The 138,637-nt window shown below is 38.0% G+C and overlaps 6 protein-coding genes across 10 annotated transcripts; 2 read left to right on the plus strand and 4 right to left on the minus strand.

Moving 5' to 3' along the window:
• Nucleotides 1-16,830: 16,830 nt before the first annotated feature.
• Nucleotides 16,831-31,314, minus strand: pcgf5b (polycomb group ring finger 5b). Of its 2 annotated transcripts, none has more exons than XM_073866786.1 (9): nt 31,130-31,314; nt 29,520-29,761; nt 28,055-28,151; nt 27,475-27,530; nt 27,323-27,382; nt 24,017-24,159; nt 22,190-22,291; nt 21,564-21,650; nt 16,831-18,445 (listed from the first exon to the last, which is right to left on the minus strand). In XM_073866786.1, the coding sequence occupies exons 2-9, from the start codon at nt 29,629-29,631 to the stop codon at nt 18,398-18,400; spliced, it is 705 nt and encodes a 234-aa protein (XP_073722887.1). In that variant the 5' UTR covers nt 29,632-29,761; nt 31,130-31,314; the 3' UTR covers nt 16,831-18,397. The 2 variants fall into 2 exon arrangements, with proteins under 2 accessions (XP_073722887.1, XP_073722886.1); XM_073866785.1 differs by having other exon boundaries at nt 24,017-24,162; nt 31,130-31,310.
• Nucleotides 31,315-32,318: 1,004 nt separating this feature from the next.
• On the plus strand, nt 32,319-44,051 carry ankrd1b (ankyrin repeat domain 1b (cardiac muscle)). The gene is made up of 10 exons (XM_073866489.1): nt 32,319-32,698; nt 33,340-33,421; nt 39,635-39,769; nt 39,868-39,939; nt 40,039-40,146; nt 40,246-40,344; nt 42,217-42,315; nt 43,200-43,298; nt 43,386-43,484; nt 43,739-44,051. Exons 1-10 carry the CDS (start codon nt 32,685-32,687, stop codon nt 43,823-43,825), a joined length of 894 nt encoding a protein of 297 aa, XP_073722590.1. The 5' UTR covers nt 32,319-32,684; the 3' UTR covers nt 43,826-44,051.
• Nucleotides 44,052-44,961: 910 nt separating this feature from the next.
• On the minus strand, nt 44,962-53,041 carry rpp30 (ribonuclease P/MRP 30 subunit). 2 transcript variants are annotated; one of them, XM_055176265.2, is made up of 13 exons: nt 52,972-53,041; nt 52,774-52,854; nt 51,860-51,962; nt 51,670-51,725; nt 51,515-51,571; nt 51,365-51,430; nt 51,218-51,286; nt 51,042-51,131; nt 50,725-50,841; nt 50,602-50,631; nt 45,685-45,722; nt 45,513-45,592; nt 44,962-45,276 (listed from the first exon to the last, which is right to left on the minus strand). In XM_055176265.2, exons 3-13 carry the CDS (start codon nt 51,939-51,941, stop codon nt 45,164-45,166), a joined length of 798 nt encoding a protein of 265 aa, XP_055032240.1. In that variant the 5' UTR covers nt 51,942-51,962; nt 52,774-52,854; nt 52,972-53,041; the 3' UTR covers nt 44,962-45,163. The 2 variants fall into 2 exon arrangements, with proteins under 2 accessions (XP_055032240.1, XP_073722891.1); XM_073866790.1 differs by lacking the exon at nt 52,972-53,041 and having other exon boundaries at nt 52,774-52,888.
• Nucleotides 52,328-71,749, plus strand: kif20bb (kinesin family member 20Bb). 3 transcript variants are annotated; one of them, XM_073866787.1, is made up of 31 exons: nt 52,328-52,484; nt 52,608-52,709; nt 52,794-52,883; nt 53,020-53,139; nt 53,221-53,359; nt 53,674-53,858; nt 53,936-53,987; nt 54,071-54,268; nt 55,940-56,051; nt 56,345-56,416; nt 57,320-57,469; nt 57,559-57,721; nt 58,166-58,441; nt 59,269-59,405; nt 59,500-59,629; nt 60,595-60,799; nt 60,874-60,935; nt 61,024-61,143; nt 61,609-62,684; nt 65,196-65,334; nt 65,421-65,543; nt 65,637-65,691; nt 65,781-65,903; nt 66,727-66,794; nt 66,876-66,950; nt 67,909-68,082; nt 68,186-68,377; nt 70,544-70,615; nt 70,726-70,852; nt 70,967-71,097; nt 71,551-71,749. In XM_073866787.1, exons 2-31 carry the CDS (start codon nt 52,611-52,613, stop codon nt 71,629-71,631), a joined length of 4,746 nt encoding a protein of 1,581 aa, XP_073722888.1. In that variant the 5' UTR covers nt 52,328-52,484; nt 52,608-52,610; the 3' UTR covers nt 71,632-71,749. The 3 variants fall into 3 exon arrangements, with proteins under 3 accessions (XP_073722888.1, XP_073722890.1, XP_073722889.1); XM_073866789.1 differs by having other exon boundaries at nt 70,547-70,615; XM_073866788.1 differs by having other exon boundaries at nt 66,879-66,950.
• A 14,916-nt stretch (nt 71,750-86,665) lies between these two features.
• Nucleotides 86,666-90,881, minus strand: LOC129421547 (5-hydroxytryptamine receptor 7). Its single transcript, XM_055177178.2, has 2 exons — nt 90,238-90,881; nt 86,666-87,974 (listed from the first exon to the last, which is right to left on the minus strand). Exons 1-2 carry the CDS (start codon nt 90,702-90,704, stop codon nt 87,221-87,223), a joined length of 1,221 nt encoding a protein of 406 aa, XP_055033153.2. The 5' UTR covers nt 90,705-90,881; the 3' UTR covers nt 86,666-87,220.
• A 4,667-nt stretch (nt 90,882-95,548) lies between these two features.
• LOC129421245 (uncharacterized) lies at nt 95,549-135,097 on the minus strand. Its single transcript, XM_073866501.1, has 43 exons — nt 134,996-135,097; nt 134,293-134,367; nt 133,268-133,345; nt 132,804-133,187; nt 132,633-132,704; nt 132,050-132,445; nt 131,532-131,930; nt 131,377-131,448; nt 130,427-130,810; nt 130,252-130,323; nt 129,655-130,050; nt 129,140-129,538; nt 128,995-129,066; nt 128,102-128,485; nt 127,927-127,998; nt 127,329-127,724; nt 126,764-127,168; nt 126,587-126,658; nt 120,338-120,730; nt 120,170-120,241; nt 119,651-120,046; nt 119,106-119,504; nt 118,951-119,022; nt 115,964-116,353; nt 115,794-115,865; nt 115,190-115,585; nt 114,638-115,036; nt 114,476-114,547; nt 110,837-111,220; nt 109,959-110,021; nt 109,344-109,739; nt 108,786-109,187; nt 108,624-108,698; nt 107,074-107,481; nt 106,914-106,988; nt 100,016-100,417; nt 99,798-99,932; nt 99,247-99,381; nt 98,970-99,151; nt 98,515-98,672; nt 97,043-97,288; nt 96,767-96,929; nt 95,549-96,379 (listed from the first exon to the last, which is right to left on the minus strand). Exons 2-43 carry the CDS (start codon nt 134,339-134,341, stop codon nt 96,290-96,292), a joined length of 10,077 nt encoding a protein of 3,358 aa, XP_073722602.1. The 5' UTR covers nt 134,342-134,367; nt 134,996-135,097; the 3' UTR covers nt 95,549-96,289.
• Between the last annotated feature and the right edge of the window lie 3,540 nt (nt 135,098-138,637).

Here is a 138,637-nt window from a genome sequence, read left to right on the forward strand (position 1 = left end):
TGTAATTGTTATTTGATGTAATAATTTTTGTATCTCCTTTTTTAGTCCGTCCGCCCCTGCCCCTGAGGTCTGTGCATGCCACTAATACAGAATAACACACAGGTCAATTTCTTTAAGTACAAAATCCACAGCTTAAATATGACCTTCATAATCGATACATGTGCATAAACTCTATGTTAGCATGCTCTTAACATGGCACAAGTGTCACAAAGCCTCATTTATTGTCTGCATCACATGAGGAACTTCATGCCATGCATGAGCACGTTGATGCTTGATTTGTATCCTGTCTGGCTGGATGCCATTCCACAGTCATGTTGGACCCCGGCTGAGTGATCCAAACCCAGCATGCCGCTCCTGTCCAGAACACATTCTTCCTGCTTTCAGTTGCCTGGAGGTTGCAATGTTACGATGAGCTGGTCAATAAAAAAGCAAAGTAAAAGATCACTGTCAAAAAAAGCATGTAAAGAGTAACTCCTACTCCTCCTCTTTAGATGACGGATATTCTCTTTGAACAACCAACTAATCCAAGGCACCCAGGGTCAGGTTTTAAACATTGGAAGCGGTTTTCATGGGCTATCAAGTTAAAATAATTTTTGAATCTAATGGATGGTGGACTTGGAATTAATTTAATTATTGTAAGTGATCTTTTTTGACGCTAAATTCTGATGGGATGATTTAACATGGTGGAACATCGTGAAGCTGAAAAAATTTGTTTAAGCAGACCAACACTGTTAGAAATAAAGGTAAAAGTTTTCACATTTAAAAAGGTCCTAACTTTGGTACCATTAAGTACCTTACTGTGCACCGCACCCCTCAGGTACACATGTACTTTTTGAAAGGGTACTGCCCCAGTGACAGCTTTAGTATCATTTTTCCGAGAGTAAAATAAAAAAAATACAATTTGACTTGACCTTGCCATATTGTGCATCCTTGAACTGTACTTTATTCTATGTGTACACATATGTTTTATATATACATATTTTGCATTTAAATATTATTTTCCAATACATGGACAAGAACTTGGTCTTCTAAGCTGCAAAAAGTACTATAAAATTACAGTATATATATATTCCAGGCCCCCTGATTCCACCATATGATTGCTGTCAAATCAAATTTGCTGTCAAATTAAACTAATTGCATTCCCAATACATATGAGTATGACGCACAATTTCTTTACCTCTAGTGTGTGTAACCAAAGATGCTTCATTTTGTTTAGTTTTTTTGGCATATGACAGCCCATGTTCCTTTTCCAAACAACACCATGCAGGTGAGTATAGATGATGACAGATTTTTCTTTGTTTTTTTCTCAGTCTAGACCTGTTTTGTATATATTGCAGTTGACATGCTGTGAAGCACATTTCCAATAAGAACTTCGGATTACAGTCATCGAAAACAGCTGTGGTCTCTTCTGAGGTTGAATTGTGGTTCTGACAGATCTATGTATCACAGGCTGTGCATCTTTAGTGTGTTCAGGTTTGGCTATACTTGTGATTTTTGCGATTTTTGTCACAAAAAATGTAGTGGACCATGTCAAAAAACAACCAAAAAACAATTAAAATAAAATTACAAAAAAATCACAAATCAGCATAATCACAATTATGTTTAATAATGTAAGGTTATGGGATGGGAAAATAATTTGTCTTATATGAATATGGTGGAAATCTGTGAGATTCAAGTCTTTGACTTCCATTGAGGTGAAAACCTCAAACCTGCGTGGATGAGTTTCTGTGTCTGCGCCTTCTCAGTCTCACAGCTAAAAAAGGGTCACAGAATGAAGGTAACCAATGTAACCAATCTCCACCACAATTTATATGTGGATCCGTTTAATATTTGTATATTTTTTCTGACCTATACTGTCAGAAAAAATGATCAGAAAATGGTCCCAAGCTCTCAAAGGGGCAGTACCCTTTAAAAATTATCTAAAGAGCTCATATAAAACTTCAAATGTAAAAAATGGTACCAAATGTATACATATCTGTACCTAAATGGTACATATTAGGACCTTTTTAAAGGGTACATATCCTGAAAATCTTAAGTTTTTCATGTTTAAGTGCTATAATTGGGTCCCCAGTGTATCTATTATCCTAGAAAATGTGAAAAAAGATCAACCCAGTAACTTAGTTTTGGTAAATAATTTTCTGCAAGTATATATGTGGAAAAAATAGGTCATTGAAATTTGGCTCCCCTGTGATGTCAGAAGGGGATAATACCGCCCCTTAATCTACACTATCCACAGCACTGCCATTTAGTGCAGAGATCAACTCATCTGCATTTAAAAGGACACACAAAAACGCACATTTTTGCACACATATACAAAGTGGCAAATTTAACATGCTATAATAAATTATCTGATATTTTGAATAAAACTTCACACACACACACACACACACACACACACGCACGCACGCGCGACAGCAAATATTTATTTGACACCTTAAAAAGTCTTGTGAAATGTCCCATTTAAAGGGTACTGCCCCAGTGACAGCTTGGGACTATTTTTTTTCGACAGTGCAAGCTTTACAACAATTCCTTTTATTCTGCAAATCTCATTTTGCTTTTTATAAGACTAGGTGTTATTTATGTATTATTTATGTCTGTGTGTCTGCAGGCCTTGGCTGACATTTCAGAAGATGCTGCAATTTTTTGTTGTATCTTCAACTGAAAATAAAAGATCAGTGAAATGTCTTTCTTGTCTGGTCATTTGCTCGCCTGCGGCGCAGCAAGAAATATGTACATGTAAGAGCTGTACCAGTGACAAATGCACTGATATTTTGGAGACAGCAGAATCACTTTCTTTGTGACAGAATGAAAAGTTTATTGAGGCTTATGCATTAAAGAGCCACACAGATCCAAAATCGAAAATGACCTGTATTGCAGTGTGTCAAGCTGTCCATCAATGTAAACAATGTGCAAAGTAGTTGAAACAAAATGTTCACGATTAATAAAGTTATTGGCTTCTAAAGTAGAGAGTCGACTCTGAATCGCTGAAACGAAACGAAAAGCGGGAGAAACGAAATCTATGACCTGCCCACTTCAGCTAGTTAGTGTGTAAACATCATATCACGCTGTGTTTTCAGTTTGTGTTGTTTTTACTACCAAAGGATGAAGATATATGAAGAATCTGTGGTTAAAATTACTTTTTCAAGGAGGGATATATTAAACGTTTGGCTGTGAAGAATAAGTGGTTAAAATTACTTTTTCAAGGAGGGATTGACTTTATTTGGAACAACATCCGTCTCTTAACCACAACCTGTAAGTTACATACTTGCTTAAATGAGTGTAAAAATGTTAATGTCTGTCATCGTTTTTATAACTTGGACTGATGAATTATGTGTATTGATGTTGGTGTTTAAACTCTTAATATACTGTCAGAGAGACACGTTAGCAAGCGGCTAACGCATGTGCACTAACTTAGTGTTTACATTTTTGCTATGGTCTGGTTAGCTTACATACTTGCTTAAATCAGTGTAAAATGTTTGTTTCTGTCATCGTTTTTATTGCTTGGATTAATGATGAATGATGTGTATTGATGTCGATAATGGCTTCTAAGTAAATCATGTTGCATTATTGTTGGTCTGTGCCACTGATCTGTGGTCTGTGCGGAGACTGTGTCAGTTGACCAATCAGAGCAGAGTAGGCTACTGAAAGGTGGGGTTTAGGCAGACTGAGTCGTTGAACAGCTTCACACGAAACGTTTAGGGATCTCTGAGATATCGGGTAATTTTAAATTTATATTTTGAGAAAATGACAGTGTTTTTTGACCTTGCATGCATTTAAACCTGTTGTCCGGGACTCATAAACAGTGATAGGACGCTTAAAATGTGCATCTTACTGGCTCTTTAAACCAAAAAAATCAGCAGCCATTTCTGTAAATCCACACATTGTACAAAATACCAAATGCAATGGGGTGATGATTGTGTTGCCATTGCACTGTGGCATCTATGAACACTATAAAAATATTGCATTTCAGCAAAACTGTGCAGTAAGATGGTTGATATTTCTTATTGTCGAAAACTGTAGACCCCAGCATGGCCTTCCACACTCTAAAAACAAACGGTGCTATATAGCACCAAAAGTGGTTCTCTGCTCGCAATCATAGAAGAACCGCCTCCAGCGCCACACAGCACCGGCGAAGCACCAGCGAAGCACCCGCGCAGAACCACACAGCGCCACGTAGAACCAAATGTGGTGCTATAGTGGTGCTATATGGCACCTATATGGTTCTACACAGGTGCTTCACCGGTGCCCCACCGGTGCTACACGGCACCAAAAACGGTTCTTCCATGACCACGATTCAAATCAACAGTTTTGGTTCTATATAGCACCGCCTGTTTTTTTAGAGTGCATATCTGAGTTTTGACAACCCCTGAATTAAACTTCACCACCGATGACAGTCAAAACTCTCATGACTACTGTGGCTACTGACTGAGGCCACTTACACAAACATAACTCTGTGAGTTTGATGAATTTGAATGCGCAAAACTGGCAAATGTCAAAACAGAAACGGATTTGTTGCTAATGAAAACTGAACCTTAATGATTGATTACACAACAAATCTTAGAGAAACGCTGCTGTTGCGCAATACCTCGGGCTCTGTGTGCAAAGGTTGGTTTTCACAGAGCTGTCACAAATTGAAAAATGTTTCCGACTGTTTATTCAATGCAGTCAAATCGTGAAAAGAACTTCAGTGAAAAGTGTGACACAAATGTTTGGTTAAACATTTGGCGAGCCAACGCAGACATATAAATGCTTACAGCTGAACAAACAATGATACTAATTCAACCAAACCGATGTTGTAGGGTATGGAGTCTTGTTTTAGTCACTTGTGTCTTAAAAACTTTATTATATAATTGAGAAAGGAGCAGAAGAAAATAGACACAAAGGTTAAACTGTTATTCTATATTGGACAGACGGTCAATGCATTTGGCACAGGTGAGAAAAGACATGCGCTGTCCTACAACAGATGCTAGACAGAAAGGAGCTTTTGGAAAAACTGACTGCTTGCCTGAAGCCAAGAGTAAAAATGCAGAGGTGGTGACACCGGGACATTTGAAGAAAAGTGGAGGAAACTCACTTTCATGTGTGCAAAACTTGTCTTAAGAGCAGTGCAATGTTCACAGCAAGCTTGAACTGTGATGGACACACACACACACACACACACACACACACACACACACACACACACACACTTAGAGAATTGATGGTCACATTTTCTCATTGACATTTTAAATATGTGTGCATTTGTGTTCAATCTTTAAATTATCTTTTGGCAGCATTTTCTTCTTACTAAAAACAGTGGAAGCTGATACACATAAAAAGCCGATGGATTTTAACAGAGAAGAAATTCCATCCTTGGCAGATGAACCTTCGATGAAGTCACAGAGAAACTATGAGGCTGCGTTGCCGCGCCCAGAGCTGCACACACCGCAATGTAACAAAACCATTTTCAGGGAAAGAACTTGAAGCTGAAGTGTGTATTTATTTTAATGTAAAACCACTTTCTTGATCCCATCATCCCATAATGTTCTGAGACAAAGGACAAGAAATTTATTGGAAGGCTGATTTTCCTAAAATGTTCCTAAAAAGTTTAAAGGTGCCATATAGGGATGTGCATTGATACATCGCATTCCCATTAAAAAGACCTGTCTAAAATCGATTCTGAATCGATTCAGATTCAGTGTTTCATGCACAGCTTGTGCATGTACAGCTCCGTGATCAGTAGGAAGTCCTTATCAATCTAAAATCACTACGAGTTTGACTCGTTTATAACGTGAATGTAAAAAAGCAACACTCGTCAAACACAATCATTCAAAATATTCTTTATTATCATGAAAATACCTGAAACAATCTGAAGAACAGCAATATAAATATGCCTCTAGATATTTCCTGGAATAGCGTTTGTAATGATACTTCTTCTGTGGCACAAATGGAGTTTCTGCACGAAAGCTTTTGAATGTGGCGGCATTTCACCGTAATTCATTCAAATTCATTCATTGAGAAAACACGCATTTGCCCGATTATTTGTCACAACCCTACCATATAGAATAAAAAACTGAATTTAGGCATAAATGAATAATAAAAGTTCTGTACATGTTGGATTGGAAATTAAAACTGACTTAAGGACTGTTGGATAGGTACACTTTATCCTGGTGAACCGATTAGAGTCCAAGAATTGAGTCAAGCACTATTCAGATATTGATTAAACTTTACTGAAGAAAGGAGGGTTTGTATATGTGTGGTCTGTACCAAAACAGATATACATAAGATATAATAAATTACACAAAACACAATAATACAGAATAATACAGCCCAGTACTTATAAATGTAGTTAGGAATAAATTATATTATCCACACAGAAGCATTAACAATATGGGCGTGAAGTAATAACTGTAAAATATATCAAATCTTATCTAAATGCTCAACTTAAACCTTCATATTACAATCATATGCAATACAAATACACATACTAATATAAACAGCAACTAACAATGTGTTAAAACTTAGCAAAATAGCAATATAAATCAAACAATAAACTTGATATGGCGGGAAATGCACGGAGGATCGCGCATACATTACACTCGATAAACGAGCTCAATAAATCAAGTTTAAATCACCTAACGGTGATATCCCGCATAACTGCAACATAAACATGCTCTGTATAATATTTATATTGTTAATAACTCACTTTCTTTGATGTACGCACACACTTGAACTTGAAACGGCTCGTAGCGCTTCCTCACAGCTCCCCTCACATTCACCTGAGTCTCTTCATGACGCGCACGGGCTTAAAGGGGACGCGCACGGTCTTAAAGGGGCCGCGCACGCAAACCGTTTATACAGCCGCCCCCAAATTGCATGCTCAATTTGAATTATGTGAGGGCTGCGTGTGCATTAATCAGGCTACATTGGGTGTATGAAGATCCTCCTTGTCCTCTTCTGGAATTGGAGGTAGAACCACTATTCGAGCAACAGGTCTCGTATAAATTTTACCTTCGACCTGGACGTCCACTGATCTCACCTTTGAATCTAGACTATGGTGCACTCGGACTACCATTCCAACCTGCCAGTGTGCCCTTGGCTGCTGGGGATCCATTATCATGACTACAGTGCCTTGCGTTATATCAGGGCCTGTGTGATGCCATTTATGTCTGACCTGGAGATTTGGAAGGTAATGGCGGATAAAAGAGGACCAGAAATGATCGGCAAGCACCTGGGAGTGATTCCATCGTCGATGACTCAGGCCTTCCTCCTTAGGGTAGATGACTGCAGGCAAGGAGCTATCCAGCCGCCCCGTGAGAAGAAGGTTGGGCGTTACTGGGTCAAGATCGGCCACATTGGAAGACACATACCCAAGAGGTTTTGAATTAAGGATGTTCTCTACCTCAATTAACACAGTCCTGAGTACTTCCTCTGATACAGATTGGGCCCCAATAGTTGCAGATAATGCCATCTTTATGGATCTTATCTCACTCTCCCACACTCCCCCAAAGTGTGGTGACGCAGGAGGATTGAAATGAAACGCTATCTTCTGTGGAGCGAGTCTTTGCTGAAGATCATGTGACATGGACTGGAAAGCCTCCCGGAGCTCCCGTTCTCCTCCTCGGAAATTCGTCCCTTGGTCAGACAGTAATTCTACAGGTGAGCCTCTGCGTGCAATAAACCTCCGAAGTGACATCAGAAATGAATCCGTGTCCAAACTGTGCAGAAGATCAATGTGGACGGCTCGTGTGGTAAGACACTTATAAAGGATTCCCCACCTCTTCTCCACTCGTCTGCCAATCTTTATAAGGAAGGGACCAAAGCAATCAACTGGAATGGAACGCAGGTTTGTAGATACGCAGCCGTGCTAAGGGAAGGTCTGCCATTTTAGGAACAGATGGTTTGGCTCTCAAACGCTGGCATTCCGTACAAGCATGCTGCAGGCTACGAATTGCCTCTCTTCCTCTTAGAACCCAGTATTGCCTTCTTACTTCTGCAAACACCCTATCAGGGCCTGGGTGGCAGAGATTTTTATCATAGTCCTGGAGAAGTAGCTTCACAGCGGGATGTTTGGCGTCCAGCACTACAGGATGTTTCACAGCAGGATTTAACGTTTCAGCACGCCTCAGCCTACCACCAACTCTGAGTAGATTTGAAGCCTCATCATATTCGGGAGCTAAGGTGAGTAAGCGACTGCTACGTTGGAGATCCTTGCCAGACTTCAGTCGTTGTAATTCCTTTTGGAAACTCTCATCCTGTATCTTCTGGAGGATGTAAGTCTCCGCTGCTTGGTAAGTACCTGCTGTAGGTTCCCCTGGTTCTCCAGCCGCCCCATGTAGCTCCCGTGCAGTGGTTTCCATGAGTTCTGTCCATGTTCTGTGCTCACTGCCAATTAGTTCCTTTGTAGTTGTTACTCCACAGAATGCAGATTTCTTCAGCTCAGACCTGTCAATCGTAGTGCGCTCTGTCGGGTTTGATGGCCAGTTTTCTGGTGGATCAAACAGAAACGGGGGTCCTTGACACCACCTGTTGGGCTTCGAGAGATCATTCAGAGTCTTTCCACGTGTAAGATCGTCCGCTGGATTTTGAACTGAATCCACATATCGCCAGGCAGTGAGGTTAGTTAGCTCGTGGATTTCAGCCACCCTGGTCCCAACGAAAACTTTGAAATGGCAAGACTCTGAGTGTATCCATGACAGCACAGTAGTAGAGTCTGTCCAAAGAATTGTGTGGCGAATGGGCAACGTTAACTCCTTTCTTAAGAGGTTTGCCAACTGTGCACCAGTTACAGCAGCACAGAGCTCTAGACGTGGCACTGACAGGACTCTTCTTGGTGCTACTCTAGAACGTGCCAGGACGAACGAGATGTGGATCTTACCAAGCTGATCTTCAGTACGCAGGTAAGCGACTGCTCCATATGCGTTTTCTGACGCATCACTGAATATGTGAAGATCTGTAGCAGCTCTGACTTGGTCTACTGATGCTGGTAAGTATGCTCTTGAGAAACTGATCTTGGGAAGAAACGGCAGCTCACTTTCCCATTCGTTCCAACTTTGGACTAAGGCTTGTGGAAGTTGAGTATCATCCCAGCCATGCTGTTTACTCCAAAGCTTTTGCACCAACACCTTTCCCCGGGTGGTGTATGGAAGGATATACCCCAGGGGGTCGTACTGACTGGCTAAAACTCTGTAAATAATCCGCATGGTAGGAGCACCATGAACTATGGGCCGGTGGCGGTATGTCAGTACATCTGAAGGGCAGTTCCAGCTAAGTCCCAAAGTAGACTCCTGGACCTCTTTCCTTTCATGAGCCAACCAAAGTTCAAGACCATCTGACTTGGCTTCACATGGAAGATGTTGCACGACAGCAGGTACGTTGCTGGCCCATTGTCTCAATTCAAAGCCCCCTTCAGCTAACAGCCCCCTCAACTTGTCCACCAATTGCTTAGCATCCTCTTTTGATGGCAGGCTCTGTAAGCAGTTGTCAACGTAGAAACATTGTTCTACTGAAAACCTCACGTCTTCTTCGGGTTGGCTGTGTTCTTTCACGTGACGCTGTAAGGCAAAAGTAGCACAGCATGGGCTACACGTCGTCCCGAAGGGAAGAACTTGCCACTCAAAGACATCAGGGGCACCACCTTCCTTTGAGTCACGCCAGATAAATCGAAGAAGAGGTCTATCTTCTGGAAGAAGGCGGACCTGATGAAACATGCCCTTGATGTCTGCGCTTATGGCCACTGCATGCTCGCGGAACCTGAGTAAGACCCCAAGGAGTGATGAACCCAAAGTGGGACCAGCAAGGAGTGATTCATTTAGACTGAGTCCATTGAATTTAAAGGAGCAGTCAAACACCACACGGTTCTTCCCATTATGACTTACCATGTGGTGGGGGATAAACCAAGTTTCACCATCTTTGTCCCTCTCTTCTGGACTGAGCCTTTTGATAGCTCCAGACTGTACCAGTTTCTGAATCTCTGCAGAATAAGCTTCAGCCTGTTGAGAGTCTCTTGCCAATTTCCTTTCAGTACTTCGTAAACGTGGCATGACGGCTTCCATCGTGGCGTGGAGATAGGGCATGTCACCCTTACGCAGCAAAGGTGTTGCATACCGTCTTGTTCCCTCCACCTCTACGCGGACAGTCTTAGACTCCAGAAGCTCGATGGCCTCTCTATCCTGCTTAGATCTTGTGCACTCTTTTACATTCTGAAATGGCAGAACATCCACTTGCCACAGCCTTTCAACATGCTTGAGTACCTCAGCAGTACAGGGTGAAGTGCAAATGTGTAGACATTGGTTTGGCTTGAGTCTGTGTTCCAGTAAGCTGGTAGGTCCCTGAAGTGTCCATCCCAGTTTGGTTCTTATAGCAGCTGGACCTCCAGCAGGACCAAGTCTCACCGGTTCGATTGGTGAGATAATGTGGGTTTGATCTGCACCAACTAGGATGAGAGGCTTCACTCTTTCAAAGCACGGCAGTGGTAATCCAGCCAGGTGATTGTATTGCTTCTGCAGCTTAGGAATTGGGTAAGAGTGATCTATTAGATCAAGCTGAGGGGCAGTGAAAGCTCCAGATATAAAATAACGTTTACTTGGCTTGGTGTATGGAGAAATGTGAAATGAAACTGCAGCGCCATTGATAGTCTGCACATCATGTCTGATAGTTCTCAGAGCTAAATTTTCTGGAGTCCCTTGTAGACCAAGCTTCTGTGCGGCCTCTGTTAGGAGCATCGTACGCTCAGAGCCATCATCGAGGATAGCGAACGTGTCCAGTGTGTTATCTCCATGATGCAGCAGCACTCTGACAACTTTGAGTAAGACTTTCTTACTGCTGGTTGGTTTGTTCAGGTACAATGTCTGCGTTGCTGAACTAACTAGACATGCCTCTGTTTTGGATGCTTCAATGGCCGGCCTCTCATTGACCTCATGAAGAATTCGTAGATGCTTTCTCTGACAAACCGGACATGGTTTCTTCAAACCGCATTGGGCAGCCTGATGAGCACGGCCGCACCGCCAACATCTTCGACTGGTGCGTATCCACTCCGAGAGTTGGTCTTTGGTAAGGGTCGGGATTTTGGGGCATTGACTGAATGCATGCTCTGAGTTTTGACAGTAGAAGCAATATACTGCGAGCTTACTCTTAGCCCTTTCCTTATCCTTGGCCGCAGGATATGTAACTATTGCCTCCGAACTATTTCCAGACCCAGTCAGTAAAGTGGCAGTGGTTCGGCGTGACGGCTGAGCTCTTCGGGACTCAGTTTTGGGTCGGCTCTCCTTTCTGATGGTTTGATCATCGTAACTTTGGCACCAAGATTCATATTTGAGCCAGTCTGCCAGATCCATCAGTGAATATGTCACTCCCGGCAGGTGTAACATGTGGCGGCGGAAATCGGCCCGTCTTTCAGGTGGCAGTTTACTGAGAAGACGTGCAACATGCGACCCACACTGCAACTCGATGCTACCTTCCTGGCCTAATGTCTTAAGCAGACCAACTAAAGACTGCACTTGAAGGGAGAACTTCTCAAAGGCTGATGGATCATTGCGGCTGATATCAGGGGAATCGAGAATAGTGGCAATCCTCTTCAATGCTACCTGGTGAGGCTGACCAAATCGCTCGTTGAGGGCCATCATGGTGTCCCGGTACGGTGTTGGAGAATGCAGGTAGGAGTCAGCTATTAGACAAGCATCCTCTAGCTTTAGATGGTCAACTAGGATCTGATATTTGAACATTTCTGTACTGTCAGGTGGTAAGAGGTTATCCAAGGCCATCTTCAGACGTGCGAACTCACTCGGATCTTTGTTTCGGAAGTAAGGAATAGTGGGGCTTGGTCCTTTGTAATACTTCTCTGTAGTATCCACAGACGCCATGGTAGGTGATATGTTATGGGATGCCATTTGGGGATGCCCAGGATAAGGATATTTCGGTGTATCCCATGTTTGATCATGAACATACTGGGAACTCATCTGCGGGGCAGGAAACTGACCATACCTCAGCCACTCCTCACGCAGACTTGAATGCTTGAAGTCCATAGACCTATCTGCAGAGGTGAGTTTAGAATTAAGTGTAGGTGGGACTCTGGTGTCACTGATACTCTTGTGCTTGTCATTATACTGATCTGTGATTTCTCGCATTTTCACGAATCTCGGCTCCTCACAGGAAACAGGCGGAGGAGGCTCTGGCCAGTCGTCATCATCCGCCTGTACCCCATGGTGAAATGTAACAGATGGATGAATAGACTGGGTGTTGGGAGTAGCTGAAGGCCTTTGGAGATTACATGCTCTCTCTAAGAGCTGAACCAATTCGTCTTTAGCTGTCTCGATCTGTTTCAGATAACCTTGAATGGCCTGCTGTGTTTCACGGAGATTAGAATTTTCCTCTAAGATCCTCTGCAGCGTTACAGTGCCAGCATCTGATCGGTCACTCTGGTAACCACCACTCTCACCACAGGTAAGGAACTCTGCATGAACCTGAGATTGTAGTTGACGATTTTGACTTAGCGATGATGCCTGACAGGAAAGACTGGGGGTGCGTCGTTGAGAAGTACGTTGCTGAGGGTTGTGTGGGGTGTCGAAACTCTCATCTCTGGCAGTCAGGCTTAGAGGAGGAAAAGGAACAGGAGAACTATGTGCTCTTTTAGGTTTTCTGACTGATGCTGTGATATGTGAGGAAGAGTTATCATCATCAGATGACTCCACTGCTTGCTCTCTCTGACTACTTGATGGCATTGATTTACATGAACTCAGAAAATCTACTTCATAATCTTGTAAGTAGGCAGGACGACGCTTAGGACGAACCGCAGGATTTCCTGGTTTAGAATGGGCTGACATCTTTATCCAGGGAAGTGCCCATCCGGCTCGAAGGACCAGTTATTGGATTGGAAATTAAAACTGACTTAAGGACTGTTGGATAGGTACACTTTATCCTGGTGAACCGATAGAGTCCAAGAATTGAGTCAAGCACCATTCAGATATTGATTAAACTTTACTGAAGAAAGGAGGGTTTGTATATGTGTGGTCTGTACCAAAACAGATATACATAAGATATAATAAATTACACAAAACACAATAATACAGAATAATACAGCCCAGTACTTATAAATGTAGTTAGGAATAAATTATATTATCCACACAGAAGCATTAACAATATGGGCGTGAAGTAATAACTGTAAAATATATCAAATCTTATCTAAATGCTCAACTTCAACCTTCATATTACAATCATATGCAATACAAATACACATACTAATATAAACAGCAACTAACAATGTGTTAAAACTTAGCAAAATAGCAATATAAATCAAACAATAAACTGGATATGGCGGGAAATGCACGGAGGATCGCGCATACATTACACTCGATAAACGAGCTCAATAACTCAAGTTTAATTCACCTAACGGTGATATCCCGCATAACTGCAACATAAACATGCTCTGTATAATATTTATATTGTTAATAACTCACTTTCTTTGATGTACGCACACACTTGAACTTGAAACGGCTCGTAGCGCTTCCTCACAGCTCCCCTCACATTCACCTGAGTCTCTTCATGACGCGCACGGGCTTAAAGGGGACGCGCACGCAAACCGTTTATACAGTACATGATAATGACATATCATGAGCCTCAAACACGTTTGTTGTCAGGACTCTGCCACGAGAGTTTGGTTTTATATTTATGTTTTATTGTGATGGCAGAGTTCTGACAGTCTCTTGTTTAATGTGGAGGCCATGCCTTGTTTATTGTGGCATGTGCCTCTGGTGTCTCGTCTTAGTCCCCACCCCCTTGTTCTCCCTGTTAATTATTCATTATCAGTTTATCCCTTGCACCTGTGTTACCCTCGTTAAGTTTCCCTATTTAATCTCCTCTTGTCTCTTGTCCTGTGCTGGATCATTGAGTTGTATCATGTCATGTCTCATAGTCTATCGTGTTTATTCAGTTTTAGTTTCATCAGAATGTTTCTTGTCTAGTCAGTACTGTTATTTCATGTTTCTATGTTGTGTTGCCCCCTCGTTGGCTTTTTTAGTTTTCTTGTTTATTTAATAAATGTTCTGTGTTCACTCCCCGATATCGCCTGCGCATGGGTTCTCTTGTTCCTTGTCTCCAGATCCTCACATTTGTTTCCTTATTTTTATGTAAATCTCGTGCACACAAAAGACTGCTGGAAAACAGGCCAATCTCAACATAACACAGACTGTGACATCACAGTCGAGATGTACGCCACCAACATTAAAAAATTACAAAGTTGTTAAAATGCTAAAAACAAAGTTGTGACTGCTGAGTTAGCACTACATGCTAATTAATGCTATATGCTAGCGTTTAGGCTGAAGTTATACTATTGACTTTACACTTATGTCTTGCTTGTCCATAATGAAAAAAAAACACAATCTTACTACGTAAATGCCCATTAACTCATCCCCCGCTGGCCTTTTTTTGAAAAGTTGCCTACCAGCTATTTTTTGTGATTTTCACAAAAGTTTTACAAAATGCCTTCCAGGAAAATTTTCTTCTAAACATATATGAAATAAAAGATCAGACCCTTTGCTTTCAAACAAACAATAAACAAACAAACAAAACGGAAAAAATCATATCTATATTTTTTCTCTGCTTATAAACTCTTAAATATGGGTATTTTTCTTTAAAAATACACATTTTTAGAAAAAAGCTGAAATAATTGCAAAAAAAAATTTTTTTTTTAAGGAATTTTGTTAGTGATCAGATTCAGAACGATTATAAAAACATACATTGAGTGTGAAATTAATAAATAGTTTTTTGCATCAGTTTTTTAATGAATTGGGTAAGTGCGGTATTACAGATAACCATAAAAACTCATCAGGAACACGTTTTTCATGCAAATGTTTTCTCTTAATTGACGTGATAACTCTCAGTTATCTGAGTTTTTTCATGCAAATGTTTTCTCTTAATTGACGCGATAACTCGTCAATGGAAAGATTTAACAATCTTCAAACAACTAGTTGTTGTTCCTCAATATTCATATTTTCGTCTAATACAGGCTCAAACATCTGTTTACTAATGTGAGCTACTGGCATGAGCCTCAGAGCAGAGCAATCATAGCAAAGCTCAACATTATTATTACCCTTCCAAATAGGGCAAAACTAGACCATTTCATTCAAAGGACAAATCTTGTAAATGGACATGTAAAAACATTTCTGGATATTTTTGCACTTAATAAAGTTACACACCAAGAACAATTTAACATATTATTTCAATGCATTTTTTTGGCACCTTTAAAGCGACACCATGTAATTTTTTCAACCTTCATAATAAATTTTCAAGACCCTTGTGATAGTACATCGACTTTAAATAGGTTGACGGGGTCTGTATCACTTTTACTCGTACTTTAAAACTTAAGGTTTCTGGTAGTAGCAGAGCACAAAAAAATACAAAATTCGACTGCTTTACGGCATACGTCACTTCCTCCACACAGTTTTTTTTAACATGAATTTTGCCGGAGGCTACTTAAGGAGTGTAGAGAGCAACTTCTGTTATGTGACTCTGTGGCACCGTGTTAGTGTCATGGACCTCGACCCGGGTTTGATTCCCCTTTAGGGCAATTTTTTTATATAAACTCACGAACTTGATTCATACATAAATGCGATCTTCTTCATAAATGACGACGATTATCTTGCATATAGTTCCCTGTATTCAGATGCTGCATTCACGTGTTCATGTATGTACCTTTCTTTTACTGTCTATGTATCTACATTACAATCCAGGATGCTATAGCAGTCAAACTTGCTCAAACTCACACAGTGTAAAACGAAACCACATTCATTCACCAATCCCTATTCATTCACCAATCAGATCCGAGCGTTTCTCTCTTCTCTCTTCCTCATTTGCTGCGTTCCGCTGCCACTCACAGCAAAGCGGCAGACCTAAACACATCGGTTTACTTGGATTTGGAGCGACAATTTTCACCCAAAAGAGAGGAAAAACGAGCGCCATTGCAGAAAATCCTGGTGGCAAGGGAGAGAGACGATGCAACAATATTTGTTTCGAAAAAGGCAAGGAAATACTTCTGGTCGTTTCTCAATTGGAAAGCTGCAGCCTCCGGAGGTCAAACATGCAAGCTGCATACGTCATCAAGCCTGGTTTATTAAGGTATACTGAGCATTACATTCGCAAGTCATAAGCATACTGCAACAATTTACGATTAAATAAGTATAATAGTCAACTTTATGATTGTTAATATTCTGAAATAAGACAGTCTTGATGACGTATGCAGCTTAGAAATACGACATCCGGAGGCTGCAACCTTCAGACTGAGAAATGGCTTCTGCCACGAGTTCCTCATCAGAAAGTTGTAACATGACTGCGCTTCTCCCGGATGTCTCAAAATGTTGATCTTTTAGCGTTTTAAATGTTTCGTTTTTAGTTTAGTTTTAAGGTTGGCCAGTTCTTTTCATTTGCAACAGTGCTGCGGTGCTTGAGGCCTCTAGGGGCGCTAGGCGTGAAAAATACATGTCTAGCACCCCCTAGTCGCCAAAAAGTTCCGTGGTGTGCCTTTAAACACTGTGTTGCCACTCACACATTGCGTCTGTTTTGGCCAACAAATGACAGATTGGAGGATAAACATTTAAATTTTTTGCAATTTTGTTTGTTGACGCCAGCCTCAATGCTGCATATGAAATACTTTTCAAGTGTGACCAATGTAAAATAATAAACAGTTGATTATTTCTGTCTCATTAATGTGAAATAAACAGCGGACGACTCCGCGCCTTATCTGCACCAAAATCAGTGAATCCGGTGCAGACCCGGTGCAGCTCTGGTTCGGAGTCATCTGCTGTCTATAAAGTCAGGAGGCAAAATTTATGATAATTGTAGGAACAGAAACCAATAATATCAATATTCATAACTGTATTATTCTTCTGAAAAAAGACACAAATACAACACCTTGCATATGTTATACACAAGTCTAATCTCTAAGGAATCACCTCAGGGACCTTACATTGAGAAACTGAATAAAATATTCTAAGCAGCATTTTATATATTTTTTTACACATATGACATATATTTCTATTTTCAAAAATATACAAGGGCCTTTTACAAAAATACATGTTGATCATTGCGACGGCATGGTCAATTCGTAACATCAATTGTTCATCTACCACATAAAACAATGTTTTAATCTCTAAAATGCTAAGCTTTTTTGCAAACACAAGTGCAATATACATTTTGAAGAAACCCAGTTGAGATATAAACAGGCTTCCATCTAATGTGTTGGGATTCTGTCAAAATTCAAATGTGTTTACAGAAACATTTTAAAAACATTCACAAGACAAGACAAAATCAAAAATATGCCACTTATTGTCCTTCTGTACTCTTTGTTTGATAGATTAGGTAGTTTTTTCATGTACAAAAATTCAAGTTTTATCTTCACCACATGACATCAGATTTTTTTGAGTAAAGTGGTTGTAAGGCAAGACAAACAATTTTTAGTCCAGTGTGGTCAGATGTGGTAGAGGTTGTCTTTGGTGTAATTTGCCAGACCGATACACTGTACTGAATGCTTTTGTATGTGGTCAAGTTATTTCTACCTTGGAAAATTGAACTTTTTAATAAACATTGTTCTTTGACATTGAATTACAGTTTTTTAAAACCCTACACTTCGGATTTATTTTGACATGACATAGGCAAACATGACTCACTTAATCCTCAATTCAAGACAGAAAGTTTTAACTTTGTACTATTATATCAAAAAAGTATTATGAATTGAGAAGAACGTTTTACTTGTTGCCTGCCAACCATAAAAAAGTTTTACAACACAAACCTCTTACTTAATGCATTTAACTACATACCTATGAATGTAATTTTATAAAAGGAGGCACGACTGGGGAAAACTCACCATAACCCTCAAATAAAAAAGGTGTGTGCACTTTATCAGCCATAAAATTAAACCTTTACAATGAAAAAAAAAACATACCAGCTTTTGAAAAATTTAGCCCAGATTATTTCAAACGAGGAAACAAATGTCAAATCACTTCATTTCATAATGTTAAAAAACAAAACTTCTATCTCACAATTGCTAACAAGTAGAAACTATCAAGACAGGTGTGCCATCGAAAGAACCCTGTCAAGCAAAGGGTTGCACCTTTCCACATTTACTAAAGTGTAGATGAAAAGGCACTGTCAAACATAGATATGATTTTTATATCATGTAGCAATGTGAAAATAAGCAATTATTATATATATTTATATTATACCTTGTGGCACATTACAATTTGTTCACATCTGCAGTAAACAACCAGGTTTTTTCAACAGTACATCTCTCTCTCTTTGAGGGTGAAAACAAGGAGTTTGTAGTATAAAACTGTAAGACACTAAACAGAAAAGTACATCTTCCAACCTAGACACATTCATTCAATTTGCTGTCTGTTGATGGGCAGAAATTAGTGCAGGAAATTTCCACCTAGCCGAAGTCTATGCGTGGTCGATATTCAAGTACCATTGGGTAGACCTAAAAAACAACAACAATATGTAGATTGTAAATGACAGTAATTAGACAATAAAGCAGGACAGTGTTTACACACTATATATAATTTAGTTCAATGAAATTTAATTTGTTTGGTTGAGTAAACACAATTTAGCTGGTTAGGTAAAAGGGGACATATCATGAAAATTGGATTTTTCCATGTTTAAGTGCTATAATTGGGTCCCCAGTGCTTCTATCAATCTAGAAAATATGAAAAAGATCAACCCAGTAACTTAGTTTTGGTAAAACATTCTCTGCAAGCATGTGAAAAATAGATCATTGAAATTTGGCTCCCCTTGTGAGGTCAGAATTCAACATTTTAAATAATGGATGTTATCTAATCAGAGCAAAACAGCATCTGTGAGAATGTCTTCATAGCAATTACCAACCTACGAGATGTAAAGTGCGCCTTCACAAGTTCACTTATACAGCACATTTGGCCCTATCAAAGATCTATTTTTAGAAAGGAAAGGAGATTTCTCTTATGTACCAGGGAGATGCCGTACATGGCTATTGACCCAGTTCTGTGCCATTTCATTGCACAATTAATTATTTTTAACCTCACCTAGCTATCATACCCTAAGGAGCTTGTCAGAAAAAGATTTGTGTGTTTTTTGTTTGAGCCCAAGGAAAATTGAATCCCAAAGCTCATTATGTGACTTCAAATCTGATGCAGCCATGAGGCATAATCTGAACTGTACCTTATTTAATCTGAACCATGATTTTATAATTTCTAACTATTCAAATAAATTGTATTTTTTATACATCTTTCAAAATGTTATAACTCAGGTGACAAATAAGAAAATATGTGATTTCAATATAATATTTTTTGTTTGGTTCCCACTCAAGATCCAATAAAAAATCTACAGCGGTAGACCAAAAAGCGTTATGCAAAAAAGAGTAGGCGAAAAAGCGATAGGTGAAAAAACGGTAGGCAAAAAGCGGTAGGAGAAAAAGCGGTAGACGAAAAGCAGTAGGCAAAAAGCGGTAGGAGAAAAAGCGGTAGACGAAAAGCAGTAGGCAAAAAGCGGTAGGAGAAAAAGCGGTATGCAAAAAGCGGTAGACGAAAAGCAGTAGGCAAAAAGCGGTAGGAGAAAAAGCGGTATGCAAAAAGCGGTAGACGAAAAGCAGTAGGCAAAAAGCGGTAGGAGAAAAGGCGGTAGGTGATAAAACGCTAGGCAAAAAAGCAGTAGGCGAAAAGCGGTAGGCGAAAAGTGGTAGACGAAAAGTGGTAGACAAAAAGCGGTAGGATAAGTCTGTAGGTGAAAAGCGGTAGGCGAAAAAGCGGTAGGTGAAAAAGCGGTAGGCAAAAAGCAGTAGGCAAAAAAGTGGTAGGCAAAAAGCGGTGTGTGAAAAAGTGGTAGGCGAAAAAGCGGTAGGCAAAAAGCGGTAGGAGAAAAAGCGGTAGACGAAAAGCAGTAGGCAAAAAGCGGTAGGAGAAAAAGCGGTATGCAAAAAGCGGTAGACGAAAAGCAGTAGGCAAAAAGCGGTAGGTGAAAAGGCGGTTGGTGATAAAACGCTATTCGAAAAAGCAGTAGGCGAAAAGTGGTAGACGAAAAGTGGTAGACAAAAAGCGGTAGAAGTCTGTAGGTGAAAAGCAGTAGGCGAAAAAGCGGTAGGTGAAAAAGCGGTAGGCAAAAAGCAATAGGCAAAAAAGCGGTAGGCGAAAAGCGGTGTGTGAAAAAGTGGTAGGCGAAAAAGCGGTAGGCAAAAAGCGGTAGGAGAAAAAGCGGTAGACGAAAAGCAGTAGGCAAAAAGCGGTAGGAGAAAAAGCAGTATGCAAAAAGCGGTAGACGAAAAGCAGTAGGCAAAAAGCGGTAGACGAAAAGTGGTAGGCAAAAAGCGGTAGGCAAAAAGCTGTAGGCGAAAAGTGGTAGACGAAAAGTGGTAGGCAAAAAGCGGTAGGCAAAAAGCGGTAGGCGAAAAGTGGTAGACGAAAAAGTGGTAGGCGAAAAAGCGGTAGGTGAAAAAGCGGTAGGCAAAAAGCGGTAGGAGAAAAGTCTGTAGGTGAAAAGCGATAGGCTAAAAAGCGGTAGGTGAAAAAGCGGTAGGCAAAAAGCAGTAGGCGAAAAAGCGGTAGGCGAAAAGCGGTGTGTGAAAAAGTGGTAGGCGAAAAAGCGGTAGGCAAAAAGCAGTAGGCGAGGCGAGTAGTATGTCCAAATTCATATTATTTGAAAAACATTACACAAAAAGTATCCGGATGACTAAAATATCCGAAGTGTTCATTTGATTGACACTTTACTATCACGTGACGTGAGCCTCTGGGAGAGAAGTTATCCAACACAGAAGAAGAAGGAGAGAGTTGTTTTATTAATTTTTTTTTAAATTGTGCTTGTTTAATATCATTCCAGTTAACGACTAACTTGTTGTTATGATGACGTATGTCATTTGATTTATCAACATGGCTGATGTAGTACATCCGAATTCATTCATACTATGCATGTTCACACTATACAGTACCTACTGTTTTAATGGTCGATGAGTAGGTAATTCATCTTATTTAGTACCTACTGTCACAGTATACGATTTCGGACGCAGGGAATGAACCCTGTTGTGAGGCAGCTGTCCCTTCCTTTACCACTACAAAGACCTTTGACCCCATAGCTTTGGAAGGCATGACAGTCTCGTGTAAAAGTGACAATCAAATGCTAGAATTAACTCTGAACTTCTCTGCTCAGATGATGAGGTGAGTGTAAAGCTCAGGTCTTAAGTTCATTGCTGTAGTTGTAAAATTGTAAATACCATAAAGAGCATGAACTTTCTGTCAAGTTCAATGGATTCAACAGGGAATCAGCAGTATGCTAATAAAAGAGTTATTACATAAAAATGGCATAATAATAAAAATATAAATTTAATAACATTAGTCAATCTATAACACCAAACGGATCAGTAACTATTTGTAATTCATTTGTATCTTCTGCTGAAGTGATGGTACTTGATGAATTTGTTTAATATTGTTTTACTGAAATTTTGCTATGTAGTTATGCATATTTGTTTATAGTTTGTCCATGGATTGAAACATCTCAGCATTTTCAAAGTGCAGTGCAGAGGATTTATAGATTATACACATGAGTCAAGAGAGGGACATACTAGCTTGGCTTACATTTTCTCCTCGAAGTCTCCAGCGGGTCATGTAGATGAACTCCATGGTGTGGTCCTTGCCCATGATCTCACCATTGCATAAAACATCTAGCTGCAGAAAGAGCAACAATTATACAGTATTTCACACCAAATCATATGATAATGTTTAGAGGACATGGGGTACCTATTAGGAGTGTAACGATTAACCGTGCAAATGTGCATTTTCTCAATGAATGAATTACGGTGAAATCTAGGAACATCCGGACGCAAGGGGGCGCTCTCGTGCCGAAACACCCCTTGTGCCACAGAAGAAGTAGCATTGCAAACGCTATCCCAGGAAATGTCAACAAGAATATTTATATCGCTGTTCTTCAAATTGTTTCAGGTATTTTCATGATAATAAAGAATATTTTGAATGATTTTTATTTAACGATTGTTGCACGTTATAAACGACTCCGACTCACAATGATTTTAGATTGATAAGGACTTCCTACTGACCAAATGCCGTAGTACACGCACAAGCTGTGCATGAAACAAAGAATCGCAGCCTGCGATTCAAAACCGAATTCAGACAGGCATTTTTAATGGGAACCGCGATTTAATCGTTACATCCCTAGTACCTATAACAGATAAAAGACATTCAGGTATTAGCTCATAAGAACTTGGAAGCTTTAACTTGAGACTTAAAAACTTCTTGATTGTTCCGACAGTTACTCTTGTCGAGCAGCGAATAAACTTCTTCATTAAGCCCTGGAAAACAAAACAAGAAAGATACTGTATGTTTCAACCTCCTAAACAATGGTCAACTGTTGCATGCACATGCATATCATATTATTGTTGCTATAGAAAAAAAGGTGCAAAGTTTTGCTTTTTATTAACAACTGTGTACTTGATTGTATGTGTTGCTGCCCTAAATCAGGAACAATCTGCTTTATACAACAAACCAACCCCTTAATCAACATGAAACTGTCATCTTGTCAGCCCTTTAGGTTTTTGTATAATGTCTTGTGAAAGATCGTGACAGTCCTGTATTTTGTGTCTTGACGCATGATGGTAGGGTCTTGAGTCTTGTGATGGATTTTGTCCTTGGTTTTAGGATCTGAACTCATGCTTTGGGTTTTGTCTGGTTTTGAGCACACTGCCCTTGATATCTCCTTGGCGCTATGTGCTTCTTGTCTTGTTGTTATTTATGCTGGAGCATGGAGTCTGGATTTCACAATTTCTAGATTGGCCTTGTTTGCCATGCAATCCTGACTCTACATGATTATGTTCATGTTTGGATCCTGACTCTTTAGTTCTTGTCTTGGTTCTTATTCATTGTATCATGATCCAAACCTATTCTCTGTGTCTTTAGTGGTTTTGTATGTTACTTGTCTTTCGTCCTATGTTCATTGTGTAAGCCCCACCCCCCTGTTTCCTTGTTGTTGTTGCAATGTTGTGTTTTCTTGTCAAGTCCAGTACACCCGAGTTAAGTTAAAGGTGCATTGTGTAACTTTTAGAAGAATCTCTTGACAGAAATGCAATATAATCTACACAACTATATATCAGTGGTGTATAAAGACCTTTCATAATGAACTGTGTTGTTTTTATTACCTTACAATGAGTTGTTTTTATCTACATACACCGGATGCCCCCTTACATGGTAGTCGCCATTGTGTGCCACTATGTTTCTACAGTAGCCCTAAATGGACAAATGGTTCAAAAGAGTGTGTTTTGCTTTTATGTTGTCTCAGACAATAATGTGTTTGTCCTGTAGCGGTTGGTTATAATACACAGTCACACCGCTAGATGCTGCTAAAAGTCCCACAATGCACCTTTATGATCTCTTTTCTTTTGTACTTTTAAAGTCACTAGAGGTTTTCTGTCATCTTCTGATTTTTTTGTTCCTGTTTTATGCCTTTTAGTTACTTGCCCTGATTTCGTTTTTTTTGCAAATAAAAACTTTTATTAAAACTGCTGCTGTGCATCTAGGTTCTGCCTCTAAAGCCCGAAATACACTGCGTGATTTTTACACTCCTATAAGAGTACGCAGGTCGTAGCAGCAAACGCACTGTGCGTTGATCATGCTGAATTTCTGACACTGTCAGAAAACTATCGTAAGCTATCTTTGAACGCAAGACTGGGAAAACAGCCATCTTTGAACATTTCTCACTGTACGACATAGGACCACCGATGAACAGCCACGATCACAGAAATCACGACGATTGTGTCACGGTGGCAATCTTTCGTCTGGGACAGCCAATAATTGTGCAGAGTAAAAAAACTATTTGTAACCATAATGTATTGAAAGACAGAAAATATGCTAAAAAAAATTTTACATGCACCAATGAATCAAAAGCAACAAGATCAAGAGTCAATTTTAATGTCATATCGGCTTCAGTAAAAGTGTATTTAATGGTTTAGACATTTCCATTTCCATTTCACAGGAAAAGACAACACAGGAAAAGGAGAAATGTATAATTCAAGATGGCTGACCTTAACAATGGCTTCTCCCATCTGGCTGTTGTTCCGCAAGCAGTCGAGACAGATGGCTATCTGAGGATCACTTCTGTGGTAGTCTCCATTACCGATATTATCATCTTCTTCATCTAGTTTGGCTTTCTTACATACAGGGCCGTCTTCTGTAATAAAACAAAACAACTGCTAACTATTGTAATTTTAACATTAAAAAATTGGTTGTACAGTCTAGTGGTAATAATTTTACATTTAACTGTTGAATACATTTTCTTAAACAGATTTTTATCTGCAAGTTTTCCTTCCCAAATTTGTCAAAACATGTCTGTAAACTCCATGTAAACCAAGAGTATACCGTAAATGTATAGCCCATCATAATATTAGAGAAAAAGGAAAATATTAAATTCCCCTGAAAAAAACTCAACAGACATCATTTGGATTTACTCTGAAAACTAAATAAAGTGCATAAAAACGAATTACTATATGCTTTCGTGACATATTCAGAGCACAAAAGCAAACATTTCAGACAAACACTGAATAGATTTACTAATGAAAAACAACATCTGCATCTTTCCTCAGTCTTTCTTTTATATAAAATAGATCATTTTCAAAAAGATGCTATTGGGAAAATTACGAATGCACGTGCTCATTATCTCATCGTTCAGAGCGGCTTACAGCTGCAAACACTTACAAGTTGCCTTGGAGACTCCAACCATTATGAAAGTCATTCATGCTGGTTGATACATTGAGCAAAAGAACTGAAGATTGGCAAGTTTGTGGTACACCACACCTTTATACTCTGTACACTACAACCTACTGCACAAGTAAGACTAGCCATTTATTTAAGTTAAATCATTGGTTTAAACTGTGAGGCTGGAGATGCTGCCAGGGGGCCCCCCACAGTTTCATTACATTTTTTAAAATACATAAATTCATCATAAATTCTGTGCAATTAAATCTAAAAAAACAAAATAAAGCTACCAACTAACGTTGTAGATTTTATTATGTTTTGTTTAATTCATATTTTTATTTTGCGATGGGACGACGAAAAGAGTTAAAGGAATGCCGTAGCTCTCTTCTTTGTTATATTTAATATCTGAAATACGAACATGATTTGCATCATTGAACACATTGACAAAATGTTCCAATGTGTAATAAATATGTTGTAAAGAAGAGATTTAACCATTATATAAAATAAACCCTTATTTGCTGAACAGGGTGTTACTTATATGTTAAAGGAATAGTCTACTCATTTTCAATATTAAAATATGTTATTACCTTAACTAAGAATTGTTGATACATCCCTCTATCATCTGTGTGCGTGCACGTAAGCGCTGGAGCGCGCTGCGACACTTCAATAGCATTTAGCTTAGCCCCATTCATTCAATGGTACCAATCAGAGATAAAGTTAGAAGTGACCAAACACATCAACGTTTTTCCTATTTAAGACGAGTAGTTATACGAGCAAGTTTGGTGGTAAAAAATAAAACGTAGCGCTTTTCTAAGCGGATTTAAAAGAGGAACTATATTTTATGGCGTAATAGCACTTTTGGGAGTACTTCGACTCCCCTGAAAAGTCCGCTCCCCTTCTCACTCTCATAATGGGAGAAGGAGGGTGTTACTGCGCCGAGTCGAAGTACTCCCAAAAGTGCTATTACGCCACTTCTATTGTGCCACACCTTATTTTTTACCTTTTAAATAATTATGAGCCAAATTAACTTTTTTGTGGTTCTCGTAAATCCCTAAATATGGTTGGTTATAGAGTTAACTTGTACTGAGACAGAATATTCTTTAAATAAAAAATTAAATAAAACATACTGTAGTTTGATTGGTTGAAGATTAAGAATACAAATGATAAAATCATATATCTTTAAAATGTCTGTCAAAGGCCAATGTTTGTTTTCTTAAATTATGCATTTTGCAGATGCTTTTCTCTAAAGCGACTTACAATGAATTTAATATATACATTTTTATCAATATATGTGTGCCCTGGGAATCGAATCCAATCTTTTGAACTGCTAATGAAATGCTGTGTGTTTAGTTCACCAGTCGCAACAAAGGACTGATGACAATAGCCTCACGCCTGTATAACATTCTGTACATTAAATAATAGTGCTCATATAAAGCTTAAATGTACTGTAAATCAGTTTGGATTAAAAGTGTCTGCCAAATTCATATATATAATGGGTCTTTAACAGGAGGTCTGGGGACCCTTGGGGGTCCTTGGTGGTAATACCGTGGGTCTTCCAAATACTGTTTGAATTTAAAATAATATTTTTGGAAAAATGAAAGTAGGCATCAAACTAAATTGGATTAATAGGCCTATAATAAAACATTTAAACTTAAAATAAAAAAGCATAACTTTCCCACAATATAATCTATTCAATTAAATAAAATTGTTATTTAGTATGCCAAAAATTATCATTTAAGTCTCTCTGTAACATAACCATACACTGAAAAAAAAAGGCTAGATTTACTCAAAAATACAGTGCATCATTTTGCATCCATTTTTTAAAGCAAGTATTACATGGAATTTTAAGCAATTTATGCAACTGCTTAAAATTTCAATTAAAACTTACTTAAAAAAGTGGATGCAAAAATGATGCACTATATTTTTAAGTAAATCCAGTGTATTATTTTTTACAGTGTAATAGCAAAGTATTTATTATAAATAATAATAAATACAGTCATAAATTGATATGTAGTCATACTGGGAGTCAATGCTCCTCCTCTCTATCCATTAAGGGGTCCCTATAAAAAGGTTGAAGACCACAGATATAATGTATTGGGAAAATGGTTGGTTCTCTGTGAAAAAGTTGATTTAACTTAAAAAAAGTAAGTTACCGTTAGTCGAGACTTTTTTTGAGTCAACTTATATTTTTAAGTTGAATAAACTCAAATTGAAAGGCAACCAGGTAACTTTTCTTTTTTAAGTTGAACCAACAAATCTTTTTTTTACAGTTTATAGCCAAACAACCATTCAAGTCCACCCAATCTTTCTGTCTTTAGATTGATATTTTCTGTATAAAATAGTTCTAGAGACACAGGGAGGCAAACAGCTTTGTATATCAGATTGCTCACATAGTTCAATAACCTAAAAGTCAAGGTCACAGGCACATATTTATATTTGTTGTATATTAATTACCTGATATGAACCTAAAATTATATCAATGGTCTGATAAAATAAACGAAAGTTAAAATTCTGGTTCAACAATGTAACCAGATCTCCCATGATTCATGTAAAGAAGAATAAAAATGTTTTTTAATATACCTTAATACTCAAAGAATTAAAAAGGTAACATAAAATTAGTAAAAATTTAAATTTACCACCAATATTTTCTTTTGACTTGTTTTTTCTCCAGAATTCAATTTCTTGCTGCTGTTCCTCTAAATAAAAAATAAAATAATTAAATGAAATGCCATTTGATATGAACTGAGTAATAGAGAATAAAAATATTACGTGTAATATAAGTGCTTACTTTCTCTAAGACCAGGCACGAGTTTGAATATGATTTCTTCTAAAGTGTTGTCCAGCCTTAAAGAAAAGTATGATGAGACAAAATTGATACCAATAACATAGTGCAGACATGTGAACTACCAGTCCTTTCAACACAGACTAGTCACATCTGTTAGCATGGATCAGACTGATACTGCTCTATGCTCTTGTTATCATGCCATCCTTATGTCTGATGTAGGGGTAGCGATGCATCAGAGGTGTGGAGATGCAAAACCACACTGGGTCAGTCTCACAGCTGACACTTTGGCTCCAGAAAACAGTCCGGCTGTTGCCTGGAATGCTGCCCAACCCGGATTAAATTCACTGTCACTCCACAACTCTGTGCTACCCGAAACCAGGCAACTGTGGGCAAAAATCTCTTAGATCTACTACAGTGCGTAACAGCCAGTTGTGTGCTGGATCACCTAAACAACTGGCTTTGAACCACTAATTAATTTGTATTGGGGTATGCTATACAAACTGCACTGAAACTGATCCCAGACCAATCAAAGCAGATTTGCTGAGGTATTTGTAGTAGGATATAGAGGATAAATCACGTTTACCTTAACATCTCCAGGGGATTTGTTTCATGAACCTGGATACCACATTTTGGGCACTCATTGCTGTCTTCAAAATGCTGGACTATACAGCTTTTACAAACTGAGAAAGAGAGAAAGAGACAGAGATTATTTCATATGCAGCTCACAATCTCTCTGATCTCCTCCTACATATTTAAGTTCACCAAAATTCGGTAAGAATGCCCACATATTACAATTAAAATCAAGACTACACAATGGCATATAGATAAAGCTTCTGCTGCGTGACCAGACAAACGCTTATCACATCCCACCAGCAAAACAGCGTTGACACTACCTTATTTATCTGAGCTCAAACACAAAGGCTGTCAACACACACAAACTGATATGCTGTTATGAGTGAACTTACTCTCTCAGAAATAGCCACTGCCCACACACAAATGACATTGACATAGCAGAAGACACAATCAGGTCATAACTGTGTGGGATGCTCAGTTAGATAGTCCTCCAATGCCTTGTGTATTCTGAATGACTTTAGGACATTACATTAATTTCACTTAGTATAGCCTCAAATGCATATGTGTCTCAATTTGGGCTTTAAAGGACAAGTTTGGTATTTTACACTTAAAGCACTGTTTTCAGATTGTTTATGATGAAATAGAACGGTTTTAACTGAAATTTGGACATATGATGCTGGCCCGAGAATTTGTGGGTGTTTGTTGTATCACCTCCCACCTCGCATAGGTGCACAGGAACAATCCTTCCTAAAATACATTAAACTTTCATTTACAAAGACTTGAAACTCACCGAGTAGTCAGGGGTGTTCACTGATATGCTCACACAAAAATCGCTGCAAAAGACGCATTCCAACAGGTTTTATTGTAGTTTTATCCAACTCCATTGACTTGTATTAGATGTGCTGTGAGGTACAGTATTACTCTGCGCCGGGAACCTTGTTTGTATTCTTGCAATTGGCAAAGGCGGATTATCGCCACCAACTGGGCTGGAATGTCTATTATTCAAGCTCTCAACGGAAGAATATACGGGTGTGAGGCGTTTGGAAAAAAGGTCCACAAGTTTACAACGAATGCTAAAACACCTGTTGGAGGGCGTCTTTTGCAGCGGTTTTTGTGTGAGCATATCAGTAAACTTTTCTTTGTAAACGAAAGTTTAATGCATTTTAGGAAGGATTGTTCCAGTGCACCTATGCAGCCATTGTAGAGGTGTGGGCTGATACAACAGAAACTGAAAATTCTCGTGCCAGCATCATATGTCCAAATTTCAGTCAAAACCGTTCTATTTCATCATAAACAAACTGAAAACAGGGCTTAAGTGTAAAATACCAAACTTGTGCTTTAATAAAAGGTTTTTATCACAATTTGCATGTATCGTCCAGTTACTTTTGTAGAGGATGTTACATTAAATTATCATTAAACTCCCCATTGGCACGCTATTAGGGCTTACGTCTTCTTTCAAAGAGACTGATACTTACAGGTGTGTAGGCACTCTGTCACAGTGGTGGGCTTTATCAGGTATCCTTTACAGACATAACAGGTGATGAAATGGTTGAAATCCTTCACCAGATGTTTCTTCTGTAATGTCATTGTCACAAGATGACAACAGATGATGTGAGGATCAAGTGGAATGCAGATTTAACCACTTTATGGTTCAACTGCACTGTTCTGCTGAAGAGCTCATGGCATTTTCTTCCTTCGTGACATCATGGGTACAGACCTGTCCAAATGGATTTAATACTCTTATTTAATAATTTGATGCACTATTTGTGTATTATTTAGTCTGAAGCTCATAATAATAATATAATTTGAGTTGTTGGGATTTCACTGGAATGTCACTTTGATGTAATTTGACTTAAATCTACATAAAGGTAAGTAAACTTTAATTGCATTATTTAGGAACATTTAAGAAATTGTAAGCATCCAATCCAGATTTTATTTATTTTCATTAGGAGACCAGTTTGCAGAACAACACAATTTTTCATGAGCATACAGTAGTAAACTAATAGTTTGTACACTTAGAAATGTTTGGGTATATGTTCTGCACAGTGTTGTATACTTATTTGGGTTAATAAAAGAAAAAAGAAGAAAATAAAATAAAAGTTTACTGCAATTTTATGTTTCAAACAGAGATGGCGATACAAATTAAATTGTTATGGATTGCAGCTTTAATAATTTTTTATTTTCTTTTTATTAATTATTTCATTTTATTAATTTCGTTAAGTTTGTATGCAATTTGTGTTATTTAATTTACATTGGAGAACTGAACAACCTTTGTTTACAGGTGCATCGTCGGTTCGAGTTAAGCCCCGCCCCCTGATCTTTCAAAGTGAAAGTGTAGAGACGTTCGCTTCATTCAATGACAACATTATAGATACTTTACATTATAACTCGTTAAACTTAACGTGTAACCTAAGGAAAGCATGACATTTGATGTATGTACTGTTGTAATAAGCCATTTGACCAGAATACTGGGTCTGTAACACAAATGCAGTCATACCTTCAATAGTTTGACTACGTTACTTGTGGGCTAATATCGGTTACTTAAATGAGATATTTTAAGAACTACTAACTACATGCCGCCCACGGTGGTCTGTTATCTACACTCAATGTCCCCATTGATCATCGTATATCGTGCTATATAATATAGGTGAAATTTAGCCTACGTGTTTTTCAAGACCAGCTGCCACTGGTCTACGACAAAGCGGTTTATCCTGACATGTCCATCATCAGCCTCATGTATCCTGTTAACTAGTCTTAGTTCAGCGCTTCGTTTACCTAGATAGATGGTATATATTAACTATAAACATCGTAGCGTATCTGACTGACACTCAAGCTGACTAACAGGCGTATCAAACTGACTAACAGCTGAACTTGGCACCATACAAGTGTCACTTTCCGTAATGGCCAGAGTGTTTTATCGCTCACCAGTGCGCACTAAATAACCAGCACTACCCTGACAACTAGTATCCTACAGAGACATGCTGACGAACTTGATACATACACGACTGCATTCTCATCCCAACCGAAACTTTACGATGCCGGAGAGCAGAAAGCGACAGGCAGCTGCATCGCTACCAGCTCTTACCTTTTTCATATCACTGGTCCATGATGATTATGCGCATTGATTTAAATAATCGGAGGGCTTCGCGTATTTAAGCTGGTTTAACTAATGGTTGTGGTAGCGACATACAGTAGAACACGGAACTGGATTCATTTGATGATGATACGGGGAAGGGGGCGGAGGACTTTCCAGTTCTTGTTTACGCATTGCTGTTTTATTCATCCCATGGCATATAGTCTCTGATTGGACACAAACTAGGGCGCAGCCTTCAATTACTAACTAGTCCAGTAACAGAGCATTATAAGATGTGAGTGACAGTCCAGCGGAACCAGTTTATCAGAGTGCTGACTCTGTCAAGTTATGGGTGGTTCATATGATTAACCTTCCAATTTATATGTTTTTATGCCAGGTAGCCTGGTAGACAGCTTTGCACTGGAAATTTTCAAATAAGATCTACACAGCTAAAGCAGCACAAATAGATAAGCGGTAACTGCCTCAAATAAAGTTACATTTATAAATTAACACGAAACAATACTATAAGCTATTTAGTATATTTACTATAGTAAAATGTAGTAAAAATACATAAAAAACGAAAGTTTTTCATTGTAAAGATGAAAGTAACCTATACCACAGTGTTTTCTACAATTTCACTACAGTAATTACTGTAGTATACTACAGTATTACTAGTAAATAGTCTAGTAGCCTACAGCCTTTTTTTTTCATTTGGGAAGAGACTTTGCATTTTGGGTGCATTGAAGTATTAACCCATACAGATGCCATTGTATTTTAATGTACACTGTAAAAAACACTTTGCTGCCTTAAATTTTTTGTTAAATCAACTCAGATTTACAAGTCAACAGAGGTGAGTTGTCACAACTTATAAAATATAGTTGAGAAAAGTCAACTTAATTTTATAAGTTATAACAACTCACCTATAGTTATAACAACTCATCTTTAGTCAAGATAAGTAATAGAAAGTTGAAATGACTTGTAAATCCGAGTTGATTCAACAAAAAATGTTAAGGCAGCAAAGTATTTTTTACAGTGTAATCTTTATAATGCTTCCATAGCTTATCAATAATCATTTTAATCATAAAATGTTATAAAATAGGTGGTTGGTGTCTGTTGCATATCGCATGAGTGTTACATTTTGCCTTCTGTAATGCATATTTGCATTTACATTGATTCAGCAAAGGCTTCAAACAAACTGCAATTTACTTTCTGTTTCTCTTTTGAAGAGATATGCTGAGATTGTTTTTTGGAAACATGCTCTAAATAAAGTTTTCCTTTTCATTTAGGTACGGACAGTTTTGTGAAATATATTTGTTACAAAATGCAAGCATTGTAATTTATAATTTTGGCATAGATTATCAATGCTCAGTTGGTGTTTAAACCTAGAGCAGCCTGTCAAAATAAAATGGTGGGTGGGACAGATTTTGACACATTGACCCAAATGTGACAAATGTGTATCGTGTCTCCACATTTAGTGACCAACAGAAGATAGTTCACATGTAAAAACTAAGGAAGAAGGACATAATCCCTCACAGCCACCTGATACATAAACTGAATTGTGCCTGTCATGGAACTGCAAAGGTGAGAATGAATCAGATTTTTAATTAATCGGACAAAACATTATATAGTACTGATGTAGTTAAATGCACTAAGCTTGACTATTTAAAATCAATGCAAACAGGTTTTAAATAGGTGTTATGATAGCTGATCTATTTGCATGCCCCTGAAACTCTGTAAAATTCATTTTTGTCCTAATGAACCCAGAACTTGAATTGTAAGATATATGTAATTATTAATTGAAATAGTTGTAAAGCTAGCAATTCAAATGTTTTTAAAGAAACTGGGCAGTACTAGTAGCCCTACTTTGTTCCAGTTTATAGTGAACATTCAGTTCTGTTTTTTTCCAAATCCCAGCGGCTCACCTCATTAGGAGTCATACCACACATTCCAGTCCCACTGCTGTGTGCACTCATCACCTCACATCACTTACTGTACCATCATCAGACCATGCAAATACTATTACAATTATCAGAAAAATAAAATGTGTATATGAGAAATCTAAACCTATACAATGCAAAAATGAAAAAAATGCTGTTAATATCTTTCTGGACTGCATGTTCTGACTTTGATGCTATAACTTTGAGCAATCAATCAGCTTGGCTTTTTTCAGAAACATTAAAACCCGTTTAAAATCTCTTAAAACTGTTTTCCTCACTTTTCAGGTGTGAGACACATGTTTCCTTTATGGAGACGCATGACATGGACTTGTCTTCTGGTAAAGAGAATGATCTGGGTTTCACTATGGTAGGATACAAGTAATCCACTGCAGTTATCAATATTATTGTGTGATGAGACAAGATTTGATTTACATTGTTTCCACTTTTCTTCCACATTTTACTTTGTGTGGTCCCAAAAAGTATCTTGATACCAAAGTCATACTTAAAAACTTAATGTCTACTCTTGACATTTATTTAAAATGTCCACAAACACACTTTTGTTGTTACAATAGTGGAACTATGATAAACTACTGCTGGAGATGCTACATCCTTGCAGAGATGTCAGTCATGACGGTATTTGTCTTTTACAACAGTGTTTCTGAATCCTGGTCCTCGAGTACCTCCTCCCAGAATGTTTTAGATGTCTCCTTATTTAAAAAAACACCTGATTAAACTTATCAGCCTCCTTGCAGAATGGTTAACATGTCTCCCTAACAAGCTGATGGGTTAAATCGGGTGTTTTAAATAAGGAGACATCCCAAACACTCCGGGAGGAGGAACTCGAGGACCAGGACCGGGAAACACTGTTTCAAAAGACGAACACCTGTCATGACTGACATCTCCGCAGGGATCGTTGTTGTTTTAATGGGTTGACAAAATATCTTTGCACTTGTCTGCATTTTAAGCCTACTTTTATTAACTTTTAATGATATATACATTTCTTATATCTAGTGGCCCTTAGCGTGATGAAAGGTTTAATGAAATCACGCTTGCGCATCTCTGACATATTATGAAAGATATGTCTGCACTGGGTTCATGTTTTTATTTCTCCAGCTTTAACACACATAAAACAATTGAAAACTCACATTGTACATGTAATACCTGTACATTCTGATTGGAAAAATATTGCAGTAATTTCACTGGGAAGAAAATGTAGAAACGGTAAAGATCTGTTAATTGGTTAAAGGTGCAGTGTGTAATTTTTAAAAGGATCTCTTGACAAAAATGCTAAATAATATTCAAAACAATATTATCAGGGGTTTATAAAGACCTTTCATAATGAACCATTATGTGTTTATTACCTTAGAATGAGACATTTTTATCTACATACAAAGAGGGTCCCCTTACATGGAAGTCGCCATTTTGTGCCGCCATGTCTCTACAGAAGCCCTTAACGGACAATTTTTTTTTTTTACTAAGTTGTCTCCGACGCTGACATGTTTGTCCGGTGGTGGCAATCATAGCTTCTCTTTGTGTTTCAAAAGCAAGGGGTGAGCAGTGGACTGAAACGTTGGTTGCAATTCACATCCTCACCACTAGATGCCACTAAAATTTACACACTGCACCTTTAATTCTAAAAAATCTTAACATGTACAGTTAAAAACTGTAAGATTTAACAAATAAATTATCTGTCATTTTACAGTAAAAAAAGTAAAAGTAAAATGGTGTGAATTACCATAATATTTAAAGGTGGAAATCTCTATAATATTTAACAAGATTATACATGTTGTTAATTTATATTAACAGACATACAGTACTTTCGTGCCAAATCTACTTAATGCCGCTCATTCAGAAATATAGTTTTTTAGGCAGAAGCCATCAAGAGTCTGATAAAATCTATTTTTTTTATTGCAAAGTTGTTTCCTGTATTTTTACGGAAGTTTATTGGCAACCACAGCTGTCAGTTTTTAACCGTAAAAACTTTAAAAAAAGTTTTAATGTGCATGATGTCATTAATTTTTTTTTACATCTCAGCAAAGACAAAAAACTGATCAAGAAAAAATTTGTTCATACTATAATACACAACAGCTTTCATGCTCATTAGAAACTTTGGTTGAGTCACGCAGAACAGCTCACAGTTCAAGAGAAAGTGACTAAAATGTTCAGAGAATTAGTAGTCTTTCTAAAAAAAAAAAATGTAGTAAAACAGAAAGGATCAGGTAGGCTATTACAAGGAATTGAGTCTAGAAATGGCTGGTAGGTATTCAGCCAATGTGCTGTGAGTTACAGCTCATGTTTTACAAGCATTTTCATAACACACTGAGAATGCAGATAAAAACACAGTTCAAGACAGTTCAAGCTTCACCTCATATATCAGATATCCTGACCTGTGCTCTAAATATATAACACTTTAGTTTGGGGACCAATTCTCAATATTAACTATTTGCTTATAGGCATGCATATTACTAGCATATATAGGCTGTTTATTATACTGTAAGCACATACAAATATCCTATTCCGCATGGTCATATTCTACATCCCCATACCTTAACTTCACAACTACCCAACTAACAGTGGCAGTTTGTGAATGCTCATCCGAGGGGCGTAAATTCAAAATATGTGTTTGTTGCGTCATGTGAACCATGTGCATCACGTGTTTTGTCAAAATAAGTGCCTGCTGCACACGCCTCAAAACCGTTTATGATAAAAGAGACGCTCACGTTCACAAAATACACGCAAGACACTCCCTTAACAGTAAACTCTGATTACGCATGAGATTATGCAAGTATCTGGCAAACACGAGCATCTCTTTTATGATAAACCCTTTAGACGCGTCTGCACCAGACACTTCTTTTGACAAGACGCGTGATGCACATAGGTTCGCTCGACGCGCCAAACACATATTTTGAAATTACGAACCACACACATGACGGACTACATACATGTTGTGACGAACTTCGCATTGAGCGCCCTCGAAAAAAGATGTCACTGGCCGCCACTGCCAACTAACTATTAATAAGCAGTAGGAGTTTATTGAGGTAATGGAAATTGTCCACCAACAAAAAGTTTAAAAATGAATATGTTTTTAAGCATGCTTAAAAAATTTTTTTGCTAAAGCTTTACAACATCACAACATAAGAATGTGTTGTCTTGTGTATCTCGTATTTGAAATCCTACAGTAGGCCTATACCTCACATTTATGAGACGTGTCACAACATAGCATTTTAGTATTAAAAGGAGCTCTCTGATTGGACGGCGAATAAAGCACTCAGCATTTCAGACAAAGGTAATGGAATGCTTATTTGCAATAGCGACCTATACCTCATTTTACACAAAATTGTATATCATCATCAATACCTTGACATATATGATATTTTAATTTATTTTGAATGGGTCATTAAATATCTTTGTCATGTTAATTCTTTTGGATGCTATCCGTGCTAAAACACACATGAGATATCTGACAAAATTTGAGGTTTTAATGGTAAACATTTAAAATATAATTGCTGTTTGATGTCTGAAACCATAAAAGATTAAATTCGTACACTTATTGAAATAGAAGTAACTTATCGTAAATTTAAATTTATGTTATTTACTGGCAACATTCCGCTCAAATTAAACGAACTCTAAACATTCACAACTCTTTGTCTTTACAGAACAAAACTAGAAAAACAGCATCAAGCAAAACATTCTGCGAAACAAAATCTGAAGCAAAAAACAGAAAAAGGTTAATGATGATTTCTGGTTCCCAGAATGCTTTGCATGAGGCTGTTATTGTATAGTTTTATTCTGTAAAGATAAAGACATGTTAATATTTAAAATTTATTCAACTTTGAACAAACTCTTGCCAATAACTAACATAAATTTATATCTATGGTAATTTACCGGCAACCCAGCTGCAATTACATTGCGATTTCTACAGATTTTTTTTACAGTGATACATCATATTATTTCTTGACCTACAGACTTCCTGAGACTGGTGCACAACAAGGTAAAAAAAAATAAAGAAATTAATCATTCTTGAAGGATTGAATAAAAAGGCTACAATGTAACAACTAGGGCATGCAATCATCCACTGTATTATTTTGTTCGCTCAGTGCTGATGCTACAAAAAAATATTAGGTGCTGTGATATCACTGTGCCAGTGATACATTCTGTTTATTAAAAACATGCCTACAGGGATTAAACAAGCTTTTAAAATGACACTCACTTAGACATGGAGTAATTCGGCACTAATTTTACTAGCTTATATCTTTACACATTATTCTGAAGTTTTATAAGCTTTGGACATGTGTCATGCTAATAAAACGGCAGCTGTCACACAAGACCACTCATGTGACTCCAGTCCAAGTGATTCACGGCCAGCTCGAGTGAAAATAGTTACAGGCTGATGTGTGACTGTAACTCGCAAGAGAAGCAATGAAATCCGCAAAGAAAATAATATCCTGAATGAAGACATCACTGCTAATACACGAGCCAGTCAAAGCTAATTATGATATTTTATGTCATCGTGTAACTTCATATACATTTCCTGACATCTTTGTGTATGATATGGATTGGTGGCCCCGGGGAGCCTCGCTTGTAAGTACTAGGACATCTATGACAGGCACCTCTGAGTCTGTTTCATGTTCCGCTCAGGTTACAGCTCCATTCCACCCAATGCATAAAGCATTTCACTTCTGAAAACGGTTCATTTTTGTACCCTCACCCCCTCCCACCAAAATGCACCTGACATTAAATCACACACATACTGAGTGACATACAGAGCATGACTCCAATAGTTTCAATACTTGGAGGTGTGGGAGGGTCAGATTGAGCATCAAAGTTGGACTAGACTCAACTGCATGTCACCACAACATATATAAGTGATGCTTGGCTCAGATGCTCTAGGTTTAACAAACAGAATATTCCAAGGAGAATTGGACTACTATATACATTTCAAATAATGGGAATCCTACAGGTTGATCAGCTGGTAGGCACTTTTTAATGTTGATTTCCAAACATGCAGATTTAAAAGTTTAATTGTCAAAATAGCAACAGTTTGCATCTTGGATTTAGACTTGTAGGTCATCTTTATTATCTCTTGTGTTACTTTTTATCTCTGCTCAGGTGTTATGCTTCTCCAAAATAAATAAATAAATTAGTAAAACAAATCAAGCCAATTTAAGGTACACTGTCAGAAAACTGTTCATATGTGTACCTATAAGGGTACCAAAAATTGCATTACCATCTCAAAAATTGGTACCACACTGTAAAAAATACTTTGCTGCCTTTATTTTTTTTTGTTGAATCAACTAGGATTTACAAGTCATTTCAACTTACTGTTATTTATTATTGACTAGAGATGAGTTTTTATAACTAGAGGTGAGTTGTTATAACTTATAAAATTAAGTTGACTTTTCGCAACTATATTTTATAAGTTGTGACAACTCATCTCTGTTGAAAAAAATTTAAGGCAGCAAAGTATTTTTTACAGTGCACATATGTACATCTTTACCTAAATGGTACACTGAAAAACATTTTGTTGTTTTAACTAGGCAGCAAGAACACTTACTTTTTTAAGTTAAGTTTTTAGGACATTTTCAAAGGGTACTGCCCAAAATTTAAAGAGTTGTATTGTGCCTCTACATTGTAAAAATACTTTGCTGCCTTAAATTTTTTTGTTAAAGGAATAGTCTACTCATTTTCAATATTAAAATATGTTATTACCTTAACTAAGAACTGTTGATACATCCCTCTATCATCTGTGTGCGTGCACGTAAGCGCTGGAGCGCGCTGCGACGCTTCGATAGCATTTAGCTTAGCCCCATTCATTCAATGATACCATTTAGAGATAAAGTTAGAAGTTACCAAACACATCAACGTTTTTCCTATTTAAGACGAGTAGTTATACGAGCAAGTTTGGTGGTACAAAATAAAACGTAGCGCTTTTCTAAGCGGATTTAAAAGAGGAACTATATTGTATGGCGTAATAGCACTTTTGGGAGTACTTCGAGTCGGCGCAGTAACACCCTCCCTCTCCCATTATGAGAGTGAGAAGGGGAGCGGACTTTTCAGGCGAGTCGAAGTACTCCCAAAAGTGCTATTACGCCATTAAATATAGTTCTTTTAAATGTGATGTGTTTGGTCACTTCTAACTTTATCTCGAAATGGTACCATTGAATGAATGGGGCTAAGCTAAATGCTATCGAAGCGTCGCAGCGCGCTCCAGCGCTTACGTGCACGCACACAGATGATAGAGGGATGTATCAACAATTCTTAGTTAAGGTATAATAACATATTTTAATATTGAAAATGAGTAGACTATTCCTTTAAATCAACTCCGATTTATAAGTCATGTCAACAGACATGAGTTGTCACAACTTAGTTTAGAGAAAAGTCAACTTAATTTTATAAGTTATAACAACTCACCTGTAGTTATAACAACTCATCTCTAATCAAGTTGATTCAACAAAAAATTTTAAGGCAGCAAAAGATTTTTTAGTGTATACATAAATTATATTTTCAGTTCTTTATTGAGAATTCATTTTGGGGTGTCAGTTTCATTTTCTGCTTTAATTATATTGTTATATTCGGTTAGGTTACGGGCATTGGAAACAAACAGCAGGACCACACATATTCGTCTAAAGAATGCAAGAGCTCTGCTGGCCAACGGACGCAAGATAATCTTAATAACCTTCAGCGTGATAGTGAAGTTATTCTCAATGGCTTTAATGTAAGATTTAATTATTAATTTCATACAGCCATGGTATTATCTATGAGTGTATCATCAATAGCTTTGCAGACTGATATCTATACACTAATGACCTCCAGGTCCCAGGAGACAGCCAAAGGATAAATACAAGAACACCAATCTACAAAACACAGCCTGAACGAGAGATAGTGGTAAATATTTTCAGAGTGTGCCTGCACTGGTAATGGGTTTCAAAATAATCATCATTAACAAGAGGGCAAACCCCAAAGTAATCACATTTCATCTCACAGAATGATTTTGTCGATGAGGATGACTTCCTAAGAGCGGCATTAGAAAACAAATTGTGGATGATCAAGAGTTACCTTGCCAGGGGCGCAGACCCAAATGCTTGTGATAATGTGAGTATTTTTCCAAACATGCTTAACAATTCTACAGTATAGACTCATATCTCTAACATTTAAGTAACTAAAACCAGAAACATTTGTTGTTCTTTTTAGTTCAACCGTACGGCTCTACATAGAGCTTGCTCTCAGGGCAATGTCGAGATAGTGAAAACGCTTCTGGAGGAGGGCGCTTCAATAGAAAATGTAGACAAGGTATTGCATGTTAACTTATATTTTAATTTTTTTTTACAAAACCACACAAATATGCTGCCATTCGGATACACAAACTGAGAATACTAGTAAGGGCTTTGAATAGTCCAACTAATACATTACACATTTAGTGTGCACTCATATATACAAAACCCAACCCAACCGTGCCCGAGCGCAAGTGTCACCCCTCCCAACTCCACGAAGCATGCACTCTCACTTTACTATAAAGAGCCTGTAATAAATACCCTATAGTTGTTAAAGGTACCAAAGAATGCATATGTTACATTGTTCTCTGATATCTACATAGAAGGTGTGACTTTAACATGTGCCAAAAAGGTCAAGTTTCTAAAACAAGCAACTAATTGCAACATTTTGGGTTTTTTGTTGTATTAGTATGCAGTGTTGCACTGAAAAAAAATGATTCATTGAATTTAATCAATTTTTTTAAGGTAAGTGGTTGCAATCAATTTAAGCTACATTTAAACAAAAAAGATGAGTAACGTAAAATGAAATATAAAACTTTTGTTTAAATGTAGCTTAAATAAATTGATTTCAACCACTTACCTTAAAAAAATTGATTAAATTCAATGAATCATTTTTTTCAGTGTGGGTAAGTTACTCAAAAAAAGTAATTAATTACTAGATACTAGTTACATCTTCAATCATGTAATTAGATTACTTTACAAATTACTCTCTCCAAAAAGTATTTAATTACTTATTACTAATTACTTTCTAAATTCTATTTAGTACATGATACAAGGATAGGCTTGAAATGGCTCAAAGAAATAATATATAAAAGTACATCAATTATTCTGGTCCCACTTTAGGGTCCAATTCTCTCTATTAACTAACTATGAACTACTTTTGCCTCAATATACTGCAACTACTGCTTATTAATACTAAAAAGGTTGTTAATTTTAAGTATTGGTAGAAATGGGGAGGGTTAAGGACGTAGAATAAGGTTTTGCAGAATCAGGCATTAATATGTGCTATTAAGTATTAATAAACATCCAACATCTCATTAATATTAATGCTAATAATAATCAACCAGTTAATAGTGAGAATTGTAAACTAAAACCATGTAAAATCCACTCTTGTATTTAAGTATACATAATTGTTTTGCAGTCCATACACAATATTTAGTTACATCAGAAGTAACTGTAATTACATTACAAGAAAAATAAGAGTAATCCCTTACTTTACTTTTTCAAAGGAAAAGTAATTAAATTACAGTAACTACTTACTTAGTAACTAGTTACACCCAACACTGTTAGTATGTGAACCCCATTGTTGTTTGGTGAGTTAGGCTGCATTCAGACTAGCAGCGACTAAGTATAGCAGAGCGACACAATCTCATTGATTTCAATGGAAGCTTGGCGACTTCCAACGACAGTAACCGTTGGCGACTGGATGGGGTGTGTCCAGTCGTGCAACAAAGTTGAAAAATGTTTTACTTTGTCACCCAGGTTAAATTACATCCAAACGGTTTGGGGTTATCCCTTTTTCGCTGGGTTGAAAATAATCCCATTTATCTTGGTTGCACTTCATAAAGTTATACCATTATGTTGTCCAAAATCCAACATGATATTTTTGTAGACATGAGATGTTATTTTGTGTCATACCATTGTTTTTCACAATTCAACATGAAATGTTTGTTGGGGTCGTGTGAACCAGCATGACCAAATCAGAATTTATATTAAATTTTAATCATAGCTGCAATTATATCCATGGATGAAAAGTAAGGTAAATTTACAAATGCAAATTTTCATCTCATGAAACTGAAATGAAAATTAAGATTAACACACTGGTTTAGCAAAACCCAGTAACTGACACTGTTGGTGTTTATGGTGTCTCATGTTTGTTTTTATCCTCCAGCTTCAAGCAACGGAAGTTCACTGGGCTTGTCGTGGTGGCAGCTTGCCTGTGCTTGAGGTGCTACTTAACCACGGGGCAAAGCTGGAGTCAAGAGACAAGGTAAAAGCGATTATTTAAATAAATTAGGCCGCTGAATGGCTTAATTACTCTAACAGGAAGGGTGGTCGGGTTATATGACCGTATGAGATTTATTTTGTGACAATATTCAGCTTGACATGGGTGCAGGTAAATTTGGTGTCATTATTTGTGACCCTGGACAAAAAAAACAAGCATATGTAGCACGGTTATACTTGTAGCAGTAGCCAACAATCCATTATATGGGTCAAAATAATATTTTTTGTTAATGTCAAAAATCATATTGACCTATCCTAACAAACCATACATCAATAGAAAGTTTATTTATTCTTTTTTTATGCGATGTATCACAGATTACTCGCAGAAGACCTTTATAAACCCACTGAAGCCGTGTGGATTACCTTTGTGAATGCACTTTTTTGGGGTTTAAAGTCAGTTGTTGTTCCCTGATCCCTGTTTTTTACCATGATAAAGCTGGGAAGAGCAAGAACATTTACTAAATTAACTCCATATGAAGAGTTTCGTTGCAAAACGAAATAACCACCGTTTTTTTTAATTCTTCAGAAATCTCGTTTTTTGGTTGTGCATTCCAATTAATTTCAATGCAACTGCAGTTGGTTTGTTTTGATTTAAACCTTCATAACTTAAAAAATTCAGCTAAGTAGAACCATAAAACTAAGTAATAACATGATAACATAATAATAAACATGTTTTGACAAAAATGTAAAAAAAATGGATTTATCTCGTTTTGCAACGAAACTCTTCATATGTGCCTGTCTGAAAGATGATGGACATATGTATCTCGGATTGCTTGAGGGCGTGTAAATCATGGGGTGATTTTGATATATTTGGCTGAAGTATCCCTTTAATACTTTAGCTAACAATATGGTAACTCTAAATCCATTTAGCTTCACAGCACGCCCCTTCACGTGGCGGTGAGAACCGGAAACTATGAGTGTGCCGAACATCTCATACACTGTGGCGCAGACATCAATGCCAAAGACAGGGTAAGAAAAGTAACTTTCTTTACTTTTTATCGTATTCTTAACTTTGAACCATTCAACAGTTAATGCACTAAATATTTTTCATCCCAGGAGGGTGACACACCATTGCATGATGCAGTCAGGCTGAATCGCTTTAAATTCATACAGCTCCTCCTGTTGCATGGGGCCGACATAAAACACAAGAACTGTGTAAGTAAACTGTAAACTGTAATAATAATAATAATGAAGAAGTTGCATGAGTACAGGTTTATGAAGACAACTTACAAGAATTGCTGGTACTTCTTTGAACTAAGCATAGTGCCATCTACTGGTGCTTAAGTTCACATCAGCTCTCCAGGGTTAATTTTAGTAGCAGTTAATATAATTCATTTTTTGACAGTTTCTTTTATGTACTGTACTTTAATACCATTATGCACACTTACCATTGCTTTGTCTTCTTTAAGGAGGGAAAGACACCTATGGACATTGTTTACGAGTGGCAGAATGGAGCTAAAAACCTCTTTAACAACTTGAAGAATAGTACAAATTGAAACGTTTGCAACAATTGTAAACTACATCTATTGATGAGAAAGGATTTGCCTAAATACGTGCATTTTTATATTGTCTGCATATTTGAATGATACCTCAGAAAGGTGCATTATAGCCCTGTGCATGGTTTTACATGTTTATAAGAGAAAAGGTGTATTGAAAGTGTGATAATACAAAGCATGGTAATGTCGCTTTTTATTAAATCATAGATAAGACTGAGAAATCTAATGGGAGATTGTGCTTTCTCTTTTCACGATGATAATGATTCCCATTTCTGGGATTAGATTTTTCTTTAAAGGGACACCCCACTTTTTTTGAAAATATGCTCCATTTTCCAGCTCCCCTAAAGTTAAACATTTGATTTTTACCGTTTTGGAATCCATTCAGCTGATCTCCGGGTCTGGTGCTACCACTTTTAGCATAGCTTACCATAATCCATTGAATCTGATTAGACCATTAGCATCATGTTAAAAAATGACCAATGAGTTTCGAATATTTTCTCTTCTGTAGTTACATCGTGTACTAAGACCGACAGAAAATTAAAAACTGCGATTTTCTAGGCAGATATGGTTAGGAACTAAACTCTTAAACTGGCTTAATAATCAGTGATTTTGCTGATGTAACATATCTGCAGCAGGCGTAGTGATATTACGCACTGCCCGAAATTAGTCCCCTGCCATTGAAAGTAACCAAGGGGACTGTTTTTGGCCAGTGCGTGGTGTCACTGCGCCTGCTGCAGCCATGTTACATAAGTCCTTGATTGTTGTGCCAGAATGGGGGTATAGTCCTAGCCATGTCTGCATGGAGAATTGCAGCTTTTAATTTTCTGTCGGTCTTAGTACACGATGTAACTACAGAAGAGTCAAGATTTAAATAGGAAAAATATTAAAACTCTTTGGTCGTTTTTAGCGTGATGCTAATGGTCTAACCCGATTGAATGGATTATGCTAAGCTATGCTAAAAGTACTAGCGCCAGACCCGGAGATCAGCTGAATGAATTCCAAAACGGTAAGAATCAAATGATTAACTCTAGGGGAGCTGGAAAATTAGCATATTTAAAAAAAAGTGGAATGTCCCGTTTTTTATATGTGTATTATAAATGAAAAATGTATTACAAAAAGTTCTCAGGGGTGTATGGTTAATTTTGTATGTTGTTTATTTCATCTGTACATTTTGCTTGCAATCTTTTTAAACATAGGTTAAATAAATCTGAATTTTTACCATATCCGTAACATGTTTATATGCAAAGTGGATTGCACACGTGAAAGAAAAAAATCATATTTAATGTTAAACAAACACACAGATAATACACCTGTATACTCCCTCCACTGGAAATTTGGTTATGGCGCTTCTGTTTTGGCTTTTTTAGATGCTGGTGTGTCCTCTGTTTGCTCCTTGAGAGCTTGTGGTTTCTTCATAGTGTAAACAACACCAGATGCAGTGGCTCTCGTCTCTGTTTTAAATGAACCAAGAAAAGCATCTGTGAACATTCATATATCATTTTAATTCCATCTCTATCTAATAACCAAAAGAAGATTGCAGGATCAATACTACACCATCTCATACCCTTCACTGTAATGCATATAAAGCAAACCAACAAGCAATCTAACTGCAAACAACACCATGCTGTATAGATTTATACCTGTACCACTGAAATGGAAAATAGCACATCTACTGCGAGTCATTTACCTCCGTGCAACAAGACAGATCTGCAGTTAGTAGAAACTGCAGATTTGGCGTCTCCCTCAGACAGGCTAAACACAAGCCCCCTGTAAGATTTATTAAGGAATATACCAACACACAAGCATACATAGTGTAATGCAGTAACCAGAGGGAATACATTTTCATTTAAAAAGGATACAAGTTGGCAATGTCATATGGCCCTCTCATCTCAAGAGGCTAAAGAATGGAAAAGAAAGATTACTTCACAGCATGTCATTATGACCACACACAGGTCTCGACAATAAGAACAAACCGCAGGTCCAGGGTCAGTTCCTGAACAATCACTTGTTCCATTTGGTCATCTTACACTAGTTTAATGCCTTGACAACTTTACATGTACCACACTGAACTTACTGTTATATATGTTGATCATTTAAACTATTGTAGTCTAGCTGTATCACACAAATGAGCCGTTTTGGACAACACACTAATGATGTCTTTTTAACAGGTTAATAAACATATTTCAATTTTGATACAGATTTTTAGATATTATAACAAATGTAAAACTTTTTAAAGAAACACTAACATTTTATGAAAATAATAAATATGTATATTTTGGAGGCACCAATTAAAAGTCTGGAAAATTGAAATCTGGGACAGCATAAGAAATCCTTAAAGGGATAGTTCACCCAAAAATGAAAATAATGTCATTAATGACTCACCCCCATGTCATTCCAAACTCGCAAGACCTCCGTTCATCCTTGAAAACACAGTTTAAAGGACAAGTTCGCTATTCCACACCCAAAGCCCTGCCTTCAGACCGTTCATGGTGAAATAAAACGGCCTTGACTGAAATTTCGACACATGCGGCTGCGCTGAGAATTTGCGGGTGTTTGTGTTTCACCTCCCGCCTCTACAATGGGTTTATAGGTGCACTGGAACAATCCCCTCCAAAATGCACCAAACTCTCGTTTACAAAGTCGTGAAACTGACCGAGTGGTTCACTGATATGCTCACACAAAAATCGCCGCAAAAGATGCTTTCCAACAGGTGTTTTAGCATGCGTTGTTAACTTGTGGACCTATTTTTCCAAACGCCTCACACTCGTATATTCTTCCGTTGAGAGCTTGAATAATAGACACTCCAGCCCAGTTGGTGGCGCTAATCCGCCTTTGCAAATTGCAAGAATACCAACAAAGTTCCCGGCACGGAGTAATCCCGTACCTCACAGCACATCTAATACAAGTCAATGGAGTTGGCAAAAATATGATAAAACCTGTTGGAATGCGTATTTTAGACCCCCGACCACTCGGTGAGTCCCACGTCCCTGCAAACGAAAGTTCAATGCATTCCAGGAAGGACCGCTCCAGTGCACCACTAAACCCATTGTAGAGATGAGAGGTGACACAAGAAACACCCGAAAACACTCGGGACAGCCGCATATGTCAAAATTTCAGTCAAAACCGTTATATTTCATCAAAAACATTCTGAAAACAAGGCTTTAAGTGTAAAATACCGAACTTGTCTTTTAAGATGTTTTAGATTTAGTCCGAGAACGTTCTGACCCTCCATTGAAAATCTATGTACGGTGTACTGTCCATTAGTGCTGTTTTCAAAATACCGATACGACGATACATCGTCATGGACGCCTGACGATGCGCGCACCGATACAGCATCTTCCGTATCGATTCGGATGCACTTTTTAAAGTAACGTGACCAATCGCTGCTGATGTGTGATCTATATGGAAAGGACGCATGTGTCCCGCGGAGTACGTAGAGTTAAAGGTAGCGGGTATACTTTTAACTTTACGTGTCTGTCTCGCTAGCGCACGTGCCTGCGAGCCGCTCTCTCTCTCTCTCCCTTTCTCTCTCTCTCTCTCTCACACGTATTTAAAATCAATGAGTTCAGTATGAAAGCGAAGATATCTTAGCCTATACTTATTAGTCGCTCTCTTATAAAACAGTACTAACGCATTAGAGAAGAAACACGACAAAGATTTGCATGTGAAAAGTTTACATCTAGAGAAGAGATACAGAGCTACTTCAAACTATAGCTGTCACATTAATAATCTGATTTCTGAAGTCTGACTGCATGTTTACACATATATAAATAGATATAGAATAATGAAATGAGAGACAAATATAATGCCTAGAGTAAGACACTTTTTCTTTCTAAAACTGTTTAAAAATAACAAAAGTATTAAGTATTAACTATGAGATTTTAAGAATTTCTATGAGTCACACCAAAAGCTAATAAATGAATGGCAAAAAGACAACTGTTACAACACTGCTTATTCAATGTACATTAAACAATAATAGTAATAATGTTACTTAATTCTGAACAAAAATGTAATAGTCTTGTATCGTGATGCGCATCGTATCGGGGCCCTTGTATCGGGATACGTATCGAATCGGGAAACTGTTGGCGATAAACAGCCCTACTGTCCATGTCCAGAAAGATAATAAAAACATCATCAAAGTAGTCCATGTGACACCAGTGGGTCAGTTAGAATGTGTTGAAGCATCGAAAATACATTTTGGTCCAAAAATAACAAAAATTACGACTTTATTCAGCATTGTCTTCTCTTCCGTGTCCGTTGACGTGTTATAGTTGTAAGTTTGAAAAAAAAAATCTTTGCAAATATGTCTGAGGACAACACGTCAGCAGCGTCGTACATCAGCATCGTCACTGTGGAGGTGCATTCGCAACAGACGCAGAAGAGAAGACAATGCTGAATAAAGTCGTAATTTTTGGACCAAAATTTATTCTCTATGCCTCAACACATTCCAACTGACCCACCGATGTCACATGGACTACTTTGATGATGTTTTTATTACCTCTCTGGACATGGACAGCACACCGTACATAGACCCTCAACGGAGGGTCAGAAAGCTCTCAGACCAAATCCAAAACATCCCAAACTGTATCTCCAAAGATGAACGGATGTCCTACAGGTCTGGAACGACATGAAGGTGAGTCATTAATGACATTATTTTCATTTTTGGGTGAACCATAGGTGTGATTGGCAAAGGACAAAAAAGCAGGAAAATATACTGCACACCTTCCATGGCGTGGCGACATACATATGCACACATGCACGCACGCACGCACACACACACACACACACACACACACACACACACACATTTATATAAAATGAAATACAGTTGAAATATAATTTGGGCTCAAAGTTGATCGATCTGAGTGGCCAATCGTCAATGCATGGGCAAGTGCCACCCTGCCTATTATGTAGCCTTGCCACTGCATCAGACTGAACAAAATCATTTTGTGCATTTAAAAGTAAATACATCAATGTGGTGCATTTTGAGAGTAAAAATAAGTGACTAGATCTATGAGGATTTTTATGTTCTTCTAAAGAAATGAATGCCCTTTTAGTAAAATCTTTGGTTGCATATGGTAATAATAAGGCACACAAGCCACATACACAATTTGATAAATGGGATTTGCTATTGGTCAAAACATGTTTAATGTTTATAGAATAATTAGTGGGGGCATTTAATACAGATTAATTATTGATAGCAACATTTGTTACTTAATTCAAATGTTATGACTTTCTGGAAAGGCAGTCAAGTGCATTTGTCTTTTGCATAGTTCTTTTGGCACAGTCGAGCTACGCGTTTCACACACACACGCACACACACACACCAGATCCATGAATGTGTGTGTTTGTCATTATATTATTCTGTAATCACAAGCATTACTGCCAGATTCACAAACCGAGGAGCAAACGTATGCGTGTGTTAGTCAGGATGACGTTGGATCTGATTCGCGTAACTTGTATGCGTGCGTTAACGTAAGTGATTACAGAATACTAATGCAAGCAAAACGTTTTGACACAAACGCAACTTTATATTGATATTGCGAGACAGCATTTCACCTCGACAAGAAATCTGATATTTACATTACTGGCATAGCCTGATTGAAACGGACAGTTTTGTCAAAGCAGCAAACAACTGGCGGGTTCTCTTAATTTTCTTACTACTAAAATGCTGTTTGTCTCTGCCTATTCCTTCTATTCATGCCCAGCGCCACTGATTTAGGTCCTTTATCAATTATGCTGCGTCCGAAAACTCAAGGCAGTGACTCGTTGCCTCGCTGCCTCATGAGGAAATGACTTCGGAGGCATGAAGGTAGCTCAGAGAAAGACTTTCGGACACACTTCTAAGGCAGCGTGTTTGAAATTTAAACAGAGAGCGCCTTTGTGATAACTAATCACATATTTGAAAACTACAATACTAATTTCTCGCTAGAAATGCAATTAAAAGGTGCAAAAAGTGAAAATATACCTTTATTTACACTAAATTGGTGGTCCAGTCGCGTCCTTGGCCGCCATTTTATTTTTTCGAACTCGACCGGACTCGACCAATCACATTCTTAATGTACATCCATGCATAGGTATCTCAGGAGACAGGAAGTAAACCAAACATTGAATTCGGACATGCCTTGATGCCTTGCTGCCTTGGAAAGCTGCCTCAGAAGGCAGCAATTTAGAGTTTTCGGACGCAGCCATAGTTTGTCTTACCTAGGCTTCATAAACTTACTCTTCATCCTGCTGACAATGTTAACTTGTTACGACTTCACCGCGGCCGCGCGGCATCTGTAGCTGCTGGATCTCAGCCGCACCTCAAAGACCCCTCCCCATTCTACTTCTGATTGGCTAGTTTGTTAGTTTGGTTGAGAGTGAAAGATGTGTTTCTCTCATACTATTTGTTGGCAAACGCATGTTTTTTTTTAATTCGCAGCCAACAAAACACGCCGGAGATCTGACTGCAAGCTCTTTGGTGAGCTCTGCCTTGAATGAAGTTCCATCGTGACAAATAAATAGACTAATGCGTAGTGATATGCGGTTATTTATAACCGTGCCTTACAACCCCCCACCCACACGCACACACAAAAAATTGGATTTGCATGTTTCACGAAAGCCTCATTTTCAGGTCGGAAAAGCCGGAATTCCGGATTTATCCGGAAGAATCACACCCCTGGTGAACTGTCCCTTTAATGTTGAACCCTGCACACATGCTCAATACTTTAAATCAAATTAATTATTAAAGCCTGTACTGAAATACATATTAACAATCATTTGCAACTTTTTACCTTTTCTGCTCCACTGGATATGATGATATTCTGTAGAAAAGCAATTCAGTTTGTTCATAACATTCACATTAACAGAATGCTGTATATTTCATTAATATCCATTTACAAAACTGATTAACATACCTTTCCTTTGCAGGCTTCCATAAGGCTGATGGCATTGGCAATGGTGTATCTCCTCATGGTGGAGTCTCTTATAGCTGCCACATAACTTATTTCAAAAAACACTCCCCTGTCAATAGCCTGGAGTGACCAACATTGAACAAGACAACAACGATTAGTCCTTTTACTAATACCCCATAAAAAGACATAACTCTATTTCTCTCATTCAGATTCACAGTATTACAATATTTGTTACAATTTCAAAACAAATGACATACACAAGTGCCTATATCACTCTTACGCAGATCTGGTGGGTATGAATGTAAAATGCTAATACTCACCCCATAAACTGGAGCCCTTTTAAAATGAAAGGGCTGTTTTTCCGCCACTGCAATGCAGATGATGTCAACATCAAATGTCATGCACGCAGCCTGGCTCAGAGAGAAATATAACACAAACATTTATATCACAGCTGTTCAACATACTGACCAGTATAAAAAAATCCAGTTTTACTTACATGAAAGATTTTTTCTGTTTTAGGGTACACAGCCACAAGGTCAAAGACTTTGTATTCATTTGTTGGTCTCTGAAATAACATCAACATATCAGTGTACAAATAACAATGCAGCACATATGTTTTACTTTTTCTTTATTGTAAACTTACAAAATGAGACGCATCAGTGGCCACGATAGTTAAGCGATTTAATACTTTGATGGGTGTAGATTTGCCCTGTAAAACAGGGATTGTTATTTAATTATAATATTTCACTTATTCAAACTATTTTAATACAAAAAAATGTAATATATAACTTACCTGTACTATGGGGAATTTATCAAATATATCTGATATACTCTGTGGTTTAGGAATTTCCTGCAGTAGGTAACGTTAAGGAGTCAAGGTAAGTTTTCAAAACTGATATGATATTTATTTTTCATATCGCATTTATATAAAATTACATCATAACTTACCTGTTTCTTCTGTTTGGGCTCAACCACATAGTTTATTGCCACTGTTGAGTATCCAACTAAAAATGTAAACGTTTTAAAGGCATTAGGTTTCCCTCAAAGGACAGCACATTCATCACTGTCTGACCGATTTAACCAACAGTAATGATTTATAAACAGTAACGTAAATAAATCTGCTAATGCTTGTACTTACGGTGAGCAGCTGTCTCTATTATACTTCTGAGTCTGTTTTTATCGTTACTACTGATGATGTTTAAATCCATAAATACAGACATCTTTCATCCACTAACGCTGATCTGCAAATATATTAATATCACTCAATTCTTTTAAACTCGTGTAGTGAAAGCCACATGCGAGTACACAACCTCCTGAAACAGGACGTGTAGCGTTGACACGTGACTTGCTGAAGTATTGTGGGTTATGTGGTTCATTCGGGCTGTTCGCTGACCGATCGGTGTGTGACATCAAAGTACCGCGAGATCCACCGGAGAACTGTGCTTTGAATAACTCTCGCGGTACTTTGATGTCTGTCTGTTTAGCAGCGCTGCATGATGTCGAGCCAACCGCAAAAAACTACAAGACGTTTAACTTCCGTTTAAGGGGGAGGGCCAGGTTCTAGCGAACGCTACGATTGGTCCGATTTGAACAGAAAGCCGCGCGACAGTACGATTGACTCACGTTAGCGATTTAGCTTCGTGGAAACAAAAGAAAACAAAAGCGAGTTAAATACCAGATCGTTATAGCAACGGGACTAGTTTTACATATATTTTAAATGTAAATAATACATTATTTTTACTTTAAAGGGATCAGTGTCGAAGGTATGTGTACATCTTTCGTAATCGTTGTTGTAGACGCTAAAAACAAAACGTTATTATAATGTAATAATATATAACATATAAATTAATTATGTTATTAGCTAAACAGTTATGCATTTTTCGCAGAAAATGGAGTCGTGTTTAAATTACAAACCCGAGCGAGTTGGGTCAGTGACGGTTGAAGACCTGAGGAAAGATCTGTTTGCGGAGTTCTCCAAATTATCAAGGGTATCATTCTCAGGCATATTTTAAGCTCTTAAAGACCATACAAACGTAATCAGTCGTGATTTACCATGTTGTTGTTTGTTACAGGACTCTGTATCAATGGAGAAAGAACATCTGCAGGTTTATCTGCGTGTCCGTCCGTTCACTGCTGCGGAGAAAGCAGAAGGCGAATCGCAGGTGAGTTCACATTACGCATTTGTTCAATTTGTTTTATCCAAAGCGACATAATATGCATCCGTACAATACATATTATTAGTATGTGTACCTAATATAACTGCATTTTATTTGTCTCTGTCATCCTCTCCACACACAGGCGTGCATCTCAATTGAGCCACCGGATACTGTGATCCTGAAGGCACCAAGAGCATCTATGACAGCCAGACAAAGTGAAAGACTCGGACCACAGCTTGAACAACGGTTTCAGTTCTCACATGTATGAGATGACCTCAGTCAGCATCATTGATTGTACAGGCTGTGACTGTCTTCCCATTTAATAGAAAAATCATTTTTTTAGGTGTATGGTCCAGAAACAACTCAAAGACAGATGTTTGAAGGAACAACAAAGAGTCTTGTGAAAGAAGTCTTGCACGGAGGGAATTCCTTAATCTTTACTTATGGAGTTACTAATGCTGGAAAGACATTTACATTTCTCGGTAAGGATTTGGGGGTTGTTTGTGTGAAGATGTTTTTGTTGACTTTAAGGAGTGATACTAACATTATACTCTGAATTTTAATGCTAAAAATCATAAATGTTAAATGTATTTTATACGCTACCTGTCAAAAGTTAAAAACTATTAAATTAGTACAAGTAGTAGATAAATGTAAAAGATAATATGATAAAACAACATGCATTATCTATGACCTGTAGTTGCCCTACATAAAGTTGCATATATAAAGTTTTGCACTGTCCCCATGGCCATATTTGCCCTGTAATCTTATGTTTGATGTTGTTACTGTTTTTTTACAGGTCCTGAATCAGATGGTGGAATTCTGCCGAGGTCCCTCAATGTGATTTTTAACAGCATAGATGGCAGAATTTATTCTCAAAATAACATCAAGCCTCATCGATGTGTTGACTTTACAAGACTCACTAAAGAGCAGCAGGATGAGGAAGCTACAAATAAGAGAAACCTTCTTCGTCGATGTAAAGATGTATGTATTTTTTAATTTACTTGTAAGGTGTAAATTATTATGCGACAAAATACATCACAGCTTTTTTTGTTTACCAGGGCGACTCACAGAAATCCCTGTCCAGTACCTCCAGTTGTTCATCATTTGAATGTAAGAATAAACAAATGTTTTTTTTCTTCAGCATTTGATTTTTCTGTCTTTAGCTAATAGGAGATTCCTCTTATTTTTTTTAGGCTCCACCTCCAGTAACATGGATGAGGACAGCTTGTGTTTGGATGAGAGTTCTTATGTTAAATTCTCAGTCTGGGTCTCTTTTTGTGAAATCTACAATGAAAACATCCATGACCTGCTTGATCTAGTTTCAAATGGCTCTCACAAGAGAAATGTTCTGCGACTAGCCCAAGATATTAAAGGAAATGCTTTTGTCAAAGGTAAATTCATTCTTTTCAGGGTAAAATGTGTTAAAGGGATGGTTCATCCAAGCATGTAAATTCTCTCATCATTTACTCACTATCATGTTGTTACAAACATGTATACATTTTAATTGTTCTGATGAACACGAATGAAGATATTTTGAGCAATGTTTGTATGTAAAACTGATAGTTATCCTATTCACTTCCATAAAAAAATACTATGGAAGTGATCTATGGATATGCAAATGAGTCTCTGCCTTTATTCAATCGCACAGCTTGGACCATATATAGGAATATGCAAATTAGGCGGTTACGTTTCAATCACAGTTATATAATCAGATTTTTGTATACATGTAATATTTCTTTGCCATTTACTTAAAGGAATATTCAATTTTCTTAAAAGAAAAATCCAGACAATTTACTCACCACCATGTCATCCAAAATGCCGATGTCTCTCTTTGTTCAGTCGAGAAGAAATTATGTTTTTTGAGAAAAACATTGCAGGATTTTTCTCACCTCAATGGACTCTAATAGACACCAACAATCAACACCCAACTCAACACGTAACAGTTTTCTTCAACGGAGCTTCAAAGGACTACAAACAATCCCAAACGAGGCACAAGGGTCCCATCCAGCAAAACGACCGTCATTTTTGACAAGAAAAACAACAAATATACACTTTTAAAGCACAACTTCTCGTCCAGATCCGATCCAGCGCGACCTAACGCAAATGCGTAGTGACGTACGGAGGTCACGTGTACATATATAAAACGCACATTTGCGGACCATTGTAAACAATAAACTGACACAAAGACATTAATTAGTATCAATTGACATACAACAACGTAGGAACGGTCCTCTTTCAACACACTCGTAAACATTGGGGCAGAGTTTTGCGTTCGTCTTCTGTGACCTCTTGACGTCATGACGTATTGCGTGGGGTCACGCTGGCGCATCACGACCGGATCTAGACGAGAAGTTGTGCTTTAAAAGTGTATATTGTTTTTCTTGTCAAAAATGACAATCGTTTTGCTAGATAAGACCCTTATGCCTCGTTTGGGATTGTTTATAGTCCTTTAAAACTCAGTTGAAAAAACTGTTACGTGTTGAGTTAAGTGTTAATTGTTGGTGTCTATTAAAGTCCATTAAAATGAGAAAAATCGTGCAATGTTTTCCTCAAAAAACATAATTTCTTCTCGACTGAACAAAGAAAGACATCAACGTGAACGACTATGGTTGCTGCCGAGTAAAGGAAGCTTTTGTCTTTTTTGGGCTAAAATTCGCCTCCACTCTTTCTTACACACAAAAAATGCTAATTTCATTAGTTTCAAACACATTCAGTCACAGACCGCCAGCCAAGATAAGATGTCTTTGGAAAACTCAAATATTATGGATACAATGCTCTGCAGTGGTGTTGAATGATGAATTCGCAAATGGTTTGTCTTAAATCATATTAATAAAAAACACCAGATAGACATATAAACAAGAATAACAACTTGATTTTCAAAACAGCGGGACTTAAAATCATGATTTTAGTCCAGAATAATTTACTCAGTTAATACTTGTGTATCGATATTACAACTAGTCTAAATATACTATTACTGTACTTTTATGCTGAATAATTCTTCATTAGCACATTATTACCTTTGTGTCACCTGCATTTATCTGAATGGTGTTTTTCTATTTCAGATCTGAAATGGGTCCAAGTGAATAGTGCTGAAGAGGCATTCAAAGTAATGAAAATAGGAAGGAAAAATCAAAGTTGTTCATCCACTAAGCTCAACAACATCTCTAGCAGAAGGTATCTAATTTTAAATCATTTTAACATAAGTGTTTACTAGAGATGCCCTAATATAAAAGCCAATTTTCAATCAATTTTGAAACCATTGACTATAGCATGAATAGGACCGATATGACAAACCAATGAGTTGTATACTGTTTGTTGCACAATCCAGCGTTTTTCTCTTGTTAAAATAATATTATGTACTTATATATAAAGCAACAGCACATGAAATAGTTTATTTTTAAAAAATCATGTGTTTTTAATAAGAAAGTCAAAAGGACCTAATATACAATGTGGATTTTTTTTCACAGCCATAGTATATTTTCCATCCGAATCTTGCGGATTGAAGATGTGGGTGTTCCTCGAGTTCAGACAATAAGCGAGTAAGTGACCTCATCCCTTCATATTGCACTTTAAGTTTTAATTCTGGGTAAAATTTTACTGGAAGAAAAATCCTTAAAACCCTCTTGGTGGATTAAAGTTAATACAAGTATACAGGTAGCATTTTGCATATAGTATACAATTTTAAACCATTCATCACGTATATCATATTAGGGCTGCAGAACTAATTGAAAAACTAATCGGGATAACAATTACATAATCGTCAAAAGCCTTAAAGGGATATTCCACTTTTTTTTTGAAAATAAGCTAATTTTCAAGCTCCCCTAGAGTTAAACATCCATTGAATCTGATTAGACCATTAGCATCGCGCTAAAAATAACCAAGGAGTTTCGGTATTTTTCCTATTTGGAGCTTGGCTCTTCTGTGGTTACATCGTGTACTAAGACCGACAGAAAAGCGCAGCTCTTAGGGGAGCTGGAAAATGATATATATATATTTTTTTTAAGTGTAATGTCCCTTTAATTACAGCTGTCCTTTTGTGCTCATGTCTGTGCGTATCGGCAGTATGTTTGGCCATCAAATACAGTGGTGAATGAGAAATTTAAAAATCCTTTAGCCATTAGTTGTGTCTGTGGATTTTTTACTAACAACATAAGTCCTATAATTATTAGTTATTTACACTATATTATTTAGTTTTGGATGTTTCGATTTTCCCATGCAGTTGCTTTACAGAAAGCTAAAAAAACATTTCAAAACATTAATGTAAAATCTATTAATCATCAATAACAATAATAATTGCAATTACATTATCAAGGTGAACAATCAACATTTATTTTGGTCATAATCGTGCAGCCCTATTTCATATAATTTTTCACGAAGTTGGACTTTGTATCAAAGTCCCCTGTTTTACATGAATTAATTAGTTTTACATTGTATTTTTAAAGGTTGTCTTTATGTGATTTGGCTGGATCTGAGCGATGTGCAAAGACTCAGAACAGAGGAGACAGATTAAAAGAAGCTGGAAACATCAACACTTCCTTGTTAACTCTAGGAAAATGCATCAATGCTCTGAGGCTCAATCAAACTCAGTCAAAGTTAGTCTGAAATATGTGCACATTTTACAAAGCATTTTACAAAGTTAAATTTTTTAATGTTTAACTTTCTGATATTTGTTTTCAAACAGGTTTCATCAGCACATCCCTTTCAGAGAGAGTAAGCTGACACATTATTTGCAGGGTTTCTTCTGTGGCCGCGGAAAAGCCTGCATGATCATCAACATAAACCAGTGTGCCTCGATGTTCGATGAAACCCTTAATGTCCTCAAATTTTCAGCAGTTGCTCAGAAGGTCAGTAGGAACCAGTTGGACCTTTTAATTATTTTACACCTTCACATAATCAGAACCACTGAGGATTTGTGTTAGGGCTGCACGATAAATCGCATGTGTTTGTCAGGCGCATCTCCTCAGTAATGCCGGTTCCTTGATTAGTATTAAATCGGCATCAGCTGTTTTCAGATGGAGCAGCTTTAACTACACAGAGCCGTAGTTCACTGACAATCGGGGCAATTTCGCATTAATTATCGCGGACGTATCGCCTGCGATATGGCCCAGCTTGTCAGGGAACTACGGCTCTGTGTAGTTAAAGCTGCTCCATCTGAAAACAGCTGATGCCGATTTAATACTAATCAAGGAACCGGCATTACTGACGTGATGCGCGTGGTATCGCATGTGATTTATCGTGCAGCCCTAATTTGTGTCTATTTATTTTTCACTTACTCTTTACCATTGTAGGTGGTGGTCCTCAATCCAAAACCAGCTCCTACCATCATTGCTAAGAGATCTGCAAGGGATGTGTCCATGATGATCAATAATGCTGACCAGAAGAACTGGACTAGGAGAAGTTCACTAATGGCCTGGGAGATGAGCCTAGAGGATGTGCAAGAAGATGAAAATTATGATGATGATGTTGATGATGATCACATGGGTGAGGAAGAAGTAGAGAGTGATGATGAGAGCATGGAAGAACAAACTGTGCTAGAAGCTGAAGATAGTCAAGAGCTGCAGGAGGTAAACCAAAGATTTTATTTGTTATTAAAGGGATACACAACTCTTTTTGAAAATATGCTCATTCATTTTTCAGCTCCCCTAGAGTTAAACATTTGATTCTTACAATTTTGGAATCCATTCAGCTGATCTCCGGGTCTGGCGCTACCACTTTTAGCATAGCTTAGCATAATCCATTGAATCTGAAAAGTCCATTAGCATCGCGCCTAAAAAAAATAACCAAAGAGTTTTGATATTTTTCCTTTTTAAAACTTGACCCTTCTGTAGTTACATTGTGTACTAAGACTGACAGAAAATTAAAAGTTAAATTTTTTAGGCGATATGGTAATAATAATCAAGGACTTTGCTACTGTAACATGGCTGCAGGAGGCACAATGATATTACGCAACAGCCGAAAATAGTCCCTTTAGTGTCTTTCAATAGTAGGGGACTATTTTCGGGCACTTCATAATATCATTGGGCCTCCTGCAGCCATGTTACGGCAGAAAAGTCCTTGATTATTACGCCAGAAAGAAAGTATAGTTCCTAGCCATACCTGCCTAGAAAATCACAACTTTTAATTTTTCGTTGGTCGTCTTAGTACATGATGTAACTACAGAAGAATCGAGTTTTAAATAGGAAAATTATCGAAACTCTTTGGTAAATTTTTGCCGCAATGCTAATGATCTTATCCGATTCTATGGTTTGTGCTAAGCTATGCTAAAAGTGGTACTGCCAGACATCAGCATATTGAAAATAAGCATATTTTTCAAAAAAGTGTAGTGTACCTTTAATCCCTTATAATGTTTACATTTTTAATATTATTTTAAACTGTAACATGTCTGCCGCAGCTTCAGATGGAAATCGAAGAGCTCAAAGAGAAGCTGTCTAAAGAAGAATCTGAAAAATTGACCATGGAATCTCAAATTCGTGAGGAGGTCACCGCAGAGTTCATGGAGCTGTTCTCTAACATGGAAAAAGATTACAAGTAAAGCCAACACTTTTATTAGCACAGAAAATGCCATACTAGTTGATTAATTGATGGTGCATTCATTTGTGGTGTTGCTTATCAATATTTTTAGTGAACGTCTCCAAAGAGAGAAGGAAATTGTTGAGGAAAGAGCAGAGAGGAGGCTGGAGATACTCAAGAATCTGGTCAACAGAAGCATCGGGGAAATAACCGCCGACAGCTCCGAAGAGAACGCTGCAAAGGTGAATGCAAGTTTTATCCAATAAGACTCGAGTGTTCTTTAGTGATTGAACTTTCTTCACCTTCTTTATAACCCATGGTCTTGTTTATTAAGTGGTGTTGGTTTAGTCACAGTAGCAATATTTTTGTTATAAATAAATTTAAATTAAAACTTCAGTGTTCTCTGAGGTTAATTTCAGGAAGCTTTCTGTTGGAGAATTTGGCCATAGATTTTAAATCCATAAATAGACCCTTTTACAGCTGACATGATCAAATAGCCTGCGCGCGCATTTGGGCAACAGAAGTGGTGTTATTCCTCAGTGGTTCTAACGTGTTAGCAACTCAGAAAGTTTATTAAAACGGTTTCCCAGCATCAAAATGTCTGGTTGTTGCGTTTGGTTGCACTAATATAATATACTAATATACATATATATGTATCTGGCAACTTTATTTTTGGCCATCTGCTAACGTCTTCTATCCACTCCACTATAGTACACGGATCTGGTTGCTGTGTTGAAAATGTTGATAAAGTCAACTTTTCCGTTGCCTAAATGCGCGTGCATACACTTCCACGTCATCATTGTGTACAAACAGTAAAAGGGTCTACTTGCTTTCGTTTAAGCTTATTCCTGTGTGCTGTTATTTTTACATTTCCAATCGAACTGTTGAGGGTATGCTGCACTCTTGTGTTCGCTACATCCCCTCTTTAGACCTAATATGGACTCCTGTAGGCCAGTAGAGGTATTGCATCATTCATCCAGACAGTGCCTATGCACACGTTTGAGTCAAATTAAGTATGCTTTGCAAGCTGTGCGTTCGACTTTGCCAGGTTACACATAAAAAATTTACCATACTTCCAGCTTCAGCTGTTCATCAGCATTTCATAATTTAAAGATCATGGAGTGATGTTAGGAATCCTGCCAGATCTGTGCTACACTATTTTGAAATGACAAATTGTAAAATATAATAAAATATTTCTTTATTTCAGGTGGCTGAGATTAAGCATTTGGACAGCATGATTGAGGCAATGCGAGATGATCTGATTAAGATAAAGGGAGATGCAGAGGCAGTGCAGATGTGCCTGACAAACGTCCCTGACCCGCATGAAACAGTCAATCATCTGAGATCACAGCTGGAAGATATTACAGAGCAGCTTCACAAAAGCCAACAACAACTCTGTCTTAAAACGAAGGGTGCGTTCACTTTACTTTTAATATTAAAAATTGTAATGTCTTTTGACAAGACTAATTCTGTTTTCTCCTCGTAGAGTTTGAAGCAATGTGTGCTCAGACACGAGAATCAAATGACCAACTTCTGGAGGCAAAAATGGTAACTTCACATATTTTTTAAAAGTTTTTTTCTTTTCAAGAACCACATTGACTTATTGTGTACAAATGTTTGTTGTTGTCTCCTGCAGAATTATGAAAATCAAAAAGTGAGATGTCAGGAACTCATGTCAATCTGTCAGGAGAAAGATGACATGATCTCCAAGTTACAGACTGCCCTGGACGAAAATGTTGAGGCAGCTACTAAAGATGTAAGTTTAGGATTTACGTTAATTGATTCTAGTAAAAGATGCCTTGCTTAAGGTCACCTCAGTCCCAACCTTTGGGTAATGTGTCCGACTCTCTAACCAGTAGGCCTTGGCTACCTCTACACTGACTACATTGATTCTTTCTGTAGCTCATTTGGTAAAGCATTGCGTTAGCAGCCCAAAATGTCATATGTTCAATTTCTAGTGAACACACTGATTACTGATAAAATGTATATCTTGAAATGCACTGTAAGTCGGTTTGGTTAGCGTCTGCCAAATGCATAAATGTAAATGGAGCTTATCATGTTCTTCCAACATTTGTCATACAATGCATACACATTATCTTTTAAACAATATATACGATTTTTTTTATATCTAATATCTAACAAATTTTCTTAAATGCCACTTAGCATGACAATGTTTTTATTTTAATAACCCTTGTCCCTCTCTCTTTTCATACACATATAGAGGACCTTAATTAACACTATCAAAGAAGAAATCCTTCATCTCAAAAACAACTGTAAGTGTATGCCAAATCAAGATGGCGCTCCTAGAGAGGAGGAAATAAGAGCCCAGGAAATTCAACAGCTCATGCAAGAGCTGAAAATGAAAGATGACCAGCTGAATGAACTAAAACGTGAGCAATGTGCACTGGAGAAGAAGGTGAATGATCTTTCTAATAAATTGGCAGAGCGTACGCGTGCAAACGAAACCACTGTTTTCTCGCTGGTGATGGAGAGAGCAGAGGTCACCAAAGTCACAAATGAAAACAAGGCCATTGCCAATGAGTTGCATGTGCTTCAGGAAACAGCCAATGACATGAGTTCAAAGCTTAAAACTACTCAGATGGAGCTGAACAGTCAGACGAAGGTGACCAATGAGCTTTCAGAAGAACTTGATGCAGCTAATGCTCTGATAAAGCAACATCAGGAAGAGTCTCACAGTCAGTCCAAAACCATCGAATCCTTGATGACAGAGCTAGACCGGTTACGTCTGGAACTCGGTGCCAACCAGTTATCACGTGACGAAACCGAAACTCTTCATCATAAATGTGAGAAGATGGAGGAGTCATCTCGGGAGAAGAATAGACAAATCGCTGACCTTAAGCAGGAGGTGAGCGACACCAAAGTAAAAATGTGCCAGCTGGAGGAACTTTGCTGCCAGCTTAGAATTGAGCGTGATGCCCAGGTGCAGGAACACAAGAACCTACTGAGCCATTATGAAGCCCAGAAGCTCAACATGGCTGGAATAAGGGGCAACTCTGAGCTGTTGGAACAGCTGAAGACTTTGAAACAACAACAGGGGATGCTGGAAAAACTGGAGCAGGGCTCCAGAGATGATTGCTGGAAAACTCTGCTAGAACAACTCATGCGAATACTCAGCGAACTAAACCAGAACGATGAGGTTTTAAACATGGCGAGAGCAATTGTAGAGCAGGACCTTTCTGAAGCCAGAGAGGACACAGAGCAGAGGATGAATGAGATGGAGAAGAGTCTGGCTAACAAAGACAAAGAACTGGAGAATAAAGCCCAAGAGCTTTTAAGGTAGGTCCATGTTTTTTCTTTAGACTTTATGATAGCACTAGGAAGCAGGTGTTAGTATGAAATTCATGCTTGGTATACAACTGGGCTAGCATAGGTACTATTTGGTTTGGTTTGGGTCAGGTCATGTCAGCTCACTTTGGCGTGGTTAGCTTTCCATCGAGTTTAGTAACACTTCGGTGTGGAAGGGATTATAGGCTTGTTGTTATATTTGTGCTGCCTGTGACATCATACAAGTGAGAGTGTTGTTGTAATATACATCCCCATACATTAATTTATTTCTCAGTCCACCACAAAATCAAAATTGGCCACCACAAATAGATGTTTGCACATCGCATTTATCACTACTCTGTCTCACATGACAGTTTCTGTACAAACGCCGGTGGCGTCAGTCGACGAGCTCCACTGAGCCTCATTGAAGTTGCATTTAAGCATATATGCGGATGTGTGTTTCACAAATGTGCCACCACAAACTGCAAGTCTGGAAAAAACTGGTATGGTGTCCCTGATTCTCAACATGTGGATGTTTTTCATCGCTAAAAGGGAGTTTGGGAACTTATAGCAGAGCACAGATGACGCATGTTTGCCGTTTTAGATATGCTCTTACCCAGTCATCTGGCCATCACTATTTGGCTCTTGTCAAAGTCGCTCAGATCTTTATACTTGCCCATTTTTCCTGCTTTTAACTAGGGGTGCACCGAAATTTCGGTCGCCGAAAATTTCGGCCGAAAATGGCATTATCGGTTTCGGGCCGAAATAAAAAATCCAGCCGAAAATGTAAACCGAAAATGAATGTCAACCGCGCCCCTTTCATCTGTGCGCTAGCGCTTGGGTTTCACTCAGCCTCACGGTGATCAGTCGTCTCCCACCCCTCCCCTTCGTGCTCAAGCAGGTTTCACTCAGGGTCCAGCTGTTTGCACGCGTCTGCAAAGATTAAGAATGTCTTGATGTGTAAACTTTAGAGAGAGTCGCGCTATGTGTCTCTTACTGTAATCCATTAACGTACATTTGGCGAATAAAGCAACGAAACACAACGTAACGTTTTTATGTGGAGCGACTGTTGCGCTGTTTGGGATTCACCATCAGTCTCTGTATATGCATGCGTTTAAGTGCCCTTAAAGCCGAAAGTACACTAGGGACGTCCGCGTATGCGCGCCATCATTTTCGTCATCAGGAGGGTCCGCGGCCGGCCGCGCGGACCGTCTGCGTGCAGCCCAAAATTTGAGACCGCACGGACAGTGCGCGTACAGTCCGCGTACAAAATCGCATGCGCGTGAAAATATTTAGACAGGACACTCCACTACAAACAATTATACAAAGGAAATAGACAGCATTTGCACACATACTATCGTTTTTCTTCTTTAATTTTATTTCATCCATAAACAGAAAGCTGTGGAGCATGTTTGTTACCATATTGTTTGATTCCTGTTCTTTGTTGTCTTCTTGTTTGTTCTAAACTGTGTTTGCAATGGTGGATTGGTTTCTTTTCTTCACCTATCCTAATGTTTTAATGTACTGTAAATGTCTCCAAATCAGTGCTGCACTAGAATAATAATTTGAATAGAGACGCGTTTAAAAAAAAAACAAGCAAACATAATTTCTCTCTGTTATTGACAGGGCACATATAAACAAAATTCTCAGTTCAGTATTCTTTTTCTAATAAAAACATTTGTTTATGTCTGTATAGATTAGTCAGATTAACCTACTGAAGTCTGTGTCATTAATGTTGATCAAACAACCCATGACAAAGAGACAAATAGCTCTAAAAAATAATAATATATTTAATTTATTGTGTTAATTAATTTAATTTGATTTCTGTCCCTAATGCTAATTTCAGACCTTATTAATGTACAACTTTGTTCTCTTTTATAAATGTTTGCAATTTCTTTATTGTTTATTAGATTTTTCCCACCTGCTTTTTGCTGAAAAATAATCTGATCTGTGCCTCAAAAACTGTAATGTGATCCGAACTGTGAGTTTTTTTATCCGTCACACACCCCTAGTAAAGTTAGCACACAGTGATAGCCATAAATGCAATTGTACTAATAATTGGCATAATAATTTATTTCGGTGTTTCGGTTTCGGTTTTTCGGCCTCGGCCAAGAATTTTCATTTCGGTGCATCACTACTTTTAACACATCAACTTTGAGGACAAGTGTAGTTGATGTGTTAGAAGCAAGAAAAATGGGTCCAAGAAAGGAAAAGCGGTGAACCGACAACAGGGTCATGGGCGGCCAAGGCTCATTGATGCACGTGGGGAGCGAAGGCTGGCCCATGTGGTCCGATCCAACAGACGAGCTACTGTAGCTGAAATTGATGAAAAAGTGAATGCTGGTTCTGATAGAAAGGTCTAGTGGAGTCCATGCCTCGATGGGTCAGGGCGGTTTTGGTGGCAAAAGGGGACCTACAAAATATTAGGCAGGTGGTCATAATGTTATGACTGATCTGTGTATAATATAAACAAGTAACAACTAAAGGGTATTTTAAGAGAAAGTTTGTTTTTTATTTTTACAGGTCGAGAGAAATCGTGAATGATGGACTCAATAAAATGAAGACCATGAGTTGTGATTTGCAGCAGCTGGAGAAAGAGCGATCAGATATGAGACATAAATTATGTGAGACTACAGCACAGGTTAAACAATTACAGGAACAGGTAAATATTTTTGATTCTTTTCAAAAATTACATTTTAATGGTCACATGTATTAAATTTCTTTTTAACAATGCTTTTTTCATTTCAGATCTCCAGATTAAGTGAAGAAAACGGATCGTTTCAGCAGAGACTATGTAAAGCAGAGGAGATGAGGGATCAGGCTCTGCACAGTTTGAGATGTAAAGAGCAAAGTATTGATCCACTGCAGACTGTGAGCGACTTTTCCACTTTTGCTTTCTTAAATTTGTGATGTTATCATCAGATCTTAAGACTGCTGAATTACACTCTTACATTTCAATCGCAGGCACAACCTATCCATTTCAAAGAAAATGTACAGCTTTGCCAAACAACCTGCCAAGGTAACCATCACGTCTTTTCATTTAAACCCCTTTTCCCATTTAAAAATCGGCTTAGATTTGGACCTTATTAAGATTGATTTTGTTTGCAGATCTTTCGTCAGATCAGAAGCTGACTGAGGCGACACATGTAAAGTTTAATAAAGAGCATGCACAGATCAATCAAGATGAAATGCTGGAGGCTGGAATGGATGGGGCTGAATCTAGAACTGAAGGTGACCTGAGTTTGTTTTAATTAGGGATGCACTAATACAACATTTCTGTGCAAATACCAATATTTCCTGTCTTAAAATGACATCTACTGATACCGATAGATGCTGATAGATGTGTTTCTACACCCTGTTTGTGCAAAGTGTACAACTACAACTTTGTTGTCATTGTGACCCAATTCAAAATAATCACACAATAGGAGTTTTTATGCGTTTTTCCAGCCCTTTTCCAGCCCTTTTTTCCAGGATATAATCTGCTCTGATCATTGGCTGTTTTTAAACAAATGGCCGATGTCTGTTGTAAAATGTGTCGTGTGTTGCTTGTTTATAAAATATGTGTTTGTTGCGTCATGTGAACCATGTGCATCACATGTTTTGTCAAAGTAAGTGCCTGCTGCACACGTGTCAAAACAGTTTATGATAAAAGAGACACTCACGTTCACAAAATACACGCATGATACACCCTTAACAGTAAACTCTGATTACACATGAGATTATGCGAGTATCTGGCAAACGTGAGCGTCTCTTATCATAAACCCTTTGGACGCGTCTGCAGCAGGCACTTATTTTGACAAGACACGTAATGCACATATGTTCACTCGATGTGCACGACACATATTTTAAAATGACGAACTACATACATGTTGTGATGAACTTCGCATCGAGCGCCCTCAAAAAAAAGAAGTCACCGGCCGCCACTGGCTAATACCAATTATAGGCTTATATATTGGCAAATCCCTAGTTTTAATTGTAGTTTGCATGCATCACACAGACTTTAGTTATCTGTAATTGACTCTTCACACAACACAAATCTCATTGTTCTTCTCAGATCATGTAAACTCACATGAGATGCTTTGTTTTGGAAGCGCTGGTGAACCCCAGCAGCGAAGCACAAAGGTAAGAATCTACAAGCTTTGGATCGATTTCTCCACTACTGTGTTGGATTTGATAGCAGTTTGACTTTGTTTTATGTTTCAGCAGTCTAATGAGCCTTCAGATGATAACCAGGAAAGGTTGCGGGAAAAGGATAGTGACAGAGCCGCAGGGGAAGAGGTGAGAGCGGCCCGGGCGTCAGGGCAACTTAATGGTGACCAGCATGGCATGCTGCAGATAAAGCTGTTAATAGGATTGGCCTTTTTGTCACTCTCCCCATCTAGTTATTTTCTTTCTCGCAAGCTCGAAGGGGGGTTTTAGCCCAGAGTAGTAATTTTTTACGCAGCAGGTTCTGAGTTAATATCATTCCTGCTTTTCAAGTGACCTGCCATGAGAAGGAGTCACAGGATTGGAGTGTGTAAATAGCAAAGCTAAAAGTGAGTTTAAACCAGGCCAACGCAGAACTCAGCAAAATATCTATTGTTTATACATTTCTTTACATACCCTGTGTGTTTTTCTTGTTTATTTGTTGGGTATTTTGGTTAATTTGATGTTTTCAACACACATAAGATTAAGATTGGGGAGGTTAAAGGGCACATATTAGGCAAAATCCACTTTTACAAGGTGTTTGGACATAAATGTCTGTGAACATAACCACCCTACAGTGAAAAGTATTGTCCCACTCCTTTTTTAACCCCTATTAAACCAAAGCAGTCTCATTAGACGGTAATGCTTTATTTGAAGGGGTGTTCATAAGACTGACATGAAACCATCATGACATGACACGGGCCATGAACATGAAGGAGATTTTTGCACATTTATGACTACTGTCATAAAGTGACATTTGTTCAATTATGTCATTTTTAATGCAAAGATGACATTGTTTTATTGGCTTTGTTATGACAACTTGACTTCAGATTATTTAAAAAATAAATGTGGTAACAAAAACATGAATGTTGTATGTTAGCACATTCTTATATCGCTGTTATACTTCATTGTGCAGGTAATAAAATTACAGGCATTTTTAGATAAGTTACATAGAGTTACAACCTAAACCACATTATATATAGGCCATGCATTTATCGTGAGTATCCTCTTCTTTAACACTGTCTGAAATGTTCTTCACTTCTGATTGTAGGAAATTTTACAGCAGCAGCCTGCTGAGAGTCAAGATGTCATTTCAGAATTACTAAATGAAAAGGATGATCCGGCTACTTCTCTTAAATCTGAAACTCAGGAAGATAACAGTTTCAAACAGCCTTCAGGTGTGAAGATAGCAAATGAAGGCGACTCTTACTGTGCAACACAAGAGGTCAGTATAGTGATATTAAACATATCAAACAAACAATAAGCCATGTACAAATGAAATGATTTTGTTCTGCATGATAATCTGTATTATTGATCATTCTGAACAGGTGGCACTACTGGACGCTTCTGTTCTCTCCACAAAGAGCCTAAGAGACAAACGCTTCCCTAAACCTGAGCTGGAAATCAGTTTCACCCCACTTAAACCTGATCGAATAAATGTCAGAAAACCTGGAGAAGAAGAATCCGTCACAATTAAACTCAGACGTACAGCCAGAAAGAGAAAGAGCCCAGAAATGGAGGTACACATGTCGAAATACACTTATGGAAATTTAGATCTGTTTATTCTGATCACACATAAAAAGCATTTCATTCAAATGTTTTGTCATTTGATCACATGGACCACATTCAGGGGTAGTCAAAAACACATGTGAGAATATTGCTATAAGTGTGTACATGCTAATCTTTCCTAAAGCATCAACAACAGTAAAGGCCTCCTACCTGTCAATCAAGCAGTTGGAGTGAAACAAAGTTTATTTAGTTTTCCTAGTTATCTACAGCTTTGAAAGATACCATCTGATCCAAATCTGGAAATGTGTACTGTATACTGTATTGAAATGAGGTCATGTTACTACTATTGGGTTCAGAGGTGTCCTTTGCTAAAATATTTATTATTCAAAACATCATGTTTTTGCATTAAAGGGATAGTTCACCCCATAATAAAAATGTTGTCACTCACCCTCATGTCAATCCACACCCGTAAGACCTTCATTCATCTTAGGAACACAAATTAAGAAGCTTTTTAAGCCACTTAGACAGCAATGGAGCTCACAACTTTCCAGGGCCAGAAAGGCAGTACAGTAAAGAAATTGTTAAAATATTAAAACTTGTGTTGCTGCCTATGGGCTCTGAGAAAGTTCTTGAATTTTATTAAAAATATCTCAAAGGGACACTCCACTTTTTTTGAAAATATACTAATTTTTCAGTTTCCCTAGAGTTAAACATTTGATTTTTACTGTTTTGGAATCCATTCAGCTGATCTCTGGGTCTGACGCTAGCACGTTTAGCATAGCTTAGCACAATCCATTGAATCTGATTAGACCATTAGCATTGCGCTAAAAATGACCAAAGAGTTTCGGTATTTTTCCTTTTTAAAACTTGACTCTTCTGTAGTTACATCGTGTACTAATGTTGAATTAGAAATTTTTAAGTTGTGATTTTCTATGCAGATATGGCTAGGACTATATTCTCATTCTGGCGTAATAATTAAGGACTTTGCTGCCGTAACATGGCTGCAGCAGGTGCAATGATATTACGCAGCGCCCGAAAATAGTCCCCTAGGTAACTTACAATAGCAGGGGACTATTTTTTGGGCACTGCGAAACTCTTTGGTCATTTTTGAGCACGATGCTAACGGTCTAATCAGATTCAATTGATTATGCTAAGCTATGCTAAAAGTGGTACTGGCAGATCCGGAGATCAGCTGAATGGATTCCAAAACGGTAAAAAGTCAAATATTTAACACTAGGGGAGCTGGAAAAATTTTATATTTTCAAAATAAATGGAGTGTCCCTTTAATTTGTGTTTCGAAGATGAATGAATGTCGTACTGGTATGGGCGACATCAGAATGAGTAATTTATCATTATCATATACAATTTTTCACTCTGGGGGAAACTAAAACTTTAAGTTAGATTAAAGGGCACATATTATGCAAAATCCACTTTTACAACATGTTTGGACATAAACGTGTGTTGGAACAAAATCACCCACTCCTTCTTTTTTAATCCACATTAACCAAAATTAGTAGGGATGCACCGAATATTCGGCCACCAAAAATGTTCGGCCAAAAATGGCCCACAGTGATAGCCATAAATGCATTTTTACTAATAATTGGCATAATAATTTATTTCGGTTTTTCGGCCTTGGTTTCCTCTTTCGGTTTCGGCCAAGAATTTTCATTTCGGTGCATCCCTACTTATTAGACATGCTGTTTTGATTCTGTTGTTAATGTGACATCACACTGATAAAGCCCCGCCCACAGCCACTGACGTTGTAGTGCTAATGCGGCTAAATATACTGTTGTCTCAGACCGTATTTAAAGAAATCAGATCTATTTTTCACCAAAAACTCTCATTGTCTGTTGGTAAGGGAGTGAGGAGCAGTAGCTCATTTCTAGTTAAAGGTACAGAGACGAAAACAGCGCTTTGTGCTCCCACCCAAATGGGGACATTTTGGGCATGCTATAATAAATGATTTGTGGGGTATTTTGAGCTAAATTTCAGACACATTCTAGGTAAACCTGAGCCCTTGAAGTTCAATTATATGAAACGGTCCACCTCTCTTTTATTTCTTCTTGCTCACAGTATCTGTTGCAGAAACTAGTCCAATAATTTCTCACACGTACATCAATTTCTCTGTACATTACATAAGCATAATAATTATATTTTTATACTTATTATTGTTTTAGAAGGCGGTGGAGTCGGAAAACCGTAAAAACAGACGGCTCAGGGTGAACAAGGAGAACATACAGTCTGTTGAGGTGCCAGCTACATGACTTTTACTGTTCTTGTTCCTGTGACATCATACGTCATCAGATGTGACATCTCTTTCTCTGTAACATTTGTTTGAGTTCTTTGTTTTTGCACCCAGACTCCAAAAGTGCAGAGAAAAATAGCGAGTCGAGATTCTCCAGCAAGCCTTAAAGGTAAAAAAGACGGAGCCCTCCAGAAGATCGGTGACTTTATTCAGAGTTCCCCGACTCTCTTTGGGAGCAAAGGTCAGCTGTAGCTCATTATTTTTAGACTCAGTCAATGACATCGATTGCAGGTGTCTGCCAAAAGTGTTTCATACTGTATCCCAGCACGACCAAAGTTTTGAACTCCTTTCACAGCCAAGAAGATCATGAGCATGGTTAAATCCCCCGAGCCACTAAATCCATCAGAAAACAACAAACCTAAGAGATCCAAACGAAAGCTCTTCAAGACCCATGTCTCCTCCCCGTTTGACATTCCCTCTCATCCTGTAAGTAATGTTTACTGGGAGTAAATCATGTAAGAATCAGGAAAGCATTAATATATGAATTGGAGATGCACCGATATTGAATTTTTCCAACGATAGCTGATTATTCAGACTGTTATCTGCCGATACCGATAGTTTGGTGGTTAAATTAATTTGTATTAACTAAAATATGAAGATTACATTTTCTGAATGTTATTCATTCATTCATTGACCATGACTATTTTCTATACACACAGCTCAAAATCTTTCCATTATCCAGTTCTTTTGATTGACAGGATATATCGGCCATGACTATTGGCTGTTTTTAAACTATCGACCAATGCTGATTATTGTCCGATATATCAGTGCATCTCTAATATGAATGAATCAGAAGCATGCCGTGTTTTAACTTATGACAACTGGATTTGATGATTGATTTGATTTGATGTGTATTCAATATAGTAAATTGTTTTACAGATTGGAGGCTGTGAAGATGATAAAGAAAGTGATCATTTGATTATCAAGAGAAAACTAAGAACAAGAACAGCAAAAAGATGATTGAATGTCTATTTGTAAATAATTGTAAATATGTTTATGTCAATATAACAGCTTTTGTAACTTTGACATAATTTGACTCTAAACTATTGTGTCAGCTATTAAAAAATAGAGTTTGAAATTTTGGAAGCATTCTTCTTTAATACATGGGAGAAATATCTGATCAGTATATTGTTGTCGGTTAAAGTTTCACAATCTAAAACATTTTGGTGTTGAAAGCTGTTTTAGACATTCAGAGGTGAAAGAGATATAGAGTGTTTCAGATAAATGTTTGGGGTCAGCGTGTATGATAGTCATTTATTACCACTGTCAGTATATGGAGGGTGGCTGTCATCAAAGAAGAGTAAGTCATATATTTTACCTGCACCTCTTGATCTGTGTACTTTACACTAGATAGGTCACATCTGTACTAATACACTCCTCACTTTCACAGATGTGACATTGAAAACAAACCCTGGAGTGTTTAAATGTGTCATGACTGTAGCAATTATGGATGGATGCAAGTGTCAGTGCATTTATAACTCATATACCTGTCAAGGTATCCCATAACAAAGAAAATTTTTTATTTTTTTAGTTTATTTTAGATATCAATGAGGTTAAATAGAGAGCACATGGAAACATTTGCTGAAGTCTCCTATGTCCAGATATTTCTCTTAAGAAAAAGACACATAGGTCTGGTTTTGCAGACAAGGCTTAAAGGGATAGTTTACCCAAAACATGAAAATTCTGTCATCATTTACCCTTAAAGGAATATTCCATTTTCTTAAAAGAAAAATCCAGATAATTTACTCACCACCATGTCATCCAAAATGTTGATGTCTTTCTTTGTTCAGTCGAGAAGAAATTATGTTTTTTGAGGAAAACATTGCAGGATTTTTCAAATTTTAATGGACTTTAATAGAGCCCAACATTTAATTCTTAACTCAACACTTAACAATTTTTTTCAACGGAGTTTCAAAGGACTATAAACGATCCCAAATGAGGCATAAGGGTCTTATCTAGCAAAACGATTGTCATTTTTGACAATAAAAATAACAAATATACACTTTTAAAGCACAACTTCTTAGTTTGTAAAAACGACTTAAATGTCCTAATACAACTAAGGCCTTGTCCTGGATTAATCTAAACCCTGTCTGGGAAACCACCCCTGATATATTTTAACAATTTTCTTATTTGCTCCTATTTTTATTTCTCAAAAGCAATTTTAGGTGAAACGTCTGATACTAAGTTAATACTTTGAAACACAACTTAGATCTCATCTGAGCAATAGCACCTTCCTCTGGTATATTTTTATATCTTTAGGTTGTCCTTTGATGTTTTTTAATATGGTTGTCGTCAGCGTGCGATGCAATTTAATTTCTTTACAACGCCTTGGGATGTCTTCTACGTTCAAAAGCCTCAAAATGTCGACAAAACACGCCGGGAAGTGGTTGTGTAGAAAGTATTTGGCTCTGGTCTCTGCACCTGCCACAGTGTGATGAATTGATTGACATCTCATGTCTGTCGTGGTCGTTCATCAGCTCTCTCTCTCTAGGCAGCGAGTGGTCTGTTGAGGACAGTGCTTGTGTTTTCAGCAGGGTTTACTTTGCCAGTTTTTTGAAGGTTGAGGGTATTTGGTTCATTTCAACAAAGACTCATTTATTTTATTTTAAAGTGAAGAAAAGTGAATTTTCCACTTACTGCCAAGGGCAAAGGATTTCAGTATTCATTTGTCTTTTGTTGCTCGTGGGTGACAAACACATACTGGTGTTAATTTATAGGAACGGTTTTGATTATTCGAGTAAAATGCTCTTACAGTAAGCCTGACAAGAGTGAGCGCTATTGAGTTTATACCATGCTGCGAGTTACAAAGCACTTGGGTGGTTTAATGTAAACACGACTGTCGAGATGTCTGGTCCAAGAGACCGCAGATGAAAATATGACTCATGAAAGTGGCATTAAATATTGAAATCAGCGCAAGCATGTCAGTTTTCATTTTCTACTTCATTTGTTTCAGAATGAAAGTCTCATCGCTCTCCTGCAACCGCTTTCTTTAGTTTTTCAGGATTGCTATATTGAACTTCATTAATCCCTTATCAGTAAGGGTCGCTGCACCTCCCAACTTCACTCATCAACTACTTATACAAGAGAGATACTCTGCAAAAAAGCAAATCTTTCATTTTGCTGCAAAGTGGCTTTTTAAATGCGACTGCATATAAAAAATGTAGCTGTAGTATCACTTTTTTACTTCAGCCACTGAAACACAGAGACAAATAAATATTGAATTTACTCACAATCTCAATCCATATACGCAGGGTTCCCACGGGTCCTTGAAATCCTTGAGGTTTGTGAATCTGGGGAAAAAAATTCAAGACCCTGGGAAGTTTTTGAAAATAAACATACATAGATACAGGTCATTGAAAGTGTTTGAATCTATTTTATGCAAGACGTTTTCTGGAAAATCCATATTATTCCCTGTGTAGTGTAGGATAAAATCATAAAAATTCTAGACTTTTTAAGCACACGTGCTAAACTGTTCACTTTAAATGCTTATATCTTCTGTATACGCATGTTGATTCATACCAAAATGCTTTTTTTGCATAGTTGTGTTTGACACATGAAAACATCTCAGGTTACGTATGTAACTGTTGTTCCCTGAGAAGGGAACGAGACACTGCGTCTCCCTTGCCATACTTCCTGCATCCCTGTAATGCTGTCTTTGGCAATATTTCAGATAGCGATATACTTCCTGACTCCCGGCGTCACCCTGTCTTTGTCTTTAAGCCTCACCATTGGTTGAATTTGATATACCCATTCAGACGCACTTAACCCTAGAGGCATCCTCAAAGTGTCACAGCAGTGACGCAGCGGGAGTTCCCTCGAAAGGGAACTGTAACGGTGTATCTTAAAGGTAACACGATGTAACCTTGCTCTCACTTGAAATGTGTCCCCACATTTAGTCCTTGAATTTGAGGGTATTGGACCTGGAAAGTCTTTGAAAGGTCCTTAAATTGGAACCCTGTATACGGTACTTAAAATATAGATCTAGATTCAAAATGTTTTCTCATAGTTTTTTCCTGTTTTCTTACGTTTCAAAAAATGAGGGTTAAATAAAGTGCATAGATAAAAAATATAGGTGCTATGAAGGGTTTGATGCAGCAGTGCTATCAAATAACTCTTTTGGTCTCCCAAAAAAACTTTCTTACAGTTTTATACACTGTCCAAAAATGGTTCATAGCTGTCACTGGGACAGTGCCCATAAAACGGTCCTAATATGTCTCATTTATTTTAGGTACAGATATGTGTACCTTTGGTAACAACATGTACCTTTTAGGTAATAATATAGTAATAATAACTCTTTAGGTACAAAGGTTTACTTTTTGAAAGGGTACTCCTTTGACAAACTAGAAGGCTATTCTTTTATGGAACCATACAAGGATCTTAATTGAATTGAGTTGGTCATTGGCGGTTTCAATCACTGATTCAGACGTCCACCTACAGATGGTGTGATTAATGTGACACATGATGAGGGGGCTGCGCTTGCCCGTCGCTTAATAAACCATCACGGCTGGAATTGAATTCATACTGGCTTTATTAATATATGGATCCTAGTGTGTAGAAAGACCTTTAACACAAAGAGACATGTATATGCATAAACACAGGAAAAACGCATTTGGTTCTTTGATTGTTGAAGTGATGGAATTCATCACAGTGAGTTTCTTTGCCTGCATTTGTTTTAAAGGAAAATCATATACGAGGTGTTATTTATATCTTATTTGGTTTTCATAGACAGCAGTAAGACTGAAATGATGACATTTATTGCTTTTTACAGCCGTCGCAAACTATGCTCATTCGCCAAGAAGTTTGCAACTCCAAAATAAACTCATATTATACTCAATAATTATTTTTGAGGCAAAACTGTATTGTTTGTTATCAGGAATATGAGTTGAGCATGTGAACATTTGTCTTATTTGTCTGTATGTTGACTCATTTAAACATTTGAGATTATAGTTAATGCTTCTGTGAAACATACAGAACCACATTACGTAAAAGCCCAACCGCTAAGCAATAAAATGGATAAGCTGAGCATTCTTTGTTTCGTGCTAACTTGTATATTAAATTAGTTTCTGATGGAGCGGCACCAAACAGGTTAGATGAGGAGACCATGCACTAATAAAGAATGCTGAAATTGAATTAGTCTGGTTGCATGCCACACTTGTGCATGAACATGATTACGTTTTGTTTTTGAGAATGAGTTTTAGTTTTCCTCAAACGTCAGCAAAAAACCTAATTGAAACAGCTGTGATGGCAGATTTGAAGTCTGGACAAATCTGCAATAAAGCCTCTGATGAAGCCAAGCATTTTACATTATCAAACAAATTTGGTCCCAAGCTGGCACTGGGGCAGTGCCCTTTTAAAAGGTCTTATCATTTAGGTACAAATATTTATACAATCAAGCTTTATATGATTAAGATTAAAGCTTTAGGTGCAAATGCGTACTTTTTGAAAGGGTATATCACCCCAGTGTGCATTTTTCTGACAGTGTACAAATCACATAAATGAATGAAATCATATGTAAACATCTGCAGTATTTGGCAATGCCCGTGGTGTGTTTTCAAGTGCTTCAGCTCTGCATAAACTTGAGGTTTGAATTTCTGAACGGAATTGACTTACATAAGCATCTATGAATAATTTTCCAAGCATTATGAGTGTCTACATGACTCTGTTTCTTACAGTGATGTCTGTTTTATTAAAATGTATAAAACAGGGAGAGACAAGTGTGTGACCCAAAGCAATGGTTAGTGTACTGGGCTGGTTCAGATGGAAATGTCTTGCTGGAAGCATAAAGAAATATTACTTTCAAAAATCCTCTGATTTTGAACGTGATATCTCATAAGGGGGTCTGAATGTGAATAATTCCACAAATAAGATGAAAATTTTAAAAAAATGACAAAGACAGATGTGTTATTTGATTGCAATTTACAGCCTGTGTTTCTGGCTGGGGCATCCCATACATTTTCACTTCAATTAGGGGCGGAGTTTGAGATAACCTCCAATAATCATGAAATACGTTAATGAAAATATATGTACAGTTGACACTTCATGTTTAAACTAAATCTATGCCCTTGACTTCAGTCTTCTTTCAGTCTCTTGCTTGCGCAAACACAAAAAAACTGCGAGGAAAACCATGAATTATTGTTTTTTATTCACAGTCCCAAAAGTACGTTTAGCACTTAAATTGTAATATGTTTGTCCCACAATCTCAACTTAGTCCTTCACTGATTTATTATTGACTGCTTCTCTGAGATAATGCACGCTATACTGAAACTGAAAGTCTTTAAGTGACACTATTTAAAAAGATTTATGACAATCTGGGACTTCATTGAAAAACATGATGTGAATGAGTTCTCTGAGGATTTCCAATATAGACGATAAACTTGATATACTGACTTTTTGTACAAAAATCCTTGACATGTTTGACAGATAAAGCACCCTTGCAAAGTGGTACCCTGGTGAATAACTGTGTCAGCAAATGGGCGCATCGAGCGAGTTTATAGTGTCAACCAAAGTGAAGTTTTAGTTCTGCAGTACATCTCAAAGTTCAAAAGACTTTTTGTCTACCAGGCCTCAGTATTTATAAGTGAAACAATTTAAAGTATAAAGTTTAAAGTTAAGGAGTGAGAAACGATTTCCTACACACTGTAAAAAGTGAAAACTGCTTAAAATGTGTACTTCAATTGGCTACAGCTAAACAATTAAAGGGCACCTATTGTCCGATTCACGTTTTTACATTTCCTTTGGTGTGTAAGGGGCCAGTCACACCAAAAGCACATTAAACGCTTGCAAACGCAAGGCGCGACGCACTGCCCCCTTTTTTAAAAAAAAGAGCAGTGCGACGCGGCTTTTCATATTGCTAAGCAACCACCGAGTCGGCTGTCTTGTCAATCAAATATTGAAGGGTGAGCACTCTTTTGCTGTTAACTGTCATATTAGCAGAAACTTTAAAAAGAGGACGCTTGCTCTGACCTTGTTTGAGGGTGAGAGGTGCACAAACACGCAGGAGAGAGTGAGCGAGTGGAGTCCGGTTCATCAAAGCAACTGTAAACTTCCCTCACCACAATGTAAGGCCCGCCTCTCCCCTCATTCGATTGGACAATGGAAAGACTCGAATGACGTCGGACGCTTCTCCGCTCTCAGCGCTCCTTCAAAAACGCGTGCGCGGCAGGCGGCAAAAAACCGCAAGGCGCTCGGCGCGCATAAACAGCGCGCAAACGTGCCCGCCCATAGAATATCATTCAAAAAAGGCGCCTGCAACTGCCATAAACGCTTTTGGTGTGACTGGCCCCTAAGTGTGTATTAGTAAAAAATCTCCAGATTGTTTCAGGTATTTTCATGATAATAAAGAATATTTTGAATTATTTTGTTTAATAAGTGTTGCCTTTTTAAATGCACGTTATAAATAACTCAGACTCATAATGATTTTAGATTGATAAGGACTTCCTACTGACCAAATGCCGTACCGCCTTGCGATTCAAAATGGATTTCAGACAGGCATTTAAGTTTTAAAACACATACATTTGAGTACTGTGAACTTAAACAAATTGAGTCATATGCAGTCATGCACCCATATTCAAGTTCACACTACTCAAATATAAGTGCATATCTGCACATGACTCAAGTTCACAGTACCCAAATGTATGTGTTTTAAAACTTGCAATCAGTTTCCTTAAATGGTTTGAGGACCTTTAAACATCCTTTCACATGATTGTGAGATAAAGCAGCTCTTTTTATTTTTACCTTGGAACCAGCTTGCATGTTTTACTCTAGTCATTTTTTAACATTTCATTTGATTAAGTTTCAACGTAGTTATTTTGCTCTATAAAGGGTCAGTATGTGGTGTTCCATCACAGTTAGATGAAGTGAGAGATGTTATCTAACCCACCTGCTATCTGAGACCAACACATGCATGTGTGATAGAGTATCTGCGTCTCAAGGTTCACTCAAGAGTGAGATCAGTGCAATCGCAGCCAGCATCTCCACATTAGCGCAGGACATCAACTACACCTGCTGTGAAGCTGGCAAATACCAAGGAGCTTAAAATAACATTGAAACCAAAGAATCAACCAACTTCACCAGTCAAGAGATGCTCTATGCTTCTATTAGCAATTCTGTTCATTTGCTATACAAATGTAAACATTTTAACTTTATAATACTAAAATATTCTAAAATATTCCTTAGGGCATTAAAGGGGCAGTTCACCCAAAAATACTCATTCTCTCATTTCCCACATGAAATGTTACTCGCATGTCCAATTATTTTATAAAGTTGTTATAGTTTATTAGGTGTATTAGTTTATCCAGTATTTTATTACTAACGTTTTAATTCCCAATGAGAACATTTATGCATTTCACAGGAAATTAATGGGCATGAAACAATTTTATAAATCAAGTAATGAGGACTAATCCAATGGTTTACAGGCAGGTTCACACCGATTCGTAATTGCTGTCATCTATTAATCCCCGACTTCTTGTTACTAATATTACCTGCTTGAACGACTGTGATGTTTTATTAATGATGCTGTTCGATTATATCAAAAGGCAATACTTTCACTATACAAGGACAGCTGGCCAATTACAGCTCTCTATGAAGGAAGAAGTCCAGACTGGTGGAAAAATACTCCAATGTCCAAATGTTAATAAAATGAGCAAAATAAAATGTGTAGATGTCTAGTCTACGTGTTCATTTTGTGTGGCTGAACCCCTTGATGATGTCGGGCTAATAATATCGTCTGTTCTTACTTTCAGCACATATACTGTCCTTCAGGACTATATGATTGATTCGTTTTGAGACTTCTTTGTTTCAGAGGTAACAATCTGTTAGTGGTGAAGAACATGAGAGGCCAGTTGTGTTAAATCTGCATGGGGCCTCGAAGAAACAACAGAGGGGAGGTCCGAACCTGAATCAGGGTCATTCTTAATGATAGGCTACTTTTGTTAATTTAGGCTGTAATAAAGAGGCCATGTGGAGTCAAATGTTCAAAGACATCTTTAATGAACAGTCTGGTCTAAAGGAACAAGCAAGAATATTTTTACAAATTCTTTCGCATTGAATAATGATGTGTAGTGTTTCTGTAGCTGAAGTAACTACAGTTTTGTTTATTTAAAGCGTGGAGAAAGTGTTTTTATTGATTCCTGGCCACTTACAAGATCAGAATCTAAAGACTGTCCTGGATAAAAACATTACTCTTTTACGCATTGTATTTGGTCTACGTTGAAGGACATGTCTTTCCGCTGTCCTTAAACTTCTGAAATCTCTAGGGCTGTCAAAAGATTAATCGCGATTAATTGCATACAAAATAAGTTTTTGCATAATTTATTTATTTATTTGTGCACTGTGTGTAATATATATATGAATGCCCGATGCACAGATTGACTTAGAAAGCCCCTGCAGCCCACTTCTATTGACTCACAGCGGGCCCTCCACTCCCTCTGCATGCCTCAACCAACCATATATATACGTTAATGTTTGTATTTAAGAAACATTTACATGTATATTTATATATATATATATTTTTTATATATTTTATTTTATAAATATAAATACATAATATTTCTAAATAACATTAAACTTAAATTCATACATGTGTGTATTTATATATACATAATATATACACATAGTACGCACACACAATACGCAAACACAAACTTTTATTTTGTATGTGATTAATTGCAATTAATCTTTTGATAGCCGTGAAATCTTCACTTTACTTGGGTTTTGAAATAAAATTTTGAAATACATTTTTTTTGCAAATTTTATAGAGTCTAAAACTGATAATATACAGCAGCCAAGAACAATAACCTGTGTATTTCATATCTCATATCATACCTTAAAGGGTCTGCCATTAATAATAATTAATTAGCAATAGTGATATAGGTCATAATAATACATTTCCAAAGGTTGCTTGTTATAAACAGGTCTAATACACTTTAATAAACTATATATACACAACATCATACTTGTTTAACAGTTTTTGCATACATTCCTGTCAGATACATTTTAAATGCATTTTTTTATTTTAAATGTCAATTTTAAATAACATTTTTTTAAATGTAAATCAATATAAGATTTTTTTATATTTATATGCATATGCAAAACGAATATCAGACTGCATGACGAAAAACATTGTGTACTCTTATCTGCATAAAAATAAGTATCAAAATCTATCATAAAAGGTTCAAATTAACAAATTCACAATAATACTCTAGAGCAGTGGTTTTCAAACTTTTTGGTGTGTGTATGATGCACCCCCCATAAAAAAATTACATGCCTTAAAATTTGAATTAAATTAAACATTTTAAATGATACAGTGTAGTGCTATTTGTTAGTAGCCTTATTTTTCTAGGTTTAATTACACAGAATTTATCATAAATGTATGTATTTTATAAAATGTCATAAAACTGGGGCCCACCTGGCACCATCTTTCACGCCCCCCATTTTCAGAACCAGTGCTCTAGAGTCAAACTATTTACAGCAGGATATAAGTATTAAAACAAATAAAAACGAGACTGAAGCTTTACATTGAAATATATTTGCAAGTGCATTGATTCCAAAAAGCCCCTGAGGAAATGGATGGGAAGCAGAACTCACACTGTGCTACTTTAAATGGAAAAGCAAGATGACTGAAAAACTCAGCAGGGTGCACAGCATTCAGAAAGAGACACAATTTATAGAGCAACCTGTTCATGTCCATAACTTAAGAACAAAACCTCCTGGCCAGTAAACTCTCTAAATTAATATAAGTTTTTTCCTTACTGTTTGCTTTTGTAACGCGTATTACTCTTGGAAGCTATACAGACTTATTCTGCTGATGACATTCCCATTAATTTCCCTTCTATTTATTTGACAAAGGACAATATGTGACCTCACATGGGATGCATAAAAAGCAAGGCTTTTGAAATGATATGCAAGGACAGTTAATGTAAATAGAACGTCGAGTTTGATTTCTCTACAATAGTAAAGGACAATCTCAAGGTTAATGTTTTTATAATAAATGCTTTTAAAGCATAGCAGTTTTGTTTATGCCATTGTGCATAGGTCATTGTAAATGTATTTGCTGCACAAGGTAAGCTCTTATAATTTGGTACCTTTCATAAATCCAAATGACAGCTGGTTGATCAAAGCAGTTTCATTGCACGTTGCCTATTTCGTGTTTCATAATATTTCATATTTCCATCTTCTCATTTTCTTCAGGAATGTAATTTTGTTTAGTGTTGTGCATGCAGCATTAACTTCTGTATGCTGTTTCACCATCTGTATTTTTGAAGGAGTTTTATTTGCATCATTTACTATTTTTTCTGTATTTACATGCAATTAATGTTTAACATCTGAGTCATTCTACAGAAAAGGTGGAATTCGGGTGATGGAAATTTGCTTAAATGAACTTCTTTCAACATACCCAAAACTTCTTTAATAGCATTAATTAACTTTTCAAATCTATGAATCCGCAAAACGTGGAGCTTAATGTATATTTAATCCATGAGTCATTTATTTGTCATTGGTGTTACCTGTGATTTAAACAACATTATTGTTGATACTAAAAATTTTTTCTCATTACAGCTTGTGTATTTAGTTAAAGGTTGAGTAGAGGAATGATAACAGCAAGGAAAATAATTAATTATTAATATTTGTTTAATTAAATTCTTCATCTTTATCCAGCATTGTATGAAATTATTTGATTCTCAGTTTGACTTTTTTCTTTAAAACCAACAAAAACAAAAATATTCAACCAAAAAGGCTTTGATGCAAAGACTGAAATATCAACAATGTCTTACATCCCATATAAACAACAAAATATTACTAGAAAGTACAAGAAAATACATTCACAACACCAAAACTTGGTTTAACACCAATGACACAATGTTACACCAATGACACAATGTAACACCAATGACACAATGTAACACCAATGACACAATGTAACACCAATGACAAAATTAGAATATAATGAATGAATATGAATTAGATAATGAATATGATAAAACTTATAAACTTTCATAAAATTTTACATCTTGTTTTGTTTTTATGCTTTTATGTTGGTCAGTTAAAGGAATAGTGCTTAGGAAGTATTCATTAGAGAAGTAACACTAATGACAATTTACAGAAAAAAAACTAATATTTTAACAAAATGGCTGCCATTAACCATGTGCCATTTCATCAGAGATGTAACAATCACATACTTATTCAGTATAATGTATTTTTGTGTAAAGATCTTAACATTCCCAGCTATAAAAACGAGTAACACTAATAACATCCAAAAAATCTTATCTCAAAATTCTATCATGATATTTTAGACAAATAAGGTAAGACATCTCACAAACCTTTTGCCTTCCTCCACTGCACTTCTTTCACTGACCTCTTGACCCATGAAAAACTTCAAAGAGCTGATGCATTATTTCAAAATAAAAGTGCTTTGTGTAGGGTAACACCAATGACATAAATTTGGGGGACAAATATTTATTTGATATTATTCATATTAATAGTGTTTTTTACCATTTCAGTGTTGTAGTAAATGTATACAGGGTTAAAGGTAAATGTAAATTTGATTTTTTTTTTTTTTTTATAAAAAACATGGTTTTAAACATTAACTACACAGTTCAACTTCCATATATGATCAAAGGGACAGGGCAATTTTCAGGACCAGACTTTTAATTTTTTTTTTAAAAATAGAAAAAAGAAAATTAAATAAATAAACTCTCTCATCATTTTAAGGACAGTCTATATTTATTAAATATATATCATTATGGGATTATTGGGTCAAATTAAATGATTAAGGGGTCTGCAAAAGCAAGAGACAAGCCTTTCCATTTTGTAGAATGACCCATCTATCAAATTAGGCCTTTAATTAGGTGGTGTTGCATGCCTTTAAAGCCATTGTTGACTTAAAAAAACAAACAAAAACAAATTTGTCCCCTCATCCCATTTTGAACCTACATGAGTTTCTACTATGAAATTCTGAGAAGTGTTGTCTGCCTGACATCTCATTTTGTGTTTTTTACAAAAGAAAGTTATATGGGTTTGCAATATCGTGCAAATTACACAAACAACAGATCTTTTATTGTTGGGTGATATACACTAGAAAAAATAGTTAAAATGATCCCTATAGCTTTCACTAGGGCAGTATGCTTTCAAAAAGTGCACCTAAAGAGTTCATATCAGTACCTCAGAGTAACACATTGAAGACTGCCTATGAGTATCTCAGAGGTACATATTGGTACTAAATGTAAACATATATGTACCTACATGCTAAAGGGTAAAGCCCCAGTGACACCTTGGGACCATTTTTTCTAACAGTTCAATTTCTCACCTCCAAACAAAACTATTTTACTGCTGATAACTGCTCTAAGTTTTGACCTTTTAATAAAAACAGATCATCCTACATGAACCGTAAAATGATATAAAATTGAATCATCATTCTTCTGCTGCAGTGCTGACTTTTCCCTAAAGCCCTTTATTAACCTCTGTACAGTGTAATGGGGATCTTCCAGATAGATCTTATACTCCTAATGGTATTGTTTGAGGGTTTAAATGATCAGAATGTATCCTCATTATACCAGTATGCACCCTATCATTGATGGTTGTTTAGTATTACTCTTTCATGCCACAGATATTGTAAATTCATATGCAGGTTTTGTTTTCTAAAAGTGAATCTGCAGGGGCACTCAGTGTTGATGTATTGTTTACCATCTGTTGGCAAAGCATCTTGACAGATATTAAATTCACCTGCATTGTCTTTGCCCTCCTCTTTCTTTCTCACAGCTAGTAGACAATAAATACCTTGCTTCTGTTAATAAGACTACAGTTCTATACAGGCAAAGACTGCTGTCACATTATTAGTGGATATCACTGACCGTAAAATCAGGTTTGGACTGTTTGGAGGACAAAAGTGATGATAGAGCAAGACTGCAAAAATAAACTGAAAAATTGCAAAGCGCAACACCGTGCATTTGATGGACTGTGTAGTAACGCTGCATACTTTTTATGGGATTCTTATATATTTTTTTTGCTTTTCTTACTTTTAACACAACAAAAAAAGCTGTCGCTGGGGCGATACCCTTTTAAAAAGTACATATTTGGACCCAAAGAGTGCCTATTAATACTTCAAATGTACACAATAGTAGTACCAAGGTATACATACAGTGAGGGAAATAAGTATTTGAACACCCTGCTATTTTGCAAGTTCCCTCACATAGAAATCATGGAGGGGTCTGAAATTGTCATTGTAGGTGCATGTCCACTGCGAGAGACATAATCTAAATAAAAAAAAATCCAGAAATCACAATGTATGATTTTTTTTTACTATTTATTTGTATGATACAGCTGCAAATAAGTATTTGAACACCTGTCTATCAGCTAGAATTCTGACCCTCAAAGACCTGTTAGTCTGCCTTTAAAATGTCCACCTCCACTCCATTTATTATCCTAAATTAGATGCACCTGTTTGAGGTCGTTAGCTGCATAAAGACACCTGTCCACCCCATACAATCAGTAGGAATCCAACTACTAACATGGCCAAGACCAAAAGACACTAGAGACAAAATTGTACACGTCCACAAGGCTGGAAAGGGCTACGGGGAAATTGCCAAGCAGCTTGGTGAAAAAAGGTCCACTGTTGGAGCAATCATTAGAAAATGGAAGAAGCTAAACATGACTGTCAATCTCCCTCGGACTGGGGCTCCATGCAAGATCTCACCTCATGGGGTCTCAATTATCCTAAGAAAGGTGAGAAATCAGCCCAGAACTACACGGGAGGAGCTGGTCAATGACCTGAAAAGAGCTGGGACCACCATTTCCAAGGTTACTGTTGGTAATACACTAAGACGTCATGGTTTGAAATCATGCATGGCACGGAAGGTTCCCCTGCTTAAACCAGCACATGTCCAGGCCCGTCTTAAGTTTGCCAATGACCATTTGGATGATCCAGAGGAGTCATGGGAGAAAGTCATGTGGTCAGATGAGACCAAAATAAAACAATTTGGTCATAATTCCACTTAATGTGTTTGGAGGAAGAAGAATGATGAATACCATCCCAAGAACACCATCCCTACTGTAAAGCGGTGATAGCATCATGTTTGGGGGTGTTTTTCTGCACATGGGACAGTGCGACTGCACTGTATTAAGGAGAGGATGACTGGGGCCATGTATTGTGAGATTTTGGGGGACAACCTCCTTCCCTCAGTTAGAGCATTGAAGATGGGTCGAGGCTGGGTCTTCCAACATGACAATGACACGAAGCACACAGCCAGGATAACCAAGGAGTGGCTCTGTAAGAAGCATATCAAGGTTCTGGCGTAGCCTAGCCAGTCTCCAGATCTAAACCCAATGGAGATTCTTTGAAGGGAGCTCAAACTCAGTGTTTTTCAGTGACAGGCCAGAAATCTAGATCTGATCTAGAGAAGATCTGTGTGGAGGAGTGGGCCAAAATCCCTCCTGCAGTGTGTGCAAACCTGGTGAAAAACTACAAGAAACATTTGACCTCTGTAACGGCAAACAAAGGCTACTGTAACAAATATTAACATTGACTTTCTCAGGTGTTCAAATACTTATTTGCAGCTGTATCATACAAATAAATAGTTAAAAATCATACATTGTGATTTCTGGATTTTTTTCATTATGTCTTTCACAGTGGACATGTACTACGATGACATTTTCAGACCCCTCCGTGATTTCTAAGTGGGAGAACTTGCAAAATTGCAGGGTGTTCAAATACTTATTTTCCTCACTGTAACTCTCCCTAAAGGGTACATATTAGGACCTACTGGGGTAGTACTGTCCCATTGAAGGCTTTTGTACCTTTTTTTGTGAGAGTGAGTTGTTCAAAGACTTTTTCTTTGACAAAACAAGACAAGTTTCATTGTATGGAGAAAGATATGAAAAGGAATGGTAGCCGAGGCCTTCAAGACCTAACTTTTATCCTTTTGCGTTTCATAAAAAGAAATATGTGTTTGGAACAACATGCGGACCAGTAAATGATAACAGATCTGTAATTTTTGGGTTAACATCTGTGCCTTTAAATTATTTATGTCTATAACTCGAGAGTTCTTACATCCATGAATGCTGCTGTGTCACTAGGATGATACTCTTTCAAAATGTTGTAATATGTACAATTTAGAGACAAATATGTACATTTGATGTACCAATATATACTTTTGATGTACTAAAATGCACCGCTATAGGTACATAGTAGTACATTTTGTAAGGATGCCGCCCCAGTAACAGCTTTTTACCTTATAATGTAGGTTGTTCCTCAAAACAAGATTAGTATTACCTCTAATATAAACACATAAACATCACATACTGTAAATACACAGTAAATTAAATTTAAATATAACACTTAAATATAATTTGAGTATAAATTACAAATATAAGTATACAAAAAAAAGACTACTACGGATTGTAATTTTTTCTTTTACATAAAGAGTATTGTACACAGAAAAGATCTTATTTATAAAGCATTTTACAAAAGTCTGTGAACTTAATTACTCTGACGTGACTGAAAATGTCTCATCAAAAAAATGTCCCGTTTCTCCTTGTCTCCATGATCGGTGAAACCAGCCTACATCACCAGGTCAGGTTTTTCAGCAAGTTTTAAAGCCTCGTGCATGCTGGCCGCAGACAGCTTCCGGTTGATGTTCCGATATCGGCAGCGAATAAGATTGTGGTAGGTGGTCCTGAGGTCCCTGTTGAAAAATGCATATATGAAGGGGTTGATAAGCGAGTTGGCATAGCCCAGCCACAACAGAGTCCTCTCCACCCACAGAGGCACGCAGCTGCACTGCACCCCGCAGATGAACGGCCGTGCGGTGGAGAGCAGAAAGAAGGGCAACCAGCACACGGCAAAAGCTCCCACGACGATCCCCAAAGTGGCCGCTGCTTTCTGCTCCCTTTTGAAAATGGAGATGTTTTTACGATCATTTCTGAGAAGGCGAGAAAAACTCACACATTCCTCCACCTCCCTCTGCAGCTTCAGGGCCGCGGTCACGCAGTTGACGCTGTCCTCGTCGTCGGTTTTGGGAAAGCTGGCAAAAGTGTGCTTGGCGGCGCTCACCTTTGCCACCCTGTATATCCGGTAGTACATAATGAGCATTACAGACATGGGGATGTAGAAAGCCACGGCTGTAGAGTATATGGTGTAACCCAGGTCCTGGCTGATCAGACACACCTTATCATCGTTGACATTCTGAGCCCATCCGAATAATGGGGGAAGGGTGATGGAAGCAGAAAGAAGCCATACAGACAGCACTATTTTGGCCATGCACTTTCCGCTCTGTCTCACGGGATATGTCAGTGGCTTAGTGATGCCCAGGTACCTGAGAAAATGGAGGGGAGAACAGGGACAAAGGAAAAAGAAACTGTTCAAGTGAATCAATGTCAAAGAATGCATAAAGGTGGACGAATTCACAGTGACATTCTTTGGTACCAATAGAACTTAATTGTATGCATATACATAGCCTAGCTACACTAGAAAATGGTTTAACATTGGGCTAAAAAGGGATGAACCCAATGCTGTTGTTTGGATTGTTTCAACCCAAAGTGTTATTTTTAACCCATTGTTGAGACAAATGTAAACATTTTCTGGGTTAATTTAACCCAATTGTCCCCTTTTGACCCAATTCTGGGTTGAAAATCACCCACAATAGAGTGTATAAAGTACTGTGCAAAATCTTAGGCCACCATGCCAGAATTAAATTTGTGTTTTTGCAATGTTATAGTGATCATATATAATTGTTTCTCAGTCTCTTTATTAGAATACATTCAGAAATATGTATATATAGTATTAAAAACTGTATAAAAATGTAAACTGATGTGTCAAGTTTTTAGGGTAAACCCCCCTTCCACTTGAGCAATAACAGGAAACTGCAGGATCTCTTAAACCTAAATAAAAGTAAATCCTAATTTCTAATTTAATTTTTTTTTGTCTTTTTACTTCATTCTGCTCAAAAACGCTTAAGATGTGTTTAGTGCCAAGAGAGGTCACACTAAACACCGACGATGCCTAAAGAAGACATTTAGTCCTATAAATTTTATTTTTTGTACATATTTTCTGTATTTTCTGTTTGTCTTAATAGCAAGTCTGGTGGTGGTGGCCTAAGACTTTTGCACAGTACTGTATGTCACACATCATTGTTAAATCTTTAAGTATTATTATAAGGTGGTATAAGGTGCAAAAAAAGGCTTCTTCACAGTAATGCAATAGAAAACCCTTTCAGAAGAACCTTTTCGTCAATTGTATTGTGTATTAGCCTATTTAATACAATATATTTTTATTTGTTATTGTTTTTCCTGTTTTAATAAATATCTGTATTTATTTTCTGTTCATTTCACAATATGAGCTTTGCACAGCTGCTACAACAATGCAGAATTTAGAAAAGTGGTAGAAAAAAATGAACTGAATTGAAAGATTTCTTAAAAAAAACATTATTATAGTCTAAATAACCTTTATCCACTACAAAGAACCATTTACAGTAAGCAACAAAAAGAACCATACAGTCCAATAAAGAACATTTTAGGAACCTTTGTTTTAGTATACACACAAATTAATTTTAATCTATATGGTTTCATAATGGACCCTTAAAGGGATAGTTCACCCCAAAATGAAAATCTTGTCATCATTTTCTCATCCTGCAAATTAGCCTTTGGCTAGAAGCCTACATGTGGAGCATCGGCTGCTTGAAATTGTAGACATGCCATACGGCATTGTCTCTGTTAAATTAACTAATAAATAAAATAAATAAAATAATCCTCATGTTGTTCTAAACCTGTATGAATTTCTTTTTCAGATGAACACAAAATATGATATTTTGATAAATAATGTTAAGCACACAAATGCTTGTAACCATTGATTTACCATCAATGTGTACTTACAATGATTTATCAAAACATCTTCTTCATCATTAATCAGCACTTCCATAATATTTACTTTCTTACTATGGAAGTCAATGGTAACGGCAGCTGTGTGTTTACCCTCATTTATAAAAATATGTTCTTTTGGGTTCATAAAATAAAAAAAAACTCATAGAGGTTTAGAACAACATGAGGATTAATAAATGATGACAGAATTTTAATTTTTGGGTGAACTATTTCTTTAATATCCGAAGAACCTTTCTGTTTTACAAAAGGTTCTTGTAAACATGCTCAGAAAGAAATGTTTCTTTGACTGAAAGTGAAACCAAAAATGGTTCTTATTGCATTTCTGTGAAAAAGCTTTTGTAGCACAATTAGTTCTGTGTAAAGCCATGTGTACATTTTGAACAGCATGAACTACAGTGTTAAGTTTTTTTTTTCTTCTGGGAAACATATAAATGTTGAAAAAAATCATACCAGTGAATACCACTGTATATAAACACTATCTACAATTTAGTTATTAGTTATTCTATATTCTCAGAAATAAAGGTACAAAGGCTGTCACTGTGGCGGTACCCTTTAACACATTTGTGCCTATATTAGTATATCAAAGGTAACCCTAACCCATATACAGTGTATGCCTACATATTAAATATAGGACCTTTATAAAGGGTACCGTCCCAGTGACAGCGTGTGTACCTCTTTTCCTAGTGTATATTTACTACCTACCTATCTATACTTATAACACACAGTGTCATTATTGAAGCGGTGCAGCACATTACGTCCATGGCGATGAAAACGTTACAAAAAACGCGGCCAAAGATCCACTGTCCACCTATGAGATCAGTGATGCTGACAAACGGCATAACGACCACTGCCACCGACAGGTCCGCAACAGCCAGAGAAACGATTAAATAATTTGAAGGCTGCTTCAGTTTCTTGACAAAACACACCGATATGACCACCAGCAAATTTCCACAAACTGTCAGGAAAGTGAGCAAGGTAAGAACCCCTCCGATGAGCACTTTCTCAACGGGTCCGTAACTCAAGATCTGCTCGCCGCATCTGGTCTCATTATCCAGAAAACTTGCCGTGGGCAAAGTTGCAGTCGTGTCTTGCATCTTATTGTCCGTCACTTCAGATGTCAAACTAGTTACGAACACGTGCACGCGATCCTTCATCAGCGTTGAGATCATGTTGACTGTTTAGCTGCTGTCCGTGGTTCTGAAACTATTTTGTCCTCTTTACCCATTAGTTATCCCATGTTAAACACATGATATTTAATACTAAATATTTTAAACGTTTTCATAGAGAACTCGTGTTCGTTGTTTATTTTTTTAGGATCCTTTTTTAGAGAAATGTCACGGCTGCACGAGCTGAACCACGCTGTCAGGTTTACTACTCTCGTACTGAATGTCTAACCGCGCGCTCTTTCTTTTATTGGCGTCTTGCCTGTGCGTGGTGAGGTCAGATGTTTGTGGGCGTGGTTGATTTACTTTGCTGACTTGTTCTGGTGTCGGATTCGCTAATTGTCTTGTTAAGACACATGAATATTAAATATGTAAGACGAGCCCAAACAAAACAATATCATATGTGTGAAAATTAGGTTTAAGGTTACAGCTTATGCATAATGTAACAGCATTTAACATATCTATTGTGAGAGTGAACAAAAGTTAAATCGTTTAGCAATTTTACATTTATTTTGCATTTCTTGAGACTACTATTGCAAAGTAGGCTAATAACATTTGCTAACTTAAGTGTTCACTTCGTTGTCAGAAATCGTTGATCTTTATTCAGTTGTAACATATTAGTTGTAGATGTTTTTTGTCTGTAAAATTAGTAAAGCCTGTCATATCTTACAATAGGTCACATCTTACAATATAAGTTGAATTACATAGATTATTAACAATTATTATCTACAATATTGTTTTAAATACTATTAGTGAAAATTATTTTACATGGTCAGCATAACAATTTAAGATTTTTTTGCATAGTTGAATCATGTACAGTAAAGTTTAAAAGTTTCAGGTCACTTAACTAAAATGTCCCTTAAATTATTGATATAAAGTTGTACGCTTAAATGTTTTAATTAACTTTTAGACAAAAATAAAATTGTGTGGAAAAATGTTATTATGAAACATTATTAAACTAAAAGACGGAATAATAAAGAAATAGGCCAAAATAGATTAAAAAAAATTAATTTAAAGGAACAGTATAGGATTGTGGCTAAAACTGGTATTGCAATCACAAAACTTGTGGCTAAAACTGGTATTGCAATCACAAAACTTGTGGCTAAAACTGGTATTACAATTCCAAAACTTGTGGCTAAAACTGGTATTGCAATCACATAACTGGTGGCCAATACACAAAATGACAACATAAACATCAGTTGAGGGCTGCAACTCCACTTTTTAAATGACAATATCTTGACCAGACCAGACCTTGTCAGTGATATAAGTATTTGAAATTAAAATTATTTCTCAATGTCTAGTGACATATCAGGGCCATTTTATGATTAATTTATATACATTTCCTTTAATACAAAAAAGCATTTCAGGGTAAGATCTTGAAAAATGGCAGTTGTTGCAAATAGTACATTATTACAAATTCTGGGCAAAAGCTGACTATAGATGCTACAACTAAATATAGTACAACATATTCCCATAGTTACAGTTGTGTTGTTTCATAGTGTACATTCAATAAAGGTGCTTGATTCCTCAAAGAACCTTTTAGTCAAAAATTATTATTTTTTCATACCTTTGTATAATCTAAACAACTTATTACTAACAACCTTTTTTGCAACAGAGAGTTTTCTGTGGTTTTTTTAATGGAACCATTTAGTCAAAAATGGTTCTTCTGGCATTGTGAAGCACCTATTTAAGGATTATATTTCATTGGGGTAACTTCACTATTATTCAGAAATGTATTAAAAAGAAGAATGAGTAAGTGAAACAAAACTTTTGAACCATTCTGTTTAAATATGTCTTTATCTTTATCTTCTCAAATTGTCAGTAGATATTAAGGCACAGAAACTATGCATCTAGCCTACAGTTATGATCGACTCATCATGTGAGGATATTTTCTCTCTCTAGAGAGTGAACCCATCTAACACAAAGAGAAGAGCACAGATGTGTGGCGGTCCCAAAAAGCCTGCAGCAAAGAAATAAAGAGGTGAGGTCATGTATTATTCAAGAGGATGAGAGTAAAAACATTGGCGAGCAGAGGAGAGTGAGGACAGGTAGGAGAAAGAGAAGGACGGGTGACCAGCAAAATAAATGAAATCAGTGACACAGTTTAAACATGTTTGGATGCTTCAAAGAGTATGGATAAAAAATGTCTGATGTAATGTCAACTAATAGATGATTTTATTAACAACAGATGTGTTACTGTGTTACATTATACTAGGCTACTTAACCTTGAGAACACAGTTATCCTTTACAAATGTATATTATTATAAGTAAAAGTGTTGCTTTAGTAATAGAAAGATAAATTATTAAGAAACAACCCTGATTTCAAATACTGTTGATAGACAATAATAGATCCTGTCAGCTGTTTTAAACAATAAGTTCCAGATTGCCTACTTGAACTGCATTATAATCATAGTTCTGCTGCTGTCAACAGCATGACACTTACAGAGGATAATGACAAGGTGCTGCTGTATTCTGGTAATGATGGGCATCACTGGCATTTTTTTCTCAATTTTGTTAGTCGTAGCTATAACTAAGACTGTTGTATTTAAAAGGATAGTTCGGCCAAAAATGATATTAAACCCATGATTTACTCGACCCGAAGCCGTCCGAGATGCATATGTCCATAATTTTTCAGACGATGAAATTTTCAGTTATTTTAGAAAATGTTTTAGATCTTTCAGTTAATCAAATGTGAAGTTATGGGGTCCACGACCTTCAAGTCCAAAAAGGGTGCATCCATCCTTCACAAAATAAATCCAAATGGCTCCACGATGATAAACAAAGTCCTTCTGAGGGTAATCCGCGCAGTTTCGTTGTAGAAATATCTACATTTAAAACTATATAAACCAAAATAACTCGCATCTGGTAATGCCGCTATCTTTGTCGCGTCCGCATTCGAGATCAGACTTTACGCAGCGTAAAGTGCACCGCCCTCCAAATTTACGTCACTAAGAAAAGTGCGTACACTACGCTAATACTCTCTCCTGAATACAGAGGAGTCTAAGATGGCGGCGCTACCGGAAGGTTGTTATTTTGGTTTATAAAGTTTTAAATGTGGATATTTCTACAACAGCACCGCACGGATTACCCTCAGAAGACCTTTGTTTATCATCCTGGAGCCGTTTGGATTTATTTTGTGAAGGATGGATGCACATTTTTTGGACTTGAAGGTCGTGGACCCCGTGACTTCACATTTAATTAACTGAAAGATCTAAAATATTTTCTAAAATAACTGAAAATGTGTTTGTCTGAAAAACGGAATGGACATATGCATCTCGGACAGCTTGAGGGTGAGTAAATCATGGGTTTAATATCATTTTTGGCCGAACTATCCCTTTAAGTACAGTATATATATTTTAGGTTCCTAGCTATTTGCTAAATAAATAAATAAATAAAATTATTAAATGCAGACATCAAAAATTCTGAATGTTTTTGAACACACAAGGCCTACAAGATAAAATAGCAATGGCTATCATTTGATTTATACTTTAAAATCTGGATCTGGACATTTTGTACCCTTGGTGTTTGAACTGGCTTTACAATTTTTAAATTGTTTTTCAAATTATTATTATTATAGCATAAGGCTTTGGGGGGGGGGGTGAAAGACCAAAACGTTTGTTTGTTTTTGTTGCACAGCTTGTTGGCTGTAAAAATGGGAAGAAACTGTGTTAAGCTGAATACATGATTTTGTTTTATTATGAGGTCCAAGCCGATCATGAGGATAATGGAGGAAAATTAATGCTGGCACAACACAATGTCTACAAATGTCTACAAATATACAGTATGCTGGTTCCTCTTCACTCTTTCACACCTGAGAACCAACAACTTGAAATGATTCATCTGTCCCTGATCTGTTTTTACTGAGGTGAGATATAAATATAATTAGAAACATACAGTATGTTTTCAATAGGGAGACTCCATCTTAAACCTCATATCATGGGTTACCAAAGGATTTTGTGAAGATCATATGAAATGAATTAAAATTAGGCAAAAGAATCAAATGTTATTGAAAGGGTTAAAAAGTAAATCATAGTACTGAGTTCAAGAATTTATACATCAGGATGAATGAAACCATAAGTCAAGGTCAGGGCATGTTACAGAAGCAGCAGTAAACCCCATTTTTATCCCCCAATTATTCACAAAGCACTCTGCATTCACTTGTGCACAGGGGCAGGGCAGTTCAGAGGAGAGGAAACAATATTACCACAAAAGCTTTCTAGTAGTTTGTAAAATCTGAAACAAATAAACAAACCAGATAAACCAGAAACTAGAGAAACTAGAAAAATAATGGTATACATAACATTAATGAAAATGTTAAAAAGTCTTTAGTGATCTATACACACTTACACATAGCAAGCAACTAATCAATCAATCAGTGGCGGCCGGTGGGGACTTCTTTTTTCGAGGGCACTCGATGCGAAATTCGTCACAACATGTATGTAGCCTGCCGTGTGTGGTTCATAATTTCAAAATGTGTTCTGCGCGTCGAGTGATCCTATGTGCATCACGAAAGGGTTTATGATAAAAGAGACACTTGCATTTGCCAGATATTCGCATAATCTCATGCGCAATCAGAGTTTACTGTTAAAGGAGTGTCTTGCATGTATTTTGTAAACCTGAGCGTCTCTTTTATCATATGTGCAGCAGGCACTTATTTTGACAAAATGCGTGGCGCACGTTTCACGTGACGCAACAAACACATATTTTGATATGACACCCCGAACACATATTTTCAATTTGCGCCCCTCGGATGAGCAGTCACGAGCCACCACTACAATCAGTTGATCTGCAGATAGATAGAGCTAAAACTTGGATTGATACACTAGCTCTATAGGTTGTTTCAACCCATGGTTGAATAAAAAAAAAAATTGCATCTCAGATCAATTCGTTATACAGTAGCAACCAAAAATCATTTCAACTTTAAACAACTGTATCTTGGCTCTTTATTCAATTATTTTATTAAAGATGCATTAAAAATTTTGTATGCATGTTGTACTGGTGTGTTCGGAGTAGAAACTGAAGCTTATAGGCCATTAGGAGAATGACTACAAAATATTACCACAAAAGGATCAACACATATTAATAACAGATAAAATTGTAGTCAGTGCATATTACCTGTGAGCTTATACCTAAGAGAGCCATAAAGACATCAAAAAAGCATTAAGACTTTGGTGGATTTGGTAAGAGTGTCACCTGCTGGTTAATGTTTGAAATAACTCAACTAACCATGTATTATATTCCCTATTAAACACAACAAATGTAACAATACCAAAACAACATATTGCAGCACGCTCTTTACATCACTTTATTATAAATTCATAACAGTAATCATGAATCAGAAATTTAACAATGTCAATAACAGTTATGAAATGATTTCTATTGTTTGTGAAACCAAAATGTACCACAAGAGATCAAAGATAAAGGCATGAATCAAAAAAAACACTAAAGCTCCAGACACTTTCACTTGGTATGTATCAGTGAACAGCGATATATAATGAACAAACTATGTAAAGATGAAAACAAAATTAATTAAGTTGAATATATATACGTGAAAATAGTTTCCCAAAGGTAAAAAATTCCCTGTAGTCGTTTTAGGACCAGATCAGAGGACCCATAGATATGGACGAGCTGTCATGAAAGTCCACAGACCTGGGTCTTCTATGGTAACCAGACTCACAGTGCTAAAAGACAATAAACATGATGTACATTTATATACCTTCAAGATGTTTCGAAGTGATAAAGATTTAAATAAAGCATACCAATCACATAACTTAAGCAGTCTAACATTGTGTTTAGATTATGTTGCATTAAATGGTTCCAAGCTGTCACTGGGGCAGTTCCCTTTAAAAAGTTTATTTAGGTACCATTTATACAGACATGTATTTGGTATACCTTTGAGGTACTAATACATTATGCACACTTTGGTACCACTCTGAGGTACTAATATGAACTCTTTACTGTATGTGCAAACGTGAAAGAGTACCATCCCAGTGACAGCTAGGGACCATTTGTTTGGCCATTTTTTCTACAGTCGAGATTTGAAGATTAAAAGGGTTTCACAAACTCACCGCTGAGCAGTCATTACCCATTAAAAGGCAAATGTGAATGGAGCAATGCAAGAAGACCTTTTCAAAGTTTTCAGTGAAGGTAAACATCCTAAAGGAGAAACGGCTTGATGTAGAGACACCATTCTGCAGCAGAACAACTGTGTCATCTTTTGGATTGGGGCACCTGAGAATATTGGATAATATTGTCATTTCTTAAATTCATGTTAATTCAAGATGCTACAAAATAACTGAAAACATTGTCTACTCATTTAATTTTAAGGAATACAATTTTCTTACTCCCCAACAAGCAGATCCCATCGGACATTATAAAGTGGGTCATTCACAGGTGTTGCCCAACATGTGTCGATCAGTAATGCAAACTGTTGCTCATCAATTCCCTCCACTTTAAGTTCCACATAAATTGGCTCATCCACCTCTATATTCACACTACCAGTAAAGGGTTGGGAAAAGTCCGGATCCTGATACGGAACCATCCTGACCTTATATGTGCCTTCACCTGTAGGAATTGTCCTGTGCAAATGGCTGTTGAAATGTTCAGGGTAAACATTATATGGTTATGGTAAAAAAAACATATGAGAGCATGCTATACAACCTCATTCTTAAAAATAAAGGGGGCCATAGAACTATTTTTGGATCCCAAATAACTTTTAGTCAAAGGAACCTAAAAGAAAAAATACATCTCATAACCTACACTGTCAATAAAACAGCATGAAGTTAAAACAACTTAGTTTCGGAAGTTATAATGTTTTACTTGCGATTAGTTAACATAACTTATAAAAAACAGCTTAAAATTGTTTTTTTTTAACTTTTTTGTTAAGTGGATCTGGAACACACACATTATGTTAAATCATACCAATCAAAATCATTTTGATCAAAAGTTTGATCAACTTTTTACAATACATAATTGATCACTGTAAACAATTTCTGGTTGCCTTAAATTTTATTTATATCAACCATGGCGTTACAAGTTATTTTAACTTACTATTTTATATATCTTGACTAAAATAAAATTGCTTAACTTATTTATACATTATTTTGAAAGTTAACTAACTTTTCACTTTATACAGTGTAGTCAAGATACAGTATATAAAATAGTAAGTTCAAATGACTTTTTAAAACCAAGTTCAAGTTTGATCGACTTAAAAAAAATACTTCAATTGGTAACATCTACAAAATGTAAGATTTTCTTCATCTTAAAATTTCACTTCAGGTAAAAATTTAAAGTTGAATAAACATACTTTTTTAAGTGTTACCAATTTTTTTCAGTTGATCCAACTTTTCACTTTTTACAGTATTTGCTAAACAATATAAAAATTGCTTGGTTGTTTCAGCACATAGTTTGGCCAAATAAGGATGAATTTGATTGCCTTTATTGTATATATTGCATATACCGTGGGGGAAAATTGACACATCAGCATTTTTATCAGTAAGGGGATTTCTAAGGCTATTGACACAAAATTTGTGTCATTTCACTTTAGTTATTATGACTCAACTTGTATACTTAAATGTTCTGATTTCTTTGTATGAATTCAATATTTGGCTTGATGACTACATCTGGTGTTCTGCTCCCTCTTTAGTTCAATTAAAACATTACTTGTTCCAAAACATACTGCACTGATAAAAAGATGGTTCAACTTAAAAATATAAGTTACCTGGTAGTTTGTCTTAAAAAAAATATTAGTTGACAAAACAATTTTAAAAAATCCAATAAATGTTTTATAGTGTATGTTCCCTGAAGTGAGTCTTACCTCTCCAGAGGGTTGATCTGTGTGTTCATGGAAAGGGTTTGGGTTTGTGAATATATGCAGGAGAAAGACAGGTTTAGATGACTCTTCCTGCTGATGAGTTGAGTTGACTTCACTTCCCCCAAAATAATATTCTCATAGATGAAATGAGTGCCATTAGCCTGTATAGTAGTGGCATACAAATTTAAATGTATTAATTTCACAAGTAGATGACAAAAAAAGTGCTTTAGCTTATATTTCTTAAAAGCTCATCTCCAAAAATTATATCTAACTCAATGATATTAAATATGAATCAATGATGACAGCATTTATGACCTAATTATAAAATATTTTTTAACCCTCCCCCCTTTAAATCACTCAAATGACTAATTGACAAAAAGAGATTGGTGAATTATTATGAAGTAGATCTTAAGGAGGATTTATAAATACACAATGTTTTCACTCTTAATCTAACCTACCATAAGATTTGTACCACACATATTATTGTTATCAAAATGGAACTCCACTCTGCCATTCTGGACTGTTCCTTTGCAACGAGCATCGCGGAGGTGAAGGATTTCAGCAATAAAACCATCCTCAAAAAGCTGACAACGGGATAAGGAGAGGAAGCCGGAACTGCTCTCACAAATTTCAAAAGAATCTGATATAAAAGAAAAAAAATATTTCATATAAAACTACATTATAATTCAGGAAAGGTAATCTAGTTTTTATTGAAGTAAATAGAAAACATTCAACCATAAGAGTCAGGGTCAGATCTGGGATGGTTACAAAAGCAGCCATAGATCCCATCTTTCTCTCCACACCATTCTTCTTCGGTGCAGTTGATTTCAGTGCAGGGGTCAGTAATGAATAACGTAAAGTTTAGTGTCACTTTTAATATACAGTTTCCATTATTTAGAATAATAGTGAACTCATCAAAACTATGCAGTGACATGAAGGGGCTATGGGAATTATGTTTTGACTGAAACAATTAAAAATGAATCAAAACTGTGTTATATTTTATTCTCTTCAAGGCAGCAATCCTTTCCCTAGCAAAAATGGCATTTTATCATGAACCTTATTGTGGTCTCACAATGGGATGCTTTTTTAACAATACTGAAAGAGTTTCCATCTATTCTGGGTTATACACACTGTCCATAGTTATTGTATAAGTTATAATAATTGCTGGTGGCTCTCCAAGAATCATCCAGACTGGTATAACCATCACATGGGTCGATACTCGGACTGTTAAAGGCAACTGTAACAAAATTTTGGAGGTTGTTTGAAAATACAAAACACTTTTTAAAAATCAGGAAACAAATATTCTGCACCCATATATTCTGTGTCAATTAAATAGTAGAGTACTTTACCAGTAATGGGCACATGTGTAGTGGATTCTGTTGTAGTTGATGGAGTTGTTGAGGGGTTTAGGTCTCTAACCTCTGGAAGAATTGCATTTTATATGACTACCAGTCATTTTCAAATGTAAACCAGATAGTAACTGTAAAAATGTAAATGTCTCTACCTGTGCAGTATGCAGAACAGGACGTTGGACTGACAAACTCATAGACATAGTAGTTCCGTGGACAAGCTTTTACTCGTATGGGATGGGATGTGTAACCACAGCAGTCATTCCAAGAAGAGGTACAGACCTGTCGGGTGACCACTCCATCTTCCAGCCTTGGGTGACGACCATTGAGCCACAGTGGTTGAGAAGTGCCACAGTAGCCATAATTTACACACGACTCAGGCATCTGAGCATCTTGTCCTTGATAGTAAAGTCTATACCAGCCGTTCCAGTTTATGTTATAGTCACACATACCACCATAGTAATAATAGTAATAATTATAATTGCTGGTGGATCTCCAAGAATCATCCAGACTGGTGTAGCTGTCACATGGGTCGATACTCAGACTGGTGAAAGTAACTGTAACAAAATATTGGAAGCTGTTTGAAAATGCAAAACACCTTTTAAAAGTCAAACAAATATGATTTCACATTGATTTCAGTCTTTGACATGGTCTTACTCCGTCAATATTTAATGATGATCTTATGTAAAAAACAGTAAATCACAAATAAAATGACTTTAACTGGCTGTTCACATGCAGGTTCCTAAATGTTGATTTAACACTGTACTGTACCTATATACAATTCATATTTGACCTAATCATGGGTTAAAAAAACATCATGGGTTATGAATGTAACCATTCTTCCCCGAGAAGGGAACGAGACGCTGCGTCGCGGAAGCTACCCTATGGGAACGCCATCTGCGTGATTGCGTCTGAAGCACGTATGTCAAATCAATCCAATGGTCAAGTGACACGTCATAGGCGGGTGACGTGGGAACCAGGAAGCTATAAAAAGAGCACCCGGCAAGCCGACTTCAGCTAGATTGTGCCGAAGCAAGGCGTGACAGGGATGTAGGGAGTATGGCAGGGAGACGCAGCATCTCGTTCCCTTCTTGGGGAACAATGGTTACATTCATAACCCGAGACATTCCCCTTCGTGGGAACTCGAGCTGCATCGCTGAAGCTACGCTATGGGAACGATGTACCAAAACACCATACTACCAAGTGCCTGTCTGTGTGTAGAAATGTGCACAGCTAAGACATAAGCACCTGGGCTCCAGGCGTAGCACCAACATCTAACTCGTAGAACCGAACGACTGTGAGCGGAGAGGACCAGCCTGCCGCATCACAGACATCCAGCATTGAAGCCCCTAGCCACAAGGCCTTGGAGGCTGCCATACCGTGAGTAGAATGAGCCCTGACGACGATAGGTGAAGGCCGTCCAGTGGTCTAATAAGCCAGAGAGATAGCCTCAACTATCCACTTACTGAGTGTCTGCTTGGTCACCGGAAGGCCTTTCTTGGGCGACCCGAAGCACACAAAGAGTTGCTCAGACCTCCTCCACAAAGAAGATCTGTGAACATAGGCATCGAGTGCTCGCACTAGACACACCAAGTTAAGCTTTTCCTGATTCCTATCCCTAAATGGGGGAGGACAAAGGGCCTGAAGTACGACAGGCCGTGGCACATTAGTCGGTACCTTAGGCACATAGCTGGGCCTTGGGTGCAAGAAAGCCTTAACCATCCCCAACGCGAATTCGAGGCACATAGGGGAAACCGACAGGGCCTGAAGGTCGCCCACTCTCCTTAGAGAAGTGACTGCCAACAGAAGTACTGTTTTAAGTGCCACAAACTTGACTAGAACAGTCTCAATGGGATCAAATGGAGCCATGGACAGACCTTCCCGCACAACGGCCAGGTCCCAAGCTGGAATCCTGGGTCGGACTACAGGCCTCAGCCTCCGAGTGCCACGAAGGAAGCGAACCACCAGTGGGTCTCTCCCAAGGGACTGCCCGACCAAAGAGACATGGTAGGCCGAGTTGGCCGCCACATACACCTTCAGCGTAGAAGTAGATAACCCTGCGGTGAACTTTTCCTGCAGAAACTCCAAAACTGTACCAATTGGGCCGTTCACAGGGTCATGCAGGTACTTGCTGCACCAGGAAGTAAAAACTCTCAATTTAAAGGCATAAAGCTTCCTCGTGGAGGGAGCTCTGGAGTGAAGAATTGTCTCAACAGCCTCGGCTGAAAGACCAGATTCTATGAGCCTGGCCCCCTCAGCGGCCAGACCTACAGTTTCCATAACTCTGGGCGGGGGTGAAGAATCGAGCCACTCGCCAGAGAAAGGAGATCCTTCCTGACGGGTATTTCTCGAGGTGAGCCATCGAGGAAGGACACCAGGTCCGAGAACCATATTCGGTTCGGCCAGAGTGGGGCTACTAGCAACAAACGAACGTTGTTGCGACGGACCCTCTCCAGAACTCCCGGGAGCAGAGCGATCAGGGGAAAAGCGTACAGCATAGCCTCGGCCACGGCTGAACCATGGCATCCAGCCACAGCAGTGCTGGGTGTGTGAGAGAAAACCATAGCGGACAGTGTGTCGTCTCTCTGGACGCAAACAGATCCACTTTCGCCTGGTAAAATCTCGTCAAAATGGACTCCACCACCTGAGGGTGGAGCCTCCACTCCCCGGGCCTCAGCCTCTGTCTCGACAGGACATCTGCCCCCTGATTCAGACACCTGGAAATGTACACTGCTCTGAGGGACAGCAACTTCCCCTGTGTCCACAGAAGGATATGCCGCGCCAATTTGTACAAAGGGCATGAAAGCAAACTCCCCTGGTGGTTGATATACGCGACTACCAACATGTTGTCTGTCCAGACTAACACGTGATGGCCCCGCAGGTGAGAGATGAAACACCTCAGGGCGTAAAACACCACCATCATCTCTAGGCAATTTATGTGCCAGCTGAGATGTTTGGCGCTCCATACTCCATGAGCCAAATGGCCCTCCATAGTTGCTTCCCAGCCTGTGAGGGAAGCATCCGTTGTCAGCGTAACGCGACGAAACTGAGCCCCCAACACCAGTCCTTGGGAGATAAACCATGGACTCTTCCACAGATCTAAGGCACAAAGACATCTGCGCGTGACCTTGATCAGACGGAACGTGTTGCCCCTCTGGGAAAACCTTTGGTTTTGAGCCACCACTGTAGCGGTCTCATGTGAAGCAGCTCAAGGGGTATCACATTGGACGCTGCTGCCATGAGCCCCAAACAACCTTTTAAATTGTTTTACAGTGTGTGACTGGCCTAACTTCACTCTGCCTACAGCCAAAAGAATGGATTCCACACGAGCAGGGGAGAGATGTGCCTGCATCGTTGTTGAATCCCATATAATGCCAAGAAAAGCTGTCCTCTGGACTGGAGAGAGCAAGCTTTTCTTTGCATTTAGCCTTAACCCCAGTTATCTAATGTGGGTCAGCACAGCATCTTGATGCTGCGCTGCCATACTCTCTGGTTGGGCTAAAATTAACCAATCGTCTATGTAGTTTAAGACACGGATGCCCCGGAGTTGTAATGGAGCCAGTGCTGCATCCATGCACTTTGTAAATGTACGGGTGACAGAGATAGACCAGAAGGGAGAACCCGATATTGGTAAGCCACGGCACCGAAGGCGAACCTCACCTGTTGCGGGAGGATAGATATGTGAAAATATGCGTCTTTTAGATCTATTGTCACAAACCAGTCCTCGGATCTGATTTGTGTGACGATCTGCTTTATAGTTAACATCTTGAACTTTAATTTTGCAACAGACCGGTTTAGATGACGTAGATCTAAAATAGGATGTAACCCCCCCGTCTTTCATTGGAACTATGAAATAGCGGCTGTAAAACCCTGACTCCCTGTCGTGAGGAGGAACATATTCTATGGCTTCCTTGCACAAGAGAGTTTCTACTTCTCGTTCCATTATTAGAGCCTGCCCAGCACCCACTATGGTAGATAACACGCCGTTGAATTGGGGCGGCTGGTTGCAAAACTGAATTTTGTAGCCTTTTTCTATTATTTGCAGAACCCACTGAGACACGTTTGGCAGGAGTTTCCACGCTGACAAATTTTCTATAAGGGGGACCAGCCTCTCGAGACTGGCTTTTGGTGTACTAGTTAAACTTTTCCCGGTGCCCTGAACCAAACTGGCAGGGTTCAACCTGGATGATATTAATGCCTCCCTCCTCGGAGAGAGGTGTTGCGTGCCCCACGCACGAGACACACAAGAATGGGGAGCAGCTGTGCCCCGAAACACACACTGCGGCGGGGTTAACACACTGGCATTGAGGGCATTGAGGAGAGACAGGCAAGTGTGCTGAGGTGACTGCCGGCTCTCCCCGACTGGGCTGCCCTCGGAAATATGACACTACATCCCTCAGGACTTCTTTTTTGCCGAAACTTCCTCGCCATAATAACAGCCCTCAGGTCTGTTTTCTGCTTAGATGATGTCTGAGTGCGACCGCCCGAGCCCCAATTTTTTGGAGGGGACCACGTGTGGCAACACTTTGCTTTTGCGATGCTCTATATGATGTAGATGGCTGCTCGTGCCCAGCAGCCCTAGAATCCAGAGCACGTCGGGGGAGATAGCGTGCGAACGCCGCCGATTGCTTACGAGCCTCCGCAAATCTCTCGACGACAGTATTAACGGCATCGCCAAAGAGACCGGAGGGCGCAACAGGCGGGTCTAAGAGAAAAGCTCTATCTGCGGATCTAAGCTCGGACAGATTAAGCCATAAATGACGTTCTGTGGCTACCAGAGCTCCCATTGATCGGGAAGCGAAGGCGACTTCAATGATGATGCCGCGGCGGGGGAGAGATTGCTCGCAAGCGTCTGCTTCACCCGGGGTGATGTCTTTAAATATCCGTGTTCACCCATCCCCACAATGTTGGAATACATGGTGGCGTGAGGGGTGTGAACACAGGCTGAATATGGAGCTTTTCATGATCTCGACAGCTCTCTGTGGAGATCAGGAAAGAAAGTCATGTTGCGCCGCAAAGGTTGAGGTTTCTGTTTTTAAAAAACGCTCGTCTAACATGCTCTGAGGATGCTCTGTGTCTCCGCTGGCCAGTCTTATTTTAAGCAAGCCACGGCATTAGTGACAACCTCCATTAAATCATTGAACGCGGGGGACGAATAAGAAGGCTCCTCAGCGTCCACCACATCCACAGACATAATATCGACTTCCTCGGACGACGATAAATGCAGATCTGGGCTCCCGCCCTGGGAGGAAGAAACCGCAGGGTGGGCTTCCGAATCCAAAGACGGGGCACTAGATCCCGCGGGTGAAGGCTGAGAAAGGGGAAGACCCGTCTCAATCTCGTCCGCAAGATCTAGTGGTGATCCCCATGATCGCAGCTTCCGCTCTGCCTCGGCAACAGCGGGGCCAGAACCGTAGGGAACACGCGGCTCACCACCCTCCTCGAAGAGTGCCAGCCGCGAGCGCAATGTCCAGAGCAGCATCCTTTCACAATGTGCACAACCACTTCTCTCAAGAGATAATCGTGCGTGTTGTGCCCCGAGGCACATAACACAAAGACGGTGCGAGTCCTTGCTCGTAATGAAACAAGGACACGGGGAGCACACTCCTTAAAACTTTGTTTGGACTTGGACATGATAATGACACACACTCGCTTGCTGAGGCACAAAGAGCTGAAGTCGGCTTGCCGGGTGCTCTTTTTATAGCTTCCTGGTTCCCACATCACCCGCCTATGACGTGTCACTTGACCATTGGATTGATTTGACATACGTGCTTCAGCGGCAATCACGCAGAGGGCGTTCCCATAGCGACGAAGGGGAACCCAGCATTTTCCAGAATGTATCCTTCATTTATTTTTATACGACATAAACCTATATAAAGCATAAATACAAAATACTTGCACTTACATTATTTGAAGACATTTATATGCTTGTTAATAAATTAAAAACAAAGCTCAGATGTCTTCCAACACTTTTTATGTAGAGGTCTCCACAGGTCCACTTAGTCCCGAGCGGGTTCAGGTCTAAAAGTTTCATGTGTGCCTTAGACATGGGTTGGGTATAATGATAGCGGCATCAGGTAATTTAAAATTAATGTATTTTTTGCCAAATGGACCTGTGGTGTCCCAAACTATCTCATGCGTTTGCATCGAGTCCTTTTCCAAGCGCCTTCCTCCTTTGTTTGCCAAGAAAGTTTGCAACATCGAGTGACTGGCGGTAGGTTAATTTTCGTTGAGACAACTGTCAATTAATTTTGAATGCACATTTTAGCGGTTACCTTGGGGTTGTTGTCAGATAAAAAAGGAAAATAAATGGAGCATCGGGCCAAGTTGGTTGTGAGGTCACCAAAGTTTCTTTCTGTCTGACTGGTGCATGCAAGGATGCATACTGCTCATACAAATTGCCACTGGTTCGGGTCGAATTCAGGTCCAATTTGCTCAGGTTTGTTTCAGGTTGGGTTTTTAAAAAATTTGATTCATGCACGTTGCGTTCGGGTAAAAAGTGATTTGAGTCATTTCGGGTTGGGTACATTTCTTTGGACCCGAGAAGACCTCTAGTTTCATCCCTACGTTGCTTTGTTTGACGATGACATGTTTGTCTTGGGGCGGCTAGCTTCTCTTTGTGTTTCGAAATTGAGGTTAGTTGCAATTTGCAAGATGGCACTAAAAACCCACATTAGACCTTGAATAAATTTGAGCCTTTCTTCATTTTTAAACCTTCAAATGAAACTTTTTTAGAGCACTAAACTGTTACTTATTGTGCTTGACAATACTATAAATTACGATTTCTGTCTGTATGGTTCCATAAAAGGTTGGTGAAAAAGGTTCTTTAAATGAAAAGAAATTGTTCTTTTATAGAACTAAATGTTTCTTTAAGGAACCAACAATGGCTTTTCTATGGCATATCTGTAAATAACATTTCAAGCATGTTGTTTTAGAGAATATATACCTATCGTAGCTGCAGAATAAAAATGAATGACTAAATGAAACAAGGTTCAGGAAACAAATATTCTGCACCTCTATATTCTGTGTCAATATAATAGTAGAGTACTGTACCAGTAATAGGCACAGGTGTAGTGGATTCTGTCGTTGTAGTTGATAAAGTTGTTGGGGGGTTTAGGTCTCTAACCTCTGAAAAACATGCACATACCGTAACCATCAATCATTTTCAAATGTAAAACAGCGAGTAGTTGTAAAATTTTGTAAATGTCTCTACCTGTGCAGTATGCAGAGCACGACGATGGACTGACAAACTCATAGACATAGTAATTCCCTGGACAAGCTTTTACTCGTATGGGATGGGATGTGTAACCACAGCAGTCATTCCAAGAAGAGCTACAGACCTGCCGGGTAACCACTCCATCTTCCAGCTGTGGGTGACGACCATTGAGCCACATTGGTTGAGAAGTGCCACAGTAGCCATAATTTACACACGACTCAGGCATCTGAGCATCCTGTCCTTGATAGTAAAGTCTATACCAGCCATTCCAGTTCATGTTATAGTCACACATACCACTATAGTAATAATAGTAATAGTAATAATTATAATTGCTGGTGGATCTCCAAGAATCATCCAGACTGGTGTAGCTGTCACATGGGTCGATACTCAGACTGGTAAATGTAACTGTAACAAAATTTTGGAAGCTGTTTGAAAATGCAAAACACCTTTTAAAAGTCAAATAAATATGATTTCATATTGATTTCAGTCTTTGACATGGTCTTACTTGGTCAATATTAAAATTATGAAGATTATATTTTCACATAATGTTTTTTTTATGTAGGATGATCTTATGTAAAAAACAGTAAATAAAATAAAAAGATTTTAGCTGACTGTTCACATCGAGGGGCAACCTTCTGATCTCTCTGATGAAGCCAATATGGAAGTGATTTAAACTGCAATTCATTGACTGGCCGCTAGAGGCAGACTCCAAAAGGGAGTCAATTCCCATAGACCTCCATTTTAAAATGGCCAACTTTACAGTAGAAAATAGTATGTTTACAGCCTGATACAAGACATTTTTTGGTCTATATACTTATTTTGCCCTTCGTGACAACTGTGAGGGGGTGAATTGTTTTGTAACTCATCCGTTTAAATTATATATAGCTTTAAAGTTCTGCATAATTAAGGGCATAGCCACTTGAGTGACGGTTAAACCGCCACTGGCGTCACTAGAATTGAGCTAGGGGGGCGTGGTTTCAGCAACCAGTCACCTCAGGTTCACCCACATCCCACCTATTTACCCATTTTCGGATATCCGCGAGTGATGCGTGGTGATGCGCGGCCAAGAGGGCGACTGCATATGCAGGGATGAAGACTGCACATGCAAATTGCCACTGGTTAGGGTCGGACTCAGGTCCAATTTTCTTTGGTTTGTCTCAGGTTGGATTTTCGGGTTGGGTACATTTCTTTGGACCCGAGAAGACCTCTTGTTTGCTCCCTTCGTTGTGGTGGCTAGCTTCTCTTTGTGTTTTGAAATTGAGTTTTTTTTACACCTTCAAATTAAACTTTTTTAAAGAACTAAACTGTTATAAAGGTGCTTGACAGATTAAAATAAATTGTTCTTTTATAAAAAAAATGTTTCTTTGAGGAACCAAAAATGGCTCTTCTATGGCATCGCTGTGAAGAACATTTCCAGCATGTTTTTTAGAGAATATATACCTATCGTTGCTGCAGGATATAAATGTATGACTAAATGAAACAAGTTGCAGGAAACAAATATTCTGCACCTCTATATTCTGTGTCAATATAATAATAGAGTACTTTACCAGTGATGGGCACAGGTGTAGTGGATTCTGTGGTTGTAGTTGATAAAGTTGTTAGGGGGTGGAGGTCTCTAACCTCTGTAAAACATGCACATACTGTAACCACCAATTATTTTCAAATGTAAACTAGAGAGTTAGTAGTTGTAAAATTGTAAATGTCTTTACCTGTGCAGTATGCAGAGCAAGATGTTGGACTGACAAATTCATAGACATAGTAATTTCCTGGACAAGCTTTTACTCGTATGGGATGGGATGTGTAACCACAGCAGTCATTCCCAGTAGAGCCACAGATCTTCCGGGTGACCACTCCATCTTCCAGCTGTGGGTGACGACCATTGAGCCACAGTGGTTGAGAAGTACCACATGAGCCATAATTTACACATGACTCAGGCATCTGAGCATCTTGTCCTTGATAGTAAAGTCTATACCAGCCGTTCCAGTTCATGTTATAGTCACACACAGCACTATAGTAATAATAATAATAATAATAATTGCTGGTGGATCTCCAAGAATCATCCAGACTGGTGTAGCTGTCACATGGGTCGATACTCGGAGTGGTGAAAGCAACTAAAAATGAGTTTAAAAAATGTATAAAGGAAAAACAAATTATTTGCTTGGATTACAAAGTAAGAAATATTTAATGACACAATAGTCTGTTTCTTCTTGTATTAGAACCATCAACAAAAAAGTTGAAAATAAGAATCAATGGAAATGCTTGTGTACCTGCACAATATACAGGGGCTGGGATTGTCACACTTGGCCTGGTGAGTTTATAGACATAATAATTATCAGGACAAGCTTTGACTTCAATTGAGTTGGATCTGTATGAACTGCACTGTCCGTATCTAGAGCTGCTGTAGACTTCAAGAGTAACAACTCCATCTTCTAGACGTGGATGAGAGTCATTGAGCCACAGAGGACTGTAACCTCCACATGTCATATCATTCAGACACCACTCAGGAATCTCAGCATTCATGCCATTAATAAAGAGTCGATACCAGCCGTCCCATTCGGTCATGGTGTCATCATATTGTACGCCCCAGTAAGTGCGTGTGTTTCTCCATTCATTGTCAAGGGTTTTGTAGTTATAGCATGGGTCATAACTGGTGATGGTGGAAGCTGTAAAGTCCAGAAACACATGAACATTAAACCTCCAGCATTTTTTAGCTTCATTCCATTTTCGTCCCATTTTAGAAATTTTATAAAGGTTTATGTCTTAGGTTCTGATGCATTTTGGAAAAAAAATATCTTGAACATACGACAACACAATTTAATGCACATTACAGTAAACAGCAAATACGTAGCACATTTTTAATTTATCAACTGTATGCAACCTACACAGAGTTGTGCTGTATCCAGTTGGATTTGTTAAGAGATCTGCCTCGGTCAAAGTGTTGATATCTGAAAGACAGGAAATTTAACATGAATTAAAACAGTAAAAGATTTGTGGAGCTCAGATGAAAAACCCGCTAAATGACCTTCAAAAAAAAAAAGATATTGACTAAAAGCTCTTGCCACTTATTATGTGATCTTCAAATACTTTAACTTAAAATCTTCTAAATCCCAGCCTCAGGCCATTCAGAAATAATGCTTTGTTGGCAGAATCTGTTAAACGATCGATTTTTCTGCAAGGCACATTAGGGGTGCTGAGATTTTTAGCAGAGTCCTCTAAGTGACAGAAAATGAATTGGATGAATGACGGCATGCAAAATAACAAAATAAACTCAGACTTGTGTCCTTTGTGAGTACTTGGACCTGAATATAACCTGAATGTGGCACATGATCACTGCGCCCCCTAATGTTTGGTTGAGTTTCTTCGTTTATACATTCTGACTCTCATTTTTTGCTATGTTTTGAGTTGCATCTATATGGTGATTTTGCTAATTTTTGCTTTGTCTTGTCCAAAGAAATGGATGTTTTTTGACAAAAAGGCTTACATGCATGTAGAGGGTTTTGCTGTGAAAGACAGTCAAACTTGTTAAATACCAATCAAATGATAAAAGTGACATTTGTGAAAATAAGGCATTTCAGTTTCTGACTAAAAACCTTATTTATTACCACCAAAGTGAAATAACTGAACCTAAATATAAAAGCTAGATAAAAAAAATGCTCATTTACCAGAAAAAGTGTCAGACGCACTTAGAGGGTTTTGCATCTAAAAATCTTTATTTGTAATAGGCTACATATAAGACAAAGTTTATATAAAGCCACAATACCTGTGCAGTAACCTGAACACCAAGACTGCGGGGAGACCAATTCATAGACAAAGTAACCTCCTGAGCAGGCTTTGACTTGAATGGAGAGCATAAAATAAGAGCAGTACCTCCAATACGACCCAAAAACCTGGCGGGTAACCACTCCATCTTCAATCTGAGGGTGAGCGCCACTGAGCCACAGATTCACGTAAGCATTACAGCTGTATGAACTAACACAGTCCTCTGACATACGAATGTTCATCCCATTATAGTAAAGTCGGTACCAGCCATGCCAGGAGAAATACTCATCACAAATGTACAATCCACTTTCATTGGTGGCCCTCCAGGGACGATCCAGTGAAGTATAATTATAACAGGGATCATAACTGAGATTGTCCATAGAAGCTGTAATAGAGATAGAAGAAGAATATTTCTATTTTGAAATTGATAGACATTCGTCATTTTAGGTTTTTAAAATGCATGGTCATGATCTAAACTGAACTTATGATACACTCAGGCATTACTAAAACATCAACTGCATTTACTTTGTTTAAAAGTCTGCAGACTTGGAAGTGATTTAAGGTATTAATGTTCTTTCTTTAACATGACAATATCGCCCATTTGTTGAAACATTGATCTAGTACGAGTTCAGGTGTGGGAAGTCACTGGTTTGACTGCTGTTCCAGTGCACTTTCACTTGTAGAAGGTTGGAAAAACATGGGTTACTGTTGCCTGAAACGCGACATAAATATTGGAGCTGACTAGGGAAATGGGTGACAGGAGAGTGAAGGATGCTGGGATTTGGAGTCCATGGGATGATGACCGGCGGAATCACAGGGAAAACACACAGATTGGGACCATGACAGTCAAGATGACAATTAAGTAAAAATCACTTAAGCAGCTTATTTAGTGTACTAAAGATTCTCCTAGTCTGCCATGCAATTGAAAAGAAGTCTCTTGTCTTCTTGTCAGTGTACCACAGATTCCCCTTTTGATTTTTGCTAACCTTAACAGTTGAGGCTGTTCCTACAGGTATGAGCTTTGAGTTAGAGGTTATAAGGTCAATCCTGGACAGTGTTGGGGGTAACGAGTTACAAAGTAACGGATTACAGTAACTACATTACTTTTTTGGGTAACGAAGTAAAGTAACGCATTACACTAATAATATTGGTAACTACACTACTTTACTAGACTATAGGAACGCGCTTTCCTGCGTTACCCAAGCAGTGTTTGCCTGGGTGTAAAGTTCTGTCTATTTAAGTGCTGCGTGCATGCGTGTACCTGTACGTGTGCCGTTGCCATAGAGATTGAATTGACGTAGCTGCTGGTGCAAAGGGGAGCGGGAAATGAAGACGGAGGGTTTCAGCCACTGGGGTGATATTCACATTGCTTTCAGCGTATTGCTCGAAAGTACAAAAATATTCGTGTGAAATGCACACTATGCCCAGACGACAAGTGTCTTTCAACTGCTGACAACGCGATGAGCAACCTGTCTGAGCATTTGTAAGCCCAGCATGGCAATACAACACTTGTGGCGAAAGATCCTGCTTAACTTACCGGTCAGGGATCGAGAGGTCCGAACCCGAAGACGGACTTAGGTAAGTTAATGAACCTCAATCGAGTCAGACCCACAGCATAATTCTTTTAAAGAAAATTATTTGAACGTAACCCGAACAGCAATGTCGCGTGCGCGCAATTTATAGAAAAAAGCCAGGAGTCAGGACCGCTGTTTTCTTCATAATCTTACTTCCAAATCTAATCCTATAAACTTTTCGGTGTTTGCTGTATCGCTGTTACCGCCCTGCCAGACTGTCTTATAGAGAAATAAGTTAATTCCTTGATTTGCGTTGTTGATTCATTTATAAATAATTACCCCAAGGGTTTAGTTTATGCGCAAAAAGCATTAAAATGAATAGAACGTGATGATTACGTCTTTCTTTGGTTAAAAAAATAATAAAATAAATAAGCCTATATGAAATGTGTTTCACTTAAATAATTAACAAATTAAAAAACGAATTCAAAAGAAGCCTATATGAGTTTATTTATTGTGTGACGTGCTCCCAAACCGATGCAGCACAAAACACTTTTTACCTATTTAAAAAAGCACAATGTTTTGTTAATATTGCGAGTGTAACTTTACATAAATAAATGTACACATTACAGTTTTGAATGTTGTTTTACTTTTATTTGTATGACCATAATTTAAGGTAATTTAAGGTAATGCAAAATGCAAGCTCCTCACGCGTTTCATGCCATCACCCGCGTGGGTTTACACAGGGCAGCGAGAAAAAGACATTCAACTTTAAACATTTAACATTCTACTTGAGTGTTTTTGGACATCCCTTTGGAATCACTGCAATCATATCATCAATTTATAAGGTAATAATAAATATAAGCGCAGCGCTTATGAGTGTTCAAACACTGCTGTCCGCTCAGCTGTCAATATGCCGGCCCCTTACAAAGTTTCACATTAAATGGTAATATATTTGAACAGTCATGGTCCTGTGCTTATTTCTGTCAATGTCCTGCATGAAGATCTTTAAAGGTTTTTACGTACATCACGATTTGCGGTGCGGCCGGTCGCAGTCTTTATGTAAAACGGGTATGAAATAAATTGATGCTGATGTCGGATAACGGGTCAACTGTTATTTTAATCGTGCGGATGCGGGTTATCAAACGGGACTGTGCATGACTCGTATAAGGAAAATGGAATGACAACATGAAAATTATACAGTTCACCCAAAAATAAAAAATTCTGTCATCATTAACTCTCCCTCACTTTGTTACAAACCTGTATAAATTTCTGATAAACACGAAGCAACATATTTTGAGAAATGTTAACAACCAAACCAAGCATGAGCCCCATTCACCTCCACAGTAGGAAAAAATAATACTATGGAAGTGAGTGGGGCTCATGAATGGTTTGGTTGCGGACATTCCTCAGGGTGTTTTCATTCGTGTTCGCCAGAGCAGAGACATTTGTGCGGGTTTGTAGCAACATGAGAGTGAGTGAATTATACTGAGTTTTCATTTTTGGGTGAACTATAAATCCGATGGGGTCAAAAATTAGGGTGCACCTAACTTTTGTGCTGGTGCACCTAAGTGCAACCAGTGCAAAAAGTTAGTCTAGAGCACTGGCCGTTCATTTAAAGTAGTCACTCATCATCAGCCGACCCCGCCTAAACCATGTACTTGTATATATGTGGTAAATTGAGAAAAAGTAAAGTAAAGTAATAAGTAGTGAAGTTACTTATCAAATGAAGTAACTAGTAAAGTAATCTCATTAAAATTTAAAGAAGTAACTATTAACTAGTAACTAATTACATTTTTTGAGTAACTACCCCAACACTGATCCTGGAAAACCACTTGGATAAATAAATTTGAGCATCAAACCTAACCATGATATACAACATTCTCTAGCAGCTAAAATGAAAACATGCTTTATCAGTCTTAGAATAAGTAATTTTAACATTATGATGTTGGGCATGAAGCCTTTGCTTGTAGTCTGTATTAGCACAGAATTCACTTTTACACCTGTAATGGTCTAATAAAGTATGCAAAAGTGATGTGATAAAACAACTTTTAAAGTGAACGACTTCATTAGTTTGTTAAACCAATCCTCATTTGTGTTATTGTATGAAAGATAGCTAAAGACTTTACCAGTGATGGGCACAGATGTAGTGGTTCTTGTTGTAGTTGATGGAGTTGTTGAGGGGTTGAGGTCTCTAACCTCTAAAAAAGTAGAATTTTATATGACCACCACTCTAAATTTAATAATAAAAACCAGAGAGTAAGTAGTTTTAAAATTGTAAATGTCTCTACCTGTGCAGTATGCAGAGCAGGATGTTGGACTGACAAACTCATAGACATAGTAATTCCCTGGACAAGCTTTTACTTGTATTGGATGGGATGTGTAACCACAGCAGTCATTCCCAGTAGAGCCACAGACCTGCAGGGTGACCACTCCATCTTCCAGCTGTGGGTGACGACCATTGAGCCACATTGGTTGAGAAGTGCCACAGTAGCCATAATTTACACACGACTCGGGCATCTGAGCATCCTGTCCTTGATAGTAAAGTCTATACCAGCCGTTCCAGTTCATGTTATAGTCACACACAGCACCATAGTAATAATAGTAATTATAATTGCTGGTGGATCTCCAATAATCATCTAGACTGGTGTAGCTGTCACATGGGTCGATACTCAGACTGGTAAAAGCCACTAAAAATGTGTAGCAAAGTTTAAAAAAAGGAAAGAAATACTTATTTGCATTACAGAGCAAGAAATAGATAAGAAATACAACAGTCAGTTTCTTCTTGTATTACAACCATCAACAAAAAGTCATTATAAGAATAAGGGGAAATGCTTGTGTACCTGCACAATATACAGGGGCTGGGTTTGTCACACTTGGTCTGGTGAGTTTATAGACATAATAATTATCAGGACAAGCTTTGACTTCAATAGAGTTGGATCTGTATGAACTGCACTGTCCGTATCTAGAGCTGCTGTAGACCTCAAGAGTAACAACTCCATCTTCTAGATGTGGATGAGAGCCATTGAGCCACAGAGGACTGTAACCTCCACATGTCATATCATTCAGACACCACTCAGGAATCTCAGCATTTACGCCATTAATAAAGAGTCGATACCAGCCGTCCCATTCAGTCATGGTGTCATCATATTGTACACCCCAGTAAGTGCGTGTGTTTCTCCATTCATTGTCAAGGGTTTTGTAGTTATAGCATGGGTCATAAATGGTGATGGTGGAAGCTGTAAAGTCCAGAAACACATGAACATTAAACCTCCAGCATTTTGGAGCTACATCCAATTTTTAACACAATTTACCAATAGAACAATTTATGTTTTAGAAGCATTTTGAAACAAAAACCCTTGAACATATGACAACACAGTCTAATGAATGTTACAATAAACAGCAAATGTTTACTGCATAGTTATTTATCAACTGTATACAACTTACGCAGAGTTGTGCTGTATTCATTAACCATGTCAGGATTTGTAGAAGGATCTGCTTCAGTTAAAGTGTTGATATCTGTAAGGCAGGAAATATTTAACATGGATTAAAACAAGTAAAACAACTGTAAATGGCTATTTAAACAAAAAAGTTTAAATTATATCATGCCATGGTACCTGTGCAGTAAGCTGAACACCAAAACTGTGGATTGACCAATTCATAGACGTAGTAACCTCCTGGGCAGGCTTTGACTTGAATTGACTGGAGATAATAGTAATAACCACAGTAACCCCAAGCATTCCCCAACAATTGCCTGGTAACCACTCCATCTTCAGTCTGAGGGTGACCGCTACTGAGCCACAGACTTACGTAAGCGTTACAGCTGTATGAACTAACACAGCTCTCTGACATACGGATGTTCATCCCATTGTAATAAAGTCTATACCAGCCATCCCAGTAAAAACTTTCATCACAAATGTACAATCCACTTTCATTTGTGGCTCTCCAGGGACGATCCAGTGATGTATAATTATAACATGGATCATAACTGAGATTGTCCACGGAAGCTGCATAGAGAATGTTACAATATAGTTATAGATGGCAGGATCAAATCTATAGCTTGTTTGCAGTCACATCATTTCGAACACAGTTAACGGTACAAGTTGACTTATAGAAGTCAATACCGTCAATTGTGTGGTTACTATCATTTTTCAAAATATCTTCTTTTCTTTTTAATTGAATAAAGAAACTCATACAGGTTTAGAACAACATGGGAGTGAGAAAATGATGCCCTATCTTGCACCCAGCGCAATTGACTTTGTCAGTGATGCATGTATCATTTCGTATTTTGCACCGGCGCACAGCGGGTTTTTCCCTCCACAGACGCACGTCGGCAAACTAGGGAATGAACTTGTGCTCCCTGGGCGGTTCAGCGCAAAAAAGGAGGCGTGTTCCGGCGCAAACCATCCCTGATGCTATTTTGCAGTTTCAAAAAACAATTGCGCTACTAACCAGAAAAAAACTAGTCTAAAGTCGGTGGCGCGTTACGCGTAGTTCATTATGCTATTTTAAGGGCGCATGCTTGACCATAATGTATAGCGTGCACAACGCGCATTGCTTATCTAATCTACACAGATGCAACAGTTATTTTTGCAAATCAGTAATTGTTACAATAAAAAATACATGAGATAAGGGAAACCATTGTGGTGAGCATTGTGGTGATAGTTTTTATGTATTGTGTGTCTGCGTTAAAAAATTCTCATGCAAATAACAATTAAAATATTTTCATAAGTTTGTTGTATTACGTTTATTTTATGTAAATAATAATTAAAATGTTTTCATAAGAAACCTTAATGTATATGAACTTGATTTGTAAGTGTACTTTGGGGTTGGACCTTGCTTGCGTTTTTTCTGATTTCAAAGCCCCCAAATCCGTCATTATAATAGCAACCCGCCATGGAACTTGCGCCCTTGCGTTTAAAGGGAATGTTGGATAGCGCTCTGATTGGTTTATTTGACGTTACGCCCAAACCACACCTATGAATAATTAACCTACTTCAGACCAACCCCTTATTGATTTGCGCCTGGCGCAAGACTTATTTCTCCCGCCGGGAAAATAGCAACAGCGCCCAAGATCCGCCCACAAAGTCACTTGCGCTTTGCGCTTCGCACTTGCGTTTCAGATCGTTAAAATAGGGCCCATTCTGTAAGACATTGTGTCGGTGTAGTGACAGGGGTTTGGTTTTGTGAGCCCCAGTGGCCTTTGATCATTTTCTTTAAGGCCAATAAAAAATTGATGAGTGGAATTTTCCTGCCACTCTCCACACTTCATATCGGTATAAAAAACAGAGATGTTGTGCAATCACTCATTCAGATTCAGGAGTGAGTCCCGGTCAAGTCTTATGACCCCCTTCTGGTGGGAGAGAGCCTTAACTGAAGATAACTTCAGGCAGTGGCTGTCTCTTGCTTTCATTTTAAGCAATTTCCCACTAAACACCTGTTGGTTTACAGTAGAGCTGGGAAAGTGCATTGCTCTATGCCAGAGAAAAAAAACACCTCTAGTAGAGTGCACCCGAATTCTAAAAGGTTGCAGCAGGTCTTGCAATTGGTACGCCAAAGTGAAGACGTCCACAACCCAATGGGACAGTCTTTGTTTGGAAATCCCATTACTCTTCCACTGTCCTCTTAAGCAGACAGAGAACTGCTCAGAGCATCTATAGCCTTGTATGTGATCCAAATGTATCCCAATTGACGAGTGCAATTTTCATGCCACATCCAAGAACACATAATCAACTCAGCAATAAAAGCACTTTGTCTTCCTCCCCAAAAAGAAGTGCTTGCAAGTACATGCAAAGATCCCTGAAAGGAGTGGTGGGAATTTTTCAGCAATAGAGAGCTGAGGCAGGCCTCTCTCAGCGAGCTCAAAAAGCTAACTGTAGGCCCATAAGAACCACAAAGAGGTCCCAAGAAGAGAAAGGCACTACCTGGAAGAGTTTAGTCACTCCTCTGTGCCCCTGAGGAACCTGTTGATCAGGCCCAAAGATTTCCCCAGCAGTGTATCATTGTGCTATCGCTGGCACATACATTTTAAGAGGAAGGGTAAACAGATGCCTGTGCACCACAGCATCAGAGCGGGGGAAACCGTTGAAATCACTAATTCCAGCAGCAAATTAAGTATAAAAGTAATACAGTTTTGAAATAAAGATGATAGGATGATCTCCCCAAGACACTGCACACGACGTTTCAGCGCAACCTACGTACATTCTTTTTCGCCTCAGAAAAACAAGTCTGAGTGATTGGCTTCACAACATCTCCTTTTTTGCCTGGACATCCAGGATGGAGAATGGCATGCAAATTCCACCCACCAATTGGCCTTTCATTGTAAGATCATAGGTAATTGAAGCTCGCAAGAGCGAACTCCTATAGTCACTACACCAACACAAGAACACCACACAGTGAATAAGTGATAAAAAGGCAACCTGCTTCATCTGTTTAGAAGTGGTAACAATTACATCGTGTGTGGTGAGGTTGATGTCCTTGGTTGTATTTTGTATTACAGTACTGCTAACAGTGCTAATTAAAATGACCTATGTAGTAAAAAAGTATCTTGTCAACATTAATGAAAGATTTGAAAAAAAAATTTTTTAATAGGTTAATACTTTACCAGTGATAGGCACAGGTGTAGTGGATTCTGTTGTAGTTGATGGAGTTGTTGAGGGGTTTAGGTCTCTAACCTCTGGAAGAATTGCATTTTATATGACTACCAGTCATTTTTAAATGTAAACCAGATAGTAACTGTAAAATTGTAAATGTCTCTACCTGTGCAGTACGCAGAGCAGGATGCTGGACTGACAAACTCATAGACATAGTAATTCCCTGGACAAGCTTTTACTCGTATGGGATGGGATGTGTAACCACAGCAGTCATTCCCAGTAGAGCCACAGATCTTCCGAGTGACCACTCCATCTTCCAGCTGTGGATGACGACCATTGAGCCACAGTGGTTGAGAAGTACCACACGAGCCATAGTTTACACACAACTCAGGCATCTGAGCATCCTGTCCTTGATAATAAAGTCTATACCAGCCGTTCCAGTTCGTGTTATAGTCACACATACCACTATAGTAATAATAGTAATAATTTTGGGTTGTGGATCTCCAAGAATCATCCAGACTGGTGTAGCTGTCACATGGGTCGATACTCATACTGGTAAAAGCAACTGAAAATGAGTTGGGAAGTTTAAAAAGCAAAAAAAAAGTTACAACCGTCAGTTCATTTTTTTAATAAAAAAACAAACAAAAAATCATTATAAATGCATAAATATTATGAAATATATTGCAAGAATAAGGGGATATGGTTGTGTACCTGCACAATATACAGGGGCTGGGATTGTCACACTTGGCCTGGTGAGTTTATAGACATAATAATTATCAGGACAAGCTTTGACTTCAATTGAGTTGGATCTGTATGAACTGCACTGTCCGTATCTAGAGCTGCTGTAGACTTCAAGAGTAACAACTCCATCTTCTAGACGTGGATGAGAGCCATTGAGCCACAGAGGACTGTAACCTCCACACGTCATATCATTCAGACACCACTCAGGAATCTCAGCATTCACGCCATTAATAAAGAGTCGATACCAGCCGTCCCATTCGGTCATGGTGTCATCATATTGTACACCCCAGTAAGTGCGCGTGTTTCTCCATTCATTGTCAAGGGTTTTGTAGTTATAGCACGGGTCATAAATGGTGATGGTGGAAGCTGTAAAGAAAAGAAACACATGAACAAAGATTTCTTAATCATACAACAACACAATTTTATGCACATTAGAGTAAACACCAAATCTTTAACACGTGGTTAATTTATCAACTGTAAGCAACCTACGCAGGGATGTGCTGTATTCATTAACCATTTCTGGATTTGTAGAGGGATCTGCTTCAGTTAAGGTGTTGATATCTGAAAGACAGGAAATATTTAACATGGATTAAACAAGTAAAACAATTGTTATAGACATTTAAAAAAAAATTAAAAAGTGATAACATGCCATGGTACCTGTGCAGTAAGCTGAACACCAAAACTGTGGGTTGATCAATTCATAGACGTAGTAACCTCCTGGGCAGGCTTTGACTTGAATTGACTGGAGATAATAATAATAATAACCGCAGTAACCCCAGGCATTCGTCAACAATTGCCTGGTAACCACTCCATCTTCAATCTGAGGGTGCCCGCTACTGAGCCACAGACTTGCATAAGCGTTACAGCTGTATGAACTAACACAGCTCTCTGACATACGGATGTTCATCCCATTGTAGTGAAGTCTGTACCAGCCATCCCAGTAAAAGCTTTCATCACAAATGTACAATCCACTTTCATTTGTGGCCCTCCACGGACGATCCAATGATGTATAATTATAACAGGGATCATAACTGAGATTGTCCAAAGAAGCTGTAATAGAGAATGTTACAATATAGATATGGATAGAAATGTATTTTAATGACAGAATCAAATCTACAGCTTGTTTGCGTCAGATGATTTTGATGACTCATTAAATTCAGATGGAGGGCAAGAAAACTTGCCTACCATTAAGGAAGTAGGTACAATGAGCAACTACTTTGGAGGCTATACAACAGGGATGGCTATTCTGGTGCTGGAGGGCTACAGTCCTGCAGAGTTTAGCTCCAACCCTAATCAAGCACACCTGAACTACATTTGCAAGTGATACTGAAAACTTTGATTAGATTTTTCAGATGTGCTTGATTAGGGTTGGAGCTAAACTCTGCAGGACTGTGGCCCTCCAGGACCAGAGTTGCCCACCCCTGCTATACAACAACAACAGTATTTACAACACTGATAGCAAACAATTGCGCTTTTCAACCACACAGGGGAGCCGTGATACAGTCTTATATAGTGGTGCTTTATAGGTGCATTATGTACATTTAGGAGGATCTCTTGGCAGAAATATAAGATAATATACATAATAGGGCTGTGACAATGCACCGTGTTTCCCATTAAAAACACTTGTCTGAAATCAATTCTGAATTGCAAGGCTATTATTCTGTATTTCATGCACAGCTCATGCATGTACTATGGCTCTGTGATCAGTAGGAAGTCCTTATTTATCTAAAATCACTATGAGTTTAAGTTGTTTAGGACACAGGTGTGGTTTTGGGATTTCTAGTTTACCTACAAGAAGCTTTCTAGGGGTGCTGGTGATGGCACAGACTGAGCAACCTCGCACATACCTGAAGACGTCTTGGGAGATGGTTGGCCACCAGTACCGTTGACTGACGAGCGAGAGGGTTCACCTGCTACCTGGATGTCCTGAGCCCAGAGTGGAGTGAGTGGCATCCAAGAGTTCATTATGGAGGGGAACACGCACAAAGGGGAGGTTAGCTGGGACTTTCGGCGGAGCGGCGTTGTTGTGGTTGTCTTGGGTTATTAGTTCATCAAAGTCCCAGATTATTGGACTGACGAACATGGCTGGAGGGAGTATGGGTTCTGGCTGAAGATCCTCTGAGGTGAAATCGTGAAGTTGAGAAAGAGTGTCTGCCTTGGTGTTCTTGTTTCTGGGACTGTAGGTTACAGTAATATTGAATCGAGTGAAGAATAAGGACCAATGAGCTTAGCATGGGTTTAACCTCTTAGCTTTACAAAGAAATTCCAGGTTACTGTGATCAGTTATTACCTCAAAAGGGTGGTTAGCCCCCTCCAGACAATGTCTCCATTCTTCTAGGGCTAGCTTAATGGCAAGCAGCTCTTGATTACCTATATCGTAATTCCGCTCCGCCGGAGATAACTTCTTGGAGAAGGCGGCACATGGATGGAGTCTGATGGGATTCCCCTGCCACTGAGATAGTATGGCCCCTACCCCTGAGGATGAGGCATCAACCTTGATGAGGAAAGAGATATCTGGATCAGGATGAACGAGAAGGGGTGCTGACAGGAAGGCTTCTTTAAGGAGGCGTCTTTGGCTTCTGGAGATAGTACTTGAGTTTTGGGAGCACCCTTTAAGGATGAGGTGAGTTGAGCACTGGTGTGACTGTAATTCTTAATGAACCTACAATAGAAGTTGGCAAATCCTAGGGACAGTTGTAGGTCCTTCAGAGTGATGGGTAGCGACCAGTTGTGAATAGTTTCCACCTTCCTCTGGTCCATCTGTACTCCATGTTGGTTGATAATGTATTCTGAACAGACGTGGTATGGAACTCACACTTTTCCAGTTCACGAGTTCAAACTTACAAATAATTCTGAACAGGGTTATTTATATGCGTATTTGGCGTGCTGTCCAAGGAGAGGGCTCCGAGCTCGTTAATGGCCTGAGCCCGGAGCGCTTCCTGGTGGGGAGAGGGTTCCGGGCTCTGCCTTAGAATAATCCCTCCCTGTTCTGGTTAGTAAGGTGACTAGGCAAATCGTGTGGAGAAGGGGAGGTGGAGGGATGCTGAAACTATCAAGGAATTAGGGTGAGTTGATTTTTCAGTCTATATAGGTTTCTGTTGATGCCGATCAGGTGAACACCTGATTGCTGATTGTCGACAGCTGGTCATAGTTACAAGGTAATTAGGTTGATTATTTGAATGTGCTCCTCCCGAACTTTGTTAATAAAACATCATTTTAAGATATAATTGGTGCTCTTATAGTTTCTCCAGTACCAGGGTAACATGGTGTTGATGTTGAGAGAGAGATATAGAATAAATCAGCGTGTCACCAATGTAGATGACGAATTTGTTGAGGTGAATGAAGACTTCATTCATATATCCTTGGAATACTGAAGGCAAGTGGGAGAGTCCAAAGGGCATGACCTGGTATTCATAGTGGCCTGAGGGGGTCACAAATGCAGTCTTCCACTCATCTCCTCAACAGATGTGGATTAAGTTGTATGCACTTCTCAGGTCCAGTTTGGAGAAAACTTGGGCTCCTCACAGCTGTTCTAGAGCGGCTGGAACCAGAGGAAGTGGGTAATCGAACTTAACCATCTTAGGGTGTTTTCACATATGTTGGTGCGCACCGTGGTGCAGCCTCGGAGTGCACCAAAATACATTGTATCATTTTTCAGTTAGTGCGGTCCGTGTTCACATATATATATATACATATATATATTACTGTACTCAAAATGCCGCACCATACACCATGTGAGAACGGTCAGCGCTGTCATTGGTCTCTGACAGCTCTTACCACCTCATGACCACCCCCACGTTTCCACGACAACCTGCCTGACAGGGAGAGGGCAGCTATCAAGATGTGGAGAAAACGGTGCATGTCTTTGCGAAGTTTCTTTGCTTTAATGCAAAATTGCGCAGCTGTTCTATTAAAGCCTTTCTCATGGAGCCATTTGCTAAAAAGCCTGTAATGTCACTATTTGTGTGTGGAGGACAGCTATGCATTTATAAAATCATCAGCTCAAATGTAAAGGAGACAGCGAATCTCTGCAACGCACCAGGATTGGCTTGTTTGTTGTTAACCCACAATATAACACCCGGCTCACGTCACAACGGAAGCCCAGTTGCTCAAACATGTGGAGAACTTCCTGTATGTGGTTCGGCCCGAGGTCCAGCAGTGTTCACACCACAGGTGGGTCGCCCCAGAGTTCACGACAGCCGCTCCGAGAGCACCTGTTTAGAGCGGTCTCGGAGCAACCGTTTAGTGCGCACCCGAGTGCGGCTGTTGTGTTTACACTGACCCAAACAGACCGTACTCGGAGCGACACGTCATTTAGGCCGACCTAAACAGTGTATATGTGAAAGCACTCTTAGTAATGAGGTGTCTTTAGTTGATGCAGGGTCTCAAGCCATCATCTTTCTTGGCCACGAAGAAGAAACTCGAAGTGGCAGGGGATGTAGATGGTCAAATAAACTGTTGATGAAGAGCTTCCTCCACATACTCCTCTATGGCCTTCTGTTCGGGAATGGACAGCAGGTAGATGCGACTCCAGGTTATGAGACTCCAGGTAACAAGTAAATTGCACAGTCCCATGGCCAATGCGGTGGAAGTTTAGTAGCCAGTCATTTACTGAAAACATCCTGGAACATCCAGTATTCTTCAGGTATCCCTCCCAGATGTTGAACAGGGGGACTTTCAACAGTGGTGGACCCAAAAAGAAGTTTGGCTTTGGACTTGGATGAAGAAGAATGATGAAGGGTATTAAACTTTTGTACAGGTAGAAGGCATGATTAGAAATGATTCTCACCCCAGCTGATGACTTTGCCATTACGCCAGTAAATGTTGGGAAGATGTTTAGATAGCTAAGGGTGTCCCAGGATGATTTCTGCAGTGGATTTCTCCAGCACCATAAAGGAGATTGCCTCCACATGCAGACATCCAATACGAAGGGTTAGCGTAGGGGTCTAATGACAAATGTGACCTCGTCCCAACGGTTTTCATTGGATTGTATGTACATACCTGTGTCTTCGAATATTCAGTTTTTGTAGGAGGTGTGTGGATATGAAGTTCCCTGCAGATCCTGAGTCTATGAGGGCTTTCGCTGGGACACAAATACAGGAAGTCAACAGATGTATGAAAGTATGACTCAAAGCTTCTGTATTCACCTCCACAATAAAGGCAGAGCTTATTGCGAATACGTCATTGATGTTCAGACAGAGAGAGGTGCGTGGAATCCACTTTGCATTGGCTCTGGTGCTGGAGGAACGGGATAGGCAGCCGGGGGCGGAGGATTAGCAGCAGTATTAGTTTCGTTATATGCTGAGAGGCATACACAAATGGTTTTCTGGATTAGCATCTCCAAACCCACCAAATCTAAGTTGTCGATTGTGGGGGTTGAGCCCATGATGAAAAGCTGTGACAAGGGCAGTTTCAATCTAACCACTGGAGGGTGCAAGTGTATGGAATTTTAGTGCATATGTACTCATGGACAGTTTTTCCTTGACGTAGGTTGAAGAGGGAGTCATGTACGGAGAGATCAGACATTGTCTAACCAAACACCTCTTTGAAATGCTGAAGAAATTGGATAAAGACTGGATAACTGAGGAATTTGAATTCCATAGAGATTGAGCCCAAAGGAGCGCTTTCCCCGACAGCAGAGAAATAACGAAAGCCACTCGTGCAGTGTCGTTGGAAAACTGGTGAGCTTGCATTTGGAAATACAGAGATACCTGAATAAGAAATCCGCTGCAATCTTCCGCTTGTCGGAGAATGTCACTGGTTGGGCCATGGGACAAGCAGAGGCAGCTGAAGAGGCAGCAGGGTTTTGCGAAAGTAGGTGAAGCTGAGGTATTAAATGGGATATGGTGATGGGACACAGGTGGTGGTGATTAGTATTCTGGGGAATGGGAACATGTGGGAGGAGTGAATGATGACGTTGATGGTGAAGGTAATTTGGTATGCCAAAGTAAAAGGTCCACAACCCAATGGGACAGTTTTTTTTTGGAATCACCCTTCCTCTTTCACTGTCCCCCTAAGCAGATAAAGAGCTGCTCAAGATGTTTATAGCTCTGTATGTGATCCAAATGTATCCCAATTGATAAGTACACTTTTTATGCCACATCCAATAACACATACTGAACCCAGCAATAAAAGGACTGGGTCTTTCTCCCGAAAAAGGAGTGCTTGCAAGTGCATGAAATGATCCCTGAGAGGAGTGGTGGAAACTTTTAGCACATAGGCAGCATGGGGTCCCAGAAAGAGTCTTCAGACCCAATATCCAGACATTCGCTGGTGACAGAGAGTGCATGCCAGCCCCCCACTCTCCTTTATGATGGGAGTGCCACCAGTAGAACCACCTTCAACAATAGAGAGCTGAAGCAGACCTTCCTCAAGGGGCTCAAAAAGGCTCTATGTAGGTCTGTAAGGACCACAGAAGAAGCCACTTCTTTGCACCATATTTCTAGCAGCAAATGAAGTAGAAAAGGAATACAGTCTTGTAATAGAGATTATAGGATTAACATATGTTTGCCTCCAAAGAAGTCTGAGTTATTGTCTTGACAACATCTTTTATGCCTGGACATCCATGACGGAGAGTGGCATGCAAATTCCCCCCACCATTTGAGCTTTCATTGTAAGATCAGAGGTAATTGGGGCTCTTATGAGCGAACCACTATATTCACTACACCAACACAAGTAACACAACACAGTGAGTAAGTGATAAAAAGGGAACCTGCTTTATCTATTTAGAAGAGGTAACATTTACTTGGTGTGTGGTGAGGTTGATGTCCTTGGTTGTATTTTGTATTACAGAACTGCTAACAGTGCTAATTAAAATGGCCTTGTAAGTGTGAATATGTAATAAATTTAATAAACAACTATTTTTCAGCATTAATGGGAGATTTGGAAAATAGTACAATACTTTACCAGTGATGGGCATAGGTGTAGTAGATTCTGTTGTTGTTGATGGAGTTGTTGAGGGGTTAAGGTCTCTGACCTCTGAAAGATTTTATATGACCACCAGTCATTTTCAAATGTAAAGCAAAATGTAAATAAAATGTCATTTTCAAAGATTTTAACTATAAGAAATGTAAATGTCTCTACCTGTGCAGTACGCAGAACAGGCTGTTGGACTGACAAATTCATAGACATAGTAATTCCCTGGACAAGCTTTTACTCGTATTGGATGGGATGTGTAACCACAGCAGTCATTCCCAGTAGAGCCACAGATCTTCCGGGTGACCACTCCATCTTCCAGCTGTGGGTGACGACCATTGAGCCACAGTGGTTGAGAAGTACCACACGAGCCATAGTTTACACATGACTCAGGCATCTGAGCATCCTGTCCTTGATAGTAAAGTCTATACCAACCGTTCCAGTTCATGTTATAGTCACACATACCACTATAGTAATAATAGTAATAGTAATAATTTTGGCTGGTGGATCTCCAAGAATCATCCAGACTGGTGTAGCTGTCACATGGGTCGATACTCAGACTGGTAAAAGCAACTAAAAAAATAGTTGGGAAGTGTAAAAAGCAAGAAAAAGTGAATGATACAACAGTCAGTTTCTTTTTGTATTAAAACACATCAACAACAAAAAAATCATTATAAATACATAAATGTTATTATATAATATATTGTAAGAATAAGGGGATATTCTTGTGTACCTGCACAATATACAGGGGCTGGGATTGTCACACTTGGCCTGGTGAGTTTATAGACATAATAATTATCAGGACAAGCTTTGACTTCAATTGAGTTGGATCTGTATGAACTGCACTGTCCGTATCTAGAGCTGCTGTAGACTTCAAGAGTAACAACTCCATCTTCTAGACGTGGATGAGAGCCATTGAGCCACAGAGGACTGTAACCTCCACACGTCATATCATTCAGACACCACTCAGGAATCTCAGCATTCATGCCATTAATAAAGAGTCGATACCAGCCGTCCCATTCAGTCATGGTGTCATCATATTGTACACCCAAGTAAGTGCGTGTGTTTCTCCATTCATTGTCAAGGGTTTTGTAGTTATTGCACGGGTCATAATTGGTGATGGTGGAAGCTGTAAAGACCAGAAACACATGAATGTTTAACCTCCAGTATTTTTAGCTTTATCCCCTATTCGTCACAATTTTTAATATTATAACAATGTATTTTTCAGTGATGCATTTAAAAGAAACTTTTTGATAACACAATTTAATGCACATTAAAGTAAACCGCAAATATTTAGCACATTGGTAATTTATCAATTGTATGCAACATACGCAGAGTTGTGCTGTATTCATTAACCATATCTGGATTTGTAGAGGGATCTGCTACAGTTAAAGTGTTGATATCTGAAAGACAGGAAATATTTAACATGGATTAAACAAGTAAAACAATTGTTATAGGCATTTTTTTAAAAAAAATGTAAAAAAAAATGATATCATGCCATGGTACCTGTGCAGTAAGCTGAACACCAAAACTGTGGGTTGACCAATTCATAGACGTAGTAACCTCCTGGGCAGGCTTTGACTTGAATTGACTGGAGATTATAACTACAGTAACCCCAAGCACTCGCAAACAACTGAAGGGTAACCACTCCATCTTCAATCTGAGGGTGACTGCCACTGAGCCACAGACTTGCGTAAGTGTTACAGCTATATGAACTAACACAGCTCTCTGACATACGGATGTTCATCCCATTGTAGTAAAGTCTGTACCAGCCATCCCAGTAAAAACTTTCATCACAAATGTACAATCCACTTTCATTTGTGGCCCTCCACGGACGATCCAGTGATGTATAATTATAACAGGGATCATATCTGAGATTGTCCAAAGAAGCTGTAATAGAGAATGTTACAATATAGATATGGATAGAAATGCATTTTAATTTCAGGATCAAATCTATAGCTTGTTTGCGTCAGATGATTTTGATGACTCGTGAAAATCAGATGGAGGGCATGAAAGCTTGCGTACCATCGAGACATACAACTTTTTTGTTAGTGGTTGGGTCAACAACCTTGGTATCAATGTGCTCCACAAGGATAATCATTCGGTTTTCGTGGCATTTTTTTTGTTGTTGAGTGAGTTAATCTAGCAACAAAAGTTCAACTCTGCTGTGCTGCTCAATGTTGGCGTTACAGTTGTTTCATTTACATTATTAGGTTAACCTCTCCCAAATGTCAGATAAAATGCCACGGATCATTGTGAAACCGGGCAGAGTTGTGCTTCTCGCATTTGCGTGACAGGGTAAATTATTTTCTACGCCTGTATTCTGTGTAACCATTAAGTGTTGGTGTCTTTTTGCTACCATATATATGGGAGATTTGGAAAATAGTAAAATACTTTACCAGTGATAGACACAGGTGTAGTGGATTCTGTTGTTGTTGATGGAGTTGTTGAGGGGTTAAGGTCTCTGACCTCTGAAAGAGTTGGATTTTTTTATGACTACCAGTCATTTTCAAATAGTAATTGTAAAAGTGTAAATGTCTTTACCTGTGCAGTACGCAGAACAGGCTATTGGACTGACAAATTCATAGACATAGTAATTCCCTGGACAAGCTTTTACTCGTATGGGATGGGATGTGTAACCACAGCAGTCATTCCCATTAGAGCCACAGATCTTTCGGGTGACCACTCCATCTTCCAGCTGTGGGTGACGACCATTGAGCCACAGTGGTTGAGAAGTACCACACGAGCCATAATTTACACATGACTCAGGCATCTGAGCATCCTGTCCTTGATAGTAAAGTCTATACCAGCCGTTCCAGTTCATGTTATAGTCACACACAGCACCATAGTAATAATAGTAATTATAATTGCTGGTGGATCTCCAAGAATCATCCAGACTAGTGTAGCTGTCACATGGGTCGACACTCGAACTGGAGAAAGCAACTAAAAATGAGTAGCAAAGTTTAATAGATAAAGATACAACAGTCAGTTTCTTCTTGTATTATAACCATCAACAAAAAGTCATTATAAGCACATAAAAAGAGGAAATGCTTGTGTACCTGCACAATATACAGGGGCTGGGATTGTCACACTTGGTCTGGTGAGTTTATAGACATAATAATTATCAGGACAAGCTTTGACTTCAATAGAGTTGGATCTGTATGAACTGCACTGTCCGTATCTAGAGCTGCTGTAGACTTCAAGAGTAACAACTCCATCTTCTAGACGTGGATGAGAGTCATTGAGCCATAGAGGACTGTAACCTCCACACGTCATATCATTCAGACACCACTCAGGAATCTCAGCATTCATGCCATTAATAAAGAATCGATACCAGCCGTCCCATTCAGTCATGGTGTCATCATATTGTACACCCAAGTAAGTGCGTGTGTTTCTCCATTCATTGTCAAGCGTTTTGTAGTTATAGCACGGGTCATAACTGGTTATGGTGGATGCTGTAAAGACCAGAAACACATGAACGTTTAACCTCCAGTATTTTTAGCTTTATCCCCTATTCATCACAATTTTTAATATTATAACAATGTATGTTTCAGTGATGCATTTAAAAGAAAAAGTTGATAACACAATTTAATGCACATTAAAGTAAACCGCAAATATTTAGCACATTGGTAATTTATCAATTGTATGCAACATACGCAGAGTTGTGCTGTATTCATTAACCATATCTGGATTTGTAGAGGGATCTGCTACAGTTAAAGTGTTGATATCTGAAAGACAGGAAATATTTAACATGGATTAAACAAGTAAAACAATTGTTATAGGCATTTTTTTAAAAAAAACTAAAAAAAAAAAGATATCATGCCATGGTACCTGTGCAGTAAGCTGAACACCAAAACTGTGGGTTGACCAATTCATAGACGTAGTAACCTCCTGGGCAGGCTTTGACTTGAATTGACTGGAGATTATAACTACAGTAACCCCAAGCACTCGCCAACAACTGAAGGGTAACCACTCCATCTTCAACCTGAGGGTGACTGCCACTGAGCCACAGACTTGCGTAAGTGTTACAGCTATATGAACTAACACAGCTCTCTGACATACGGATGTTCATCCCATTGTAGTAAAGTCTGTACCAGCCATCCCAGTAAAAACTTTCATCACAAATGTACAATCCACTTTCATTTGTGGCCCTCCACGGACGATCCAGTGATGTATAATTATAACAGGGATCATAACTGAGATTGTCCAAAGAAGCTGTAATAGAGAATGTTACAATATAGATATGGATAGAAATGCATTTTAATTTCAGGATCAAATCTATAGCTTGTTTGCGTCAGATGATTTTGATGACTCATGAAAATCAGATGGAGGGCAAGAAAGCTTGCGTATCATCGAGACATACAACTTTTTTGTTAGTGGTTGGGTCAACAACCTTGGTATCAGTGTGCTTCACAAGGATAATCATTCGGTTTTTGTGGTTGGAATTTTTTTGTTGTTGAGTGAGTTAATCTATTAACAAAAGTTCAACTCTGCTGTGCTGCTCGATGTTGGCGTTACAGATGTTTCATTTACATTATTAGGTTAACCTCTTTCAAATGTCAGATGAAATGCCACGGATCATTGTGAAACCAGGCAGAGTTGTGCTTCTCGCATTTGCGTGACAGGGTAAATTATTTTCTACACCTGTATTCTGTGAAACCATTAAGTGTTGGTGTCTTTTTGCTACCATATATTGTTTAAAATATGTTTATATATAAAGTTTGCCTGGATATCTCTTTTCAGCATTAATGGGAGATTTGGAAAATAGTAAAATACTTTACCAGTGATAGACACAGGTGTAGTGGATTCTGTTGTTGTTGATGGAGTTGTTGAGGGGTTAAGGTCTCTGACCTCTGAAAGAGTTGGATTTTTTATGACTACCAGTCATTTTCAAATGTTAACCAGATAGTAATTGTAAAATTGTAAATGTCTTTACCTGTGCAGTACGCAGAACAGGCTGTTGGACTGACAAATTCATAGACATAGTAATTCCCTGGACAAGCTTTTACTCGTATGGGATGGGATGTGTAACCACAGCAGTCATTCCCAGTAGAGCCACAGATCTTCCGGGTGACCACTCCATCTTCCAGCTGTGGGTGACGACCATTGAGCCACAGTGGTTGAGAAGTACCACACGAGCCATAGTTTACACATGACTCAGGCATCTGAGCATCCTGTCCTTGATAGTAAAGTCTATACCAGCCGTTCCAGTTTATGTTATAGTCACACACAGCACCATAGTAATAATAGTAATTATAATTGCTGGTGGATCTCCAAGAATCATCCAGACTAGTGTAGCTGTCACAGGGGTCGACACTCGAACTGGAGAAAGCAACTAAAAATGAGTAGCAAAGTTTAATAGATAAAGATACAACAGTCAGTTTCTTCTTGTATTATTATAACCATCAACAAAAAGTCATTATAAGCACATAAAAAGAGGAAATGCTTGTGTACCTGCACAATATACAGGGGCTGGGATTGTCACACTTGGTCTGGTGAGTTTATAGACATAATAATTATCAGGACAAGCTTTGACTTCAATTGAGTTGGATCTGTATGAACTGCACTGTCCGTATCTAGAGCTGCTGTAGACTTCAAGAGTAACAACTCCATCTTCTAGACGTGGATTAGAGCCATTGAGCCACAGAGGACTGTAACCTCCACACGTCATATCATTCAGACACCACTCAGGAATCTCAGCATTTACGCCATTAATAAAGAGTCGATACCAGCCATCCCATTCAGTCATGGTGTCATCATATTGTACACCTAAGTAACTGCGTGTGTTTCTCCATTCATTGTCAAGGGTTTTGTAGTTATAGCATGGGTCATAACTGGTGATGGTGGAAGCTGTAAAGACCAGAAACCCAAAACAAGAACATTAAACCTTCAGTATTTATAGCTTTATCCCCTTTTCGTCACAATTTATTAATAATATAACAATTTTTAGTTTAGTTTCTGATGCATTTCAGAATGAGTCAATCTAATACATGTTACAGCTAGCGCATCATTAATTTATCAACTGTATATATCCTACGCAGAGTTGTGCTGTATTCATTAATCGTATCTGGATTTGTAGAGTGATCTGCCTCGGTCAGAGTGTTGATATCTGAAATGCAGTAAGTTTAACATTAATTAAAACAAGTAAAATAATTGTAAGAGGCTATTTAAACAAAAATGTAAAAAAAATGATATCATGCCATGGTACCTGTGCAGTAAGCTGAACACCAAAACTGTGGATTGACCAATTCATAGACGTAGTAACCTCCTGGGCAGGCTTTGACTTGAATTGACTGGAGATTATAACTACAGTAACCCCAAGCACTCGCCAACAACTGAAGGGTAACCACTCCATCTTCAATCTGAGGGTGACTGCCACTGAGCCACAGACTTGCGTAAGTGTTACAGCTGTATGAACTAACACAGCTCTCTGACATACGGATGTTCATCCCATTATAGTAAAGTCTGTACCAGCCATCCCAGTAAAAACTTTCATCACAAATGTACAATCCACTCTCATTTGTTGCCCTCCAGGGACGATCCAGTGAAGTATAATTATAACAGGGATCATAACTGAGATTGTCCACGGAAGCTGCATAGAGAATGTTACAATATTATGGATAGAAATGTGTAATTTTACGAACACATTACTGTGTAATATTAATATTTCACCAGTAGTTGTGATGGGCAAAGATGTAGCAGATTCTGTTGTTGTAGTTGAAGTTGTTGAAGGATTAAGGCTTCTGACTTCTAAAATAGGGAAGAGTATTAAATGATTGTCAGTCATATTCACCTATCAGGTATCAGTGATTGTATTTACCTGCACAATTCAGTTTCATTCAATACATTTTAGTACAATGCATTAAGAGCAACAGAAGGTAAATGAGTGAAAACTGAAAAGCTATTCATAGGTCAGATAAAAGAGAAAAAAAACCAAAGGGTTATTAAATCAAACATATTTAAGATATAGGTTGAATAGTGCAGTTTTGGTAAAGGGCTGTTGTAGCAACTCATCTCTTGTAAAATTTAGGGCAGCAAAAAACAATGTACAGTTAGCCATAGTAAACATCAGTATGTGCAAACATAATTCAGAAACCTGACAATGAAAACTTACTAATGTTCCTAAATTTTGCAAAAAATAAAATGGGGCTTATTATTTTTTACATTTATAAAAAAAATGCATTCAAGTATTCGAAACATTGGATTGTGTATGTTTTGTTAAAATGACTGGAGGAGTGAACTGAAGAGGAGAGAGGACCAACATTTGAAGGGTCTGGGGAAATTCTGTATGGAGGAATAACTTGCCATGAATTCTTCAATGTGTAAAAAAATTCTTATGACTTCATTAGCCTACCCCCAACCTTCACTTTCAAATATTTTTCATCTATAAAAATTTTTTTGCATTTAAAAAAAAATAAAAGATAAAATGGTGCCAGTATATAACTTGTTCAATATGTTCGTAACAACTGAATACTAGCCACACCTGCTATTGTTAATCATGTAAGCCCAAATGTAAAGGTTGTACATTCACATAAGTTAGGTCTAAGCTAATTAAAATCAAATTTATGATTTCATTTTTATATCATAATACTGCTTTATTTTAACTCAATGCTGGGTAAATATTGAACAAAACACATGTTGGGTTATAAATAAACACAAAAAATAATAACTGAGTGAAGCTGGTACCAAAGTCATACCATCATTCATCAGGAGCAGCGCTACACACAATGACATCAGGAAGCCCATTTTCACCTGGCACCTGCAGACTTGATCTTTTAAATTAAAAAACAATTAAGAAAAAACAAATATAAGCTGTCCAAGTATTTCTATATTCTCAGATACATTATGATGGGAATTCTGTGGTACATTTTCCATAATTCATAAATAAAAATATATCATTTATAAACATGTTTGAATATTTTAATATCAATTGCTCAGTATTTTAAACGAGAAGCTACTGAAAATGTAATATAAATACATTTATAAAACTTTTTTTATTTTAACCATATATCTACAAACTGTGTTGTTTTTTATGTACACACTCAAATGGCTGTGTTCTTTTTAACCCATAATAGGTAAATATTGGACAAAATATGCTTGGTTAAATACTACCCAATGTTGGGTTGTTGTTTTGCAACCGGGTTAGAATGACCCAGAAGTTGGGTTAAAAAACAGCATTAGGTCCATTTAACCCAGCTGTGTGTTTTGTCCAATATTTACACAAAATTGGTTTAAAAGAACACAGCCATTTTAAGAGTGCACCTTCATAAAAATAGCACAAGAAGACATATCTCCGGTTAACACAGAAAATGAAATTTCTATACAATTATTGTAGACTTAATTGTTAATGCATCAGAAGTGAATTCCCCAATCATAGGATACAGTAATGTGCAACTTTACCTAAGATGAAATATCACTGCATTAGGAACCATAAGAGGTCTCTCCTATAATCACATTCACCAGCGTACAGTGATGCTGAAATATACATCTAAGCCTTTTATCTTACTTTGGTTCATACTGGTAGGACAGGTATGATTTCAACAAAAACCATGAACCAGTTTTCCTTTCGTTTTTTTGTAACATGAAACAAAACCTTAGACCTGCTTTTAGATATTGTTGCTTTATTCTACTATAATATATGCTTAAAAAGTTTTGGAAGAAAATGTGAACACATTAGGATAGAATACAGTGTAATTGTTCCTGAAGCCCCCCCCAAATGTTTTTGGATGACTTTCTATTTGACACCAAATTCAGCTTATAAATCACTCTATACAATAATATGTTTCTTTGAATCACAAGTGACCAAATTTGCAGGGATTAAGGATTAACAACGAGAATATGGATTCCTTAACATGTTACTCAGAAAAATAAAGATTTGTGTTCCCTCACAAACACACAGATACATTCAAACAAACCAATTGAAAACTGTTTGTCACTAAATGGAATGTGACAATGGCTTATAAGTGACCTCAGAGACCATATTTCATTGTTTCTTTCTTAAGTTGTTCGTCTTGCTTAACTGGAATGCAATAAATTGTCTGCTCTTTATCAGAGGCAGTGTTGTAACTTAAATCTGTAATGTTGTCTTGATCTTTTGAAATTCTACAAATGTAAAAAAGAGTTTAAAATTAAGAAATGATAATAGAAAGATTATTAATAATATTTACATGGATTTACAGACTAAATTACAGTCTTGTGGACACATATTATGTTTAATCAGGTAATTTTATTATAAAAGTATTAATTTATTATATGAACTTACTTTCTTAACAATACAAGCAGCTGATATATGCTTGAAAAATTGCAAACATTCAGTTTACTGTTAAATTGCTGTTGTTAAAATAACAATGATTATTCAATCAAAAAATGAAATAAACTTTGCTGAGATAATGCAGACCAACCCTGTAATTATGTTGTCCTAAGTACAAGTATTTCCTGTTTGTTACCAAGCAACAAAGCAGACATTGTTTGAAATTCTTAAAGAATTAAACAAATAAAAAAATCTGAATTGAAATTTGAATTGTATGACAACATGCATGCATGCATTAATAATTAATAATGTATGTGCTGCACAAATGGTGATTGTATTTATTGTTTTTTATGGTATGTTAATCCCCAGCAACAATATGAAAAAGGGTGGGAAGCAGACTAACATTCTTCTTTGTCTAATAATACTGTTCTCTAAAGCCTATGAGGTCTCATAGAAACTCACACATACATTGTCTGTCTCTGTTTCAGAAGTCAAAAAAAGGCCAACTGTTATTAAAGCAAACACTGTCTAGCCTACTTTTTTTTGCATTCTTCTTTATGATTCTTTTGTCCAAGATCTTCAAGAATGAGAACTGGCACTTAGCACAGTAACTATATGAAAATTGTATTCATTATTTTTATAGCTATTCATATGTTTATTTGATGAGAAATACTTGGAGATTTTGGTGACACGTGAGATTATTAGGTTTGATCTGGTGATTTAAAAACATGCAGTAGACTTTTGCTCGAAATGGAAAAGTCTTTATTTGTCCTCTATATTGTTATGACCCTGTTTTGTGTTTCCCTGGTCTTGTACTTTTATTTTGAAGTTCTGTGGACTTATAGTTTGTATTTCGAGTTCCTGTTCCTGTTTGTAGTTCTTTGCAGTTATTTTGTTGATTGGTTCTTGTTTGATTGTTTCTCCATGTGTGTCTTTACCTTGTTAACCCATGAGTATACAGTATTATAGTGTTTTCTTTTTTGGCCATTGTGAGTGGATGTTTGTGGAAAACATCTTGTCTTTGTTCAAGTTTTTTTGTTGTTGTTGATTCTGTTCGTTTATGTCTTATTTTGCCAACAGTGTTTCTGTTTTCTTTGTTTTATTAAACAATTGCTGCATTGTTGGATCCACTGCCTTTCCCTGCCTTGTCCACACATTGCATATATACACACACACATTGCATATGACATTTTCTAACATTATACAATTTCTATAATAAATATTATGCAATTTTATATGACATCATTTATAAGAAATTCCCAGTTAAGTTAATGCATGATAAATATCAATAGATATCACATAGTTGTTACAACACTGAAAACGGGGCAGGAAGATTTCTCTAACAACAATTGCATTGAAGGTCTACATCAGCCAGTAGGCAATGTCAGTCCTTGAGTGCCAATGTCCTGCACAGTTCTAATCCAGCTACAATCAAGCACCTGAACAACTAAGCAAGGTCTAAAGAGTCACCTGAAAACTACTGGTAGGCGAGGTTTTATCAGGATTAAAGCTAAAATCCGCAGGACATCGGCAGTCCAGGACCCACATTGCCTACCCCAAATCTACATTCTTTAAAATGCTCACTATTGCCTCACAGCAAGAAGGCCCCGTTTCGAGCCCCGGCTAGGGCAGGTGGCCTTTCTGTGTAGAGTTTGTATGTCCTCCCTGTGTCAGCGTGGGTTAACTCCGGTTTCCTTAGGCAGATTGGAGATGCCAAATTGTCCCTCCCCCAACCTGTGTATGGATCAACTTGTCTGAATAAAATTTGTGTATCGATTAAGTGGTAGCTGTAGATGCTGGAATGGCGTAAAGAAATAAAGGAAAAAGAAGAAGTAGACCTATAGGGGCCGTTTCCTGGACAGGGTTTACTATAGATTAATCCAGGACTACACTCTTGAGAAAAATGGTTATAAATAGTACAAAATAAAGGTTATTCAGCTTGTAACAATAGCAGCACCCTTTTGGTGCCATATAGAACCCTTTTTAGATGGTTCTATATAGAACTTGAAAAGTGCTAACCACAGTGATGCTATTAAGAAAAGCAGTTAGGAGGGTTATTTTTGTAATCTAGCCACTTTTTTCAGCACTTTATAAGGTTTAACAATTTAAAAACAAAACTGCAAGACATCAGAAAAAAAATTATTTTCACATTTTCTTTACATGAGGTGTCATACAATTACAAATATGGTTATTAAAATCACATATTAAGTTAAAAATATACATCAAAATAAATATATGAATTATTATGCAAATATAACAAACCACTACTAAAATTAAACAAATGAACAATTAAATTTGGCAAAGACAATCATTCTAAATAGACCACAATCATTAAAATCATGACATATGCACATCAAAACATGGAAATGATAACAAATTCTAAATATTGACATATTGTTTACAGGGTAAATATATGGCATTATATTCAGATGTATACATTAAAGCACAAACAGAGAAATGACATATAATAAAAAAATTGGACCTTAACAATACATTACTAACAGTAAAAATAAAAGTCAATAGGATTGTGTCAATGTTTGTAGAAGCTAAAGTCCATATTATTTTGTTTGCTGGATCATTGTGCATACTCCATCCAATTTTGTTTGTACTAAGTCATTGTTAAAGCGGAGTCCCCTAAATATATCACTTAAAACAATATGAAGCTTACCTTTTACAAAGGGAATTAAAGGGGCCATGGTACAAGACTTTTTTAAGATGTCAAATAAATCTTTGATGTCCACAGAGCACATATGTGAATTTTTTGCTCAAAATACCATATAAATAATTTATTA

The sequence above is a fragment of the Misgurnus anguillicaudatus genome, chromosome 4, assembly GCF_027580225.2.
Source record: "Misgurnus anguillicaudatus chromosome 4, ASM2758022v2, whole genome shotgun sequence".
Classification (NCBI taxonomy): domain Eukaryota; kingdom Metazoa; phylum Chordata; class Actinopteri; order Cypriniformes; family Cobitidae; genus Misgurnus; species Misgurnus anguillicaudatus.

Excerpts from the sequence above, each read along its gene's own strand:
- LOC129421547 (XM_055177178.2), bottom strand. The coding sequence starts at position 90,704 with ATGATCTCAACGCTGATGAAGGATCGCGTGCACGTGTTCGTAACTAGT. Across the intron at positions 87,975-90,237 it reads TGTGTTATAAGTATAGATAG|GTACCTGGGCATCACTAAGC; the intron begins GTAGGTAGTAAA and ends CCATTTTCTCAG.
- LOC129421245 (XM_073866501.1), bottom strand. The coding sequence starts at position 134,341 with ATGGGCTTCCTGATGTCATTGTGTGTAGCGCTGCTCCTGATGAATGAT. Across the intron at positions 128,486-128,994 it reads TACACCTGTGTCTATCACTG|CTTCTTTGGACAATCTCAGA; the intron begins GTAAAGTATTTT and ends TCTCTATTACAG. Across the intron at positions 100,418-106,913 it reads TACACCTGTGCCTATTACTG|TTACTTTCACCAGTCTGAGT; the intron begins GTACAGTACTCT and ends ATTTTGTTACAG.
- pcgf5b (XM_073866785.1), bottom strand. The coding sequence starts at position 29,631 with ATGACATTACAGAAGAAACATCTGGTGAAGGATTTCAACCATTTCATC. Across the intron at positions 27,383-27,474 it reads CGTGCCTGGTCTTAGAGAAA|AGGAACAGCAGCAAGAAATT; the intron begins GTAAGCACTTAT and ends TTTTTTATTTAG. Across the intron at positions 24,163-27,322 it reads GTCAAAAGAAAATATTGGTG|AAGACGGCCCTGTATGTAAG; the intron begins GTAAATTTAAAT and ends GTTTTATTACAG.
- ankrd1b (XM_073866489.1), top strand. Across the intron at positions 39,770-39,867 it reads TTATTCTCAATGGCTTTAAT|GTCCCAGGAGACAGCCAAAG; the intron begins GTAAGATTTAAT and ends AATGACCTCCAG. Across the intron at positions 43,485-43,738 it reads ACATAAAACACAAGAACTGT|GAGGGAAAGACACCTATGGA; the intron begins GTAAGTAAACTG and ends GTCTTCTTTAAG.
- rpp30 (XM_055176265.2), bottom strand. The coding sequence starts at position 51,941 with ATGTCTGTATTTATGGATTTAAACATCATCAGTAGTAACGATAAAAAC. Across the intron at positions 51,572-51,669 it reads AGCCCAAACAGAAGAAACAG|GAAATTCCTAAACCACAGAG; the intron begins GTAAGTTATGAT and ends TACCTACTGCAG. Across the intron at positions 45,593-45,684 it reads CCATATGACATTGCCAACTT|GGGGCTTGTGTTTAGCCTGT; the intron begins GTATCCTTTTTA and ends TAAATCTTACAG.
- kif20bb (XM_073866787.1), top strand. The coding sequence starts at position 52,611 with ATGGAGTCGTGTTTAAATTACAAACCCGAGCGAGTTGGGTCAGTGACG. Across the intron at positions 53,988-54,070 it reads CAGTTGTTCATCATTTGAAT|GCTCCACCTCCAGTAACATG; the intron begins GTAAGAATAAAC and ends TATTTTTTTTAG. Across the intron at positions 71,098-71,550 it reads TTGACATTCCCTCTCATCCT|ATTGGAGGCTGTGAAGATGA; the intron begins GTAAGTAATGTT and ends ATTGTTTTACAG.